Source organism: Diadema antillarum, unplaced genomic scaffold, assembly GCF_040938485.1.
Source record: "Diadema antillarum isolate AM-2024a unplaced genomic scaffold, OU_Dant_1.0 seq00000191_RagTag, whole genome shotgun sequence".
Taxonomy (NCBI): Eukaryota; Metazoa; Echinodermata; class Echinoidea; order Diadematoida; family Diadematidae; genus Diadema; species Diadema antillarum.
Window position 1 is genome coordinate 7599 of NW_027271255.1, and position 144179 is coordinate 151777.

Genomic DNA, 144179 nt, shown 5'->3' on the forward strand with positions numbered 1-144179 from the left:
TATTTTGCTTTATTTTGATCACCCAGGCATGAGATATAGGTAATGTTTCTGTTTGGTAATTATGATTGATGTCTAATGAAGTTGTGATTTGTAATTGGCTTACTGTTTTTTTTTTAGCGTTTCATAGTGCTTTAATCAGAACATTAATGTGAGTGTCTTCACAATCTTATTTAATTTAAGCTATCAATATTTCTCACTGGATTCAGAGGAGTGATTGCTGACAGAATATCATCTTATATGTGAACAGCATATTATTATTAGTAACAGACTGCTCCTACTTCCCGGCCCTAATTTGAATATCAAATTTCTCCAGCTTTTTCACTTTAATTCCCTGAAGTTTGATTTTGTGTTTGCGTGTTGCTCTGCAAAATTTAAGGACGCATGACAGTATAATTTTGTATGGTACTGAAGTGCGTAAACATTTGGAAGGCATGACAGCATAACTTTGTTTGGGAAACAATTTGTATGGCTGTGGCGTGCTATGAAATGAAGTGTGTCATTCGTACTACCTGCTGAACTCCATGCATTGTGTGTCGTGGTGATGATTTTTCATCATACTTGTCTGTGAATTTATTTGTATCTTGTGGTGATTTGAGTGAGTGAGGGAGTAGGTTCCACTTGCTAATTCTGATAATATAATTATCTATTTGCTTGTTGTCATATTTTGATTTTCTTTTTGTAGTCTTGTTGTCTAGACATTATGGCTGCTTTGCAAGGGGATTGTGTTATTCTAGTCCGTAAGCTTAACCCCCAAACTACCGAGGAGACATTGAAAACTCATTTAGGTACGGTAGGTGAGGCAATTCGCATAGTATTTGGGAAGGATTCCCTGACTGGGGAGCCTACTGGGAATGCCCACTGTGCGTTTGCAAACAAGAGTGTAGCAGCTGAGGTGGTGGCTAAATTAAATGGTAAGGAATTGGAAGGCAATGAGTTAGAAGTGATAGGAGTGCCCAAATCCCACCTAGTACTTAAAGTTGAAGTCCCAATCGATCCAGAGCCCCCACGTAACCCTATGTCCCAGTCCCAAACAATAATTCAGAGTCCCCTGAAACTATCCCTGTTCTCGGGGGAGTCCAAACCTAAGGGGGGAGAAGTCTCTTTCGAGGTGTGGAGGCAAGAAATTGAATGCCTCAAATTAGAAGAAGGATGCAGCCCTGCCTCCCTTGCTAGATTAGTGCGTCGCTCCCTAAGAGGAGAGGCAGGCCAATTAATATTAAATATGGGGGTGGATGCAAAGGTGGAAGAAATTGTTCATAAGTTAGACGGCTTTTATGGGACAGTAGAGTCTGGAGCTGTACTACTCCAACAGCTCTACTCCACAAAACAGAACCCAGGGGAAAACGTCACTGCATACAGTGCACGGTTACAACTTGCAGTAGACAAAACGGAACAGAGGGGTGGCCTGTCGCCTTCTGCTAAGGATGAAACCTTGCGTGTAGTTTTTTGGAAGGGGTTATCAAATGAGGCGATAAAACAGGCCATCCGCCACAAGTATGATGCTGTGAAATCCTTTGATGAACTTGTTAGAGCGTCCAGATTGGTCGAACAGGAGGCACAAGACTTCTGTAACTTCCACTCTACCCCCCAACACCCCCGCCCCAGAGTAGGTGCCCATGCCACCCAAGCTCAAAGGCCAAAAGAAAACCGCCCTGAGTTAGAAAAGGAAATCAGGGAACTCCGGGAGAAATTACAAGAAATGGAATTAGCTAGTCATGGATCCCAATTGCAATCAATGCGCCCCCGTGCCCCAAATGGACCCTGCTATAATTGTGGGCGTCTTGGCCACTATGCTCGGGAATGTAATGCCCCGAGAAGGAGACCCCAATTTCAGCCACCCCACCCCCACCCCTCCTTTGCTCCACCTATGGAATCCATCCCTCCCCTAATGTCTCAACCGGCAAACTCTAACTACCCTTTAAACAGGAACGGGCCTCTGCCACGGGGCGGGCAGTAGGCCATGTTGGTACTCACAAGGCAACCACACAGGGCCCCCCTAAACAAATCGTAGACAAAATGGTAGGTACAGCTAATGAGGCAGTCGCTATCATTAATGGAAATAGGTGTAAATGTCTTCTAGATACTGGATCACAAATAACTACCTTGTCAAAATCGTTCTATGAGTCCTATTTCCCCAGAGTCCCACTACGCAGTCTTGATGATTTTCTTCGAGTTGAGGGTGCAAATGGTCAACCTGTTCCGTATTTAGGTTATGTTGAACTTTCAATTCGTCTCCCTGGTTCTCTCCCAAGCCCTGATTTTGACATAGATGCCCCAGTTTTGATTGTGCAAGATACCCCATACAACAGGAAAGTCCCTTTGTGCGTAGGTACGAATGTGATTCAAATTTGTGTTGAACGAGGTGTGTTGATGTTTGGGGAAAACTTTGTGACAGATCAACAAACTGACCATGTGTGGCAGTTAGTGTACCAGTGCATGCAGTTACCTGTAGGTGTGAACCCAAAAGGTAAAATAGGGATAGTTAGGAGTGCAGCCAAGCGCGCAGTTAGGGTTCCTCCCAAACAGGCCGTAATTCTAGATGGGGAAGCCCCTCTCCCAGCTGCAGGCAGAGCTTATGACGTAATAGTAGAGTCTAGGACACCAAATAGACTACCGCTCGGTGTTCAAGTTGATCAGAATGTTATCAGGATAACCAAAGAAAACCAAAAGGCTGGAAGGGTCCCAGTCTTGGTACAAAACCAGTCAGACAGTCCTGTGTGGATTTATCGCAACATGATACTAGGTGAAATGTATTTGTGTGATGTAGAGGGTACAATTAATGTCAATTCGCAGTCTATAAATGGTCAGGACGTAGGAAGTAGGGATGGGATTGTAGAAGGGCTAGATTTCTCTAACTCCCCTGCATCACCCGAAGATGTTGAACGTGTCACGCGAGTAATTAGCAATTACCCACATGCATTCAGCCAGTCAGACATTGATTTAGGCCATAGCAACATAATTGAGCATACAATCCCTCTCACTGATTCTCAACCTTTCAGAGAGAGATACCGACGCATACCCCCCTCGATGTATGCCGAGGTACGAGAACACCTCCAATCAATGCACAAGGCAAATGTCATCCGAGAGTCCTTTTCCCCTTACGCCAGCCCCGTGGTTCTTGTAAGGAAAAAGGATGGCTCACTCAGATTTTGTATAGACTTTCGGAAACTAAATGGAAAGACAATTCGAGACTCGTATGCCTTACCACGGATTGATGAGACATTGCAAATGATGCAGGGAGCAAAGTGGTTTAGCTCACTGGATCTCAAATCCGGGTATTGGCAGCTAGAAATAGCCGAAAAAGACAAACACAAAACAGCATTTGTCTTACCCCCTCCTTTGGGATTGTGGGAGTGTAATCGGATGCCGTTTGGCTTGTGCAATGCGCCAAGCACATTTCAGCGCGCCATGGAAAAGTGTTTGGGGGACCTCAATCACACCTCCTGCGTCGTCTACCTAGATGACATAATCGTGTTTGGTAAGACAGTTGAGGAGCATGTATCTAGACTAGAAGCTGTAATACAACGTCTTGCTGAGCACGGTTTCAAGCTAAAAGCATCAAAATGTAAGCTTCTCCAGACCCGAGTAAAATACCTCGGACACATTCTCTCGGCTGAGGGAATTGAAACCGATCCCGACAAAACTGAGTCAGTTCGAAATTGGCCTACCCCACAAAACGTAAAGGAACTGCGATCTTTCCTCGGCCTAGCTAGCTATTATCGCAAATTCATCCCAAATCTCTCGAAAATAGCTAGTCCTTTGCACGAACTTCTCGGAGGCCCCAAGCGCAGAAGGGGCAAGACCAAATTCTCCCGTCCCCCCGTAGCACCACCGTGGGTCTGGAGCAAGAGGCATAGTGATGCTTTTCAGCAAATTAAGGACCACTTGACTAGCCCCCCTGTGCTTCAGTATGCAGATTTCTCTAAACCATTCATTCTGCATACGGATGCCAGTACACAAGGTTTAGGTGCAGCCCTATACCAAGTAGACGAGGAAGGCAGAGAGAGGGTAATTGCCTATGGTAGCCGGACACTCAATTCCAGCGAACGAAATTGCCCTGCCCATAAGTTAGAGTTTTTGGCTCTTAAATGGGCTGTGACAGAGAAATTTCACGACTTCTTGTATGGAAATAAAGTCCATGTTGTCACTGATAATAATCCCCTCACGTACGTCCTCACCACTGCCAAGCTGGATGCTGCTGGGCACCGTTGGCTAGCAGCTCTTGGAAATTATGATTTAACCATAGCATATCGCTCCGGCCGAATGAACGTAGATGCAGATGCCCTCTCCCGCCGACCTCTGTCTGAGTCACCCGACCCCACCCCTCCAATTAGCGGGGAAGCCCCTATCGGTAAGGACACAGTACAGGCTGTAATAGACTATGCGCTGCATGTAGATGTAGAGAATAGCCCCTTCGTTGAACTTGTACACCAGGGCAGTACTTGCACTGGCGAAGCGTCCCATGAACTGAGTAATTTCAATGAGCCCAAGTTCCCCAGTGAGCCACCAAACTGGGCCCAGGAACAGAGGGAAGACCCTGTAATTAGTAAAGTAATTAATTACATAGCTAGTGGAGTTTGCCCCCCAATTAGGATTCGTAAGAAAGAATCCCAAGAAGTAAACATGTTGCTGCGTGAATGGGACAGATTAGTTTTGAGAGAGGGTGTGTTGTATCGAAGGAGAGTGGTCGAAGGGAAAGAGTTGTTTCAGTTAGTTCTCCCCCGTAAATTTCGCTGGTTAGCTATAGAGCCCCTACATGACGAAATGGGCCACCTTGGAGTAGAGAGAACTACTGATCTCGTCCGAAGTAGGTTTTACTGGCCCCACCTAGGTCGTGATGTGAAACAGTACATCATAACATGTGGTCGATGTGTCAGGAGGAAGGGCGTCCTAAACTCACGTAACACTGCCCCCATGGTCAATATCAAAACCACGCGGCCCCTCGAACTCGTTTGCATGGACTTTTTGACACTGGAAGAGTCCAAAGGAGGGTATAGTAACATATTAGTAATAACTGATCACTTCACCCGCTATTCCGTTGCCGTCCCAACCCGCAATCAGACTGCAAATACCACTGCAAAGGCCCTTTTTGATAACTTTTTGGTACATTATGGTTTCCCTGAACGCCTGCATTCTGACCAGGGACGAAATTTTGAGTCGGATGTAATTCACAATTTGTGCAAACTGGTTGGAATCCAGAAATCGAGAACCACTCCATACCACCCCCAGGGAAATGGTAGTTGCGAACGAATGAATCGGACACTGCTGAGTATGCTTGGGACATTAACGGAGGACAAGAAAAGTGACTGGAAGTCACATGTAGCTCCCATGATCCATGCATACAACTGTACCAAACATGACGTCACTGGGTTTTCTCCCTTTTATCTCATGTTTGGGAGACATCCCCGCCTCCCCATTGACATGTACTTAGGCTTAGATGTACGAGATAATCAGTCACATAATGCCCCCGATTATGTCTCGAGTCTGCGCGAGAGACTAGATTACGCGTACCAACTAGTCTCCGAGCGCGATGATCAAGCCGGTGTTAGGAATAAGGCCTTATACGATAGAAAACTGAAGGATAATAAAATCCAAGTCGGAGACCGAGTTCTAATCAGAAATGTTGGCGTAAAAGGCAAGAACAAGCTTGGTGACAAATGGGGTAGGGTCCCCCACGTAGTCGTTAAACAGCCAAATGTAGACATACCCGTGTATATGGTACGCCCAGAAGTAGGTGGTGGGAAGACCAAAACTCTTCATCGCAATCTACTTCTCCCTTGCAATTTCCTTCCCAAGGGTGCCCCTCCCCATCCCCCATCTCCCACGGCCACGAAATGTAATCACCCCAAGAGGTATTCCCCCAATCTTGAACGTGTTCATGAACTTGAACATGATGAACGCATGATTGATGACATTGATGAGAATAGTGTGAGTGCATGGAACCTCCCGTTTGCTGATGTGAATCAGGTGCCCCGGACCCCTGAACCCTCAAATGATGTACCCCCGAATGATGTGCCCCTACCCTATGAGTCCCCACCAGAGGGTGATAATGAGGAACCCTGGGTCCCTCCTCCCCTTTCCCCAGGTGAGCAATTAGAGACCGCCTCTGTTAATGAGGAAGACTTTCAGCCGAGAAGGTCAAGAAGGTGTCCGCATCCACCTGACAGGCTTGTGTATTACCAGAGTCAAATTGTACAACCAATTTTAGAAAGTGAGACAGGTTGTTTCATTCTGTTTGGGTTGGTTGTGTTGATGTTGGTGAAGATTGTATTTTTGTTGTTTTCACTGACCGAGATTCTAGTGAGTGTTGGAGTGCTTGTGTCTGTTGTTGTGCTGTCATGTTTTCCAAGAGCAAAACAGCAGTTTACAGAAAGTGTTCGTGCATCTAAGGCATCAGCATCATTTTGGAAAGTGAAACCAAAAGATAGGATTGCCAAATTGCAGGAGGAGCGTCGTGATTATAGATACCGTTATTAAGTATGGCCATAAGGCTTGCGGTATGATTCTGTTGGAATCCCGTATTATGTGTGATATTGATGTATTCATTGATATGTATGGTTAAAGTACATTATGAGTTACTTTAGGAATTTGTAAGGATTTGAGTTCAGGCATTACCATGAGCTCCGAAATGAAAAAAAAAAGAAATCGAGCTTTTCGGCAGACAATTCCTTGCAGATGAGGGCTGGTCATAGGTCATGCAATATGCAGACAGTGGAAGGGCATCAGTATCATTTTGGGAAATGAAACCGAAAGATAGGATGACCCAATTTCAGGAGCAGATGTGTAGAAAAGACGAATAAGTAAAGTTTACCTCTTTGATTTGATTCTCCTCTGAATCCAGTTTGATTTTGATGTATTTGTTTAAGTGCATATTGATAGATGCATCGCTTTATGGGCAATGTACCTAGGTCAGGTATGACTTACTGTATGTCTGATGAAGATGCTGTCATTTTAATGACGCAAATTGTAGCTTATTTCGTGTGTATGAATGAGGTAGAGTAACATTAGTACAAGTGTATGAGACACTGCACACAGTTGAATGCTTTTGATTTAAATGATAATCACTTGGAATGCAAGCTATTTTAAGATGAAGATAGTCAATGCTTGCATTATTTTGTTTTATGATAAGATGAAAGAAGAAATTTGTGTCTAAACAATGTTCAGATGCTTACATGTATATACACATTTTCAGGAAGTGATTGCGCGGTAGTGTAGGATAATTTGATAGAATTATTTTACGTTTGTTTTGATGGTAAATTACCTCAATATGTACATAGGTTGATCTGATTTTTATTAGTGTTGCTTGTGATTTTTTTGGTGGACACCACCTTCATGCTACCAAAAGAGTTTAGATGGCTGCAAATAGTGATGCTGTTGTCATTCAAAAAAAAAAAAAAACCTTGGTCGCATATAAATTTGTGTCTGTTCATTATTCATCAATGCCACATTTAATTATGTTTCGACTTCACATACCTTAGAAATGCGTATTCTAGTTGTTGGAGTTATTATTATTTTTTCTACATCGCATTCTAGTCCCTCCGTGGAACAGTCGAGTGTGATATTTGCAAGTGTTTACTTTATTCATTAATTAATGAGTTTAAATATTTTCTTAAGTTCATGATTATGGAAAGAAAGGTTGTGCTTTAGGTGAAGACACTCGATACATGCCAATCACAAGAGTTAACCGAATTGAATAAGAGTTCGGCCATTGAGTTATTAGTGCCGAAGACGAATTTATTTCATCGGATATGAGTGCTCTCTGTTGTTAGCGTCAGACAAGGTATAGTGTAGGACATGGTTATGATAGTTTAAGCACAGGCGTATGAAGTAACTATACTATTCTTGTTCAAGTATGTGTCAATGTTGTTTAGTGAATGTTGATGAGTAGGTCGTAGGATATAGTGGTGTACAAAAAAAAAAATGGGATCAAAATGAACCAGTTAGTTAATAAGTTTTCGAATGTCGAGGACGCCATTCAGCTGGCAGGAGGGAAGGTGTAAGGCGACAGACAGATACCCCCTCTTGTGTCTGAATTTGTAGACTAGTCCCCCAATGCTGTTACGTGCAAGGTTAAAGTTTCTGCCAGCAGGTTCTTGACCCTCGACAGTCATTGCCCTTTTTATACGTAACTCCCCAAAACAAAGACCCTTTTGATTTATAGACAGGCAGCTCAGATGGACTGGCCGGAGTGATCATAACATTAGCCAGAAAGAGTCATTGTGAGTCATCCACCGTCGGATGCAAGCGGCAATGTTGAAAGCCCAAAGTGTTGATATTTAGATAAATTATCCCAAACTCCGAGAGGAAACTTCCGCCAGATTTTTGTGTTATATTGAGTGGTGATGGCGTCGACTGTCTCCCAACCTGCCACACATCTGTCTTGACCACTATCCCAATGGAGCCCTCTAATGACTCGTGGTTTAAATGTCCAAGACAACTTGGTTAATTCCTGGAACATTTCTTGTATTAATCTGTCATCCCTTGTAGGCGGATCATGATACTTAGGACCAATGAGATGACTTATCCAAGATGACAATCATTTTAGCTAATCTCAGGACCTCCCCAAAAAAGTAATCATTATGGGATGGAAATATAAAGAGTAAGATTAAGATGAGGAGTGATGTGGGCGTGAAGTGAGATGTCTTAGTGGGTGTGTTAATGAATGTGTAATGACCTATATATCCCCAGCCTTTACCCCAAAATCCTAAGTGGAGTAAGTGGAGTCAGTAGTGTGGAGTCGAGTCGAGTCGAGAAGCAGAGAGACCAGTCCCAGAGCCGCCCCGGCCGAAGTCCCAGTCCCAGCCCCAACTCCAACCCTATCTCGGCTCCCGTATCCCAGTTCCCGTTCATCTCCACTATTCATCCGTAACTTACTAATTTTTCCGAAGCTGCACATCTTTGAAATATAGTCCAAGTTTTGACTGGAAATTGAACTTGTAATTATCAACATCAGTAACTTCGTTCGAAACCTAAGCAACGAAAATTGGACTCCTGTGAACGCCAGTAATTTCATTCGGAACAACAAAATAATACCAGTCTTGTCCACGGGACTATTCATCAAAACTCCACGCCTTCATCAATTTAAGACATCTCTTCAAAGAACAAGAACCCCAATCGGCAATGCCTGTGTTAAACCTTTGCACAACGAGCAGAGGAGATCCAGCCGAACAGATGCCTTGTTCCTGAGATGCCCCACTCCCAGAGCCGCCCCATCCCTGGAGACGCCCCATCCCTGCAGCAGACGCACCATCCCCGGAGTCGAGACACCCCATCCCTGCTGTCACCCGCTTCGTCAAAGGAGGACCTTCGCGTTCATGTTTTGTGTGCACATTTCTTCGGACATTCGGACGCTCGCGTCAAACAAAAATAATGAGTAAGTGGCCACACATATTAACTTCATTTCCCCACTAACTTTCCCTATCCCTTCCCCGAATAGAAACGACTAAAAGGTCAGTGTGTTTGAGAGTGTGATGTGTGTGAGAATTGATAAGCTGCCGTTTGGTTATTGTATTGAAATGATCACATTTTGTTAAATAATTTATACCAACCTGTCTGTCATTGATATTTCACGCCTGGGTGGCTGGTGAATAAAGTTGATTATTGTGATCCCAAATTAATTTCCACAAACTGTTTTATTTGACTGTATTTAACTAATTAATTTTCTTAATTATTCTCTCTTTTTTTGGTGGTTTATTTGTTAACTCGACCCTCACCTCGGTAGTGGCGAGCTAACAGACCTAAACTTAGCCACATACCGTGAGTCTGAACTCCCAATAATTCTTGGCGAGGTAAGGCGTGTGAGGGGGTGCGAGACGGAACTCCAGACCTTCAGTGCGTCATCAGCACGATGCTCTACTTTTGAATTTGTTTTAGGAATTTTAAACCCTTGAAGCCCCAATTTTTTTTTTCTTATTCAAAATTTCCCCAAAAGACCCAGCGGTTATTTTGCTTTATTTTGATCACCCAGGCATGAGATATAGGTAATGTTTCTGTTTGGTAATTATGATTGATGTCTAATGAAGTTGTGATTTGTAATTGGCTTACTGTTTTTTTTTTAGCGTTTCATAGTGCTTTAATCAGAACATTAATGTGAGTGTCTTCACAATCTTATTTAATTTAAGCTATCAATATTTCTCACTGGATTCAGAGGAGTGATTGCTGACAGAATATCATCTTATATGTGAACAGCATATTATTATTAGTAACAGACTGCTCCTACTTCCCGGCCCTAATTTGAATATCAAATTTCTCCAGCTTTTTCACTTTAATTCCCTGAAGTTTGATTTTGTGTTTGCGTGTTGCTCTGCAAAATTTAAGGACGCATGACAGTATAATTTTGTATGGTACTGAAGTGCGTAAACATTTGGAAGGCATGACAGCATAACTTTGTTTGGGAAACAATTTGTATGGCTGTGGCGTGCTATGAAATGAAGTGTGTCATTCGTACTACCTGCTGAACTCCATGCATTGTGTGTCGTGGTGATGATTTTTCATCATACTTGTCTGTGAATTTATTTGTATCTTGTGGTGATTTGAGTGAGTGAGGGAGTAGGTTCCACTTGCTAATTCTGATAATATAATTATCTATTTGCTTGTTGTCATATTTTGATTTTCTTTTTGTAGTCTTGTTGTCTAGACATTATGGCTGCTTTGCAAGGGGATTGTGTTATTCTAGTCCGTAAGCTTAACCCCCAAACTACCGAGGAGACATTGAAAACTCATTTAGGTACGGTAGGTGAGGCAATTCGCATAGTATTTGGGAAGGATTCCCTGACTGGGGAGCCTACTGGGAATGCCCACTGTGCGTTTGCAAACAAGAGTGTAGCAGCTGAGGTGGTGGCTAAATTAAATGGTAAGGAATTGGAAGGCAATGAGTTAGAAGTGATAGGAGTGCCCAAATCCCACCTAGTACTTAAAGTTGAAGTCCCAATCGATCCAGAGCCCCCACGTAACCCTATGTCCCAGTCCCAAACAATAATTCAGAGTCCCCTGAAACTATCCCTGTTCTCGGGGGAGTCCAAACCTAAGGGGGGAGAAGTCTCTTTCGAGGTGTGGAGGCAAGAAATTGAATGCCTCAAATTAGAAGAAGGATGCAGCCCTGCCTCCCTTGCTAGATTAGTGCGTCGCTCCCTAAGAGGAGAGGCAGGCCAATTAATATTAAATATGGGGGTGGATGCAAAGGTGGAAGAAATTGTTCATAAGTTAGACGGCTTTTATGGGACAGTAGAGTCTGGAGCTGTACTACTCCAACAGCTCTACTCCACAAAACAGAACCCAGGGGAAAACGTCACTGCATACAGTGCACGGTTACAACTTGCAGTAGACAAAACGGAACAGAGGGGTGGCCTGTCGCCTTCTGCTAAGGATGAAACCTTGCGTGTAGTTTTTTGGAAGGGGTTATCAAATGAGGCGATAAAACAGGCCATCCGCCACAAGTATGATGCTGTGAAATCCTTTGATGAACTTGTTAGAGCGTCCAGATTGGTCGAACAGGAGGCACAAGACTTCTGTAACTTCCACTCTACCCCCCAACACCCCCGCCCCAGAGTAGGTGCCCATGCCACCCAAGCTCAAAGGCCAAAAGAAAACCGCCCTGAGTTAGAAAAGGAAATCAGGGAACTCCGGGAGAAATTACAAGAAATGGAATTAGCTAGTCATGGATCCCAATTGCAATCAATGCGCCCCCGTGCCCCAAATGGACCCTGCTATAATTGTGGGCGTCTTGGCCACTATGCTCGGGAATGTAATGCCCCGAGAAGGAGACCCCAATTTCAGCCACCCCACCCCCACCCCTCCTTTGCTCCACCTATGGAATCCATCCCTCCCCTAATGTCTCAACCGGCAAACTCTAACTACCCTTTAAACAGGAACGGGCCTCTGCCACGGGGCGGGCAGTAGGCCATGTTGGTACTCACAAGGCAACCACACAGGGCCCCCCTAAACAAATCGTAGACAAAATGGTAGGTACAGCTAATGAGGCAGTCGCTATCATTAATGGAAATAGGTGTAAATGTCTTCTAGATACTGGATCACAAATAACTACCTTGTCAAAATCGTTCTATGAGTCCTATTTCCCCAGAGTCCCACTACGCAGTCTTGATGATTTTCTTCGAGTTGAGGGTGCAAATGGTCAACCTGTTCCGTATTTAGGTTATGTTGAACTTTCAATTCGTCTCCCTGGTTCTCTCCCAAGCCCTGATTTTGACATAGATGCCCCAGTTTTGATTGTGCAAGATACCCCATACAACAGGAAAGTCCCTTTGTGCGTAGGTACGAATGTGATTCAAATTTGTGTTGAACGAGGTGTGTTGATGTTTGGGGAAAACTTTGTGACAGATCAACAAACTGACCATGTGTGGCAGTTAGTGTACCAGTGCATGCAGTTACCTGTAGGTGTGAACCCAAAAGGTAAAATAGGGATAGTTAGGAGTGCAGCCAAGCGCGCAGTTAGGGTTCCTCCCAAACAGGCCGTAATTCTAGATGGGGAAGCCCCTCTCCCAGCTGCAGGCAGAGCTTATGACGTAATAGTAGAGTCTAGGACACCAAATAGACTACCGCTCGGTGTTCAAGTTGATCAGAATGTTATCAGGATAACCAAAGAAAACCAAAAGGCTGGAAGGGTCCCAGTCTTGGTACAAAACCAGTCAGACAGTCCTGTGTGGATTTATCGCAACATGATACTAGGTGAAATGTATTTGTGTGATGTAGAGGGTACAATTAATGTCAATTCGCAGTCTATAAATGGTCAGGACGTAGGAAGTAGGGATGGGATTGTAGAAGGGCTAGATTTCTCTAACTCCCCTGCATCACCCGAAGATGTTGAACGTGTCACGCGAGTAATTAGCAATTACCCACATGCATTCAGCCAGTCAGACATTGATTTAGGCCATAGCAACATAATTGAGCATACAATCCCTCTCACTGATTCTCAACCTTTCAGAGAGAGATACCGACGCATACCCCCCTCGATGTATGCCGAGGTACGAGAACACCTCCAATCAATGCACAAGGCAAATGTCATCCGAGAGTCCTTTTCCCCTTACGCCAGCCCCGTGGTTCTTGTAAGGAAAAAGGATGGCTCACTCAGATTTTGTATAGACTTTCGGAAACTAAATGGAAAGACAATTCGAGACTCGTATGCCTTACCACGGATTGATGAGACATTGCAAATGATGCAGGGAGCAAAGTGGTTTAGCTCACTGGATCTCAAATCCGGGTATTGGCAGCTAGAAATAGCCGAAAAAGACAAACACAAAACAGCATTTGTCTTACCCCCTCCTTTGGGATTGTGGGAGTGTAATCGGATGCCGTTTGGCTTGTGCAATGCGCCAAGCACATTTCAGCGCGCCATGGAAAAGTGTTTGGGGGACCTCAATCACACCTCCTGCGTCGTCTACCTAGATGACATAATCGTGTTTGGTAAGACAGTTGAGGAGCATGTATCTAGACTAGAAGCTGTAATACAACGTCTTGCTGAGCACGGTTTCAAGCTAAAAGCATCAAAATGTAAGCTTCTCCAGACCCGAGTAAAATACCTCGGACACATTCTCTCGGCTGAGGGAATTGAAACCGATCCCGACAAAACTGAGTCAGTTCGAAATTGGCCTACCCCACAAAACGTAAAGGAACTGCGATCTTTCCTCGGCCTAGCTAGCTATTATCGCAAATTCATCCCAAATCTCTCGAAAATAGCTAGTCCTTTGCACGAACTTCTCGGAGGCCCCAAGCGCAGAAGGGGCAAGACCAAATTCTCCCGTCCCCCCGTAGCACCACCGTGGGTCTGGAGCAAGAGGCATAGTGATGCTTTTCAGCAAATTAAGGACCACTTGACTAGCCCCCCTGTGCTTCAGTATGCAGATTTCTCTAAACCATTCATTCTGCATACGGATGCCAGTACACAAGGTTTAGGTGCAGCCCTATACCAAGTAGACGAGGAAGGCAGAGAGAGGGTAATTGCCTATGGTAGCCGGACACTCAATTCCAGCGAACGAAATTGCCCTGCCCATAAGTTAGAGTTTTTGGCTCTTAAATGGGCTGTGACAGAGAAATTTCACGACTTCTTGTATGGAAATAAAGTCCATGTTGTCACTGATAATAATCCCCTCACGTACGTCCTCACCACTGCCAAGCTGGATGCTGCTGGGCACCGTTGGCTAGCAGCTCTTGGAAATTATGATTTAACCATAGCATATCGCTCCGGCCGAATGAACGTAGATGCAGATGCCCTCTCCCGCCGACCTCTGTCTGAGTCACCCGACCCCACCCCTCCAATTAGCGGGGAAGCCCCTATCGGTAAGGACACAGTACAGGCTGTAATAGACTATGCGCTGCATGTAGATGTAGAGAATAGCCCCTTCGTTGAACTTGTACACCAGGGCAGTACTTGCACTGGCGAAGCGTCCCATGAACTGAGTAATTTCAATGAGCCCAAGTTCCCCAGTGAGCCACCAAACTGGGCCCAGGAACAGAGGGAAGACCCTGTAATTAGTAAAGTAATTAATTACATAGCTAGTGGAGTTTGCCCCCCAATTAGGATTCGTAAGAAAGAATCCCAAGAAGTAAACATGTTGCTGCGTGAATGGGACAGATTAGTTTTGAGAGAGGGTGTGTTGTATCGAAGGAGAGTGGTCGAAGGGAAAGAGTTGTTTCAGTTAGTTCTCCCCCGTAAATTTCGCTGGTTAGCTATAGAGCCCCTACATGACGAAATGGGCCACCTTGGAGTAGAGAGAACTACTGATCTCGTCCGAAGTAGGTTTTACTGGCCCCACCTAGGTCGTGATGTGAAACAGTACATCATAACATGTGGTCGATGTGTCAGGAGGAAGGGCGTCCTAAACTCACGTAACACTGCCCCCATGGTCAATATCAAAACCACGCGGCCCCTCGAACTCGTTTGCATGGACTTTTTGACACTGGAAGAGTCCAAAGGAGGGTATAGTAACATATTAGTAATAACTGATCACTTCACCCGCTATTCCGTTGCCGTCCCAACCCGCAATCAGACTGCAAATACCACTGCAAAGGCCCTTTTTGATAACTTTTTGGTACATTATGGTTTCCCTGAACGCCTGCATTCTGACCAGGGACGAAATTTTGAGTCGGATGTAATTCACAATTTGTGCAAACTGGTTGGAATCCAGAAATCGAGAACCACTCCATACCACCCCCAGGGAAATGGTAGTTGCGAACGAATGAATCGGACACTGCTGAGTATGCTTGGGACATTAACGGAGGACAAGAAAAGTGACTGGAAGTCACATGTAGCTCCCATGATCCATGCATACAACTGTACCAAACATGACGTCACTGGGTTTTCTCCCTTTTATCTCATGTTTGGGAGACATCCCCGCCTCCCCATTGACATGTACTTAGGCTTAGATGTACGAGATAATCAGTCACATAATGCCCCCGATTATGTCTCGAGTCTGCGCGAGAGACTAGATTACGCGTACCAACTAGTCTCCGAGCGCGATGATCAAGCCGGTGTTAGGAATAAGGCCTTATACGATAGAAAACTGAAGGATAATAAAATCCAAGTCGGAGACCGAGTTCTAATCAGAAATGTTGGCGTAAAAGGCAAGAACAAGCTTGGTGACAAATGGGGTAGGGTCCCCCACGTAGTCGTTAAACAGCCAAATGTAGACATACCCGTGTATATGGTACGCCCAGAAGTAGGTGGTGGGAAGACCAAAACTCTTCATCGCAATCTACTTCTCCCTTGCAATTTCCTTCCCAAGGGTGCCCCTCCCCATCCCCCATCTCCCACGGCCACGAAATGTAATCACCCCAAGAGGTATTCCCCCAATCTTGAACGTGTTCATGAACTTGAACATGATGAACGCATGATTGATGACATTGATGAGAATAGTGTGAGTGCATGGAACCTCCCGTTTGCTGATGTGAATCAGGTGCCCCGGACCCCTGAACCCTCAAATGATGTACCCCCGAATGATGTGCCCCTACCCTATGAGTCCCCACCAGAGGGTGATAATGAGGAACCCTGGGTCCCTCCTCCCCTTTCCCCAGGTGAGCAATTAGAGACCGCCTCTGTTAATGAGGAAGACTTTCAGCCGAGAAGGTCAAGAAGGTGTCCGCATCCACCTGACAGGCTTGTGTATTACCAGAGTCAAATTGTACAACCAATTTTAGAAAGTGAGACAGGTTGTTTCATTCTGTTTGGGTTGGTTGTGTTGATGTTGGTGAAGATTGTATTTTTGTTGTTTTCACTGACCGAGATTCTAGTGAGTGTTGGAGTGCTTGTGTCTGTTGTTGTGCTGTCATGTTTTCCAAGAGCAAAACAGCAGTTTACAGAAAGTGTTCGTGCATCTAAGGCATCAGCATCATTTTGGAAAGTGAAACCAAAAGATAGGATTGCCAAATTGCAGGAGGAGCGTCGTGATTATAGATACCGTTATTAAGTATGGCCATAAGGCTTGCGGTATGATTCTGTTGGAATCCCGTATTATGTGTGATATTGATGTATTCATTGATATGTATGGTTAAAGTACATTATGAGTTACTTTAGGAATTTGTAAGGATTTGAGTTCAGGCATTACCATGAGCTCCGAAATGAAAAAAAAAAGAAATCGAGCTTTTCGGCAGACAATTCCTTGCAGATGAGGGCTGGTCATAGGTCATGCAATATGCAGACAGTGGAAGGGCATCAGTATCATTTTGGGAAATGAAACCGAAAGATAGGATGACCCAATTTCAGGAGCAGATGTGTAGAAAAGACGAATAAGTAAAGTTTACCTCTTTGATTTGATTCTCCTCTGAATCCAGTTTGATTTTGATGTATTTGTTTAAGTGCATATTGATAGATGCATCGCTTTATGGGCAATGTACCTAGGTCAGGTATGACTTACTGTATGTCTGATGAAGATGCTGTCATTTTAATGACGCAAATTGTAGCTTATTTCGTGTGTATGAATGAGGTAGAGTAACATTAGTACAAGTGTATGAGACACTGCACACAGTTGAATGCTTTTGATTTAAATGATAATCACTTGGAATGCAAGCTATTTTAAGATGAAGATAGTCAATGCTTGCATTATTTTGTTTTATGATAAGATGAAAGAAGAAATTTGTGTCTAAACAATGTTCAGATGCTTACATGTATATACACATTTTCAGGAAGTGATTGCGCGGTAGTGTAGGATAATTTGATAGAATTATTTTACGTTTGTTTTGATGGTAAATTACCTCAATATGTACATAGGTTGATCTGATTTTTATTAGTGTTGCTTGTGATTTTTTTGGTGGACACCACCTTCATGCTACCAAAAGAGTTTAGATGGCTGCAAATAGTGATGCTGTTGTCATTCAAAAAAAAAAAAAAACCTTGGTCGCATATAAATTTGTGTCTGTTCATTATTCATCAATGCCACATTTAATTATGTTTCGACTTCACATACCTTAGAAATGCGTATTCTAGTTGTTGGAGTTATTATTATTTTTTCTACATCGCATTCTAGTCCCTCCGTGGAACAGTCGAGTGTGATATTTGCAAGTGTTTACTTTATTCATTAATTAATGAGTTTAAATATTTTCTTAAGTTCATGATTATGGAAAGAAAGGTTGTGCTTTAGGTGAAGACACTCGATACATGCCAATCACAAGAGTTAACCGAATTGAATAAGAGTTCGGCCATTGAGTTATTAGTGCCGAAGACGAATTTATTTCATCGGATATGAGTGCTCTCTGTTGTTAGCGTCAGACAAGGTATAGTGTAGGACATGGTTATGATAGTTTAAGCACAGGCGTATGAAGTAACTATACTATTCTTGTTCAAGTATGTGTCAATGTTGTTTAGTGAATGTTGATGAGTAGGTCGTAGGATATAGTGGTGTACAAAAAAAAAAATGGGATCAAAATGAACCAGTTAGTTAATAAGTTTTCGAATGTCGAGGACGCCATTCAGCTGGCAGGAGGGAAGGTGTAAGGCGACAGACAGATACCCCCTCTTGTGTCTGAATTTGTAGACTAGTCCCCCAATGCTGTTACGTGCAAGGTTAAAGTTTCTGCCAGCAGGTTCTTGACCCTCGACAGTCATTGCCCTTTTTATACGTAACTCCCCAAAACAAAGACCCTTTTGATTTATAGACAGGCAGCTCAGATGGACTGGCCGGAGTGATCATAACATTAGCCAGAAAGAGTCATTGTGAGTCATCCACCGTCGGATGCAAGCGGCAATGTTGAAAGCCCAAAGTGTTGATATTTAGATAAATTATCCCAAACTCCGAGAGGAAACTTCCGCCAGATTTTTGTGTTATATTGAGTGGTGATGGCGTCGACTGTCTCCCAACCTGCCACACATCTGTCTTGACCACTATCCCAATGGAGCCCTCTAATGACTCGTGGTTTAAATGTCCAAGACAACTTGGTTAATTCCTGGAACATTTCTTGTATTAATCTGTCATCCCTTGTAGGCGGATCATGATACTTAGGACCAATGAGATGACTTATCCAAGATGACAATCATTTTAGCTAATCTCAGGACCTCCCCAAAAAAGTAATCATTATGGGATGGAAATATAAAGAGTAAGATTAAGATGAGGAGTGATGTGGGCGTGAAGTGAGATGTCTTAGTGGGTGTGTTAATGAATGTGTAATGACCTATATATCCCCAGCCTTTACCCCAAAATCCTAAGTGGAGTAAGTGGAGTCAGTAGTGTGGAGTCGAGTCGAGTCGAGAAGCAGAGAGACCAGTCCCAGAGCCGCCCCGGCCGAAGTCCCAGTCCCAGCCCCAACTCCAACCCTATCTCGGCTCCCGTATCCCAGTTCCCGTTCATCTCCACTATTCATCCGTAACTTACTAATTTTTCCGAAGCTGCACATCTTTGAAATATAGTCCAAGTTTTGACTGGAAATTGAACTTGTAATTATCAACATCAGTAACTTCGTTCGAAACCTAAGCAACGAAAATTGGACTCCTGTGAACGCCAGTAATTTCATTCGGAACAACAAAATAATACCAGTCTTGTCCACGGGACTATTCATCAAAACTCCACGCCTTCATCAATTTAAGACATCTCTTCAAAGAACAAGAACCCCAATCGGCAATGCCTGTGTTAAACCTTTGCACAACGAGCAGAGGAGATCCAGCCGAACAGATGCCTTGTTCCTGAGATGCCCCACTCCCAGAGCCGCCCCATCCCTGGAGACGCCCCATCCCTGCAGCAGACGCACCATCCCCGGAGTCGAGACACCCCATCCCTGCTGTCACCCGCTTCGTCAAAGGAGGACCTTCGCGTTCATGTTTTGTGTGCACATTTCTTCGGACATTCGGACGCTCGCGTCAAACAAAAATAATGAGTAAGTGGCCACACATATTAACTTCATTTCCCCACTAACTTTCCCTATCCCTTCCCCGAATAGAAACGACTAAAAGGTCAGTGTGTTTGAGAGTGTGATGTGTGTGAGAATTGATAAGCTGCCGTTTGGTTATTGTATTGAAATGATCACATTTTGTTAAATAATTTATACCAACCTGTCTGTCATTGATATTTCACGCCTGGGTGGCTGGTGAATAAAGTTGATTATTGTGATCCCAAATTAATTTCCACAAACTGTTTTATTTGACTGTATTTAACTAATTAATTTTCTTAATTATTCTCTCTTTTTTTGGTGGTTTATTTGTTAACTCGACCCTCACCTCGGTAGTGGCGAGCTAACAGACCTAAACTTAGCCACATACCGTGAGTCTGAACTCCCAATAATTCTTGGCGAGGTAAGGCGTGTGAGGGGGTGCGAGAATAATAATAATAATAATAACAACAGCAAAATATGATGAACTAACAAATGCTTCGATCAATTGGAGAATTTAGACACACAATATTGTCAATGTGTTCGGATAGTGCTTTCGCCTTTTTTAGTATCACATCACACTCAGCTCACTATGTCTACGTGGGCGGGCAAATCCTATCAGAGTTTCGCCAGTTCACTTCTTCTTGACTGAAATCGGGCACACACAGGAATTGAAGTGCAATATTTTCTTCCATGCCAGAGTTTAATGTAAAAGTGTGCACTATTGCACTGCTCATAATGATAACAACCATGCTCCAACAAAATTTTAGATGTAACCAATATATATTCCAAGTGACTGTATGATATAAAAGTTGTGTATTAGGATGGTAGAACAGATTTAAAAGATAAGGATAATCAATAAATAAATAATAATGATAATAATAATAATGATAATGATTAATTCAAATAAGTTTCAAAATTTTGCATCAATTGGATGCCTACTGGGAGGTAAAAACCACAAATAGGAAGACTCACTATACTTTAACATTAATGACATACCTCATTTTGATTTAAATTTGAATGATTCTTGCATTTCTAACAAAGAATTTAAATATCCATAATTGGGTGCTTCCTTCCAATCATATTTTATTCACAGCCCAGTGTGAAAGGGCTATACTAGATTGGAAATCACAACTGTACAGATCCCTGATAAATATCTGATACCAGCATATGTATGATATGGGGGGGGGGGGGAGACAAACACACTCGCTATCTGACTCATAACACTTTTTGGGTCAGATGGGTCCTGAAAATCCCATTCATAAATAGCCTGTCCTTGCAACAAGTGTATCTTTATCACACTCAAGCCTCTCCTGGAAGCCTGGCAAACACTTGTGAAGGACTGATACAGCGGATGGACTGGAACATGAAAACAAATATCCTCAATAACATATCACTTCACAATCACTTCATATCAGCAAAGTTTTCTGTATTTAAGAGTGCAGGGCACTGTTGCAGGTACAGAGTTTTGAACACTGCCCATTTTTGAAAGTTGTAGTGCTCACCAACGTAATACATCATCCGAAAGGCTTAGAAAAGGAATGTATCTCGTTTGAAATTTGTTAGAAATTTATAAAATTAGTCAAGTGCTGATTTGTCACAAGGGAGTTTTGTGCTTGCTTAAAAATTTAGCTGCGCAAGGTAAATAAAATTGGTACTTTTTAGCCAAAGCACCGATGAGCAGTAAACCAATCGGATACCAAAAATCTTTGTACAATGTTGTAGATAAAAAAAAAAGTCATAAAGCCATATGACATCATCATCTCATCCACCCATTACATGAACCTTTAACTTTGAGAAAACTTTCTGCTTTCATGTCTTCTTTCAATGAAATTTGTACCTATAATTATGCTGTTTAAACTCTATTATTGAATTTATCAAGAAAATGGAGTACAACTTGCATCAAACTCTGTTCTTCTGTTTGAAAGGATTTTTCTCTTAACCCATTGAGGATGATTTGATTTTGCTCGAACACGCATTTCCCATATACACCTGCACAAGTATACGCGGGACTCGTCCTCAACGGGTTAAATAGTCATTTTTCTCCACCCCCGAATGCTGTACAGTCACCAGATACCTACAAGGCTAGATTACCCCACATTTCTGAACACATTCCACTTGTGGAAGGCAGCAAAGAGAAAGTCAATGCAACCTCTTAGCAGCTAAGAGCTACGGTAGACCCACTCCTTAAATTCTGCGTCCCCTGATAAGTGTCACCCATGGCCGACTCCAAAAGGCTATGCGGGCTACGCACAAGTTGGAGGGTTCGTCCAGTGTTAAATGACCCGTCTGAATATTCACCTGCATTCACCTCGCGAGATCAAATTTGATGACCGGTTTGGGCGGCGAGGGTTGCTTTCACTCGCCAGGTCGAGGAGCAGAAATTGATGCGCCGTTCTCGGGTTTTGAGGCGAGCCCCCGACAGCGAGCGCCAGATGCATCGATTTCGCGGGGGAAACTGGAGTAATGAGGGGCCTGAGAAAGGAGGCCAAGATCCACTATACAGCCAAAGAAACCAGAAAACTTGACAGACCAGAGACAATCCACACAAAATAAGCTCTCTCATCCATTGTTTCTACTTTCACTGAGTTTAAAGAAGTTCCAAACTTCAAAGGCCTTGCAAAAATGGGGACAAAATCAACTTTTCACAGAGTCGACACAGTCTCAACCTTCAGCAGCCGACCTTTAAAGTCCATTGGCCATACCTGCACTGCATGGTGCAAGATGCAAGCTGCGTCAGCGATGCATCAATGAGACTTACGCAGGTACACTCAACCAGAACTGTTTGTTAGTAGTTCATCTCCGCTTGGATCACTGCTCCACAAACTTGCAACCTTTACCTTCTTGGCTGACATTCAAACATGACATTGTCAAAACAAACAGACTGCCCGGTGTACATCATCCGTGATTCCAGAAATGTGAAGTGTTGAGAGGCAGTCGTCCTGAAGAATGAGACTGTGTGAAACATTTTCTTGCCGGGCACAATGTCCTGGAGCATTCCACATAGCAATGTCTACTGCAAAGGCCGTTATTTTCGCATGTTATTTGCGAACGAGGAGGTCGCAGCCCTTTTCGTGATTTAAAATTGAGGTTATCATAAGTGCACCAAAGCCTGTCGGTTCACAATATTTTCACATGTAGTTAAATTTGCAATTCCAACAAGGAGTCACGATATCTGCAAAAATTAAACGCATGATATATTCGCGGCATGAAATTTTCACGAATTGGAGCCAATGGCCTTTTCGCTGCATGAAATTTTTGCGTATTGCCACTAGCATTCGATGCATTTAGCGTAGACAAGAACTTTCGTGTGCATTTTAATTTCACAAATCTTATCTCTTGCGAAACTTGCAAAATTAAAATGCACACGAATGTTCCTTGTTTTACAGTATCACAACCGATGCAATGATTAAGAGTGAATTGGCAACTTTTAGGTGCATTTTTTTTTTTAAGGGGGGGGGGATGGGGTATGAAGGAAAGGCCGAAAGGAAAAATATGGCCAGTAACGGTGTCCATTCTCCATGGTACAATAAGTCATTATGATGTTGATCAAAGCAAGATATATGACATCATAAGTCTTCTCTTATTGTAGACTGCCAGCTTTGCCCTTATAAAAACACTTGAAACAAAATGAAAATGGAGCAATTTTATTTGTCTTCCTGCCATATTCCAGTTTATTAAAGGCTTCCTCTTGGAAAGTACTGCTGTCCTTCTCAGTGGTGGAATCCCACCTTCAAGCGAAATTTCGTGGATATTGCGACAGCCTCACTGGTACATGTAAGAGCGCTGCTGCAGTGAAAACAAACAATGCACATATCTGGCATTCGTCAAAAAAGCTAGTTATACGTTAACTTGCTCCAAGCCCGGACCATCTCTTTAGCGATGACAGATAATCTTGAGATCACCTGTCAGCCAGACGACCGTAAAGTCAAGTGACAGTGAAGATGCTCTTGGAGGAGGCCAGAGATAAACAGAGAGAGAAATATAAAGAATGAATGAGAGATAGAGGCAGAATCTTCAGCTTATTGAAGGAGGCAGACTTAAAGGCCCTGTTTATCTTTGGGAGCGGTGATTTAAAAAATGCTCAAGATATCACATTTGATGCATACGTATAAGTCTGTTGTGTCACAAAACATCCTACCATATAAAATTTTTGCAATAAAGCCTAAAATATAAAGAGATATCAGTATTTTTCTCATTAAACCGCAGAACTCATTAAACTGTAGACGGTTTAGTCTGGAAACATAATTGTTATTGTAACTATTGTTCACATTTTGTGTATTTAACAATACTTAACTTCGATTATACAGATTCAAATTTTTACAGTGGTTGTTTCTGTCCCTAACTCATATTTTAAAGCCATTTTGAAGCACTGATGCTGGGTTTTTGTTTCTTCTGCAAATTATGGTAAATTGTGCCTTTAACCAGCAGAAGAAGAAGAAGAAGGAGAAGAAGAAGAAGAAGAAGAAGAAGAAGAAGAAGAAGAAGAAGAGAGAGAGAAAGGGGGAGAGGGAGGATGCACAGAGAAGTAAAAGATGGAAGAGACAGCAAAAGATACAGAGAGAAAGAGCCTGACAGATATCCAATTTAACCCTATTTTTAATACCAAAAGTTTAATTTGAGTTTTCAAAACAATGTTTCTATATTATATGACATGAACAATGGATTTGTTTAGCAAATAAGTAAAAAACAAAACAAAAAACAAAAAAAAGTTACAGGTTTTTTTTTCTTACAAAGATTCATAATTGTGAGATACGAGGTCTTGCCACCCTCATATATATACATGTTGTATATTTATGTGACATGATACTTGTGCTGTTCCTTCACAAGATGACACAGTGTACAGTATCTAATTTTGATATTTTTTTCAATGTTGTGCTAACAAAATGTTACTTTTTCTTCTCAGGCCTACTTTTAATAGGCCTAGACAGACACATCACTTGCAGGACCCCACACCCTCTGTTGTCTTTGCTAGTGATCATCTAGTTTTTCAGCATCAACAATAGATTCATACCGATAATCTTCATAAACCTTTATCCTGCATACAACAGAGTATGGTCGATACAGGTTTAAAACACTGCGGCAAATTCTCTCCTCAATGGAGTGAAGCGCAATATCCAGAGACAAGTTTCAGAACCAGCCCTCGGAGACCGCGAGTGATAGACGAGAGCCATTCACGACAGGGAAATGCAGAAACAGGAGATGGGCGCAAACCGACAGCCGCCCCAATCTCGGCAGCGCTTTAAACAGGCCGAGCGTCAATGCAAGGCATGTTAACTATCCATGATTTTCCCCTCTCCAGGACCAATAAAACCGTGCCTAACTACCACTCGCCCCCATTTTCTCGTTTGGCATTAAGATTGATGCCACTGGAGATTGCCTTTCGCATCCTCCGTCGGTTCAGAACCCCAACCGAACCGGAGGAGGGATGCCAGGAGTGGTAGGGGGGATGGGGGGGGGGGGAGGGATCATCATCCTCTCCTCCCTGGTCCTTACAGTGCTGGCAGGAGGACAAAAGAAGATGACGTGCTTTGGAAATTCCTCTGTCATGCTCCGCTGGCCACTCCCATCAGTCAATGTCGCAACGGTCTAGATTGACAGTCCGCAGGCCTAATCCCCCTCCTCCTCCTCCTCTTCCTCGCTTCTCTTTAACCACACACCTCTCGTAATTCAGAGAGCAAATTGGGACGAGGGAGAGAGTGAGCCTGTCAAGTATCAGCAAGATACGACTGCATCATCGGAAGGGCCTCCTCCCAATCACTTCATATCTTGTTATATGTTTACAAATTGCTTTACAGATTGAGAACTATACCAACACACACACACACACACACACACACACACACACACACACACATTCATATAATCAAACATATACACATACCGGCAATCCATTTCTGCCTTCCTATTCCTCTTTTTATCCTCTTCCTCTTCCTTCTTTTCTATGTCTTTTCCTTCTCATCAAGCCGAAACCTTGCAGTACGTGCATTCAATCATTGGACAAAGCCCTGTTGCACAAATTGTCATTTCATATACACATCTAGATGACTATTGCACAACAACATTGTTGCAGTTCATTCTATAGGTGTTCAAAATTTGGCGCATTCACATTCTATCAATGCTAAGGTACATGTGCACATTTTATCACTGTATACATGTAAGTTTGTACAAAAAAAAGAAGAAATTAATCAAATGCAACAAATAACACTAAATAGATGCTCATGTTAGATGGTTGCTTCTCAAAGACATTTTGACTGTCAGTCAAGTCCAATTCAGTTCTGAGCAAACATTTGTACAATACTGGTTTCACTTTGATATCTATATACAGTGTATTCATATATTATAGAGAGAGAGATCAGTAGAAAGTGTTCTGTAAAATACAATTGTATGCCACTGTGCATTTTTGTTCTCTATATTGCTATTTACTTAGTATTTTTCCATTCCACATTTGCATGACTCAACTTCTCTTTACAAAAGGTATAATGTTTGAATGGAAAATACACCTGACCAAAAAACAAACAAACAAACAAACCAACCACAACATCTTCCCCTCAACCCTGACAAGGCTAAATACCTTACAGTTATGAAACACAAACATTAGGCTAATGAATGTTGTTAATTTGGCTCGTCCATTAGCATTTGCAAAGGCCGAGGTGGTAAAGGAAGCGAAGAGCATTATTACATCAAAACGTCAAATGACGGAACGAGGGTTGGATCGATCAATACGATATGGGTATGGCCGTCATTCGGGCCATACTGCATTGATCGCAATTCTAACCTGATCCATAAAGGAAGGTGGGGGGAAATTAAAGTACCTTGAGGGGATGTTCACATCTGTAGCTAGTAGGATGTTCACATCTGTAGCTAGCAGGATGTAAAACTGAAGCTACGTTCACACTGTAAGTTGATTTTCTGGGAAGTTATACTTGAAGACCTGTCAGCCTAAAAAGTCAACACTGATGATACAAGGTGCTATATTTCTAAACTCATCTGCTTGCTTACCAGACAAGTACAGTTTTCAGAATAAGAAAGTAAAATACTTCACATAAAATCAGGTATGCTGTATATATGAAGGCATTTTCATACACTGAATAGGACTATTCAAAATGCTGTTACAACATACTTCATTAAACCCCCAAAGTTTAACACTAAAATACCAACAGTAGATATTCAAGATATCAAACTTGGTCTTTTGAATAAATACCAAATTTCTTACTTTTTAGCCAAATCACCCATTTTAAGGCTTTGCCTTTGCCTTTATGGGTATGCAATCTTACGAAACACAGATACACTGTAGATATTTGCAATGTATTTGCTTTAACCCTCTGGGCCCTAGAAACAGACAAACAAAAGTATATACACATGCGCTCCAAAATTTGCCGACGCCAGTGTGCTCATTAAACCTCCAGAACACAAAGCAGATTACTGTAAAACGAGGAATGTTTGCAAGCATTTTAATTTCGCGAATTTTGCGAGAACCAAGATTCGCAAAATTAAAATGCACATGAAAATTCTTGTCTATACTATACGTATTGAATGTTAGAGGCAACACGCAAACATTTTTCATGCCGCGAAAAAGGCCGTCGGCTCAAAATTTCATGCTGCAAAAATATCATGTTTTACAGTAATGATGCTATCATTAGTCTTTATTAGCATAGCTCATCAAAGGACCATTCACACACACACACACGCAAAAACATTCGTTCCCTGTATGGATGCCAAACTTTATCCCTAAAAAAAAAAAAAAAAAAAAAAAAAAATCAGCAGAGACAAGAGTACCCACAATCCAATATTTGTTGGTGTCACAAGAGGGAGGGACTACTACTAATGGATCATTCCCATTCCAAATATATCATCCCTGGCTTTTCTCCAGGGCTGTCTTTTCATTTCTTCCCAGTTCATCTTCTTTGTGGGTGCAACATACAATTGTATTGATACAGAATGAATGATCGATCTTTTTCACGGTTGTCAAACATGCACGCAGGTCTTTCTTCCCCTCACCCCCCTCCCCCCCCCCCCATATTCTTTAGTCCATTTTTTTTTTTTTTTGTTGCAATGGTACAGAGTTCATGCTAAAATGACATTGAAAAATCATCACACTCATGATGAAAAAAATCAAAACATCTCATTTAATATTAAAATTGAGCACAGATGTCTATTGCATGTCTTTTGACACTACGCACACACACACACACACACATAAACCGACATACGTTGATTTTAATACACAAACTCTACTTTGACTTTGGGCTTCAGTGATAAAGCATTCCCTTGCAGAGTGTGGCGTGGAATCTTGAGCAAAAGTTGACTCATGAAAGAAAGCTGGACTAAAAATTGACCCAATCAACATCACCATGACGTTCAATTCACCACTAAAATGTAAAATCTCTGTGGAAAAAAAAAATAAGAAAAAGGAGACAGCTTCCTTAGATCAAAAGCAAACCAACTGTCTACAAACACATTCCCTTCAATGAGCATCTCCTTTAATCCATTGAAGACTAGTCCTGAGTATACTCAGGCAGGTGTCTATGGGGAATGTGTGTTAGAGCAAAATCAGCTGATCCTCAATGGGTTAAAGGGTGTGTACAGTTCTGGTGGAGGTGAGGATTTAGCTTCTAAACGTTTTGCAAGATATTCAGAAAGCACTCTATGAGATGTCAAAGAGCATGCAATTCTAAGGGGTATCAAAAGTTTATTTGATGAAAATCGGTTTTGAAATGGCCGAGATATCCAAAAACAAGGTGAAACAAAGAGATCCTAATAAAAGGCATGGCCTGTAGTCTTTTATTATTATCGCTTTTCTGGATATCTCAGCCATTTGAAAACCAATTTTCATCAAATAAACATTGAATCCTTCTTAAAATTACATGCTCTTTCATATTTCATAAGAGGTTTCTCATGATCTCACTTAGGAATGTTCAAAACATGAATCCCCACCTCAACCAGTACTGTACAGCCCCTTTAAGTACTGCAGTATATCCCAAAAATCATCGGGAATATAGGCAGCTAGAATTCGTCGATTGAAGTTCCTTAAGTGTCTTTTTTTTTAATTATCATATTATTCTTTCACCTTTCATTCCTTATCTACTAAACCAATTGCATTTAGACAATCCCAATATTAATGACATACAGACAATGATGGACAACTTTGTCGGCAATTTGTAGGGAGTGCGTGCATTTGTTTTCCACTGCTCATTTTTCAACCAAAAAAATCAACGAGTGCACTTTGGAAGAGTAGTGGAATATAGGATGCACACACAGCATTATGCTTTATCATGGCTATACTCGTGACAACAGCACAATCAAAATATATCCCACTGACTGATACTGCAGGAGAGATATAAATGGCATCTAGGAGGAAGAAGACCCCCAGCTTGAGACTGATGTATTTAATATACTCCAATGACAATGTAGCCTGTACTCTGGGTTCATTCAAGAGACCCGATCCATCATATTTCTTCCCCCTAAACCCCTAGCCAATCCGTCAAGAGTCTGCATATGTTCTGTTGAAAACTGTGATACACTTTTATGACTTCCAGACGATGTATTGTTCTTTTCTCTATATGAGGGTGTAGAATCATACTGATTCACTATGCAGTCCACATTTCTATGACTCACATGTTTTCGTTTTTGTTTTCGATAGTTGTACGGAACGCTAGTTAAAAAAAAAAAACAGCACAATAGAGTCATACACTTTGATGAATTTTCTTCATCATGAAAACAAACAAACAACAGCACAACAGAGTCACACACTTTGATGAATTTTCTGCATCATTAATTGTGCAATGTCAAAGCAAAATTGTATGGAACAAGGAAATACTGAACTCTGTCAGAAGTACCACATTTCCTCATTGCCACTACAGACTGGATGAGGACAAATCTGTTCCATGAGTAAATGTCTCCTACAAGAAATTTTAAATGTTTTTTTTTTTCTCACTCACAGTCTCTGATTACAACAATCAGAATGATGCGTACTTATGACGATCATACTATTTCAGGGCACAGTATGATAAATTATTTTGACATTTGTAAATGTCGTTATCACGCCATGAAGTGGAAATTTGTGAATGAATGGGAAATTTGTGAATGAATGAATGAATGAATAAATAAATCATGAATTCTATTACAAGAGTATGAAATTGTGTAACTTGTTAACCTGTATGAGTCAGAGCATACTTGGGCAGGTGAGGTGTCTATTGGAATTGCATGTTATAGCAAAATCAGTTCGTCCTCAACGGGTGAAGATCAAATTTTGAAATAATGGTAGACTGGTGACAATCATGGTATTTCCTTATATCCTAATCTACACGATTGCAGGTCAAACTGACATAATGTTGCTTGACAACCAGTTGCTAATGTTGCAATATAATTATTGTATACTACCCATGAAGATCAGGAGGGGAAGCCGTTTTATATATAAATTTCACATTGGGAAGCACGCATCTCATGATTGCGCAATCTCGCAGATTATAGGACGAAATACATTAATTTTACATAAAGAGTTTAGTCACTTTATAGATGATTTGATTTTTGACAAATCAACAAGCATAATTGTTTTAAAAACTTTAAAGTCGATCATTTGCATTGTTATAGGGATGGTATAGTTTTGGGTGAGGTGGGTGAGACCACCTGTTATTGGGACCACTTTGTTTTTGAACATCTCAGCCATTTCAAAACTGGTTTTTATGAAATAAACCACTTTTAAAAGATATGAAAGAGCATACAATTTTGAGAGGAATTTATTATCCAAGTTCATCCAAATTAAATGTATGTATGGCACACGTTTTCATAGAATGTGTTCCTATAAAGCATCTTTACTCAAAAGAACACTGGAGATAAGCAAAGGAGCACCCTAACCTTGTATTCTGTTGGGTACATGTCATACCCCAGCTCTGCACACGCAGTGCCTCACCTTTTCCAAGATTGTCAGCGTAATGATACCGCCAAGAATGCATCTTCAACCACACAATGAACTTTTGACCCACTTCTCCCAGGCACCTAGGGGCCACCAATACCACTGGTATTACTCTCCTTCCCCCCTGCCCCACCCCCTCCCTCATATAGCTCCTCGCCTTAATTAACCACATTCTTTTTCTTCATATACCTCATCCAACCAATTTTCATCCCCTATTTGAGTCTCATTCCAATTTATTATCGCCTCCGATCGACAATGGAAGTAGAATAATCAATCACGACCTTGGACCTGACACAAATAGGTGGGGAGGAGTATTCATCCATTCATAATATTTTTCTTTTTGTAGGCAGCTACAGTACCATAGAGGGGAGTGTGCCTGTGTGTGTGTGGGGGGGGGGGGGAGCAGGGTATCACTGTACCCTGGACAGCTACACAAACAACAGGTCACAAGGCTAGCTGGCAAAATGTCACCTCCCAGTGTCCAAGCTGTCCCTCCCACTTCTCACCTTGTCCTCACATCACCCTACAATACAAACAAACACAATGACACACACACACACACACACACACACAGACATACAGACACATACACAGACATACATAGACATACAGACAGACACACACAAATGTAAACTTTCAGTCACGCTTGTAAGCGAAAATATGGAGATACACATTATATTACTCTATTATGTGGAGCAAGAAAAGATGGAAAAAAAAAGAAAGATAATTGAAGTTCAAAGATGAATATCAAAACATATGTGTATGTTAAAGAGTGACCCGTGGATATAAATAGGTAGACAGAGAGATGTAGAGTGATGTATAACATATGGGTCAAGCACAGGGGAAAGAGGACAGAATTAGAATGCAAATATTGACTGTCATTCATAAAAAGAGGCTGTCCATTTTTTGTTAGATATCAAAGGCCTCCAATGCATTCTAGGATGACCCATCCATTTTTTTTCTTGTTATCAAACACCCCTTACCAGACAAATGGCCCCTCCCACAAATACACACACTCACTCACTCTACACACATACATGTACACACTTGACCCTACCTCGCAAATGCGTTCACACACACATGCACAAACAGGCAACATTCTGACAAAACCTTTTTTAGTCTAGATTCCCTTCCAATAGGTTTTTTCTCATGTTTTTAATTTTCATTCTAATTATTCAATGTACTGTTGAACATTGCTGCCCATTTGATAATTCTGAGCTGCATGGTTGCACATGCTACCATACAGTCTTTGTAAAAGTGCAAATATGAAGGTGTGGAAAATTCAGAGTTGACAGCAAATAAGGGCCTAGCTCACTAGAGGAGGCTTTGCCATGACTGCCGCCACTGATCAGTCACCGCAACTCGTGCAATCGGAAAGACCACGAAATGGCTGGAGCTCTCACCTAACATAGAAGGCAACTCAAGAGCAACATCCCAAACATCTCCAAATGAGGTTACAATGTATTTGCCCAGTAGTCACAGAGACATCGGCACAACATCTCTGAGACACCTTCTCAGTCACAGAGATGTCTCTGCGGTGTCTCCAGTAGGTCACCAATGGGCTTCCGCAAGGTCAGGGAAAAGTCTCGTAGACCTCAGGACAAAATCAGTCTTTGCGACTTGGCCACAAATAGGGAGACGTCGCAGAGACATCCCCGACATCAGTTGGAGACTGGAAAAATTCTTTTTTTTTAAAAATTAATAACATGTTCAAATCTCTTGCGACTCCCCAGAGACCAGGCTAGTCTCTAGGAGACAAAGTGGAGATGTCTCCAGGAGACAAAGTAGAGATGTCTCCACGATCAATTCATGACCAGCGAGACTGGAGTTACCACCAGGGCCCCATTTCATAAAAGAGGTTAGGATAGCATCTCTTGCTGGAATGATAACTTCCAATAGCAACAGCCAATCAGGAAGCTGGATTTCTTGTTGTTACCATGACAATTGCTATTCCAGCAAGAATTGCTGTCATATCAACGTTTTATGAAATGGGGCCCCCAGGATGCCACCTAGTCTTCAAGCCAATGAGATACACACTTTAATGCTAAATAGTTGGGGAGGGGGGGGGGGGGGGGGGATAAGGAAACTTGTGAGTGACCAGATGAACCAAACTCAATAATTTCCATAGGCAGTACTGTTGGAATAAATGCAGTTCATGGTCCAAATCAAGTTCAAGAGTATGATTCTCAAAACTTTTGTGTGCAGGAATTTGTTTTCATGCTTTTGAACATCAGCATAGGCCTACAGTTGCTTTTGTCAGTATGACAATTTCTGAGACTGATTCACAACATTAACAAACAGTATCTTTAATGTTAACTTTGCCTTGTTAATAGTTCTAAGTGCTTTAGTTCATAAGCAAAGGGTGGATTCCTTTCTTGAACTGCTTTTGTAATTGCTAGCTGTCCAGTGTCAAAATATTTGCTGGACCTGCATTTCCAAATGCCGGCCATCTGCCGGCACTTTAAATTTGGGCTGACACACAGAATTATTCATTGAAAAGGAAGGTAGTGAATGTCTTCAATTTCTTTCAACAGTGCACCTCTATATTCTAATAATGTCAAATTTGTAATAATAACAGAACTCAATCCCCACCCCCCCCCCCCCCCCCCCCCCCCCGCTTCTCTCTCTTCTCTTGCATACACATGTACACACACTATTAGGTCAACTAAAATGAAATGTGGGGCTATAGAAAAGGGAGTGTACAACTGTATGTTTGGATGAGCGTTACGTGGACAGAACAATATAAACATGACAGTCAAAGAATACTCTGCCTACTCTTCTCCTGTCTGTCCTGTGATCACACACAAAACTAATCAAAATGGCCAATGAAAGCATGGAGTTGGGGGGGGGGGAGAAGTTTGCATCCGTTCTCTTCGCGTATAATGCTAGCTCAATATCTGGGCAGATACTTGAGCAAGAAATCATCATATTTGCCCGAGCGAAAATCAACATTTGTGCAGGGAGTTTTACCCCTGCATTCTCTCTCTCTCAATCCAGTCTCTTGCCATACCAGTGCAGTGACCTGTTGGTGAGCTCCTCCTAGAGTTTATATGTCTACCCACGCTACCTTCTTTGGACGACATCAGACAGCAGTAAGAAACAGGGCAAGCACACACAGACACTTCGGTGGGCTCAAGGTTTTTCAGTAATTTTTTTGGTTGTTTTTTGTCGAGTGTTGACCGCTGCTAGTGATGAGAGCAGTTTTTCAAGCTTTTCCTGTGTTGACTCCAGACAAACATTTGCGCAAGAATACACTAGAATGTTTGACTAAATAAAACACGAGTGATCAATAAAAAGAAAAGAAAAGAGAAGGAAGAGTAGTACTCACTCGTCGTCTGTATCAAGATTTGCAAGGTGGTTCCGCAGCAAAAGTACTCCGATAGTGTCACAGACAATCAAAGAAATCAATTCCGTTGTATGGTTCGGCACAGAGGTCGGATGAGATCGTCACAGATTTCGCTTTGCAAATACGGCAAAACACGGTCCGCTCAAATTAGCACTCCACTGGAAAAAAAAAAAATGAAATGAAATTACAAATAAATCCAACTTCCTCAGTGAGCACAGCAGAGTTAGAACATCCGATTGAGAGGGAATTCCAGCGGATGGTTGGATCCGGATGAAGATACGATTCCGAAATGAAAAGGGAGTGCAGACTACGGGATCGTGAGATGCATGCATAGGGAGCAGGAATTAATGAGAGTAAAGTGGCTTTGGTATCGTTTTTCCCGGACCTCTTTTGGCGATCTTGTCAGGGCACGATTATTGCGCTTGACGTTTTGCGAACTACCATCTCCCTCTCGTCTCGATGCTATTGCTACGCTGGTTGGCTGCACACGCCGTTCCCTCCTCCGCATACACACGCCCGAAAAGAGAAGATGAAGAACAGGAAGATGCTGCACGAATCGAACATCCGCGATGATTTATGTGCAATTAACCTGCAAAGAAAGAAGGATGGATCAGAGCGAGGACTGCCAAAATAAAGTGTAATTGTGGAGAGACACAACAAAGCATTTTCTGCCTCGCATGCCCACAAAAGGAGGCGAAATCAGTTCTCTTCACACACCAAATTGCCGTGTCGATCGCAGAAATCGCAGAAAGGAAAGGGGGGTCCCTTTGCTCCAGCCCCTGCACCAAATTCTGTTTGCGGAACAGCAACTGTAGCCCGCAGCACTATGAAAGCGAGAGAAAAATTGGAGAAGGGATAAAGAATGAGAGAAAAAAGAAAGAACCTCACCCCCATCCCCCCCCCCCCCCCCCTTTTTGATACACCAAGAGCATGGCACGTTCATTTCATTGTATCCTATCAGAAATCTATTAGAAAAACAGTCTTTCCAATTTCAACACTAGCCTACAACCACCAACAGAAAATGGAATAAGAATTATATGATACGAAGCAAAAAAAAAATGGTAATGGACAATAGAAAGAGAGAAGTTCAGATCCCTTCACACAAACTGCTAAAAGATTGGTTGTCCCAGAAATGCAATTAATCAATGTTATTCTTCAGGCAATGCTTGGCAAACAAAAATTTGGAGAAAAGAAGAAAGAAAAGGAGGGGGAAAAAGTGGCTGCACATTTGTCATAGAGAGAAGGGGGGAATATCTTTTGTCAATATTTTGCAGAGAAGTGGTTTTTACCATTGGATATTCCCAGGTTGGTTGAAAAGCCCAGTTCCAGACCCCTTTGTACCCGCCTCGACCACCAAAAACCAAAGACCCAGAGGGAGCTTGGCTTTAAAGGAGGGGTGCGGCCACCAGATCATCGTTCACCGAAATCTCGGTATTAAAAACCAGGGTCACCGCAATATAATTTCTGTTCATAATCTCTACTAAACACCTTGTGACAACCGCCTTCCAACGATTATTAGTGATTGTCGCCAATTTGACACATTTTCTTTGACAGATTGTTTTTTTCCTGTTTTGTTTTGTTTCTGTTTTTGTTTTGGTTGCCTTTGCCCCCTCCCCCCCCCCCCTCCTGCAGTTTTGACCCACATGCATCATGAATGGAATGCAAGTGACACCTTACAAATACTGGATTACAGATGTATGGAATTGACCTCCAGTTGGCCTCAAAATCCTCATGTATTTGGTGAGATTGATAGCCTTCATTATAATCACTTTTTTTTTTCCAACGGGGATAATTAATATTTTCTGTGTAGGAATAAGGTCATACCAGCCTGCCCCTGAAGCATTAATACCTAATTACTCCTGACCCCTAACCCGGTGATAAAATGTGACCTTGCATGTAATGCTCTTTGATTTGCAACAAATGGGTCGACGGAGTCTCAAACAGTACTGAGGAGCAGCCTCTGTAACTTCATCAAACAAGCTAAGATTCTTGGATCTCGAAAAACAGTTTAAGAGGATACATAATTTTGATGTATTTGATAAATAAACTATGTAATTCATAGTAGGTGTTTTCACAATCAGCTCAATGTTTCGAAATAGTGCAATATTTTCAGAATCTGGAGCTTGGATTTTCTCAAGTGCAATGTCAGATACTCATTAAAACACATATACACACAGGGCAACCGAAGCTCACTTTTGGACAAGAAGAACAAATTAGTGCTTGTTTGCTGAATGTAATATACAAAGGACACCTCAAATTGCAAAAAAAAAAAGCCCATTGAGGCAAGTGGTAAAAAAAATTCTTTGTGATGCCCTGATACAATGTATGTACACAATTGTAACTGAGGGATACGTCATAGCCCTAAACAAACTGTACATGGTAACACAAGATGAGACAACATCTTTAAATCATAAGATCCAGAAGGGACTAAAATGCCACACAATATGAAATCAATCCCATCGATGGATAAAAAAACAATTTGATGAAACAACTATTTTGAAAAATATCATTCTATAGAAGAGAGGATGGAAAGATTGAGATAACAGTGTCCGCCGATAATTTTTGAGAACGCCATTTGAAGATTTTCTGATGTGATGACGTTTGGAAAGTGATAATCCATTGTCCACTGATGGCACTGGAGTTATCTCGATCCGTCTGTTCGTGGGAGGAATATCTTTGAGGGCGTCGACCTTGTAGCATCACCTGGGAACACAGACCAGGAGGTACATCCATTTAAAGGATGAAGGATGAGCACAATTTAGGCGCATCCTTTGTCTCCTGATCACAGCAGCGGAGGAAAGATGGAAATCGTTTGGGGATTACTTCTGCGCCTTCTTCCAAACTGTCCCCCCCCCCCCCCCACCAATTCGCCAGGACCCTCAATGCATGCTTTCATGCTCGGCTTGATAATCTGATTTCAGTCAAAGATGCATCATCAGGTATGAACTGGCAGATTGGGAATAGCGCCATAAATCTTTCATGTATCTCAGAAATATCATACACTGGGACCATCAGATTATGGCGGGTTATAATCACCGCTAAATTGCCGTCTAATAAACGATCGATAGATCGGTATCAAAACAAACATGGTAATCTTCCCCTCACAACGCCAGCTCAGAAATGTGACCCAGGGGCAACTCCGTGCCTCCCCTTTTGCGAAAGGAGGATTAGCATTCCATAATGCACTGCTCTTGATGTTAACAACGATGACAAGAGGGAACAATGATGATAATCAGGGGGCGAAGCCCATGCACCGGATTTGTTGAATCTTTCTCTTCAATCTTTTTCTGTCTTTGATAGGGCCGGTTACCCCTCCATCTCTTTCCGAGGACTACAACCTGTTCTGCTGATTTTATCATTCAAAAAAACAAGATGATAGCTCACTTTTGTTTTATTTGTTTGTTTGTTTGTTTTTTCTATGGAAAAATACACCATATGCTGAGTTGAGTTGTTGCTAAATGTCTCTCTCCTGTAAAGCAGAATGGAAAAGTCTGAGAACCATTCCTCAGTTGTACCAAACGCTCTAATATGAATATGGGGTAAATTATCTATTTAAAGTGATACCAGCGTGTAAAAACTGATTATTTGTGGCTTTGATGAGGGGGAAATACTCAATATAATGCACCTTAATAGGAGGCATGAAATTCACTCTTTTGAATTCAAATATAAATAATACAGCATATGTTTTAGCATAGACTCAGAAAACACATGCAATTTTGGGATGGTGAAACCAGTCTCTTGATTTTAGGACAGCCAGATTCATCTGAGCAGAACCTTGGGGGGGGGGGGGGGGGGGGGAGGGTTGAGTAGAACCGCCTCCCTTTACCCCCCTCCCATGTCAATGAGTCTGCAAAGCAGTTTGAGAGTCCCATAGTCATAGCAACATACCTGTTTTTATTCTCTCTAATCTTAGAGGAGGGGGGGAAAAAAGCAATTTTGTGGAATCTCGTTTGTGACCAAAATACAGCAGAAAAAAAAAAATGAGAGAATCTGAAAAAAAAAAATTGGATAGTTGAAACAACACACACAATATCAGACAGTCAATTGTCCATCACACACGATATGTACAACAGATGACCAGTCCAGGTTGGATGATCACAACACTGTCCCATGGTCATTCCTGTGAGATGAGTATGTATGAAAATGTCACAACTTTTCATATTATCTGGAAATCACCCTTTTTTTCTTTAATTCTTCTTCAAAGATTCGACTAAAGAAAACAAAAATCAAGGCTGATTTGCTGTGAAGTACACATCCTTCCTAACAGAATATCTACCTCCATTTACATTTCCCCAAAGTGGCCTGGTATCTTGGTGAGATTTTGCTAATTCTTTAAAAGCAAAATGAAGATTTTATTTCCCTGTCGTGAAATTTTGTGGACGAGCGCGGCTAACACTGTGAGATATACAGTTAGTCATCATCATTCCAGTTTCTTTGAAGGTTTCTGTTGAACACACACACAAACGCAGACACAAAAAGTCTAAATCCCCCCATTAGTTGTTGCAGAAAATAGTAGAAAGAGTCTTCTTTTGGGGGCATTTTGCTGGGTTTACATTGTGCGTGCACTCGTTCATCAATCATGGAACGGAGGAATTGTGCGGGAATACTGCCCGCGGGGATGCACTTTTATCTCCCTCCAAGACTGATCACAATTCAGCAAAGGGCCAACGACGACTTTTGAGGGCTGCGATAATGATCGCGGGGAACACTGATCAGATGGCAGCATGCGCCTTTCACGACGTATTAAAAATGTGACAACGCATTAACCTTGAGCTTGCCAGCACAATGGACGGGAGTAGATAAAGTTTTGCAAATTTTCGGCCTGGCAAATTTGGAAATGATTCCCCCGAATATATCTGTCTTCTTTTCTTTTTCTGTCCTTTTTAGTTTTGGGGGGGGGCCAAGGGCGAGATGATTACCTTGCTTTCACGCTTTAAAGGTTTAATGCAAAGCAGCTTTGTGTCGTGAACTTCTTGTTAAAGACTAAATGTGAATATAGTTGTATTCCAACTTTAAACATGGGTTAGCATCCTAATCGATCATCTTCACTTGCTGCATATCTGTGTGCGAATGTTGTCCCAGTCTCATTATCAATCTAGAGATACAGTACCAATCAATGATGCGGTGGATCAATTCTAAATGTTGCCAACCTCTGCTGATGGAGCAGTCACATCATACTTGAAACAGGTGACAAAACCAATAACAGCTCCGGCATACAAAAGCGTTAAAAAAGAAATCACGCTGTCATGAGTAGAACTAATCCAGACTAATGATGCCATGCGAGCCAGTATAAAACCTTATCTGAAAAAGGATCATTCTACCACTACTGTCTATGTGTGTTTGTGTTTGGGGGGGGGGGGGTGTCTGCAAACATGTATTTTGAATATTGCAGAACATATCAATATTCTTGAATTGTTGTTAAAATATTTCTAGAATTGTTATCATATATTTCTATCACATTGATCAATGAATATTACTGGTTACATTCCACATAAATGGTCTACAGAAATGAGGATTCTTGAATAGTCTGGCATGGTGACTGCGGCCATCCGGACCAAACCCTGCGTCACATCATGGAAGACTGCTACCTTTGGAAGCTTCCAAGAGGGCATGTAGAACTTGTCAAACCAAGTGATGCTGCCCCCGGACTGGATCAGCAACTTGAGCATTAGAGGTACAACACTGTACTGTTTACCATTGGGGGCAATGATTTCAAAAATGTTGGATATATCACATTTGATGCATACAATGTACAATGTGTAGGCCGCCTGTATCACAAAGTATCCTACCATGTAAAGGTTTTCCCATAAAGCCTAAGATATAATGAGATATCGCCTTCTTTTCTCAATAAACCATAACTGTAGACGGTTTGGTTTAGAAACATTCTTATTAGAACTATTGTTCACATTTTGTATAATTATTTAACTATACTTAACAAAAATTATACCGATTCGAATTTTTACATTGGCTGTTTCTACCTTAACTTACATTTTAGAACTATTTTGAAGCACTAAAGCTGGGTTTTTGTTTCATCTGCAAATGGAAAATTATGCCTTTAACCTATGAGGCTATGACCGCTCCCTTGTCCAGCATCATACGGACAGAATACAAAGAGGCAATGACCAGTAAAGGAGAGACAGAGAGCTCAAGACAAAAAATATATCACTGGGATCATATCTACATTAAATAGCTAATCAGGTTTGGAGGAAAAAAAAAAACAATAAACATGGACTGATTAATCCTACATATATGTTCAGTAGATGTCCAATAAGCTGAAATACATTCTAAATATTGATACTGTTTTAAATACAGAAGTCAAAACGTAAGTTCTCATGTACACATTATAGACACAGCACTTTTAAACTGATCAAGATTTTTATGCCACAGAGAAAGAAGACTCTGAATATTCAGTCCCCCAGTAACGACTCCAAACATTTGGTCCCCCAGTAACGACAATTCGGAAACTCGTTACGGCGCTTACTAGCCCAAATGCACAACTTCATTGCAACTAGATGGGTGCTCGCGGAGTTTAAACGACCAGATCAACACAGCTTACCACCGGCTTTCCCAATTTCCATCAAGAATCATTTCCATCATGGCTAACTCGGCTTCCGATTTCCGTCCTTATTAGATGGAATTTTGTTGGAATGGCTAAGACTCCACATCCATGTCCTCTGTGCAATATTTTTTTTTCTGTTCTTTTTCTTTTTAAGGCTGTGAGTCGGAAAGTTGCGCTGCACTTCTGAGGTCGCAATCCTGGTAAGACTAGGGGAATGGGAAGCATGCGGTATGGGCTGTGACTGTGAGATTTACCAGTAGCGAGCCTTTAAGGCAATGCAGCGCACATGTCAGCGTATCTACACTGACTCGAAATGCACAAAGCTCACGGTGGGCGTTTGGCACCTCTGTATGCATGTGACCCGCTACAACAAAAGGATCCGAAAGTCAGGGGAGGACAATTTTCTGAAAATGACCTGAATTTATTCCCTTACTTTTCCACTTTATTTTCATATATAACACGACTCCTAAAATTGCTTGGTTGTGGAGATATTGATGAACTTATTAGCGCATGTCGAGTGGTTTAGGAAATCAGTGTTTCGAAAAAAATGCCTTCAAAGTTTTCCTTTTGACGCTATCATGATCAAGGGGAGACAAGACAGTTTTCACCTCTTGACAACAGAAGGTCTGCTCATAGCAACCTCCGCGATGTTCATTCAAGCTTAGCACCAGCGGTCTACACACAACCAATCAGTAACAAGGATGCCACGCACTGACCAATAACATCACTCCCTCGTTGCTAGGGGCGGAGTCTAGCTGCAGCGCTAAATCCAAATCTTCGGACATGTTTCTGTTCCGTTGAAAGTCGAAAAATCATGGCCCAGAAAAACGCTAATTTCTTGCCTTTCCTTTGATCATTTAGCTTCAAAATTTCGGCAGATGATAGATGATACATTAGACTACAAAAACCTACCCAAAGGAAAAATCCAATCGTTTTCACCAATTTTGATGATCTGACTTCAAACTCGATTTTCTCGGCTCAGCCGTTAGCGAATTAGGATCCTTTTCTTGTGGTGGGTCACATATGATAAGACCATCATAATGTTGCATCACAAGCAGTGAACAAAGTGTCTCCACACAAAACCCATCATCATTATTATGTGCTGATATCACACTTTGATTCAAAGAGAGTCCGCCCATTTGCATTTGTCACAAAGATGTCCCCTCTTGTATTTTGTGAAAAAAGTACAAGAAAAAATAAGAAAATGCATGTTCAAGTATGTGAAAAATTTTGCAGCGCCACCAAGAATGGAACATTTGTTTGTCCAACAATGTCGAAACATCGGTGCAACAATAGATGGGAAAACAGAGGCGAAAAATATTGACACCTTAGTGGCTGTAAACAGGTGTATGAATGGGAATCGCTCGTCCCTTGCCTCCCCCCCCCCCCCCCAATTTCTCCTTTGTGTCCCAGTCAGGGTAGCACGGCTTGTATAGACAGTCCGTCAAATTTTATACCATATGATGTGAGTTCACCGGTTCACCCGTCTATGAGTTGATGCTATAATACAGGAACCTTGTATACCCAGTTCCCGGAAAGAACAGGTTAAGAACCTTTTCAAATGCTGTGACCAAAACAAACAGTTTTACATACATTAATGAACAACAAAAGGCTCAACTGACAGAGAACTTTTTACTTTGCTTTTTAAAACAAAACATCAAAAAATAAACAGTAACAATAGTACAAAAATAGAGCAAAAAACAACAACAACAAGGGGTTTCTGAGACTTCATGGGTCAAAGTTCAAATGTGCTGTTGATAATTACACTACATATTCCTAGAAATTTGAATAGCTAACTGGTATTATAGAATGGGTAGCGAGAATCCTGCGATCTGATTGGTCGAGAGCTATGAGTTGATTTTTACTGGCCGCACGCTACGTAGTGGTAAACATGTTATCGCGCATTTGTAGCAAGAGTACGCGTACTTGTAACAAAGGTTTGCGCACTAAGCAAGCATTCGCGCACTCAGGTTGGCCATGCGTCCAGTAAATACTGACGCATGGCTGGCCGTGCGTCCAGTAAAAACTGATGCATGCTCGTTTACGGCAAGCCAAAAGGAAATGCATCCAGTAATTTTGTCATCAGGTAACACGATAGAAAAATGGGTTTTTGACAAGAAAATTACCCATTCTATAAATCAGATGACGCACATGTCTTTTCGTGCGTCAGTCGGAATATAGTGTGCATGCGGTAACTATGGAATTTAGCCTAAACCCACTCGGCTTCGCCTCGTGGGTTAAGCATTCCATAGTTACCTTATGCACACAATTCCGACTGACGCACTCAGACCTGTGCGTCATTTGTATACTGGGCGGCCATCACTGCACAAGTTGATTGTGTGTGCAAGAGGTGCTCTTGAACTGCTTTTGAGGTCGATGGAACTGGATGAATTTTATGACTGTATAATATGGGTATTACTTTTGTAATAAACTCACAGTTTTATGGCATTCATTCACAGAGGGAAAGATGATCTTTGTTTTTGTTTTTTATTGCATAGGGGGACTGTTTAATGACCAAGTATTGTGTGTGACACAAGCCAGAGATACATGCCAATATTTTGAAGGTGCACATTTTTCATTTGAGCAAATCATGTGACCCATGATGAGAGAGATTTGCCTAGCTTTCACACCTACCGAGTGATGAACTTGAAACACGATTGCAACGACATGACACTAGAATTGTTTTTCAAATTTGAAAGCATTCTTGCTTTGTGAATGCAAATTGGAATCGCGGAGGGTGATTTGAATCGTAGTTCCAGTCATGTTTCAAATGATGATGCAGAAGCGTTTTCCAATCACATTTCACCAGAATTAAGCAGTGAAACAAAATTGTGTTTTGGGGGGCGGAGCTTTCAGTGACCTTTCAAACATTTCCGCAGAAAGACCGACCTCCTCAAACACTTGCACTGCAGTCAAAGCGCGCGCTACTTACAGCTCAAGAGTGATTGATGGAAATTTGGAAAGAAGACAAACCATCCCTTCTCAATCTGAAATTCAAAACTGAAGAATTTGCGAAGCCTTCCTTAGTCGTATGAATGAACGATGATTCAAATTGTAATCGCAATCATGGTTGTAACTCAGCATTCAATATTAAGCACTCTCGGTATGAGTGAAAGCAAGGTACGACCGTTTTCACACGAGCAGAGAAATTTAATAACTGGACTGCTGAATTACAATTCCGCTATTGAAATCATCGTCTGTACAAATGATCAAGGAAAGCTTCACGGATTCTGCCGTTTTGCATTTCAGAGTGAAGAAAGGAGGTGTGGCTTCTTTCTGAGTATCTATCAATCACTCTCGAATGGAGCTCGCAAAGCCATAAGAGTGGCAAATTTGAATTTCTCCTTTTGCTGTTCAGCCAGACTCACAAGCAGTAGTAGCGGTAACGGTAACTTTACTGCCGGTGGCATTTCTTCTTGTGTTCATCCTCTCTTTCGTGAAGAGGTGGGTATATTTAAAGGATTTCATGCACAAATTGAACATTCATACACATTGCTTTAAAATCTGTTGTGTAATATAAAAATTAAGGTCTGGCTTTCCACACTTATAATACAGCACAGCTGCCCAGCTTCACATGCAGTGCATGCATTTAAAAGGGATCGTATAGTTTTGGTTGAGACCTAATTTCAGGTTTCTAACATTTTTGGTGAGATAATGAGAAACCTCGTATGAAATATGAAAGAGCATGTAATTCCATGAGGAATTCAACGTTTATTTGATGAAAATTGGTTTTGAAATGGCTGAAATATCCAAAACAGAGCGATTCTAGTAAAGTGTGGGACCCAAACTTAATTACGATTGCTTTGTTTTACTCTGTTTTTGGATGTTTCAGTCATTCCAAACCCGATTTTCATCAAATAAACTTTGAATTCCTCTTAAAATGGTATGCTCTGTACTATTTTGTAAGTGTTTTCTTGGTATCTCGCAAAAAGTTAAAAGCCCAATTCTCATCTCCACCAATACTGTACTATCCCTTTAAGGCACGCATAACAAAATTTGGAAGTCAATCCGTGCACAGGACTGTTATGTTCCATCATTTAGGCGAATTGTCACATGACTGGAAATTTGAAATTTTTGCATAATATTCATATTTTGAATCGCTCAATTCAAAATACCCTCCGTGATTGTAGTTGGCGTACAAAAAGCCAAATTGCTTTATTGGAATTATGATTTGTGTCACTAGAACCCTCAATCAAATGACACATTCTCCGCTCGTGTGAAAACGGTCAATGTGTGCTACAGCACTGCAACATTATTGCCACCACGGAGGTGCCACACACCCCCTTGTTGCTACTGAGCACTGTTGTCACATATTTCTTGTCTTGTGCGAAAATTTTTGCATAAAACACAAGAGAGGAATTATGTTTTACACCAGCTGTTAAACAACTGACAGGTAATATGTTGTGGTAAGCTAGAATGAAACAATAACCATTAACACCCCCCAGGCACTCTTTTCACTGCACACTGAAGGGCAATACCCTTGATGATATCGCATCAAAATTTTCCCTACAGAAGTTTCAAAGAGTCAAGGTCAGGATAGATTTCTAGACAATAGCCTCTTGTCCAGGCTGAGAGCCATATTTTTCACTTTACCTGCAGTATATTTGTGTGTTTGCTCCTCCCTAAATATCTATCAGGTGCAAGCTGAGAAGTAATCACACACTCACACACACACAGACACACACACACACACACAAAAGACTATCCAGGCATTCACACGTACCAAGAATGCTTAATTTAAAACAATTGTGTAATCAAGCAAACTCATATCAAGTTCGTAATTAAGCAAATTTGCCGTGTGAATGAAAACTGGAATCGCAGAGGGTGACTTGAAACTTAATTACAATTAAGTTTCAAATCACGGTTCGAAAATTTTTTCAATCACATTTCGCCAGAATTAAGCAACGAAACCAGCGTGTGAACGTGATTGACCTCCAATAAAATTTTTAGGGGCGGAGCTTAAGTGTCCCTTCAACCACTTCGGGAATAAATCTGCGCTACTACACAGGCTACAAGAATGATTGACAGGAACTTGGAAAGAAGCCACACCTTCCCTCCTCGCTGATATTCAAAACTGCAGAATCTGCAAAGCTTCTTCTTCCGTGTGAACAGACAGTGATTTGAAATGCAATTGCAAACAAGTTTGTAATCAAATGTGCAATTAAGCAACTCGGTATGTGTAAAAAGGCCCTCTCACACACCCACAGATATTAGCAATTGAAGTGAAATACTCTGTATGGGTTGGTTGGAGAAAAATGCCTGTCAGCCTTGCGACAAGGCCACACTGGAATCGACATGAAGCGGGATAACCAAGGATGATGATGTTTAATGGCATTCGCATCATGACTGAAAGAAGCCAGTCGATGCCAGCCAGACACCGAATTAAGGTGCACATGGACCCACGTGTCTAAACAGGGTGTTCAGACGCAAAAAATTTATACTAGAACGGTATAGCTATATAGATACCAAAACAGTACAGCTATACAATGAATTTATATGTCTGAACGCTGACTAACGAAACGACATATAGCGAAACGATGGGTCAGAGCATCGTTTCGAACTAGAACTTGATAACGAATCAGCATTCCATCTTGTCCATTGTGCGTCTGAACGTATGGCCACCATAGAACGGTACAACTGGGTGGGGCTTAATGGGAGTGAGCGCAAAAGGTGACCTTGTACCTGTCACTCATGACCATAACAACATGCGCAGTGAGAAACTGCACATCTTAACGGCGTTTTCCAGAATGGTCGAAATTAGCGTCTGAACGGTCTGTCGACTATATGATGATTTTTTATACGTCGTTTCTATATGTATATCGGGTTTTGGTATAAATTGGCTTGCGTCTGAACAGGGGGTGAGAGACAAGAGCAGCAGCAGTGCCAAGCTGAATGACACTCCGTGAGATATCTCACACGAGGGGCGACAAATAGCAACCACCAAGGCATCATCACCATCACCATCATCTCCCCCCTGAAAATACTCGGCGGCCTCCAAACTCATTAAATCGCACTCATGGGCGGCTGACGGACAACATGCTTCACCTTGACGTACGGGAAGATCATCAAATGAAGGACTGGTATGTGGAAGATCTGAAGAGCATAATGGCTTCAAGTTTTCCACACTTGTCTTCGTGAGCACACATGCAAAACATTAAAGGGGAAAGTCCAGGTGAGATTCGTAATTTCACATCATGGAGTACATAAATCGACAGCTCCACGTTTACATTTGTGGAATAAATTGTGGTCCTTGATAAGAGAAATCAATACTCTGAAAACTCGAAACAAATTACACTGAACACGGGTGATGACATAGCAGCATCACCATAAGAATGCATGAGCGGGCGGCTTACCATAAGAATGCATGAGTAGGAGGCTAACATATTTCAGAAATACAGCAATATAATTCCATTACAATACCTGCTCGCTTTGAAAACATGGCCACCTGGGTATATAGAATCTATGCACGCTTTCTTCTTTTGTTCTGCTTCCTTGAGACCCCATTCATGCATTCTTATGGTGAAGCTGCTATGTCATCATCCTTGTTCTTTTTGATTTGTAATAAATTTAGAAAACATTATTATTCCTTATCCCAATGACTATAAATTTTGAAATTCTGTATCCCGTATAACCAACTTATAGTTGTTCAATGCAGAAGTCTGAAAATCATTTGGAGTGTTCCTTTACACGGGACAGGAGCTTATTTGGGTACCACTCCTCATGTCACAGGTGCACTCATCCCTTAAAGAAATTTTGCTGCCTTACAAAAGATTCCAGACAGATAATTAGTATGGTAGCTTCTAATATCTGAAACATCAGGTTGAGAAGGCCATTTCAAAGGACCCTCTGGTTATCTTGAAATTACATTTTGGCTTGATTTTTCATGTTAGAATAGTGTTAGCGTGTCTTCTAACCTGTTGAGGATGAGTCCCAAGTATACTCGGGCAGGTGTCTATGGAAAGTGTGTGTTGTAGCAAAATCAGTCCGTCCTCAACGGGTTAAAGGGCAGCAGTCCTGAGATTTTCACTGTACTGATAATTAAGAAGAGTAAAAAATATAACCTTTCACCAATTTATACGCGTGGACATCAAAAATTTTCTCTGTACGCGATTTTTAAAAAATAATTCCTGCAAGCGATCGTGTAAGAGCCTGCCAAATGGTGCAACGTCATTGATGCCCTACTCTCAAGTTGACAGCCGTGCCTCAGAAAACCAATTTAAGTGTTCAAAATGATCATATCTGATTTTTTCATAAAATGTGACAAAATGTGGTTTTATTATTTCAAACAAAATATTTCAAGCTTGTTTATATATACAATTAATATAAAAATAAATAGTAAACATGTATTTACAAATAACTAGGGATGACGAGCAGAACACCGCTGGAAAGAGTTGGGCATCGATGACGTATGACTCTCCGCCAAGACTTGCTCATTTGCAGAGTCACACTTTTTTAACCGAAATGTACGAGCTTATTTGGTGATTTGAAAGTTTGTTTTTGATGAAAAGTAGTTCATTGGAGGTAACAACAACAACATATTTTTTTTAATTTCGTGAGGACTGCGTCCCTTTAATGAAAGGTGTCACTCGGGGTGAAATTTATGAAGGCTACTTCCACACAAAGGTACACCTCTACAATATATTTTATTATATTCCACATACTAAGAATGTTGCAATAGGATTGGTCCAGAGCTGATCACATGATGAAGCGTAGTTTTGCCCATCACATCACCTGAGAAGAAAAGTTCGTTACACTCTATGTTGATAGTCCCTTTTGTTTCGGTGATCTCCACGCAGTCCACACAGTCCTAACGCAGGATGAGTACGCGCGAAATGAAAGTGCGTTGCACTGTGGACTATCATGTGACCTAGGTCACTTGATAGTACACAGTGCAACGCACTTTCACTTCGGTGCCGCGCGGTGCGCGCAGCAAATTCATTGTTTTGTCATCTACGCGCACACGTAGCCTAAGCCCTAAGGATACCTAAAGACAGCTAAAACGGTTTCAGATGTGGAATAAAATGGGAATTTCTAGGACCCTAGATGTGGAATATAAAGCAAATAATCAACTTTTAGTTTCAGGCAATGAGACAAACTATCACTTCCTCGGCGATCTGAATGTGTACGCTATCTTTCCTCAGCTGCGCTTCAGAAAGATAGCTACATCCAGATCGCCTCGGAAGTGACAGTTTGTCCCATCCCCTTCACCAACGTTGATTATTTGCTTATGGCATGATATTGGTTTGGTACAAAATCAACAGCAAGATTTATTATTTCCCCATTTAAGACACACACACACAAAAAAAAAAAAATCAGTTCATCTTCAAGCATTCCCTTTCAACTAACTGACCCTTCAGGTCTGCTTGTTTTGTTTTTTTGGTTTGTTTTTCAAAACATCAAGACAAATTTGGATTGAGCCATTACCAATAAAAAAAAAAATCTATATATATTTTTAATAATAAAGATACTACTACATAAATATGACACAATGCAACGAACTACCTGTACTAGTCACAAATTTCATACTTAGCCGACTTTACTTTCTTCTCTGTTAGTTTTGGAAAAAAAAAAAACCTGCATTTTCATTTAAAGGAATGGTATATTTTCAGATGGAGGATTCAGATTTAAACTTTTTGTGAGATAATTAGCGACCATTTATATGAAATATTAAAGAGCATAAAATTCTAAGGGGATTTAAGAGTTTATTTGATGAAAATTGGTTTTGAAATGCATGAGATATCCAGATACAAAGAGATTGCAATAAAAGGTGGGACCCAACTTTAATTAGAGCCAGTTTGTTTTACTTTGTTTTTGGATATCTCAGCCATTTCAAAACCAATTTCCCTCAAATAAACTTTAAATACCCCTTAGAATTGTATGTTCTTTTTATACTTCATATCAAGTGCTTCCTAATTATTCTATAAAAAAAAAAAAAATAAAATCTGAATCCCCCATCTCAACCAAAGCTATACCATCCTTTTCAAACCTAATACTTTCTTGGTTACCAAAGATCATAATGTAGCCACACTGCTCCCTTAAAACCATCCATAATTCCCGACTACATATGCAACAGACTCCCATCCGTGGACAATGAAAGAAGACACATTCAGGCGAGCGTGACATCATGAATGTGAATCGCCCTCGGGGTATGAACAGAATGTCACCGATGCCGATGTCTCACCGTACCGCACAATAATGTGATTACAATGCGGGCTCAGAAACCCTTACTGAAGACATGAACCATGTTTGCAACCATTGGGTGACCCTATAGCGCACCAACCTAGACAAGCATATCACAACATGTGAGTTTTATATGAACCATGAAATGTTTCTGTAACTCAATTCTCCTACGGTATATATGGGGGAAAACTGAGTGCATTATTTTGCTTTTCTTTTCTTTTCTTTTTTGGGTGGGGGTATGGAGCAAATGAATAGGGCAGCTTTTTAAAGAAGAAGAATTAATCCCAAAGAAGGGTTGGTAGGCATGCCAAAGAAACCTATCGGAGAAGAATGGGTGATATATGACAAATGACGAGAAATTTATGGCACAGCTGGAATGTTAGTGAATCATCGTCTTTCATCCCATGCCACAATGTATCGGGACATCTCAATAGCCAGTTATTTCTTGAAAACTTCTGAAACTCTGTGACCAAGACTGCTATAACAGCCATACTGGCATGTTACGCTAGTGCTACTAGACTTTCTGAGGTTCAATCAGCTATCACTTTCTCCACAGATGCAATATCCCCTAGTTTCTAAAAATCACTGTCATCTATTGCCTCCGCTTGAAACATGGTTACATATATTTGAAATAATAAACACATCTTACAAAGCAGGACTTTTTCTCATTCATCAAAAAGCAGGATTCAGACTCCACCCATTGGTCATCTGTGAGATAGACAGAAGGTAGGGAGAGAAAAAAAAGTGAAAGATAAACATGAAATCTACACATTACAAAGCCATCTGAACACATCAGATGATATGTGCAGACAAATTTGGTACAGAATGGCATATGGGACACATTGGCTAGGATTTAACAGACAACGTACTTCAGTTTCTTTTTTCACCTGAACTGACACTGACCCTGACATAAGGTCGAATCACATCTGGTTATTCTTCATTAAAGTAAAACAAACATGTAATCACTCACTATATGCCATGAACACTGTCTTGCCCAAAAATTATACAAACTTTCTGTGCAACTACATTGGCAGTCACATTTGCTATTTTATTTGAAACCGCTGTCAAAAGAAAAAGGTAAGAAAGGAGGTCCAGCAAATTCTTCACTGGAATTATGACCTTTGACCTCGACATGATCATTCACCCACAAGCATTCATAACTTCCATCCACATACGGAGGAAGTCAGATGCAGAAAAGAAAGACCCTGGAAGATGAATGAGAGAAATCGGTTCTCCCGAGCTGTCTAAGGGTTACCCTCATGAGCTGACTTTTACCAGCCAATTGTCACAAGAGGGGGTGCTCTAATGGGCCTCCGCTGAGCAATCATTTCGCTAAATTAGTTTCCATTACCAGAGCTATGCACCTACATGCTAGATTTATGTCCTATCATTTGTACTACGGCCAAAACTTTGGGTCGCTCTGTAACCTTTTCAAGAGCTGCTTCGTACAAAGCAATGGCAAAGTAGTTCGCACTGCATGCATACACATATACACTCAACTCAAGTACATTGTTGTACATGCCATAACCGCATCTGTTGCCATGGTAATGGTGAAACGTATTAAGGTGAATTACATGTGTAAGCCTCCTCCAATATCTATCTCATGCTGTGTACAGTTATAGCACTCATACTACATCACTGCTATGATGCTACAAATCAGCTTTTGAGTTGAGAGGCAGCCTTTATTTCTCCTAAGTACTACTTTCAACAGGTGGTATATTCATGTAATGCCTTGCCAAGACAACCTAAAGCACATAGAACTCTCCATCCTGAGCCCATACAAGTGTTTCAAGAAACAAGATGATCCGGTTCCAATCTGCTTTAGGTACAATACTCCACACAAGGTACCATCAGAATGGTACAAGGTGGCTCAAGAATCAGACTTTTGTCCAGCGTGAATAGGGAACTTATGCTTGGTCATGGCAGTTCATTCAAATGGTTGATTATGGCAACCTCTGTCTTACTTACACATTTCCCACCCAACCTTTACCTTATACATCACTTTTCATTCGAAAGGTGTTTGTGATTTTGCTTTGGGTTTTTTTTTTTCTGCTGTACCGATATTTCTACTTCATATCATACTATGAATCCATATATTGCTTTAACACATCTGCTGTCATGACACCTCATTTTTCTTCATTTTTTTTTTCTGGTATACATCATAGACGTTTCGTCGTGGAAAACTGGAATATCTATGTGATTTATTTCATGCTGTAAAGCACAGTTTGCTCTCTTCCTTTCCTTCCTTTCTTTCCCTATTAATCTATCTATCTATCTATTTGTCCACCTATCTGTATATCTCTCAACCTGTATCTTATCTCTCCATTCTATCCATCTACCTTTCTACATATCTTTATATCTATTTACCTGTATCTCTATACTTCTATATTCTAATTGTCTATTTGTCAATCTATCTATAACTAATATCTATAACTACCTGTACCTGCATATTTCTGCATTCTATTGATCTGTCAATTTCTTTTATTATATACCATATCTCTATATCTCTCCATTCTATCTATCTATCTTTATATCTCTCTAGCTGCATAGATCTTTATATCCCTCCATTCTATACATCTATCTTTAAACCTGTCTATACCTATATGTCTATATCTTTCCAATTTATCTATTTTTATATATCTATCTACCTGTATCATATTTTTTCCATTCTCATGGTCTTTCCTTGGTGTGTACTATGCGCCACACACAAAGTATGTATCTCTTTACTTTGTTGGTATACTTAATCTTTGGACACATACACATACAGGGCCAAAGTGTCTTTGACAACATACATTGAGTGTGTTTGCAGGCACTTGATGTTCAAAATGTGTGCGCCATGTGTACACTATCACATCACCAAGTGCAGATGGAATGCCGCCTGGATTGCAACACTGAACATTTTGTATTTTTATTGCCCTCGGCTCTTCAGGAAGAGTCTTTTCGGAGCAGGAGATTACTGCGCAGAGAACCTCATCAATCATGAGAATCTGTGTGTTGTGCTCTTTCTTTCTTTCTCTCTCACTCAAAATCTCTAGTCTTCTAGTCTTTTCTTTCCCTCTTTCACTTCAGACACTTACTGCTGAATACTTAAAGGAAACCAAAACCCAAAGAGAAATGTGGATTGCGTGAAAGCAGCAACATTAGTAGAACTCATCAGTGAAAGTTTGAGGAAAATCGCACAATCGATGCATAAGTTATGAAGTTTTTGTGTTGGAACCGCTAGATGAAGAGAATACTTAAGTTTATGACATCACAAGTGGACAGCAATTATAAAGAAAATATAAAGAAAATTAAACATTAAACACTTTTCTAGCATAATGAAAGAGCACTTGACTAACAGCTTTCAAAAACCAGGGGAAATAATTACTACCCTTAACATACAAAATGTATGTCAGTATCAAGTTGACAGAGAATTTTTGTTGAATTCCCTTTATATTTTCTTTATATTGTTGTCCACACATGATGTCATGAACTCTAGTAGTCTCCTCATCTAGCAGTTCCAAAACCAAAACTTTAAAAATTTATAACTTTTGCATCGATTGTCTGATTTTTCTCAAACTTTTACTGATGTGTTTTACTAATGTTGCTGCTTTCACTCAATCCACATTTGGCCCATTCTCAGTAAAAGCGTTCAAATACGGAATTTTGGTGTCGCCGACATTCCATGACAGTTTGCGGTTCCCTGAAACCTATTAGATACTATTTAAATGTTTATAATATATCACGAGGACTTTATTTGTTAAAAATAAACACGATCAAATGCGGTTGTCTGCCTTTTTGTATAAAATTTTGCTGTTAAACTTCGTTAAGACCCCCAAAACGCAGTGTCGCCGGCTATTTCAGAATTATGTTTTATTGCTCCTCTCCGTCCACAAACACACTTTCCAAATATCATTTTCATGGACGATGAGCATATCATATGTGCTAATCACAATACTCAAAAAGTTCCAAAATTTTTATTGACTTCTTTTTTTATAGCCTTTTGAAACCTGTCGCCAAGTTCACCGCCAGATACGTTACCAGTTTCTTTAGTGTTACAGCATTGCGAAAATAACAAGACTATGCAATGACCCTGTGTATATGAAACCCTGAGGATATACTTCATACATTGCAAGTACTTAGATTTTTTGTGCAACAGCTCTTTTTAGAGAATACGGTACAATGTTTGAAATATCGGTTTTCTACACTTTTATTTGGACAGATACGTGACATACTTTTCACGCCACCCACTGCGACAGATATTGCAATGTCAGACAAATTGTATATTATACATTACTCCTCGGAATGACGCATCGATTCAACATTAAAGTTTAGTACAAGTGAGAAATATTTGGTAGATATCGCTCTCATAATAATATGATCGACCATATACGTTACCACAGATACGTTACCCCAGATACGTGACCGAATTTTGCTCATTGGTCTTGTGCTTTCTGGGGATCAAATCTGGTCAAAATTCATCCCTACACATTACATGCCTCGTTTTGTTGGACCTCAGGATTATATTCTTACACCAAAAGGACAGAGAGGTGAAAAAGATCAACACTTCCACATGATTTTTCTTTCTGCGTCAGTGTCTCACAACTTAATGCCAAGTTTTCCGACAGATACGTTACCACATAATCAAAATGCTGAAAAGAAATTGTAAATGTTTTTACAAACAAATCGTTGTGTGCTCATAAACTCCAAAGTTCTATTCTATAAAACCCAGCCACTTTCATATTCTATGCAACAACTTTGAACGTTTATATTACAAGACGAAGCTAAGATTCAGCATATCAGTTTTTTGCTTTTCAGATTTAGCAGATACGTTACGTATAATTCAGGGCACCCACGGTGACAAATAATGTTATGTAAAACAAAGTGTTCATAAAACAATTCTACATAGAATGACGCTTCCATAAAAAATTAAAGTTATGTTCAAATGAAGAATATTCAGTAGAAATTGCTCTGTAACTTCACCGACAGATTCATTTACGGTACGCCAGATACGTTACCAAACTTTGAAAGAGTAAAAAGTAGTTTATGAAACGCTTCCGAGAAAAGTTTCAGCGTTCTGTTGCATATTTATTCTAGTGTTTTTCAACATATGAAGAACTACTCAAGATTCATTGATAAGTTGAACAATTATTTATTCATTTTCATTAAAAGGGATGAGCCAAATACGTTACCATAGGTCAAACAACTGTTTAGCATATCGAGTTCATAAAGACTGTACCTACTTCCTTCTAAGTGCCTGCAAAAATATATTTTTTAAACCTTGTTTGAATTATCCATCAAAACTTAATGAATATTTATAGTCAGATGGATAAATACATTCAGACGTAAGATGAGAATATTCTGTGAATGAAGAACTCAGCTTTCACATTTGAGGTTCTCTTTCACTACATTTCATAGTTTAAATATTACGTACAATGTGTAAAATGGTTAATTTGGGCTTACATCATTCATTTTCACATCAATTCATGAGGTAAATAATTAAACAGGTGATATTTATTAATTCATACACAACTAAAATTATTACTTATATTTTACCAGATACGTTACCAAAGGTGATTCGATGTTTTTCAATAGTTATTTCCCCAGGAAAGCAATTCATATTTGTTTCCTGTGAAATTCCAGATAGGCTCGTTCCCTTTGCATGATTTGTGGGATTCGAAACTTTATTTGTAAGCGAAATTTGCTAAAAATACAAAGTGAATTTTAAGGTTATATTTCATTTCAGCAAAAAGCATATTTCAACCTACCACACAGAAATAATTTCTACCAATTAGCAAGGGATGACAACATCTTTACCTCTTGAAAAACCCCAATATCTTTAGGGGGGACAGATGTCTTTTCCTGAACAGAAATTGGATCAAAACAATAAATTTAATTCAGAGTTAGGAGTCCATTACAACATGTAAATTTGCGGTAACGTATCTGATTGGTGATCAAAAATCATATATGATGCTCTATTTCAATTCATTTTTACTCAATGAATGGCCATCATTTAGAATGTTCCACTTTTTGTTTCGTATTTGACCGGTTTTGAAGTTTCCGAAAACACATCTTTGAATGTATTACTTTGTGGTTGATTTTTCGGTTTTACTCACATGGAATTGAACGCTTAATCTGAGAATGGCCCATTTCTCTTTGGGTTTTGGTTTCCTTAATAAGGGGTAATCCCCCCCCCCCCCCCCCCCCCCCCTTCAAAAGTGGTAATGAACTACCCATCATTCCCTTTGGCTCGAGAGAATCATTTTCTGCCATCCTACATACAAGTATGTGTATCTCTATGCTTCTTTTGCTGTTGTTCTTTGTTTTTGACATTCTTTTCTCAATTACATTTCTTTACAGCATGCACTGCTTCTATCTGTAAGCTGTCAATCCTTTTAATGCCGCGTTTCATTTCAGATCAACATTTCTTCTGCTTCTTGAACACCAATGTCCTGCCTCGTCTCCCTCACTCTTTGAGAACGTATGTACATTACACAAGTTATGATTTCAGATCTACATTAGATGGGAGTTCAGTCTTTAACCTCTTCAGTGCCAGGGACTTTGGACATTTAATACAGTGCTATGGAAGTTTCCTGAGCCACTCGGCACTCAAAGCACACAAAGGGTTAAATGGAGAGCTCCAGTGTATGTTTGTGTCAACTGGAAACAGATGGAGGAAAACCATACACATTTAATAGCTACAATCAGAAATGGAGCAAAGTTGAGCATCTGCTGATAGTGGCATTATATTTTTAAACAGCTGCAACCAAGCAAGGACCTTGTTTTCCCTCCGCCATTGATACCAGAAGATACAGACCTGATTCCCCCTCTCCCTTTCCCCCTTCCACTCCCCCTCCCCTCCCCTCCTGCTCCCCCCCCCCCCCTCCCGCTCCCCCTCCCCTCCCCTTCCCCATCCCCATCACATTTGACAGCCATCCTGAGGAATAAGACAAGGTCAAGTTTCTCATCTGTTTATTCCACTGCACAAAATGAAAAAGAAAAGCTGTGCTCAATATTCAATGACAAGACAACCATAACATTATTGTAAAATGAGGAACTTTCACATGCATTATAATTTAATGAATTTCGCAAGAGCCAAAGATTCCGGACTTTAAAATGCACGCAAAAGTTCTTGCATACGCTATATGCATTGAATGCCAGTGGCAATTCATGAAAATGTCATGACACGAAAAAGGCCGTTGGCTCCAATTTGCTAAAAAATTCTGAATATTTATATCATGTTTTACAGTAAATCTTACAAGTTAAGGAAGGGTGATTTGATATTCATCACAGAGGGCACCAGCACTCATGAAATTCTGCATTCAAATGGCCATAGGGGTGTACCAGGACAATGACAGGACTTTATAATTACTCAAATGAAAGTAATTCTTCTATTCTTTGTCACATATATCTAACAGGACATTCAAATCACAGAAAATGTGTCTTTCACACGACTGCAGAAAGTGAAGGTAACAAAAGGTGAGCCTAGTTTAATGAAAACCATGAATCAAATTTTTGCTTGTAGTGGAGGGATTCCCCCCCCCCCCCCCCCCATCCCATGCTTGACTGTCATATTCATTACATTTACTGCTCAAATCTTACAAACATCGCATTGTTTAGAGTCAGGTAGAGAATTAGAGATGCACATTTCTGAGAAAATCAAAACCAGGAATTGACAAATAGATCACATTTTCTTTGAAATTGCGAGTCCACTACACATCATATCAGCTCTAAGAATTCTGTCTATCTATTTGTTTGTCTCTAACACTGATACAAACCAAGCTCATTCAATTTCTTTAAAAGCATATCAAGGACATCTTTTCTGGCACAGAAAAGTGAGAGAGAGAGAGAAACATCCAGAGCAGCTAGTCAGGCCATCTTGTCGTCCCTTGAGCTAATGGTGGCTCAGTTAAAATCACTGCCAGCCAGCAGCCATTTATACGCAGCATTCATTTCCGGCAAGATTCTGCGAATCGCATCCGTTCACCGTGCCTCGATTCACAGTGTGAAAATGTACCCAAGCGAGTTTTATATCTCTACTTGCTTGAGTACACACCATTTACTCTGCTCAAATGGGGTCTAAATCACATACCACGCTTTATTTGGCACAGTAATATCTTTTATGCTCCAATTTCATGACTGTTATTCTTCTTCATCAAGCTAAATATATCATCCAAATAATTGCCAGCTCACTGTCAAGAACAGGGGGAAGAAAAAAGGATAATTCAGACTCCCACTTTAAGCAAATATAGGCACATATGCATGTACATTTATGTACCTACATACAAATACAGTGTATGTAACGATAGACAAACAGGTATCACAAGGTTTGCAAACCTCAGCACATCATAAGCTACTTAGAAATGAAAAAATATTGATAAAAAGTACAGAAAAATTACATATTTTGAAGGCACAATTCATATTTCTATGGTTAAAATCAGAAGAAATGTTCTTTTATGCATGCCTATTCTACAAAAATGTTCATAAGAGTGAGAAAAAAAAAACAGAGAAATGATTTTCTGATTGCTGCAATTAGTACACTTCTTGCACCACACAAAAATCATTAGTTTTCATACCGCTTTAATAGCTAAGAGGGATCTTTCAAAACCATTAATCTTGGGTGTGATAAAACAGATCCAGGAACTGATAATGACTGCATCTTATCATATTTTACGATAAAGGTCAGTTTATAAACCATATACACTAGTCTAAACACTGCAAACATATGCAGGACATGACAAAATCTCTTACTGCTCCTTGTAGGGGTTGTCAAACCCATCCAAAATCAAATTGCCTCCTTACGAGCCTTGAAACTGTTTTGCTGTTTTGATCTCTTCTTTTCTATTCCATTCATTTAAATATTAAGTGCCAAATGGGCATATTTGGGTCTTCCATCTATGGGTGACTGTGTGTACTACCAATGTAGCTCTCATTGGGGCATCATATGCACACTCTCGGCACTTGTCTGAATTCGGGGGCAGTCCATAGGGATTCCCTAATCTCATGCTCTCCTGCCCATGTGCCGATTTCTCATTCTAAAGATTGGGACATCCCGCTGCCCCTCGTTCTTTAGGCTCAAGACCGAAACAATGCAAGAGTGAGACACTTGAAAGGTCTGTGTCCACTCTCGCTGACCGCTGGAGGACATAGGAGAATGGGCAAGGAAAATAAGTCCAATACGATTATCACTGTGGAGATAAAATCCCTCTAAAAGAAACTTAAGGTGTAGCCTTGCATCCAGACTGTTGGCCCATTTTATTCTGCAACATGGCTGCAGGTGTTCTTTAGAAATTGGCCGCGTCTTCGGTACAGGCCATATCTTTCTCACAACTTCTATGAGACCGCTCAAGACAAGTTCTCTTCTTTTCATATCGTCCCCCGTGAGGCAGACCGATTTAAGAAAGCACAATGACCTCAATCTCTCAAAATCTGGTCCAGATTCACAAAGTCAGGAAAAACTGAATTCCTACAGGCCTACCTGCATAAAAATACAATGTCATGAGCGCCTGACTTGGTGGATACCAGCGCTATACAAGACTTCATCATCATCAAAAATGAGATAGGTTTCAACTGAGAATGTGGGACTATTTCTATCGAAGATGAGAAAGATGATATTCAGTATTTCTCAAATTTTATTCAGGAATGGATGATAAGTTTTTGAGCTTTTTGTTTGTTTGTTTTTTCCTCTATAAATTCAAATACAGCGATCAAAGAGTACTGGGAGAAGTTACAGCAATGTGGCACTGTCACTATCAATATCATCACAATAAACATCCATAATGTTATCATTATCAGTAGTAACAGCAGAGGTAGCAGTAGCAGTTGTAGCATTATCATTATCATCACTATCAATAACATCTTTATAATTATCATTGTAATGTTATGAGCAATGAAAGGGGCAACTTCTACAATTGCATCACGAGATAGTTTCAAGTTCAAACTCTGCCTGACATTTGAAAAAACAGAGACAAAGGACTCGCCCGCGACTGAGTTAACCCATTCTGTACCAGGGATTTGGACAGTGTGTACAATGCCATGGGGATTTCTTTGCCAATTGGCAAGCTCAAAGCATGCAAAAGTTTAAGTGAAACTACTTCATAAGGCATTAGAGAGCAGACGCTGAAAATCTCACCGACAATGACTCCCAGCAAGAGTCTAGGACTGAAGCCATAATAAACAATGAAGTGTTGCAGAAGGAGTTCCAGAGTCGCCTTTGCCCCCACCCCCACCCCCGAAGCAGGATTTCATAAATTGAGAGGGATAAGAACCTGGACCTCTAGTCAAAGAGTTCCTCCTATACCTCTGTAAAACATAGAAAAACTTTGCTGTAATAGACTGTGTGCAAAGTATAAAAGAAATGCTTGGGACAGCATCAAATGTGAGTGTGGAATCCCTTTCCCTTCTCCCAGTAACCCCATTTTACCCCCGATTGCCTAGAGGAAGAAACCTCTCGCATCAGACGAGATGAAAGCAGACGTAAGCCTAGAAAGAAGTGAAATGGGTTAAAATAGACGGGATCATGAAGTAATGAAGCATCAACACAGTTTAATAAAGTCTGGTCTTTAATTGATGGTAGACACCGTGACTTGTAAAGGTGTTACCTCCAGCACTTTGTGTTGTGAGGTCACAAAGAGAGACCAACAGGGATTAAAACCACAATATTAGCCAGTGAAACGACTGCCGTCACAAATCTGAACTGTCCACACCATGGTGATAAATGCTTCCGCAATTTGTTTCACAGTTGTTGTTGTGTTTTTCCACAACTTTCGACATGAACTCCTGTTTTCTTGTCCTTCCCTAGTCAATAGCACAGTGGAACTCTTCCTCTGCGGCGGGGAAGCCTTAGATTTGATTTCGACGCACTGCTGTTTGTGTCATCTCATTCTCATCCCTTTTGAGAGAGAGGGTATAGGGGCAAACGTGGTAAATGAAGTCTTTCCCCCCTTCACATGCCAGGAAAAGTCTGCGCACTCGAGCCGCCGTCTCCGGATAATTGGCGAAAAATTGCCGCTCTATTAGCCTCCCCGTCACCCCGCGAGATAATGAAGAGTTTTACAGACGCGGATTCTCCGAGGTAGCACTCCGTCAAGAGGTATTGTACAAAGTGTATCCACGGAGGTGTTGCAGCTTAGGGGACTTATGAAATCCTCTCACAAATTTACTCGCATTTTGTCCCAGACCACCCCAGATCAACGTCCATCCACACAACTAAAAACTGCTTATCACCTGCGGTAATTTTCACCCAATACTTGCAATGACTGATGAAAGGCTGATGGCATAATTACACACTGAATGATCACAGTGATGTCCATCCAACAGCCTCAATGTGTGCCATTCCCGTCAATGTACATTCACTGAGGATTGTCATAAAAATCACACAGGACACATGACATTACACCATTATATATTTTCTTTGTGGAAAGTGCACTGTTACACTTTAAAGAATCTACCCCGTTGAGGACACGTCCCAAGTACACTTGGGCAGGTGTCTATGGGAAATGTGTGTTGCAGCAAAATCAACCCATCCTCATCAGGTTAAGCAGGTTCCAAACCTTGCTTGCTCACTCCTCGGTACACTGATGCCTAAAAATTTACTTGTTTTCGTACATTATCTTAGATGCATCCTTGACATTTATTAAGGAGTCCCAGTGCACAGGTACAGTACCCCTTGGATGCCATGAATAATATCACAAATTATTGTAGACAGAATATTAGATGAGTGCATCAATTAATTCAATCAATCAACTGATTAATCCATCAACTAATTTAATAAAACATAAGAAAGATGATAAGCACATAAATGAGGCCATGGGAAACATTCCTGACCCGAGATATGTGAAAACAAAGAAACCAAAAAGAAAAAAAAAAACTCTAGTGGCAAGTAGACTTCTACTTGTAATACAACCAGGACCTCCCTGATACAACAGGGTAGCCAAGACTTTGAGGCTGGTTCCAGAAATCAGAAAATACCACCTATATACTGTACAACCAGAAACATTCGCAGCACAAAACTTTCACGAATTGGAGCCAACAGCCTTTTTTGCAGCACGAAACTTTCCCAAAGTGCCACTGGCATTCAATGCAATGTGCACACAAAAAATTTTGTCTGCATTTAACTTATAAATATGTAAATCTTGGCTTCTCATGAAAAACTACACAAAAAAAAATCTCATGCACATGAAAATTTCTGGTTTTACAGTATTTAGCACAGGGTGGGTCTACAGTGTATGACAGGGTTTTGATGAAAAGGCTAAATCAGATCTTAGATCTTAAATCAGATCTTTCTAGATTAGATGATTATGAAGGAAACCAAATATTTCCTTTCAATCTATACTTCCAAGATGAAGTTTTAAGTTACATATAAAATGAATATCTGCAAAAATTTGAACAAAATCAGGCATGGAATGAGGAAGTAACCAACTTTCTTAACACTTCTTTTCTTGGCATCCACTACTTGTCAATAATCAACTCGGAACAGATTGTGGAGAGCTTACCACAGATTTTTGTAAAACTTTCCTGTGCCTAGGCACTTCACTTTCTAAACTCCACAAGCTTTTTTTCATCAGCATCCAGCACCGGATCTATTCAAATTTGGCCTAGTTGTGAAGTTAGCAAGCCCATTCAAATGTAGTCCTCAATAGCCCTTTTTACACTTGTGTTTCTTAACCCCGTACTTTCTCTGACCCAGGACTATCGTTAGTCCCGTACAAATTTTTTCAGCTTTTTACACTCGCCAATTAGTCCCGTACTAAGCTCTTGTCCGGGGCTAAGGAGAAAATTGACCTTTTACACTCGTATTTCTTAGTCCGGTACTTTCCAAACTACATGAATATTCATGATTACGCTGTGCACTGTACACGTACACGCACGCACCGGCAGCACTTGATTACCTCGTTTCTGATTGGTCAGTGGGGGTCGGACTTCATCTCCGTCGCTTAGCCCCAAATTATTTTTTCGTCCTGTTTACACTCGCTTGCTTGGCACCGCAATTGCGGGTGAGCACCGCAATTGCGGTGCTAACCCTGCTATTTTGCAGGGCCAGATAGTACGGTATCGGTGGGGCTAGCCCACTTTGGCAAAAACAAGTGTAAACAGAAAGTGGGCTAAGGAAAGTCCGGTACCAACGGTGGGGCTAAGGCCCCCCCTTAGCCCCGCCGTTGGTACGGGACTAAGCAATAATTTGCAAGTGTAAAAAGCCCTACTGTTCCTTGGTCCAACAAGAAGGGCATGGTGACACAAAAGAGCTTAGGGGGATTACATCTCTATTCAATGGCAAAATTATACTTTCCTGACAGCTGTGTCAGTTGATGTGAAAAATGCTCTACAGCGTGTGTGGCAAGCAGTGAACAAAACACAGAATAAAGGGTTTGAATAATTCAAGTTGCATTCTGATTTCCTTCTGACCTATATGTTTGTTTTCATGGGTCAACTTCACGTCTCACAGAAAATACACATACAAATTTTATGGACCAAAAATATTTCGCGAGCTGTCCTCAGTCTGTCACATATGATGATCACTTTCCAGTGTAACCGGTGATGACGTATTTTATCTGCAAAAAAAAAAATGCATTGTGCTTTTTCTTGACTGATTATAATCTCACTCACTCATTTTATAGGTGATTTCACTTGACATTCCAGTTGCATTGGTTTCCAAGAACTTTGTTTTGTTGTTGTTTTGTACACATGTATCCAAGGAATGCTTTTAACCTGTTGAGGATGAGTCTCGAGACTACTCGGGCAGGTGTCTATGGGAAATATGTGTTACTTGCAAAATCAGTCTGTACTCACGGGTTAAGGAAGCCTGATATTAACATGTATGCATTGTTGTGACTTTCTTTTTCTTCCTACAAAGAAACATGAAAAAAATAAAAACTATAAATGCCGTTGTCTATCAATTACCATTCCTTTACATAACTGCATCAAAGGACTTCGACTGGTACATTGGAGTTTACTATCAGTTGTTATATTAATTGTGGGTTATGTTAAAATTAGTAGACAGAGGCTGTGCACATATGTGCATTAGTTTCCACGTTACCATTTAAGTACAGACCTATTCTGTTTTTCTCTTTTATAGTCCTTCAGAAATCCTTCCCAGTAAACTTTACAGCACAATTAGAGCCCAGGTATACAAAAAAGGGAGCTGCAATTGTGTGCATGCGTGTGTGTGTGTTTGAATGCACACCATACAAGGCTCCGTACATTCAATCATAGAGCTGGTCTATGGTTAACAGAGACACAATGCCACCTAAATCATTGGTTAGGGCTACCTATGTCCACAATTCAAAGAAAGTGAATAGTGAGGGGAGATTAATAGTCAGCGAGCTGTTAGAAGCACACAAAATGATCAGAGATCGAAAAAGCACAAACATCGTTCTGAATAGTGTAATACGCACCAGACGAGTGATGTGTACATATCCAGACTGCTTCGTCCTCCTGTTAAAAATGCCCCCAGGGAAAGCAAGATCGAACATTCGCAGACAGACGGACAGGATAAATACAAATCGTACATGTCCAGAAACTCACAGAGGTACCATAAAAATCCGTGGCCCAGGGCAAAATAATGATTACCGGGACTAGCAAACACCTTGTAATCTTAAGCGGGAGGTAATCTAAAGAAAACATCGGTTGGGCCGCACAAAGATATATAAAGGAATGTATCTATTCTCTAATCCTTTGATAGAGAAATCACACAATAAGATGCACATTTGACCATTCCATTCTCCTTTTCTTTCTCTTTTTTTTTTCTTTCTTTGGCCCCTCTGTCCTGTTCCGGCCACAAGCTTGGACTGGTCATCCAGGCCTGGCCATAAGTACAGTGGCTTCTCACTCCAACAGCATCAGCAGAAAAGTGGAGAAGATCAGGAGCCACACGATCAATATCCGGAAACGTCAATACAGTAGGCCACTTTTGTGTTCCCTGGAACTAATTACTGCCCGTCAATGCGGAATATAGAAAGACCATGGCACTTCAGATATTATGTTATGTGTGTTTAAGAGACAATTAACTGAAATCCCTCACTCCGCCTTCTCTGGCATCGCGCATCTTTGTTGTTGTCGAACACTTGCATTTTACAAAGTTTTGTTTAGTGCTTCATCTCCCGACTGTCCCACGCCGAAATCTCCACCCTGATTCTGTAGGGGGCGATTCGGCAGGAAAAGAACGCAGACGATGCTACACAATTAATTGATCTTGCTTGATCGATACGAGCGCAAAAAACCTCTTAAGTGGTTTCACTTAACTCTGTTGATGGGGACATTAAACAGTCTGTTAGAACTTTCTTTTCCCCTAAATATGTAAATATACCAGCGTACAATATACCGGTGTCTATCACAAGATGTTGACATGCACCCAGTAACTATCAAAAGTACAAACAAATTAAATGGTTCCATATCAAGGATAAGAATCAAAGTTTTATACAACATGTTTCATAATCCCTGATTTTCAGATTAGGATTTGGCCATCCCCAAGGATCAATTTTCATCTCAAGGAGAAACTTTGTACAAACTGGAAGAGGACACTACACAAACATCCATTACATGCACCACAATATAGCAATCATATGTCCCAGTATACAATGCAGACTGAATTCTTTATCTGTAGCAAACTACTGTGTAGGGACGAGATTAGATGATTCTGAATATCAAGTAGCCTCCACTTGGGTACGACCCATCGTACGGAGCGGAGAGGACTTTGTAATGAAGAAATATATATCCACCCACTTCTTTCACTCTTGAAACCTGCAAGCAGCCATTTTAAAAGATTCTATTGCAGCCTTCCAACCCCCAACACCCCCCCCCCATGTTTTTTAAAGTGATTATTTTTGTTTCTATTTTTCGAGGAACTGAAAAAAAAAAAAATCCCTCAGTGTTATTAGAATGAAGTCTGTGAGGGACAAGGCCAATAGCTGCCCAGATTGAAAGATGGTCACTAGCGGTCATTTGCACCCTATTTACATCTCCTGAGCCCCAATTTCAGCCTGTATTACCCGGAGCCCCTCTCCATCCAACTCCCATGTAGCTTCATAAAGACCTGGCTGGCATTTTCCCCCACCTCAAAATGGGATAAACTATTTAATCCCTACAAATGCTCTTAAGCCAGCCAAAGTTTTACCTACCCTCCCTGACCCCATGTCTATTGTATTACCATTATTTTATTCACTTAAGATGAGAACTCTACCCTTTTTCATAACCCCCCCCCCCCATAATGAATAAACTCTGATGGTATAGTATTGGTGGTGATGAGGATTGGGCTTTTACATTTTTTCTCAAGATATCAAGATTTTTTATCAAGATATCAAGAAACCGCTTATGAAATAATACAGAGCACACCATTTGAAGAGGATTTCAAAGTTTATTGGGTGAAAATCGGTTTTGGAATGGCTGCGACTTAAAAAAACAAAGTAAAACAGAGTGATACTAATAAAACGTGGGTCCCACCTTTTATTAGGATTGCTCTGCTTTTGATATCTCAGTCATTTCAAAACCAATTTTCATCGAATGAACATTCGACCCCTCTTGGAATTATGTGCTCTTCCATATTTCCTAGGAGGTTTCTCATTACCTCGCCAAAGGATGTTGGAAACTTAACGTTAGGTCTCAGCTGAAACTATACGATCCCTTAAAAGGGATACCTTGGCAGAGACTCAGAGATTTTCCGCTCATTAATTTCAGGTCTTAAAGAAGCAGCTCTCAAGCAATGGAGAAAAGGTTGGAATTGTTACTGCAGACAGAGTATCTCTTCAGCAATGGCAATACTTTATTATAGACCTATGCCATGCATTTAGCAAATCTAAATTTTAGCACATCCATGTACAACTGTATCTAAATAAAGTAAAGATGTGGTATTTCTTCTTGTTTTTTTGCTAGTTACCTACCATAAGTCACCACCTAAATATACAATGCAGTAAGGCCCTAGGAATACACTTGCTCTTCAAAAAACAAAAAAAAAACAAAAAAAAAAAACACACAAAGCATGGAAACATATGTTACACAGCCCTGGTTAAAAAAATAATAGCGAATAAATAGATGATTTCATAATGAAATAATAGTACATGGCAAAAAATATTTGGCCTATCAGTTCTGATGGAATCGATTGCAGTTTCTACGACTACTGTTATATAGAAAATGGTTTAATCAAACAAAATATCTGACCTTCTGTGCCGCAATCTTTCTTAAATATCCATGATCAAAAGAGTGGATGCATCAATGATAGTTGTTGGGGGGTTTTTTTATATCTTGAATTCTATTATCAATATATCACACAGACAAGATTTTGTTTTTTTCTTGTGACAGCATTTTTTTTTTCACTCATATCCTCACTCAGTGGGCCATAATACACTATTCCATTTTTATTATCAGTGATGTGGTTGTCTGATTTTACTCAAGTTGAATCAAAATTAATCTAACTATGGTGTGAAGATGCACTTTAAACAATGTCTTTATCTTCCTATCTAATCTAACTAGCTAGCTATCGGTAGTCCCACAGCTTGGAATCTACTGAGGTTATTTGGTCTAATACATTAATCACTAAGCTATCACATAGAACCTGTGGCAAGGATGAGACGCATAAAATTTTCATCTGGATCACGCGAGTCCCATGATTTGAGACACACCCCCTCCTAATCACTGAGGAAGAGGGGAATGGCAAACACCTCCTTCATTCCCCCTCCCCCTTATTGAGGCTCCTCAAGGACCTCCCCTCTCCACTAAATATGGTGAAGGAGCTGAGGACAGTTTTCAAGTGTTGGAGCCTACCAAAAGGAATGGATACTGTGTTTGTCCATCCGCATAGGAATAGCTTGCATGATCCCAGCTTAACTACTTCCCATTTGGAGATAGTGCCCTGCATTATGCCCATAAAGTACTAAAGAGGTGGACGTAAAATTGGATTTGGTTTCTTGAAGTACTATCAACATCCAAGTATGTTTACGCTTAAAGAAACGCCAATTTTATGATACTTTCAGGTTACAGCGTACTTTGTAACAACTATTGACAATGCCTGTTTCAATGCACTATCTACATACATAAGGAGGATGAGAAGAATCTATAACAAACTCATGAAAAGGAGAATAATGCCAATACTTAAATCTTAAAATAATATCCAAGATGAAATGTAAAAGGGGAATATACCAAGAATATGCGAATTTAGTGAATGCAGCAATATTAGTAGAACACAGTGAATTTTAAGGATAACAAATGTCATTATATTTTTAAAGTTCTTGTGCCGCCATCATCAGATTAGACTACAACAATTTGTAACAGAAAATATAAGAATAATTCCATAAAATATCTCTTTTATGAAAAGTACACATTCTACAGTTGTACCTACATTTTATATGTCATCAGCAAATGTTGCTCAGCATTAGTCATCCTCCCATCTACAAGAGGCTCAAGTCAAGCGCAGTTTAATTAAATGATAAAGAATGAAAATATGTTGGTCAAAAAGAACACTCACAGAGGTACTGTAATTACATAAATGAATGATTAAATTCCGAAATCGGGACAGCTCTTGCTTTTTTCTTGCCATGACATTGTGTAGATACCTCATACAGTTGAACCTCTCATATCCGGACAAGTCGGGACCGGGGCTCATCCGGATAAGGGATTTGGCCGGATACGGGAGACTCAATGCTTTATACATGTACATATACATACACATACGTACTGATGTAGCCCATTGTAGTACCACATGTAGTAATATGTATACTGCAACCTTTTCATTGTTACATTTGGGGATGTTTGGGGATGTTAAAATGTCTGAAGGTAAGCAATTTGGAAGGAAATTTGATGTAATGTATGTTAATCATGTTGGAAGTAATATGTAATTCATGTGTGTTTGTATAGGAGTTCTCAAGGAGTTGGGAATCCCCCTTTCCTCCCATAATTATTTTAAAAAATCACGGCGAGATTGCGTCCGTATAATAGAGAGATCCGGATAAAGAGAGGCCGGATAAGAGAGGTTCAACTGTATTCCATCTTTATTATCAGTGATGTGGTTGTCTGATTTTACTCTAGTTGAATCGAAATTAATCTACATGTGGTGTGAAGATGCACTTTACACAATGTCTTTATCTTTCTATCTAATCTAACTAGCTAGCTATCGCTAGTCCCACAGCTTGGAATCTACTGAGGTTATTTGGTCTAATACATTAATCACTAAGCTATCACATAGAACCTGTGGCAAGGATGAGATGCATAAAATTTTCATCTGGATCATACAAGTCCCATGATTTGAGACACACCCCCTCCTCATCACTGAGGAAGAGGGGAACGGCAAACACCTCCTTCATTCCCCCTCCCCCTTGTTGAGGCTCCTCAAGGACCTACCCTCTCCCTCCCCTCTCCACTAAATACGGTGAAGGAGCTGAGGACAGTTTTCAAGTGTTAGAGCCTACCAAAAAGAATGGATACTGTGTTTGTCCATCCGCATAGGAATAGCTTGCACGACCCCAGCTTACTTCCCATTTGGAGATAGTGCCCGGCATTATGCCCCTAAAGTGCTGAGGAGGTGGACGTAAAATTGGATTTGGTTTCTTGAAGTACCATCAACGTCCAAGTACATGTATGTTTACGTTTAAAGAAACGCTAATTTCATGATAGGTTCAGGTTACAGAGTACTTTGTAACAACTAATTGACAATGCCTGTTCCAATGCACTATTAACATACATAACGAGGATGAGAAGAACATAAACAAACTCATGAAAAGGAGAATAATGCCAATACTTAAATCTTAAAATAATATCTAAGATGAAGTGTAAAAGGGGAATATACCAAGAATATGCAAATTTAGTGAATGCAGCAATAGTAGAACACAGTGAATTTTAAGGATAACAAATGTCATACTTTTTATTTAGTTCTTGTGCTGCCATCATCAGATTAGACTACAACAATTTGTAATATACAGAAAATATAAGAATAATTCCATAAAATATCTCTTTTATGAAAAGTACACATTCTACCTACATTTTATATGTCATCAGCAAATGTTGCTCAGCATTATTCATCCTCCCATCTACAAGAGGTTCAAGTCAAGCGCAGTTTAATTAAATGATAAAGAATGAAAATATGTTGGTCAAAAAGAACACTCACAGAGGTACTGTAATTACATCTAAATGAATGATTAAATTCCGAAATCGGGACAGCTCTTGCTTTTTTCTTGCCATGACATATAGATACCTCATATCTAAGGTTGGTATCTAAACTGGCCTTGCCGTGGAAACTACCCCGGTAGCTGGCGACCCAGTGGCGACTTGAACCTCCACTGACTGTGGAGACATCTCTGCAGCATCTCCATGACGTCTCCTGGAGACTAGCTTCATCTCCAGAGAGTGGTGGGAGCAAGACGTTTGATCTTCTTTTTTCTTTTTTTCTTTTCTAAGACTTTATCCAGTCTCCAGCTGGTCTTGGAGATGTCTCCACAACATCTCCATCAGCCATCAGTTGAGGCCATGTCGCTGAGACTGACTTTGTCCGCGATGTCTCAGGGATGTCTCCACAACCTCGCATGGCTACAACACATGGCTACCTATACCAGAGAAGTCCCTACGACTGAGAAAATGTCTTGATAAAGTCACCGTGACCACCGACTCCAAAGTAAATAAGTTGTCACCTTGTTTGGAGATGTCTCGGAGAAGGCCCTAGAGTAGTCTTCTTGGTGACGGTTAGAGCCATTTTTTCTCTCTCTCTCTTTTGAGTAGCACAAGTCACCGGCAGTCCAGTCGACGTCTCTTACGGTGAGATAAAGCACCTATGTTTTCAGGGAGGAAGCCATCCACGGGATCAAGGAGACTTGGCAACTCTGCATATTTGTATAGTACTTTACATATAACTAAGTGGAAAAAATTGTGGATTAATTAGGTGCCAGTAAGCATCATATCGTAGTCTCTTTTAAACTAAAGTGCTGATTTTGTTGCATTTACAGCACTAGCCTGTTTGAGCAATCTGTACCTCTCTACCCTGGGGGCTTTTGTGGAAGTGGCTACATTACAATAACGTACACTTTAAAACAGATTTTAACCCTTGCATTACAGTTTACGCATTGAGAGAGTGTGAAGTGTTATGACCGTGGGAATTTCAACACTTCACAAGTCGGCCATTTTGCGGGGGAAAGTTGTGTCAACCTCCCGCTCCTTGACAAACACAGGATACAAAAACCGAGAAAACACTTCAGCTTCGCAGACACCCGCACACAATGCATATAATGTCCACTACAAGCGCTGGTGGAAGGCAACTGCCCATTGGAGGAGATCCACAACACAAACAGTGGAAACATCAATACAGACACTTACTACAGTAGATAGCAGTGTATACATGTACAGTACAGGTGTCAAGGGGACTGTCCCTTTGGTCAAGTGTTACAAACTATGTCTAGAGGTGATGATTCAAGGACCCTTAAAGACCTTGACCATCTACACTTTTGTAGTTGACACCTTATCAAGCTCTTTCACGAAATGGAGACGTTTCACTCCGTGACAGTTGGACATTCTGGAGAGAAAATAGCTGGAAGTTTTTGAAGAGGAGAAGCACCCATCTTTATTGCACAACTAACATGTAACCTGTCCCCATTGCCATCAGATTCAACTTCACCCATTGAGGATGAGCTCATTTTGCTGTAACACACATATTCCCAAATACACCTGCCAAAGAATTCTCGGGACAAGTCTTCAGTGGGTTAATATTCTTCATAGGAAAGAGATTAAATCACACATTTGGGTTTTAGTTTCAGTTTTCAAAATTTAGTTCTATATCATGCTTTTCAGGGTGATTTTTAGAAATGGGAGGAAAATCAAATGAAAAGAATGGTAGAAATAGAAAGTATAGCCCGCTCCCATCAAAATGAAAAAGCTTCAAAAGAAATCTCCAATAAAGTAAACATTCAGGTTCCAAAATCAACTACGTATTTTCATACACACTATTGTTCAGCTGTAAAAGAATTGTTTAATACAGTGCAAGAAAACTGCCAATCCCGAGGACTTCGTTGTAATGAGAATCATTAGATGCAACAGATGTATCTTGTTCTTAATTTCTTATCATACAAATATAAAAATGTGAAAATTTGTGAGCAGTTCACCTCTGCCAATTTGAGTGTGTGGCAGTGACTAGCATAATGAAAACAGGGGAAGCCCTCAAATTCCACAGCATTCCGGTTGTAGGTCCAATTTTGATCAAACATTCTGTTCTTCATATTTTAGTCTCGAGATCCATTTCGCTATCAAAAACTAGAATGAAGCGTTGTCTGCTCTGAGTCTGTGCAGGAAAGAGTTGTATTATGCAAGTGCGCAGCTACGTTGTACGATAAAGCTCAGCTTCTTGCAAATCGGATGCGGTAGTTAGGAGCTGGCGAAAGAAGGGGGAAAACCAGTGCTGTAGGGTTGGGAGAGGGGATCGGAATCCAGCAAAATAAGGGCTCTGATTGAATTACCCCAACCTGCTAAGTGGGTTACGTCCTGATGAGATGTCAGACACGGGAGCAAGTGATAAGGATGAAGACATCCTCTGGAAATGTTGCCATGGCGATGATGTAGAAGAAGAGGTGGCAGAAGAGTAAGATGAAGTAACACTGTGTTAAAACTATGCATCACCCACCAGCCTCGTGGTGGCGAAATTCAATTCTTTGCAGTGATTCCACTCCAGACGATGTGTACTGTTTATCCGACAACTCTTCTTCCCACTTTGATAGTCTTGCTTCAAGTCTTCCCGCGTTCTTGCCAACAGAATTCCTATCAATCATCCCACACAAACCAACAGTGCCCAGTAAAGATGATATTGAATACCTTGGGTGCTTTTGTTTCAGACAAGTGCTATGTGTGACTGTGCACCACAAAACCACCCACAATTTGCCAGATTAGATCATGTCTTTTCAATACTTAAAGGACAAGCTCACCTTCATATACATGTGGATTGAGTGAAGGCAACAATATTAATAGAACACATCAGTGAAAGTTTGGGGAAAATCCGACAATCCGTTCAAAAGTCATGAATTTTTAAAATATCTGTGCAATCACTGCTGGAGGAGAAGACTACTACAGTGTATGATGTCACATGCGTACAAAGATATAAGGAAAACAAAAAAGGAATTGCACAAAACTTGACTTTTTTAAGAAAGCGCACATTTCCTTGACTTGTTACTGACTTATGTTAGGGGTAATATTATTCCCCCTAACTTCTGAAAGACAAAAGTCGAGTGTTCTTTAATTATGTGAGAAAAGTGAGAATATCTTGAACTTTCTTTATATAGTTGTACTCATATGACATCACAAGCTATAGTAGTCTTTTCATCCAGCCGTGATTGAGCAGAAACTTCAAAAATTCATAACTTTTGAACGGATTGTCCGATTTTCCTCAAACTCTCATTGATGTGTTCTACTAATATTGCTGCATTCACTCAACCCACATGTCTATGAAGGTGAACTTGTCCTTTAATGTCAGATTTTGAAAGATTCTCAACTGTTGCTCAACTCTATTAAGCGCAAATAAATATATGGGATATACTGAATTTTACAAGCTAATACTAATAAAAAAAAGGGGGTTGAAGTTCAGGGTCCTACTCTAAATTGTGTGCACATAAAGGAGGCATTCACGACTCCATGGTACTCTCTAAAAAAATCGAGTGAAAATTTTCACTCTAAAAAGAGTGAATACAAAAAAGAGTGAATTTCGAGTGAAATTGGAGTGAATTTTGAGTGAAAATGCTCATTTTCACTCATTTTGGAGTGACATCAGGGATTGAATAAGAGTGAATATTTTCGCTCGATTTTTTTTAGAGAGTAACTGACAAAAAGGGATGATCAGATAATATCTCGAAATTTGGCACGTTTACTACATTCATTCTCTATCAGAATATTCAGAGCATCAGTGCTCTCACTGCCTGTTATATGGCAAATTTCTTGCAGGGTTTCTTCCTTACGTTCATTCCTAAGCCTCCTGAGTAAAAGAGAGAGAAGAGCATTGTCAAAATGAAAAAGATTTGTGTCCAAAAGCTCTTTAAAAAAAAAACCAAACATGCTAAATTTAGCTTTGTTGTGCTTAAAACCTCAGATTTAGATAGAATTACTATTTCAATAAAATGAAAATGACCCCAGCCTCCTTTCATGGGTTTTGAGATACAAGATTACAAATGACATTTGTACTTTAAGACACTGATCTACAAAAGAAGTAACTGGTACAAAGAGGATAGTGAAGACAGCTTGACAGGATATTCTCAAGAGGATTACCGTGCTGAAGCCTGGGAGTCTTGTCCTAATCCTAATCCTACGCAATCCATGATCGGCTTAGGGACAAAGGAGCACCCTTGGATGACAGAGTGAATGCTCATCTTCTCTGGTTTGGTAGTTCAGAGCATTCTGTCTCAACTTGAAACCCACGCAACTCACTGGACCCTCACACCACCATGCTCATGTTGAACATCTCTGCAGTAGAAAGTGGTGTGCATACATAAATACCGCAGAAGTGAATGCAAGCATTTCCATCAGTCTCAATAATACAAGATATTCAAGAACACACCGACTCAATGAACCCCCGTAATGTGTTGTTTTGTTTGTAAAGATCAAGCAACACAAATACCGCACCAGATTCCAGACATTTCTGGCAAATGAAGCTCTTTTTTGGTTTACCGGTAATCATGATTTCATTTCTTTTAATTCTCTATTCCCTACCTTTTTTACCTCTCCCTTCCATTCCCAAGCAGATGCCACTGCCATGTATAGAAAGTATTGTACCCTGAGAAATATGCCACTTATAATCATTTGCATTCATACATGTATTCTTCTCCGTCGAAGGCACTATATCTGCATGTCACTCCTGATACAGGAATGTTTTAGTCTGAAAGGATGTTACATTCAATGCCCTTGACGAGGGGAGAGCAGTTGCACTAATCAATACATGTTTGCCAAACAAGAGCGCAATTTACCACACCACCGGGTCGCCGCCGTAACGATCGGACAGAATGATGCCCTTCCCATCACTTTCTTCTATAATCCAGCTCTTTAGCGTTATAGCACACCGACGCAATCAGCTCCACTTCCGCAAGGAAAATTTGGACAAAGCATCACGGATCCGTCAATTATCTTCATGGTTGCCCGCATTTAATCAATTGATTAGCAGCTGCCATTAACTCCATGAAGTCACTTTTCACTGCATGTAGGCATAAATTGTGATGAATTGACTTCCATAGAGGAAAAACTCTTGAGATGTACAATGTCATCATCTGCATAAAACAAAATAGGACACTAACTATAATAAACGCAAGAACTAAAAACTGACAAACATAGACAGTGGCTCACATAGATGCAACTGCCTGTCTTAACAGGTGTCATACACCTTCCCACCTGGCTAGTATTTTGGACAGAATTTGTCCTCTCTGGCTGACCTCTGACCCAAATTCTTCATATTTATTTGACAGCTTCAATACGCTACTTGGGTTTAAAAAAATAAGAGAAAAGGAAAAGGAGGTGACCATGGGTAAACTGCAACATGTATTTTCTGACAGGAATCGTTAAAAATTGCGTGAATCTGTCGACAACATGGCAGCAACTGATTTCCGTCTTTGTTTAATGCTGTTGTGTTACTGTCTTTTAAAAGAATGATGTCATAATGAAAGCCATTGACAATATGCTTCAGGGCTAAACCTTTTCTTGGAAAAAATACAATGTTTCTTCAATTTCAACATGCTTTGTACTGTCATCACGACCACCGAGTCTTTCCCTGACTTCTACTATGAAGTGATACCAAACTCCAGATCCCCAGTTCGTTGACCCCACATCAAGTTGCTAAATCAATATGAGGGCATCTGCCTATGACATAGGGGGAGTTTAAACAACAAAAAAATCAATCTTGTAAAACCGGTTATCCTCCCCCACTTAAGCGGAAATACGTTACTGAGGAGGAATAAAAAGAAAGAAAACCCTTGTTCCTTAACATCACCATGGGGGCTTGACAGCAGGTCAATAGGATTGACAGTATAGTGACGGCCCAAAGCTAAAGTGTCTACACTCTTTAAATGTATCACAAAGTGTTTTCCACAGGAAACATAATTGCTCCAAGAAAAACGCCATTGAGAATGACATCAGTGACATCAATAAATTAACATGTATGAAGTAAATAGCAAAATGTTTGAGCAGCACTGGGGGCGTGTAGCCTGAAGTTATGGCAGATTGAATGTCGGTATTAACCCACTGAGGAGGGTCCAATATTGCTACAATGCGCATTTCCCACAGACACCTATAGCTGCCTGAGTATTCTCGGGACTCTTGAATTCTTCAACAGGTTTACACTGGTACTCATTCAATGTCCCAAAATACTCTCTCCTTTTCCCTCTAAAAACAAATATCAAAACCATCCCCATCACATATCAATGACATTGTTTGCATAAAACTCTTCATTTTAACACTCATGTGTCATGCATCAAGTATTTGAAACTGGATATATATCGGACCGCTATACATGTTCTTTTTCTTTTTTTAGAGGGCGAGTCAAATCTATCTGGGAAGATAATACTGAATGTCGATGTGTCATCAGGTGCGTTCACACTGAAATTACTGTGGTATCAAATGTCATGGGAATTGGTTGGCACTGTCCTCATTGGTGATATGGTACTGTATGTATACGCCATATATTTTAATAGCGAGTCTAATTATTCGCAAATCAGGACTTCTCGTCTATTTCACCAGTGGTTAAATTTGTGACTGTGGAGTAAAGAACTGAAAAAAGAAATGCACGCATGCACGTCACATTATGTCAGGGATCACATTTTATATATTTTTGTGTGTTTTTAAATTCGCGAATGGCACCCAACTTGCAAAATTTGTGAAAATAAAAGCCTCGTGAAATATTTGCCATTTACAGTACTAGATGTCACAGTATTTCAGTTGGTACCATTCTCGTTTCTGACCCAAAAACACGCGGAGGTATTTAAAGCACTGCATGGCCACATGAGAAACACACAGCAAGTGCCATGGGAGGTATTTCATGACACGATTCGGACTCAAGCTTGCATGGAGTACATACTGTACTTTCAGCAAAGTCTGAATGAACATCCTTTGTTTACCATGGTACTTCATGAGGTATTTTGCCGTGTCTTTACCTTCACATTATCAAATACCAAATAAAATACCACGGTCTTTCACCATAAGTGTGAATGGGCTAATAAATTGATAACTCAACCAAATATGGAATGGTACACAAAGATTTTTAAAAAAACACAAATAAACAAACAAACAGAATTTTGCCATGAGAGGTGGCCTGACTAGGCAACTAAAAGTCAAAATTGATTGTTCTATTTCCTTTTATTTTGGGCCACTACATCTCCTTTTCGGGCCATAAAAAATTTGAAATTCAAAGATTTTAGCAGCCGACATGGGCCACTGGAGAAAAAAGTTAGTGTCGAGCCCTGCATACTAGTACTTGTAGCTTTCAAAAAAGAATAAAAAATGCCAAATTCATTAATTACTCAAGAATATTCTAACTAGTCTGTTGCATCAAACATTCACTGATCCGGTACAACTTTATTTCCTCATGTGGGTTCATTCTCCGCAAAGGAAAAAACAACTCCCTTCATGGACAGCAATTTGTTTAATACACGAATGATGACCCCCCATGGTACACAAATTTAAATTGCATTATTTCAAGATGTCTGTAAACATTACACAATGTTCTTTAAAGGATATGTCACTCTGCTTCATAAAATACACACTGTATCCTGCCTCATGTTCCAATTTCCGTGTTCATCATGATTCCATTGAGTTTACGTCAGCGTTTTCTTTGAACTACGAGTGAAATAAAGGGATCACAACTCTCATCTTCCTAACAAAGCATGGCGCCGTTTTGCATCCTACTTTGTTTTTTTTTTCTGGTTTCTTTTCCTCTGCCAGTGAACCTCTCTCTGCCTTGATTGGAAAAGCCATGCTTTTCAATTCTAATCCGCTTTCTGCATAGAACACTTTCACTGTAATAACACTTTTTGCTTTGTTTTTCTAGAAACCCGTAGAGAGTCTGTTTTTATTGAAAACTTCCTGCAGTCAGGGAAGATTGTCATCGTATACTAAAATGTACTTTATGGGAACATAAAACTGCCTAGATTGATCAATACATGATATTAAAGAGCCACCCCATGTTTAGAGTTTTACATTCAGAGGACAGTGTACACAAGCAAATTACGGAATTCTGAAGCCACTGTGTTGTATTAAGACAGCTCACAGCGGCATATAATAATAAGAGCGGGATTCAGAAAACCATCGACATTCTCCTGATTGCATTCTCGACAAAGAGCTTGTTCATTGGAGCTCCCTCCGAGCATTCCATCCCAACCCGATGAAGGCGGGCAGCGCTGCATGTCGTCGCCAAGCGCTATCGAATTTGCTACGAGCATTTAATCAACTGATGTCGATGACAAAGTGCATTGGAGATCTGAAGGAGCATCTCGCTAGAACAAATCCTGTTTACATCAAAGATGATGGGATGAGGGCGAGTAATAACAATGTGTGAGACATTTTGGTGCTGTTCAATACAACATGCTTCCATTTACAATACACGAATCACACTCTGTTTACAGAGTACATATCCCTAACAACAAATTCATTATGAATCCAAAATGCAACAAAATGTTAGACTAAATCCTTTCACAGCATAATATGACACACAAAGACATTTCTCGGAATTGAAATCTCCTGTCAGTAAATATTACTGTATAAATATACAGTAATATTTACTTTCCTTGTAAATACTTACTTTTTTTGTCTCACATTATATGTACACTGAAATCACTTGAAATATTCCTTCTCTTCCCCAATACATGTATTGTAGCTGACATGTCCTCACTTTTAAGCCCTTCACTTAATATCAAATACTAGTACATTCTCCTTCCCTTCTCCCTCCCCTTACCCCCCCCCCCCCCCCTCTATTGTACACTTTTGATCACATTTCCCAGCCATACCAAACCCTGGTACTCCATGAAATCACCGTGTCATGTTGGATAATGCTCCTCATAATATCGAGGAGCCTCTCTCCTCCATAATACCGCTTCATCTTTTTTTCCCTTTTTCCCCTCTCTCTGGTATCAGAACAGCTTGATGTATTAAATGATATCATTATGAAGCAGTAATGAATGGGCTTAATAGGCCATGAAACGACACAATAAAACAACGTGCGGTGATCACTCAACTACAGGTACTCTACAAGTACCTTCCAGAATACCAACGTGTGTCTGTCCGTCTGTCTGTTAGCAAGAGGAAGACAGAAAGAGGGGGGGCGAGAGAGGGGGGAGAATAAAATAGAGAGAAGTATAGACAGAGAGATAAGAGGATGGACATTTGAATGGCATTCCCCCATTATGTGCCAGCTCATTAGTGACAGGCTTCCAGCAGAGTACGATTGTACAAAAACTGTCAGCAATGTGACGTATGTATGAAGTTCTGACTATAAAGCAGCTTTAGTTTGTTCCCAACCTCCCAAAGCACACCCTGCAAATAGCACTGCAGTATTCAGAGGGCTGAAATAAGGCATAAAAACATTTCTGGTGATTTTCCACGAAACCTGCCATATTTTTAACACATAAAAGTACAAAATACTGCCAAAAAATAAGGTAACAGTTGAAATATTTGCCCACTAGTTTCCATCATCAGTGTACATGGTCCTCACAATCTTCTTTCCCTAGACTTCTTTTCTCTCCTTCCTTTCCATTCTTTTAATCAACATTTTCTTGTTCACTCTCCACCCTAGAAAGTTGTTCCGTTTTCTTTTGTGGGTTTGGTGTTTTTTTTTTTTTTTTTTTTTTTTTTTTTTTTTTTTTTTTTTTTTGGGGGGGGGGGGGGGGGTCTAAAGTCTTTTTTTTCTTTCTTCTTGCAAATAAACACCCAATCTTCCTGTCATTTCCCTATGTGGTGTACACATGTTGACACTCTCTTGTCATTTTCCTCTTTTGTAATACTACGTTCTCTCCTTTTTCTCCTTCTCTCGCAGAGCTACCAAGTCTCACGCATTCTGCATGAGACTCAAGCATTTAGGGACCATCTCACGATCTCACGCATGGCACCCATTTTTCTCACGCATCTGGCGAAGTCTGCAACTTGGGCCTATAATAATGAGCATAGCTCAAAAGATTAAAGTGATAGTTGCAATTGAAGGTATATTTCCCTTTTGTCTTTCAGAATAAGTAAAAAATAGTCACTTAAGTATGCACCTGATCGCACCATTAAGAGCTAAAAATTGTAAAAGCTCCCTACCGTGGGAGGCCATGGGGGGGGGGGGGGGGGGGGGAACCCTTCCCACACCCTCGCTCGCGCGCACATTCGCTTGCCGAGATGCCGAGTCATGAAAATCTCACTCATAAAATGTTTTTGAACTTGGCATCCCTGCTCTCGCTTTGTAGATAGAGATAGATAGATAAACTAGAAATGTCGCTATGGCGACTGATGCCTCCGCCATAATGCATGATTCTCCCAATAGGTGTATAGTACGATGTCTTCACAATGTGTGATGACAGTTTCACATAACTGGCAAAATATCGAAATGACAGGTTTGTCAGAAATATCTTGAATGTTCACTTTCCATGATCTGGGTTTGCTCTAATTGTCTATTAAAGAGTGCAGGTACATTATATTTGGGGAATTGAAAATTTTTACTTGACTTCTGACCGACCTTATTATAAGTTTATGCATTGAGTATATGATTTCAAAGGTATGAAGAAAGAGTGTAATTACAGTACAAAATATATCTTTTTTTTTTCATTTAAACTTGACCGTTGACTCTTAACCTTTGACCTTTGACCTTCTGGCTGGAAATTTCCAAGAGAATCTCAATTAAGTAATACATGTACAGTCAAACTCGGATACCTCGAATTCGTCGGGACTGAAGAAAATGGTTCGACGTACGCGAATTTCGAGGTACGCGTACGTCGAATTTTCTTCGACTTATCCGATGTTTATCGATGTTCAACGTTTATCGATGTTCAACATGGTGTCTGTTATAGTGCCTACTGATTGTTTGCATGCTTGTCGATTTGAATTGAATCAACTTTTATATGAATGAATTGAGTGAAAATCGGAAATGAAATCAAAATTTCAGAAATAAAGATTTTGGTGGCCCGATCGCGCCACCAAAAAAAAAAAAAAAAAATCGGATGTTTGCCTTTACTTTTGAAAATGAACAGCGGTAACAATCGGCTATGTAAGATGCTAAAATAAATGTCAGAGGTTTGCGTTTAATTGTGGAAATGAATGATGGTAATATTCGACTCGGTATGATACTAAAATAAATGTCGGATGTTTGCTCATACTTTTGGAAATGAATAACGATAAGACTCAGCTCCGTATGGTGCTAAAACTAATGTTAGATATTTGATTTTGCGTTCGGAAATGAATAAGGATAACATTCGGCTCCGGAAGACGCTGAAATAAATGTCGAATTTTTGCTATGACGTTCGGAAATGAAAAACAATAACATTCAACTCTGTACGATGGTTAAATAAATGTCGGATGTTTCCTTATACTTTCGAAAGTAAATAGCAATAGCATTCGGCTCCGGAAGATGCTAAAATAGATGTCAGATGATCGTTTTTATGTTCGGAAGAAAATAGCAGTAATATTCTGCTCCATCATGTCCATATGATGCTAAAATAACTGTCTGATGTTTGCTTTTAAATTTCGAAATGAATAACAGTAACATTCAGCTGCGTTTAATGGTAAAATTAATGTTTGATGTTTGCTTTGACGTTCGGAAAAGAGTAACAATAATATTCAACTCCTGACAATGATGAAATAAATGCTGGATGTTTGCTTTTATGTTCGAAAGAAAATTGGAATAACATTTAGCTCCGGAAGATGCTAAAATAAATGTTGAATGTTTGCTTTGATGTTCTGAACTGAATAACAATAATATTCATCTCTGTACGCTGATAAAATAAATGCCGGATGTGTGCTTTTACGTTCGAAAGTAAATGTCAATAGCATTCAGCTCCGGAAGATGCTAAAATACATGTCGAATGATTGCTTTTACGTTTGGCATGTTTGGAAGTGAACAGCAGTAACATTCTGCCCCATACGATGATAAAAAATATTGGATATTTGCTACGGTACATTTCGAAATAAATATCAGTAACATTCAGCTATACGTTTCATGGTCCAAAATGTCTGATGTCTGCCTTGACGTTCAAAAATGGAAAACAGTAACATTATAAAATAATTGTCAGATGATTCATTTCACTTTCGGAAGTGGACAGCAGTAACATTCGGCTCCGTTCGATAATGAAATAAATGTTGGATGTTTGAAATGAATAACGGTAATATTCTGCTCTGTACGATGCAAAAATAAATAACAGATTGTTGCTTTAACATTTGGAAATGATTAATGGTATCAATCCGCTCAGTTAGATGCTAAAACAAATAGCGGATGTTTGCTTTCACGTTTGGAGATGGATTAGGATAGTATTCAGCTCCGTAAGATTCTAAAATGAATGTCGGTTGTTTGCTTTTACATTTAAAAATGAATAACGGTAACTTTCGGCTTTTTACAATGCTAAAACAAATGTCGGATGCTAACAAATGTCGGCAAATGCTCCCATTTTCTCATTTCAAACGTAAGTTTTGACCTCCTCAATATAATGGGCATCAACTTTTTAAATAATCTCTACGCCCATTTGTCAAATCTTTAAACACAGAGTAAGATGATTGAATTTTCTATTCATTTGTTTTAGACATGGGCATCTGTATCACTTCAATAATGCTTAATATTAATTTGTCTATGTTTAGTAGGACCGATTTAGTTTTTCTAATGTTTTTCCTGATTTTTTTTTTTTGTTACCAGATTTTACTTTCGACCACCAGAAAATAAAAATCAATGATATTGGTGGCCCGATAAAACTTAGTGCGGAGCCCTGTGTATTCTATTCTTCATTGTGATCGGCCTATACTTCCAGATTTTCATAATTGCATTGCTGGAAAAAAAAAGTTTCAGTGCTTGCGTTCTCGGGGAAGTAAACTTCGTGAAAGGCAAAAAAAAAAAATAGTTTAAAAAAAGGCACTACGAGGGAGATTGATGTTTTGACAGTGGAGCGTGATTAATGGCAAAGATATAACTGTCAACGTAAGCAGGTGCGCCCCGACGGTTGAGAAATCTACGCGCACGGTATGACTGTCTCGATCAAAAATCAAAACACAGTGGTTAAAGAAAAGCAAATGATGGGGCAGCGCGTAGTGCTATCGTAAAGCACTCCATTGGCACGGGTGCTATGTGCATACCATGTACGTGTGTTGGTAGATGTTGGGGATTTTCCTTGTCAGCTGTGTATCGGGTATTTCTTCTTGGGCGCGCGATTGTTCTGGGTCTCAGAATATTTACAATCGAGTGTGAAAACATTTGTGACATGTCTTCGCTGTCCACGCGCGCTTAATCGGAGATGCTGAGTGATGTTTGCAATTTCGATTCGAGCAACATGCTGGGAAAAACAATAAGTTGATAAAGATCGGGACATTAGATTTCCCTTCGAGGTAACCGAACTTCGAGTTATATTTTTCGAGCTACGCAAATTTTAATACACGGAAACTCCATCGGAACAATCGGGACTTTCATTTTGCCCCCGAGGTAAGTGATATTCGGCTTATCCGACGTCGAGGTATCCGAGTTTGACTGTACATATATTGAATTCTAAAACTAATAATGCAATCATTGCATAAACTAGTGTATGAGGGAAATAGTAACATTTTGAGGAGTTGACCTTGACCTTTGACCCCTGACTATTGACCCATGACCCCTAAATTCCCTAGATAATCCCTGCCAGTCAGTACATGCATATGTACCAAGTTCCATGAAGATACATTGAACCATTTGCGAGAAAAGTGATATTGCAACATTTTCCACCTAACCTTTGACCTTTTGACCTTTGACCTTATGACATGAAACTCTCTCTGGAGAATCTTTACGCAGTAGTACATGTCTACACTAAGTTTCAAGAAAATAACTGCAGGCATTGCACTGATATGGGGAAATAGCAACATTTTTAGTATTTGACCTTGACCTTTTGACCTTTGACCTCTTGCCAATGTCACTAAAATCTACTCAACTAATTGTCCCATCATACATCATCCTTGGACCAATTTTGGTGAAAGCTGCTTCATCCAGTTTTGAGTTTAATATCACGTAAACAGATAAATTTTAGGATTTGACCTTGATCTTTGACCTTTGACCTCTGTCCGATTTCACTGAAAAACTAAGCAAGTAATTGTCCTATCATCCATCATCCTCCAACAAAGTTTGGTGAAATTTGCTCCATCCAGTCTTGAGTTATCGCGTAAACGGATGCAATTTCATGATTTGACCTTGACCTTTGACCTTTAGCCGATTTCACCCAAAATCTAATCAAACCATTGCCCCATCATACTTCATACTTGGACCAAGTTTGGTAAAATTCCAGTAAATATTACTCAAGTTATCGCGTAAACGAAAGCGGACGGACGGACGTACGGACGGACGGACGGACAACCCGAAAGCATAATGCCTCCGGCACCACTTCGTGGCGGAGGCATAAAAAGATAGACAGACAGATACAACACGGTAGATATAATGTAATGGATGTTGAATTACTACTAATGAGCTTAATATCCAGAAGTGGAGTATGAGTGCAGCTTGCAATAGTAACCCTTGTCCAGTGTTCAGTAGTGAGGTAGAAAATTAATGTTATGGCTTAGATTGTCAAAGAACTTGAAGATTAGCTTCACATCTTAACTATTAGAACATTCACACAGTCCCTAACTTTGAGTTACGTTGAAGTTCTAATTACAGCTTAAAGGCATAATTTACCATAAATAATTGCAGATGAAACAAAAATCCAGCATTAGTGCTTTAAAATAGTTGTAAAATGTGAGTTTAGGATAGAAACAACCACTGTAAATATTTGAATCGGTATAATCGATGTTAAGTACTGTTAAATATAATGTGAGCAATAGTTATAATAAGTTTGTTTCCAGACTAAACCGTATATACAGTTATGGTTTATTGAGAAAATGTACTGTTATCTCCTTATATTTCAGGCTTTATTTGCAATAATGTTATATGGTAGGATGTTTTGTGATACAACAGATAACACACATATGCATCAAATGTGATATCTTGAACACTTTTTAAATCACTGTTCCCAAAGGTAAATAAGACCTTTAATAGTTCAGGAGTGGGAACTTCCGAGAAAAATTTTGTGGGAAGTTTGCAATCACACTGGTACAACTTCAAGATCTTGGAGATCACAATCTCAAACTTCTCGATCTTTTAACAGTCTGACCGCACCTATTATGCAGAAAAAATCCACTGTACATAATCGCTTCTGCACACTGTATGCTTTTGATCATCTACTGTTCACATGACATGAGCTAACATTTGGTAAATGAACTCTCTCTCACAGCCCTCTCTCTCTCTATACTATCTCTCCTTTTCTTAATCCTCTATCTCATACACCCACACACTGTCCACACAACAGACCAAATGATAATCATGGGACTTGAAGTTTGGTGTGACACTAAAGTGTGTAGATTTATCTTTTGCTGGTGGTGAATTTCTCTTAAAAAATTCTCACTTATCCTCTTCAAAGCTCTGGGCATCCTTTCCTAAGAGAACCATGTTCAATTATCATTCCAGTCAGTTTTAATAGTCAATGTATCAAAAGATAAAAATAATCATCTTTATTGCTCCACAGCAACGGGAATCTCTCCATTATCAAGTCAGAGCATTTCTTTGAAATCAAACTTGGAACCTCTCCGACAAGATTAGTCAAAGTTTGGCATTTAATCTATTTCCTCGCGATGATGATGCTGTTTATGAGATATCTTACTTTTCTTTTTTGTTCCAATCAATAAATTTGCAACTATCCTAAATGTGATAGAGCCATTTCAGACTTTACTTAATAAGCGCACAGAATGGAAGAAGCAAGGGACAGGCATTAACTTGAGTATTCCGGGGGCATAAATCATACATTTGTCATCGGGGGAAAAAAAAAATATGAATAGGGGGTAAAAAGTGAAGACATTCGGCATAAAGCAGCGGTATTTCCAAGCGATACATCAGTTGATATATTCTCGATGATCTCCACCACCATTTGAATGGGATAGACCTGGCATTAAAGAACTTTGCCTCGAGTCAGCTAGGCAATTTGTCTTCTCTGCAATATTAGTCCTTGCAAATGTGGGTAGGGGTCAGGACTGAACGGATTATGATTCATAATATATCGTGGCATGAGGTCCCCTATTAGAAAATAAATCAGTCACTTACTGTCATCTTGAAATAATCTTTACGCTACTCATAAACATTAATGAGCTTCTTTTAAACGCTGTTTGCAATGAAAACAGGAAAGAACGATAACTTTTTTTTAAAAGACAAAATAGAAAGTTGGATAAGTCATTGGCAAGAGGCAAGATAAACGCTGACTCATCTTCAACTATGAAGACAGATGGGAGATTTTGAAAAGTTCTGTGAGATCTTGACTCAGTGATGCCAGCCTGCAATTGCACAGCAACAGGTCAAGTCACTTGCATGATGTTGGGGTGGGGTGGGGGGACCGGAGTTGGGGGTAGGGGGATGGGGATGGGGGGTTAGGGAATGTTAAGAATACAAACCACGGGTCATGACCAAAATATCACCCATTCAGACAGTTTGCAGAATGCACAGTTTCAAAAGCCAAAATAAGAGCGTTTGGTATAAAAGTGCTTTACTAAAAAGATCAGCATTTAAGATTACGCTGAACTTGGCATGTTCTTGAGAGTGATCTAATCATTTGAATGTCTGCGTAGCCAACGATCTTTGGGGTTACCTATAAAATGCTTCAGAGGGTTTTAGACACCCAAAATATCTAGTTTGCAAACGGTGTCATGGAACATGACTCATGATATTTCAAGTCATATAAAAACTATGGTCTGGAAAACACATATTGGCCATGTATTATGTACCTTTAACCCATTGAGGGCAGGCTGATTTTGCTACAACACGCATTTCCCATCTATAGACACTTGCTCGAGTATACTCAGGACTCATCCTCAATGGGTTAATATTTATACTTCTTATTCACAGGTTGTCAATGGTTCTCGCAGATTCCAGCAATGTGATTCAACATCACAACCATTTGACTTACACAGCAACGAGTGGGGCAATACAGTTCAGATGGCCTATAGGCCTACCTAAATCAGCATCTTTCCAGAAATGTTCATTTCAATATTCAATTGCTTTAAAAAATTTTAATAGATTTCATATTACTTTTCTTTTTTTCTTTTTCTTTTTTTTTTTGGGGGGGGGGAGGTGGGTAATTCTCTTCTGTTGGATTTTTAATAAATGTAGGCCCTAGCTATAGCCTTAGCATGGACTGAGTAAACACATTTCTCAATCACTGCAATTAGGTAAACTCTGAGACAATGAAAAGATGAGTCATCTGAAATTCCAGTGTTGTACAATTTCATTCTTTGTCTTATTCTTGAATTTGTCTCTCTACTAGAACTCTTTAGACTCAAGAGTTGAAATAGTAGACAGACACTTTGTCTCCGATTTGCCACAATCCCACTTGATAAGAGTAGCGCTATCATAGCTGTTGGTGTGTGTTGATCCTTTTTGCAAATATTGACTCAAGATATGCAAGACAAATAGGGCAAGGGGGGGGGGGGTAGCAAACCGTTCCAGCAGTCAGGGAAAAAAGAGTGAAAAAATGGCATACATGAGTTTAGAGTTGGTATGAAAGCACAGACAAGAGGCGATCACAAAAAAAAAGATTGGGAAAAAAAATTCAATTGTTTCCTGAATCAACTTAGCGGATAACCCCTGCAAGGGGGGGGGGGGGGGGGGGTCACAACTTTCAGAATTTCTCACAAACGGTTCATGAACTATCGACAATGCCATTATCACACAGTGGGAGACGGTCACAGAGGGATACAACTTTGTAGGACGTAAATACGACAAGTCTCGGCTAAATGCAGGCATACGCTGACAAAGGAGGTGGCAAATGATGCATCAAAATGTGTAAAAAGCCCTGTACCATTTGTTTACACACAAACCTGCCACCCATGTGATGAGGGAATTTCTGTTGAAAGTCATCTTGATCTGTTTATTCTTTCATATGGGAGAGTAGACAGATATAGCTAATATCAGCAATTAGACCTTGGACATATTAATAGAAGGTGCTATTGTGCATCTTCAGGGAATAATTTTCCTGGTATCGCATCACAATTTGCTATGCATTTTTACACCACTGCTATACAAACTAACTTTTGTGTAGCAGTTTTCTTACAAGTATACAGGATATCATTGAAGACATTTTTCATCAGCTGAAATTGCTAATCAAATTTCAGTTTGAAAATTATTTCCTGCTCTTATACACTAAGGCATTTGTATAAAAAATTTTAATCTCATTATAAGAAAAGTAAATTTGGATAGATCTCCTTTCATTTCATTTTATTTTGACCTACCATTGGTATTAATTGATTAATTTATTTATTTAAAATATAATATGCATTTATTTATTTGAAATTTAGTTATCTATTTATTTAAATTTATTCATTCATTCATTCATTCATTCATTTATCTATTTACTTCAATTCATTTGCACAGGGTGGCCCCTTCAGTTTAAATACGGAACTGACATAGGGGCCCTGCATTTATACGTAACAGTAATTTATAGCAATGCAAAGTACAATGTATTGTATAGCAGTTATCTTTCCTTCTTTCCTCCCCCCCCCCCCCCCCCCATGAAACAGTACATCACAAGAAAGGTAGAATCAATGTGCTTCTTATGCCTTCCTTGCAGTCTATAGTAGGAACAAAAAGGTCTCCATGGGGAGGGGGGGGGGGGGGGCATGGAGAGTTGTTATGGAGTAGCTTGATATTATATTGTACCAACCTCCTTTACACCATCCACTTTTATATGTGATAGCTGAAAACATAAGATTAGGAGTGCTCAGTATTGGAAAGTTCTACAGACTTTCAAGCACATTTTCCTACTTTATTATAAATCTGCTACTGGATATATACTCAGCTCAACCTGTGGTTAATCTCCCCCCCCCCCCAAAAAAAAAAAAAAATAAAATAAAATAAAATAAAATAAAATAAACAAATAAATAAATAAATAAATAAATAAAAAATAAATAAATAAGAAGAAGAAGAATAATAATGATAATGATTAATTATCCAAATTAATCATGAAAATTTACAAAAAAAAATCTTTTAATGAAATGTGACCTTGAAGCCCAGCATATTTCTCAATGCATTGAAAATTTTAGGAATTTGGTACCGTATAATACCATCTACTCCAGCCTATGCCTACAAACAAAATGAAAGGCAATACACATACAGCTGTCTGTACTGAATTCACATGTATAACTAGATAATAACAGTTGAAGTACAAATTACTTGAATGAAATTAAAGCACTGTAAGACACCATGGACTATGCAGATATATTGAAGTCTTTTAGTATTTACCTAAAACAAAAGAGTTCCACCTGCATACATATTAACATGCACAGGATAACTTGGAAAATTCCTGCTTCATATTTGGCAATCTATGGATAATAGCAGTTCCTACCCTTCCACACTATTCTTTTTTTTTAACATGATACATTTTTCCTAGAATCTAGGCAATTTGTATATGTCTGATCTTCACTTTTCAGATCATAATTTCCTAGTGTTAAATTTTCGGCCAAAAAAAGTGCTTGTAAAAAATTAGTAACTAAAAATTAATGACTGTGAAATACAAGGATATTGGCAACAATTTTCTTTTCCAAAATAGTTGAAATGCTGTGTAGCATGCAACAGTGCACCAACAAGAATAGTATGTTATATCCATATAAACATCTGACATTAGTATAAATATTGTATGAGTTGTTTTACAAAGAAAATGGAAGGCGTGAACACAGGCTAATACATAAAAGAGTTGTGGCTTTATCTAACAGGAAAATGAAATGTAGTGTGATATCTTACTTTGTATTATATAGCAGAGTGAAAAGTTGACATATGAACACAATTTACATCACAACAAGGTACTTTTCTCCCCTAAGCTGCTTCCAACAACATCAGCACTGCAACAATGCTGATGAAAATCAATGATTTTCATTACCACGCGATGTTATCCAGCGTGCCTTGAAACCCTTCCAGCTCTTCTTTTCTCTGCAGAGAAACTCGACCCTCCATCATTGGATGGACGACAATAATCCAGTGATTAAGTAAAAATAAGCTAGAGGGGGAAGCTTGCATTTTCGCCGTTGCTGAATGTGTGAGAAAATGCAGCGGGGCTTGCAGGAAAATGGAAGAAAGCAAAAGCCTTCAATGGAGAAAACAACCTCAAATCAGCTTTGCCCGTCAGCCACAAATGAGAGAACATAAGCCACCAGCTAAAATGTCTGGAGTCGTGCACAAGAGCTCGAGTTTTTCACATCCGCTTGGCTCTTTTCTCTTTTATGTCACCTTCTAAGAGAATTAGGATTCGATAAAATGGGAAGCGGGGGTATTAGGTGACTGAGAAAACACATTGCAAAAGCCAGGGTGGGCGAAGCAAAACGAATATGTCTCAATGTTTCTCTTTGATTTGAAAATGCCCACCTCCATTTCGAGGACGATGTATCACCTTGCTTGTTCGAAAATGAAATGTGCCAAGAAAATATAGCACTGACCCGCAAATTTCCTGGGAATGTTTCTCCAACGGTATTTCATCTTATATTTCTTCACTTTGGTTATGATTTCTCTTTTACTCAGTAGTTTTTCATCGTGTCATGGTATAGAGAAGTTATATAGTTTGTAACCTAACATTGTTACATATTTTCATATGATCCATAATCCTTTATGTCTATAAATCCACATTTGAATTATTCTAACATTAGCCTTGAAGTATTCATTTAGACAGTTGCAAAGGCAGTGGTTGTTGTAACTGGTAGAAACTCTAGTTCTAGAAATCTAGATGTTGTACTTGTAGCCTGTGCATTTCATTTTGGTTGATGCTATTGCACAAGCTAACCAGCACAAGAATGCTTGCTTGAAGAGTGTAGCTATGCACACCACTAAAGGAAATGTCGTTAAGATGTCGCGTGTCTGCACAGTTCTTCTAAATCGGTTCATCAGCGGTTCGAGTTTTGGGTCACACGACAGCAAGCCTTCCCAGCGCGTGGCCGTGTCTGTGGACCAATGCACCGTCTCGCCAACATGGATGATATGATGTGCACCCCAGCCAGCCCAGGGAGTTAAGGTGGCTGCTTCAAGACCCTAAGCTGCTACCTTACCACGCACACACACACACATCACATACACACGAATTGCGCATCTCTCAGCTTTACGGCCAGCCGATACCTAAATTCCTCTTTCTCTATACACTTTGCCCTCTCTCTCTATCAAAGCCTGTACAGCGATGGATGCAAAGTTGTGAAACTTGGAGCTTCGGTACCAACAAACACACTCTGAAACTATTCAAACTGTTAGGTGAATTTAACCACACCAATTCTGTCCGAACCCGAAAAAGACCAGCGACAACGTACCCCTGCGAGAGATGTTATTGTTAGTGTGCCTAACGGGCAAGTTCGGGGGTACACACGTGCCCCTCACCCACAAGAGTAGTTTAGGGGTCTACTGATTATCGACAACTAGCTTAAAATTGAGTAGAAAACGTCGTCTACTTACCTCAAAGTACAATCTAACCTCGACAGATAACCAGCATGAGGTCGCCGATAAATCTGGTCTGATGACAACACGAGCTGTCAGGTCACTTGGTAGCTTTTCAACAAATATTGGATTAGATTATCCACAAAGAGATTTTACGGCACGATAACATAGCTAGCTGCCCGCGCCGCCAGTCTGAAAACATGGTTTCGTTGAATCCACAAGCGCAGGGGGCCAGCCTTGGATTCACCGTGCGTGTCATCCAACGCTGTTGAGATGAGCGGCTTGCCTAGCGTCTGCTCGACAATGAAAGGCAATGTGCATTCTGCATTGACTGGCAAAAGATGGCGCTATACTAATCCTAGCATTCTGTACAATCAAGTAAATGTACTGTACTAAGTATAGCTCAACGTGTGACTGTAATGATGAGCAAGGGCTGGTCGATGATTGTGCTTTCATTATATACGCCGCAATCTTACACGAATACCAAAAAAAAAAAAAAAAAAAAAATGATTGATGATGAAATTGCCAGTGATGAGTTAAGAAGTTTATCGTAAGAAAATATACACAAGGAAATGACACGTCAAAAAGGAATTCAAAGTTTATTAAATACACTTGTATTCTGAAAATTGGTTTTGAAAGGCTAAGATATCCCACCTTTTGTTTTTTGGATATCTCGGCCACTTCAAAACCAATTTTCATGAAATGGACTTTGAATTCCTCTTGGAATCATAAAATAGAATGCTCCTTGACATATGAATACCTGGATACAAAAACGGCCCAAGTTTATTTAAAAAAAAAACTAATCTAAAAGAAAAAAAAAGAAGAAACCATTGTATAATTTCCTAATGTCTTTAATTTTTGTCTGCATAATAGTTTTAACCAGAGACCGGAAATTAGGCAAAGTATATATTTGTTCTATGTTTTGGGTTAAAAAAAATAATAATAAACAAAAGTATGGGGGGAGGGGGAAAATTGAACCGAGACATCGTGTGGTGGATGCGATGTTGTAAAGGGACCTTACACTGACATTGACACGCAGCGTGTTTTGTTCAAAAATGTTGCATTTCACAGAAGTGACGGTACGATTCAGAAGCAATGCGCAATGTCAGAATTACTTTATGACGTCGCCATTATTTTGTTAGAAATTTATACATTTCATAGAGTGACGGTACAGTACAATGCGCGTTGCCTGAATTGTTTTGTGATGTCTCGTTTTGTTAAAAAGGTTACATTTCACACGTGAGTGACGGTATAAAGCTGTGCACAATTTCAGAATTGCTCTGTGACACCAAAGAAATGACGTCGTTCTGCAAATAGAACTTCAACGGTCAAAGTTCAAAATGATTATTTTTTCATATCCATCAAATAAACAAAGAAATTGTATACAATGCATAAACAGAACACATTTGTAATAATTGCAAAAACGTAAATGAACAAAATACGGGTATAAATGGGTTACAAAATAAAGAAAACAGAATTGTAATATTTTTTGAATACATACACATACACATACATGTAGAACAAATTGAATAAGGATGGGAATGGAAATGGAGGGTCCCACTTAAAAAACCAGAGCTTGTACGATATGGGACCCTCAGTAAATGCATAAGAAAACGAACAATGAAATAACAACCTATACAGTTGTACAGCGGGAACCTACAGTTTTACAAGCGTTATAGCTTTTATGTAGGCACCATCATATTTCTGATATTTACTTGTGACGTCTTCATTTGATATGACCATATACATTTTGTGTTAAGTATGTTTTTTTTTATTCTTCTCCAATCAAAAGACATGATTGTATATATTTTGTATTCTTGTTTTACTGTCAATCTTTTTGTAATCTCATCTTTGAGAAAGTGGAAATAGGAAATATAAAATAAATTTGAACTGAACAAAACCTCAATGCGATACAAAACACAATCAATGTAACCAATGTCAAATGACATGAAATCAAATCAGGAAGGAAAAATTAAACTACAACACGTGCCATTGTGGACACAAGCAAAACTGGATTCCATGAAGATGAAAGAGTAATGACAAAATACAATGTGGATTGAATATGTTGCAAAGAATGTGTACTTATGCCGGTAAGAAATGCACAAGAGTGGACATACACAAAAAGGCAAGAACAGACACAAAGGTATAATACGGTAATATAACACAAACATTATGGGGAGCACTTGAAGGGTTTGTTTGCAAAAGCCGATAAGTCCATTTTTGAAGATTTTGAAGTACGATCTCTGTCATAAAGTACAAAATAATACCTTTTAAATTATATATTGGTCACTACATATAAAGGTATATTTTTGAAGTTATATGGTCAAAAGAAGCAAAAATTTTCTTATTATTCTTTTTATTTTTCTTGACCTTTAATCGCAAATATCTCCATTTAGCAAATATGGACTTATCGGTTTTTGCAAACAAACTCTTCACTTGTGCTTGACAAATTATTTTTCTCTATTCAAAGAATGATTAATGTAATTATAATTGTTTAATGTTTAAAGAAATTGTAACTTGGTTGAGATGGTGAAGCGAACGTAATTCGATTGTATCTTGTAAGATTTCAATAAAAATCATTTTAATTTATTCTTGAAAGGTTTCAAAGTTTTTGCTGTTATTATATTGTTATGAAGTGATTCCAATATTTTGGCCCCTCATAATAAGAAGGTGTTCTGAGCCAGGTAAGGACTCAAAAAAAAAAATGGAGTGTCAATGATCATGTCCACATTCTGGACATAGCTGAAAATACCAACAATCACGTATCACTAGAAGATACATTTCTGATCCAAAATATGATATACAAATATACTCTGCCTTAAGTAAGGTCTTTTGGAGGCATCGAGGCATATAGCGTTAACCAGGAAACTGGAAATTAGGCAAAGTAAATTTGTTTTATATTTTGGGTCAAAATTTCAAAGAAAAGAAGGGAAAAATGGGAAACAAAATCGAGGCGAGACGTCGTGCAATGTTGTGTGGTGGATGCGATATTGTGAAGGGACCCTACACTGACACTGACACTGACACTGACACTGACACGCAGCTCACGGTGTCGGAACTGCTTTGTGATGTTTTGTTTAAAATTAAAAAAAAAATACATTTCACGGATTGAAGTGACGGTACGAAGCAATTCGCAGTGTCAGAAATGCTTTATGACCTCACTATTATTTTGTTAGAATTAAATTTCACAGAGTGACAGTACAGCACAGTGCGCAATGTCAAAATTGCTTTATGGCGTCAAAGTATTGTTCGTTAGAAATTGTTACATTTTACAGGGTGACAGTACGACCAGTGCGCGTTATCAAAATTGTTTTGTGATGTCACAATTGTTTTGTTGAAAATATTACATTTCACAGAGTGACAAGCTTAGGTAAGCTGCGCACAATTTCAAAATTGCTTCGTCACATCATTTTGCAAGTAGTTTACTATTTGCAAAATGTCACAGAAGTGACGTCATTTTGTAAATACTACTTCATGGAGTGTCAAACATGCCCACATTCTGGCATAGCTGAAAATACCCATAATCGTGTGAAGGTCTTTCAACCAGTCACTACAAGGTTCTTTTTTTTTTTAATCCAAAACATAATATACAAAGCTTTGCCTTGAAAGTTTCTGGTTTAAAGTATAGACAGAGGTGATTCCTAAAAGAGCTATTCACTGAGGGGCGCAGCTCGAAATGAATAGGTCTTTTTCAGGTAACGAGGCATATAGTTTTAACCAAAAACCGGAAATTAGGCCAAGTAAATTTGTTTTATATTTTGGGTCAAATTCTAAAATAAAAGAAGGGGAAAATGTGAATTAAACAAAATCTAGCCGAGAGGTCGTGTGGTGGATGCGATGTTGTGAAGGGACCTTACACTGACACTGACACGCAGCGTGTTTTGTTCAGAAGTGTTACATTTCACAGAATGACGGAACAACGCTGGGCACAATTTCAGAATTGCTTTATCACATCATTATGCAAATACAAGTGTAGTATACTATTTTGTCAAATGTCGTCATAGAAGTGACGTCATTCTGCAAATACTACTTCGTGGAGTGTGAAACATGCCCAAATTCTGACATAGCTGGAAGTACCTATGATTACGTGAAGTTCTTTTAACCAATCACTGGGGGAATACATTTTTGATCCAAAATATAATACTTTATATTGAATGTTTCTTACTCTTTTGATAGAAATAACAATTGAATATCTGAACAAAAGCGTGCGTAGGGTTTTTTTTTTATTCAAACAAAAATCGATCGAATATTTCACCAAAGGGAGGCACCAGATCTCTAAATTTAAAGTCTGAAAATGCATAATTCCCCTCGTGTCGGAGGGGAATGCACCCCCCCCCCCCCCAGCACATTTTCCAGGCTATCATACTTTTCATAGAAATAAAAAATCGTATATTTCACAAAAATGGTGCACCAGATGTTTCAAGTTTAAAAATCACTTCACGTGTGGGAGGGGCATATATAGTATCCCCTCCCATTCCCCTCCCACTGTCTCCCCCTGTACAATTCCCTGAATATTACTTTTTTGATACAAACAAAAATCGAATATTTCACTAAAAGGAGTCACCAGATCTCTGAATTTCAAGTCTGAAAATGCAAAATTTCCGTCTTGTGGGAGGGGCTATTTTCCCTCCCATACCCTCCCCCAGCACACTTTCCCGAATATATATCTTTGTTACTTAAAAAAAAAGAAGTCATTTATTTCACCAATCAAGGGTGCATCAGACCTTATATTTTCAAGTCTTAAAATGCATAAATCTGCCTCGAGTCAGTGGGAGGCTCCCGCTGCACGTTTCCATGATTACTATTCAAATATACTTTGCCTTGAGGAATTCTGGTTGAAACTATGGGAAGAGGAGACTCCTGCACGTGAATCGTTCTTTTGGAGGCACCGAGGCATATTTCAATTCAATTCAATTCATTTTATTTTCATACTTCTCATTTATGAACATTACAACAGAAACCAGACAAGTTCTTTTACCTTGTGAACAATGTGCAGAAAACAAACAATATACATGGTGATAACACAGTAATTACATGTAATGATAACTGGTCAAAATCGAAATCGAAATGGGGTTGATCAAAGAGAAGTATGACGGGACCTACATGAAAGCTAGCTTGTTTGGCTGTAAGCCCCGAGTAATCAGTGTTTGTGAAAAAGAAACGGAGAACGGATAGAAGACCAGAATGATGATGTAAGGTTGCCAAATTTTATGTAATAAAAAAGAAGAAGAAAAAGAAGTAGAAGAAAAACAAACAAACTATACATTAATATGAACTTACTGTGACCGAGCCATCATTATTATACAGCCTACTTTGGTGTATATACTATAAACTATTGTTGCATTAAAACTTTCACCAGGATATGATCAGTAAGACACAAAAAGTAACATGTACAACTATTAAGCCATTTGGTGCCTGCCGTCAAGCTCTGCATAGAAGGTTAGAGAGGGGCAGGGAAAGAGGAAGAGAGGGTTGTAACCAGAAAATTAGGTAAAGTATATTTGTTTTCCTTGAGGAATTCTGGTTTAAAACACGGGAAGAAGTAACTCTGTATGTTAATCGTTCTTTTGGAGGCACCGAGGCATATAGTTTCAACCAGAAAGTGGAAATTAGGTAAAGTATAATATTATTTGTTTTATATTTTGGGTCAAAAATTGGAACAAAAGAAGTAGAAAATGGGGGGAAAAAAGAAATCGAGGCGAGACGTCGTGAGGTAGATGCGATGCTGTGAAGGGACCCTGCACTCGACACTGACACGCAATCCAAGGTGTTGGAACTGCTTTGTGATGTTAGAATTGTTTTGTTTAAAAAAATGTTACATTTCACAGAAGTGACGGTCCGAAACAATGAGCAATGTCAGAATTGCTTTTTGACGTCACAATTATTTTGTTAGAAAATGATACATTTCACAGAATGACGGTACGGTGAAGTGCGCGATGTCAAAATTGTTTTGTGATGTCACAATTGTTTTGTTGAAAATGCTACATTTCACAGTGTTGAGTGACGGTACAAAGCTGCGCACAATAATTAAAGAATTGAAGACCTGAATATAAGAACGACCCAAGTCCAATTTTTGGCCAAATTCAGTTTGACATGGGAAATTGTAGCTTATGCATGGACTCATCTTGTGTATAAATGATAAATCCTAATTACCCCCGGAAGTGCCTGAAATAAATGAGTTAAATCGAATATGAATGTAAGAATGAAGGACTTGGGTCATTCTTACATTCATATTATAGCGCCCTCTCTCGTCCTTCTCTCATCTCTATAGCAGAATATCATGTATATGAATCAAAGAACGACCCAAGTCCATCACACAAAATGGCCTCTCCACAATTAATGTAAATGTAAATTGACATAATAATATATGTTCTAATTTTATATACAATGTTGCCTTCCCATCACAGTTGAATAGAATATTATTGGGCAAATAAAAAAGATATGAAGTTTTTTTAAGTTTACTCGAAATGGTCTTCCGTGGACTTGGGTCGTTCTTATATTCATATACTCAATTGCTTTCCGACATCATTTTGCAAATGGTATACTATTTGCAAAATGTCGCCATAGAAGTGACGTCATTTTGCAAATACTACGTAATGAATTGTCAAACATGCCCACATTCTGACATAGCTGGAAAGATGATTACGTGAAGTTCTTTCAACCAATCACTAGGGGAATAAATTTTTGATGTAAAAATAATATGATATTGTATATTTGTTCTCACTCTTTTGATAGAAACGGCAATTGACTATCTTAACAAAACTGTGCAGATATCTCTGAATTTCACGTCTGAATAAGCAAAATCTCTCTCATGTAGGAGCGGCATTTCCCCCTCCCACACCCTCTTCCCCCATCAATTCCGAGAATATGAATACTTCTTACTTTTTTGATAAAAGCAAGAGTCGAATATTTCACCAAAAATGTGCAGTCACTATATCTCTAAATTTGAAGCCTGAAAGTGCAAAATTTCCCTCGTGGTGGAGAGGGTACCCCATCCCCTTGCTTGGTCGCCCCTAGTCTAGCTTCTGGACTCTTTTTACTCGTAGCGGTGATTGTGTACGCGTCAAGCCGTATGAGGGCGTGACACCCGAGGATTGCGATACGCCGAGAACTGCGATACCCGAGAAAAAATTGTAATCGTTGGGCGCGCAGTCTCTCGATTATCGCAATCAGAAAGCTTGCGCCCTCTCTTGGTTTATCGCACCAAGGAAAAGGGGACGGAGCCCAGACTAGGTCGCCCCCCGCACATATCTTTCAAGTTTTTCTCCCCCACCCCCCATATTATGGAAGACGGTTCGACACCCCTGGGGATGACTGTCTTAATTGTCTAATTCGAGTGAATTGTTAATTCCCATAGGTATATGGAACTATCTTCTACATTTCTTTTAATACAGAAATAAATGGCCATATTATTATCTTTTTATTAATTACATTTCACGTTTGTACGTAGGTCTTACACATCGCGCGCGTGTGCGTATCGTAGGCTTGTATTCGTGCCGCCATATTATAAAATCTCTTTGATTCGTGCTATAACCATTTTGATGACTTACAGCGATCATTCCCCCCCCCCCCCCCCCCCATCCCCCCCCCCACCCCCTTTATAGTACGGGTGCATTGGAGTATACTTATTCACAGCAGCATGCTCTTGGCGTTGTACTCGGGAAAGGTACAATAAATTTCTATTCCGGTATTGTAACCAATCTGAAATACTTTGAATTCTGAGGTCGGACTACCTTTTAATAAACCAATTGAAGGTGAGCATCATCTATTCGCTCACCATTAGTTAAAGTTTATTTTTTCTTATTTCATTATAAACTGATACAGATAGATTATCTTTCCAGATACATATAGAGCCTTCTGTAAACATGCTTTCCTTTCAGTATTAATTTGAAATGCTTCCTTTTAGCTTTCTTGTACTTTTGCTTGTTAGTTTTCATTAGATTTTAATTCTCTTTCAAGACACATCGTTTTATCTCCTTTAATGCAAATATTTGGGATGGGGCGTTACATGAGGGGTTTTTTTTTTTGTTTGTTTGTTTTCTGGGTTTTTTTAGTGGCGATATATGATTTGTAGTTCAATCGACATGCTAACCACAATGAATTTGTCTAAATCTTTAACATCCTTGTCATCCCTAATTTTTTCTTAATGTCAAGTTCTAAAATCAACAAGCTTTGATTTTTTTTTCTATATAGGAGAGGCGTGGGAAATTTATGAGTCATTTGCACACGATCACATCTCAATGATTTAATTCTCATGGGTAGTCCAGGGCTAAGAGATCAACAACAGCAAGAATAACAAGATGTGGGGGGGGGCGTAGCATATGCCAGTAGGGTCTACGTAAAATGTTTAAAGAAACGGGCAAGCGTGGGAGCTAATTGGGGACTGAGATGGTCATGAGCGCGATTTTGCATAGCCTATTTGGGAATATAAAAAGTTATAAGTCTCCAAACTTTAATTTACCGCTGTCTTTGTTTGTAGGGTGTTTTTTACGAGAACGAACTAATGAGTGTTTAGAGAATTCATGGGTACAACTACCCTTGCAATATACTGTCGAAGAACCTTCCCCCTCCCTACCATCTGTAAGCTTTTTCAAATAATTCTCTCTCCCACCAAAGGGATATATTTTGTGTTCCTTATTGCATTCAGTGCGAATACCGAAGCCAATACCTTATTTGTTATACAAGCATTTAGGGGAGAAAGAAAAAGAATACAAAGAATAGAATAGGGTTTACATTTCAAGGAAATCAAAGTCCAGATCCCCCCCCCCCATCTACCCCCTAGATCTATCGAGCAAAATTGGAGGGAAAAGCTCTCACTTTTGTCAATAACTGATTAATCAATTTTCGCACAATTTTGTCTTTCTGTTGTAATTTTAGAGAACTTCCTGATGTTCTCTTATAATTGGATTTAGATTAAATCATCATGGTCTCTGCACAGAGAAGTGAGGATGGTCTTGCCTCTCTGCTCCCTAATTTTTCATCGTCACGATACCCACGTCCAACTCCCGAGCTACCAACCAAAACGGAACCATTTTAACCACTCTTAAGGACGATCAGGTTGGTTGGCCCAGAGAGGGCACCTCGGTCGAAGTGTGGTGATAGCTCCATGGTCGAAGCAACCATTTGTCAATATAATAAGCACGCAAATAAAATTTCTAGGTAAAGAACAAAATACGAGCCACTCAGCCGAAGCTCACGGGGCTTATAAAAGCTGATAGCATGCATGCTTAGTTACAACAGCTCGCAGATACCGCTGACGCAGAAGACAGTCATAGTAAGGACCTTCTCGCCCTCGGAAAGGAAACGCCATGACTGCACCTAAGATGCCGGATGAGAAGAATTTGGTGGAGCCGCGCCAGAAGGTAAGAACTCTTCAGCTTTGTAAATTGTACCTCTAGTTAGAATCACAAATATTGTTAACTGTGACAAATGAGTTTTGTGGCTATAAAACACTCGTTTACGTGGTACTGTATGATAAAAGCACACAGTCGGGAACTCAACTACCGTAGTGCATTGCTGACTTGATATTCTGAAGTGCGAAATGAAGAAGCTTTCGATCCTGATCCAGTTGGGTTGTGTGTGTGTGTGTGTGTGTGTGTGTGTGTGTGTGTGTGTGTGTGTGTCTTCTTTTAGCTAATGAATCTCACATCGCCTATTCATGTCTATACTCTTATGCTGACATAATCATATCAAGGGTGTAGTTTTTTCCTATGCTGTTTTCAACTTCTCATTGGAAAAAGATTTTTATTACAAAAGGGCGAGTACATTTCCCAGTGTAATTAGACATCTGCGCTTTTGAAGATGAAACCTATAGCTCGTATAGCTTTGCAACACGCGCAAAAACGGTTGAAAAGTTGATGAATAATATTTTGCGTTACAACAAACCACCTGAGAAACTTAGAGCTAGTACATAATATCACACATACCTATACAACCCCGATAATTTGAAGAGACACTTTGCTTTGTTTGTCAATGAGCATGCACATTTTGATTGGAGTAACTATTCAAATGTAATCCAGAATATTAATGAAAAGAATGCAACATGCATCTCGGAAAATGATAGAAATGAAATATAAACAGAGATTAGAAAGAGTAACGCATGAATGCTTTCGTTAACAGAGATAAACGGTCGTTGTAATAAAGTAGCTATACAAGTATACTTTAAAAATGTTGTGCACACTCGATAGGCATAAAGCTGGGACAAACACACACACACACACACACACACACACACACACACACACGCAAGGTTAAGGCAGACCCTAAAATGGAACTGCAATAACGCATTTAATCCATTATAGTGCCTACTGACTTACTTTCAATATCATATAGCAAGATTGTTTAAGGTATTGTGATTATTGATTAACAACAGGTACCAATCTGAGTTTTTAATAAAGCCGTATACAGTCCATCAAGCTTAAAGGCATAATTTACCATTTGAAGATGAAACAAAAACCCAGCATTATTGCTTTAAAATAGTTCTAAAATGTGAGTTTGGGATAGAAACAACCACTGTAAAAAAAAATTGAATACGTATAATCAATGTTATGTATTGTTAAATACACAAAATGTGAACAATAGTTATACTAAAAGTGTTTCCAGACTAAACCGTCTACCGTTATGGTTTAATGACAAAAATACTGATAAGTCCTTACATTTTAGGCTTTAGATTGCGAGCATTTTATATGGTAGGATGTTTTCTGATACAACAGACCTACACATATGCATCAAATGTGATATCTTGAACATTTTGAAATCACTGTTTCCAACAGCATAAGGTGAACAGGACCTTTAAGATTAACCTTTCCGTTATTGTCTCATTCTTTATACATCGATGTCATCCCTGGCATCAGTCGTGGCTTCGTTCTGCGCTAGCTCTCATCGCTCTCTGCTTCACTGTCGCTTTCGTTGTCGCCGTCCTGCTCATGTTAACCCTCGTGTACAAGAATGTCTCATGTAAAAATGAGCAACCGGACGAACCTGTGAGCTCAACTGACAAGGTACAGTATGCACTGTTTGTAAAGACGGTTCAGCCTATGTTGGCAACTATTAAAATTTGAATCTATGAGATCCATGATAGTGATTTTTTTGTTTTATTTAAAGTTCCATATTCCACTTTTCATACAAATTTTACATTTCCAAGAGAGAAGTTCAACACAAGACAATTAATTTGCGATAAAAATAAACAAATATAATCCAGGAAATATGAATAAGAATAATGAGGGCTCGATGATAATGATTTCAGAGTTTAAACAATATACATCAATGACAAAAATGATGAAATATGCGAGAACACAAGATGTCGAGAATGTAGGGTTACATTAAAGTTAAGTTTACGTAATGCACAAAATATTGTCCCGTGTTGATAAGTAAACATTAGGTACGAAAAATGAAGTAAAGTTAACATTTTGATGATATTTACTATACTTTATCCCCAAAATATTGATGGTGTAGATGATGGTGTGTATCAAAACAAAAGTTTATGAAGATTTCATAACAGAATTATATGACAGTTATAGTATATCAACATTCATCGATTTTTTTTCATCGCAAATTCAAATTCTGTTGATATTCCTTGTTTTAAAATTTCATCATATAGTTGAAAGCAGCTTTGTTAGATCACAACGTGATTATAATATGTGGATTATTATGTGAAACGAGAAAGTTATGTAACGTGCGTCACTTTTATTGTATTGGTTGCAATAGTGCGTAGTGTCCGACAATAAGATGCAATTAGATATATTATGCTATCTGACCGTTCACAGAAATGGTACGGATTACCAACATCATTATTATTGTCCGCTTTCATGTCGTACATCCGTGTATCTGCGTGGATCTGGAGAGTTTCTCCCGCCTATATCCTCCCACTTTCCCATAGTTCCAATGTAAAACTGTGTATATCATCGGGGAAGACGATCGCCAATGTGACCCGGATGTTATAAAGGGCTTGAGCGTATTATTGCGCCGGTCATTCGATGGCTTGATTATTGCTGTCGCCTTTTTTTTACATTGATTGTACATCAAGAAAAGAGCTGTCTGTCATTTCATTTCAGAAGAAGAATGTAAAAATAATTACATTCTCTCGCACAGAAACATAACTTGATATTGATACTATAGGACAATCTCAGAACCTGCCAATACATCTGTGTGTATGTATTGATTATTTCTGAAGAAATCCGTTCTCTTGTATTTTCCTCTCCCTCCCTCATGTTTTCTCCAATCCTGTCATGAATTACATTTTTTAATGTCGTCATTCTAAGTTTTCGAGAGACAATGTACCACTGATTCAACATCAAATTGATTATAACTATCTGATAAATAAATTATGAAGAAACTTTGCGATCATTATTCGCAAATAAGTACAATAATGGCTAAACTGTGTGTGTGAGAGAGAGAGTGTTTATGTGTGAATCTTTTTTCTCTTTCCGTTTTCTAGGTTACAATTCACATTTAGCACAATGAATCGAGATGAGGCATACTGCATCGAGTTTGTTTTGTCTTAAAAGGATCGTATAGTTTTGGTTGTGACATAATTTTAGATTTCTAACTTTTTTGGTGAGATAATCAGAAACTTCTTATGAAATATGAAAGAGCATGTAATTCCATGAGGAATTCAACGCTTATTTGAATAAAATTGGTTTTGAAATGGCTGACATATCCAAAACAGAGCGATTCTAATAAGTGTGGAACCGACACTTTTTATGATCGCTTTGTTTTACTTTGTTTTTGGATGTTTCAGTAATGTCAAACCCGATTTTCAGCAAATAAACTTTGATTTCCTCTTAAAATGGTATGCCCTGTACTATTTCATAAGTGTTTTCTTGTTATCTCGCAAAAAGTTAAAAGCCCAATTCTCATCTCAACCAATACTATACCTTCTCATAATGTCAAAGGTGTTTCATCGGCAAGGATCGTTCAACCACCATCGCTTTGACGAGGATTGTCGGTACGACCACCAGGAGAACCTCCTGGTCATCGACCTCAAAGGGGATGGATATGGGGAGAACGCCACCCTCATCTACGATTTCGGACGGGTAAGTTGGATTGCCGTCGCAGGTCTCACCATTCTGGGTAGAATTCCAGAGTAACGGTATATTCTCTTTTTCGATTGTTAAGATCATGGGCCATACGGTGCTATTTGGGCTGGAACACAGTGGTAAAATATCTTTATTACAAAATATAAAAATGTATGGCATGCTTTAGCAAAGGAGCGTAACAGCCCTTTTCCCTTTCTTTTCTTGCTTTTCACAAGTTATATTTCAGATCTTTTTGTCAATATTCACACTCATAACTGGCATTCTTCATTGTCGCTGTATGGAAAAACACAATACGGGCCTATAAGAGGACAAACAAACAGACAAACAAACAAACTAGTGCAACTAGGAGTTAAATTTCGATCCCCTACTCATAGAACATCATTTTCTGAACATAATTATGCCTACATTATCAACTACTTAAAACCATCCATTCGTTGATCTAATAACTTTGACATGGCAAATACTGAGATCGCAGTTGTGTTATCTAGAATACTAAAGATGAACGAAAGCTTGCCTTCAAAAGATGGATATTCCACCAAAATAATGAGCAAAGCCCGAAAGAAAAAAAGAGTGGACAACGAAACAGAGCAAGCTCCAACTCGAGCGACCCCTATCGCTCCACGCATTCAATCAATATTTTGCTCATTAACTTGAAAATAAAACTAACCTATTACTTTAGACACCCATTCCGCTCATTGCATCCTCATTCATCTTTACCTCTCCCAGCAATTGATGACCTACCACCTTGTCGACAAGAAGACGTGCTTCGTCGGAGAGCTGGATGAAACGGTCGACGTCCAGGCTATCTCGAACGGAGAAGTTATCAAGGTGAGAACAAAAACAGAGTCTTCTTTCACTCAAAGAAGCTCTTTCAATTCAATTCAAAGGTTTTATTTTCACTTCTTTCAACAGAATGTACAAAAATATAGATTCGACATGCGTTTGAAGGAATGATACATAGATAGCAAAGAATAACATTTGTCAATAATCATTACAAAATTAGGCATTTTTCATACAGACATATTCATACATTCTGCGAAAAAAAAGTGGAGGTACCCACTCAAAAGACTATGCTTGTACAACGTGGGCACCTCACAGGAAAAAAAAAAAGATGAAAACTTAACTACAAGTGTGCGGGATGAAAAAAAGAAGTGGAAAAGGGGAAAGGGAAGAAGCAGAAATACAAGTAAAGAGACGAGACAACTAAGAACAAAAAGCCTAGATCAATCGGTACATTCAAGATCAAACCAACAGAGACTATTAGCCATATTAGAAGTGTAGAGCGTTGAAAGCGACGAGAAAGTGATATATAAGCTCTTGTCTATCATACGAATTTGCAGCCGAGTTTCACACCGTAACTTAAAAAAAGGTGATTGTACATGTAAAATATACCAGCTATTCTACAAAGTTACCGTTTCAAAGAAATAGGCCCTAATATAGACTGTACTTTATGCTGTTAGGAACAGGCACAATCTTCCCTGGGGAACAATCTTCGCCAGAGGTTACCCCGAGGCTACCCTGGCCTAACCTACCCTTTTTGTGGCCTGTTTAAAGATGGGGCTCAAGTTCTGCTGGTGTGATATTACAAAGTCTTTTGCTGTTCCTATTAGGCAGAACTGCACACGGAAATAACCCAAAGTTTTGATGAATTCATAAAATGAGATAGGATTGAAATATTTCCTCAAACTATCACAATGTTTTCCGAATCTTCTGCTTTCCCAGAATCCAAATCTATGCATGAGGAAATGTCCCCTTTACATGTTAACCTGTAATTTGAGGATGGCCTAATTAGCACGTGACTGATTCAACAAGACCTTGTTTTGCTTATATTTTTAATTCGTTTGTTTGTTGCACTCCTCACTAATCGCAGCTCCCCGAAACCTCCGGCCGTAACTTTACATCCACCGGGACGATCCCTTCGGGGTTCCTTGCGACTAGCATGTCGTCGACGGTGACCGCTCTGTGCCAAGATTTCACGTCCCTCTGGATCGAGCCCCAGGTCGAGCAGACACACCGGGTTGCACGGGAAGCGAATGCGGATGGATATTTAATCATTCTTTCCGACGGCAAAACCATAGTAATAATAAGAATAATAATAATAGAGTGATGACAAAAATGATCAGATAATAAACCAACAGATTATACAGTGTAAGTGGATATATTCGACATAAAGACCTATATGATTAAACAACAAGAGTAAAATATAAGCATATAAAGTTATAGGTCTACATCAATAAAGCCTCTGCAGTCTTTACGTTTGTTGTACACAAGTAGTCCTTATGGATCATTGTCTAGTCTTTAAAAAAAAGTGCTTTATTGTGAGTTGATACGACAAAGAGGAAAACGAAGGTCTTGAAATTGCGGTCCTCATTTTTCTTCTGAAAATCTTATCGCATTTTGCTCTTCTCAGATACATGACAGGGATAAATTCTGGACCATTTTTAAACCTATTTCATTGTCATGTATTAAACAAGAATGCAAATAATCCGTGATATAAAACGAAAATGAACAAAATCAAATCTTATTAGAATAATGCATTTGTTAGTTTTCTGAACAACTACCTATTAAAAGTATAGAAGAGAAACATGCTTTATTACACTGTAGTCAGGTCGCTTAGTGAAATTACCGTTACACGGCGGATAAAAGCATCAAATTTTGCACACGGATTCCATTAGGACTATTACACAATATTAGAGTAGGAGCCCTCTGGAATTTTTCGATTTTCAGGGTGAAAATGCTGAATTTTGATATTTCTTTATAATTATGATATATATATACTGTATTGCGTAAGTAATAGGTCGCTTAGTGACATTACCATTACACGGCGGATAAAAACATATTTTTTTTTCACACGGATTCCTTTAGGACTATCAAACAATATTAGAGTAGGATCTCTCTGGAATTTTTCGATTTTTAGGGTGAAAATGCTGAATTTTGATATTTCTTTATAATATGATATATATACTGTATTGCGTAAGCATCAGGTCGCTTAGTGAAATTACCACTACAAGGCGGATAAAAGCATCATTGTTTTTTTTTTTTCACACGGATTCCTTTAAGACTATCAAACAATATTAGAGTAGGAGCCCTCCGGGATTTTTGTAGAAAAACATTAAAAAGATCAAATTTCAAAATGGCCGACACTTAATTGGCAAAACCTTCACTTTTCATGTCATATTTGTGATACGATGACAATATACATTTGTTTTTGTATTTTTGGTTTGCTTTAGAACCTTGGCTTGAACATTGCGTTAAGAGCATCATATTCTTGCGTATACTGGGGGAGAGGTATAAGGGTAAAAGATGAAAGTTTTGGGACCTGATTTTTACTTAGTTGTTACGAAAATTCTTACCGCGTTCGTCATAACGGGAGTGCACTGTATCCACCCCCTTACAGCACTGAAAAATTACTTCAGTGTAAAATGATTCTTTGAGTCTCAGAGCATGGGAGTAGCAGGGGTGGATCCAGGAATTCCGTAAGGGGGAGGGGCGCCTTTACCAAATTAAAGGGGGCGCATGCCCTCCCCCTCCATTTTTTCTTTTTATTTCTTTGTTTTAACAAAGAATAGAAGGGCTTGCCCGGTGCGCCTCCATGCACCCAGATCCGCCACTGAGTAGGAAAACTGTTTATTTTAGAAACTATCTTCTGTCTGTTTAAACTGTATACATTATATTAGTATATGATATATGTATATAATATTTGATCAGTAATTAGTTCTACCAACTCCATGTTTCAGATGCTTTGATGTTGATCATGGTCTCAAGTTTGGTTATATGTTTTCAGTTCCATGACAAATAAATCAATTCACAACAGATCTGAACTTATATGTTATCACATTCCCTTACCTACGCATTACAGTATATATATCATATTATAAAGAAATATTACATTTCAGCATTTTCACCCTAAAAATCGGAAAATTCCAGAGGGCTCCTATTCTAATATCAATGCGTAGGTCCTAGGGATCACCTTTCCAAATTTGGTGCTTTTATCCGCTCTAACTAACGGTAAGCCCAAATGTTGACATTAAGCAACCTGACTAAGGGAATGTGATAACATAAGTTCAGATCTGTTGTGAATTGATTTATTTTGGAATATGATTTTGTGTGTGTGAGTGTGTGTGTTTTCCTTAAAAATTGCAGGAGGACTCTTACTCTAATGAGGAATCCGTGCGCCAATTAAATTTGATGCTTTTATCCGCCGTGTATAAAGCAAGACGATAAAAAAGTACGCAACAGAACATGCGAACCACCACTTTTTTAACAGTTGAGGGCCGCCCCCTTTGCCCTACCCCTCCCCCAGCCGCTCAGAGACTTTACATTACGCAAACAATGCTCCTACCGCAATGTCCAAATTCATGTTTTAAGCCAAACCAAAAATAAAGATATATACTAATATTGTCATCGAATCACCTATCTATAAGTAAAGTCACATGAAAAGTGAAGGGTTTGCCATAAGTGTCGGTCATTTTGAAATTTGATCGTGTGTGTGTGTGTGTGTGTGTGTGTGTGTGTGTGTGTGTGTGTGTTGTGGTTAGTCTAATATTGTTTCCTAAATATAGTCCTCAAGGAATCCGTGCGCCAAATTTTATGTTTTTATCCCCCGCATATAGAGCAAAACGAGAAAAAAAGCACGCAAATGAACAAGCGAACAACCATTTTTTAAAGAGGGGGGGGGGGGGTCCCGCCCCTTTTGCCCTACCCCTACCCCAGCAGTTCAGAGACTTTACATTATACAAGAATATAATGCTCCTAACGCAATGTTCAAGCCAAGGTTCTAAAGCAAACCAAAAATGCAAAAACAAATGTAATATATTGTCATCGTATCATCCATATGACATGAAAAGTGAAGGTTTTGCCAATTAAGTGTCGCCATTTTGAAATTTGATCTTTTTAACGTTTTTCTACAAAAATTCCGGAGGGCTCCTACTCTAATATTGTTTAATAGTCCTCAAGGAATCCGTGTGAAAAAAAAAATTGATGCTTTTATCTGCCGTGTAATGGTTTTCGCTAAGCGACCTGACTATTACTTATATATACGCAATACAGTATATATATTATATTATAAAGAAATATCAAAATTCAGCATTTTCACCCTAAAATTCGAAAAATTCCAGAGGGCTCCTACTCTAATATCAATGAGTAGGTCCTAGGGGATCACCTCTCCAAATTTGGTGCTTTTATCCGCTCTGTAACGGTAAGCCCAAATTTTGACATTAAGCGACCTGACTACTGTTAGTGCCCGGTGGAATCACGATGATATCACAAATAGTTTCGGCTTTAATCTTTTAAGTAATGTATGCGAAAGTGTTTACTAACCAGCAAAACAAACATAGGAATTGGAAGTCACAACGAAAATGGAAGGGGCTAATAATAGCAACGATGAAATGCCGCAAACGATGTATTGTGATTCGTATGTTTGTGCCAGGGCATTATTGTACCAGGGAGGTGGGAACCTCCTTGATTGTACACAAACTGGACAGTCTTAGGAGACATGAATGTTTCGCGCCAAAGCATGCACATGAATGTGTTCTTTGCCTTTTTAATTAGCTCAATCACTTTTGAATTAAATTCGAATGATCAATGATATCAAAATGCTTTAGACAGGTTCATGAAAATTTCAATACTAGTAGTCTGTTCTCTTTTAGAATTATTCAATGATTGCATGATCAGTTGGAAAATGTTTGTCAAAAACCATAACATTGATTTTGAGTAAATGCATTGTGTTGTCAAAAAATATACTTCATATCCAAATTTTTCGAGTATTTTGGATATGCATGTGCTTGACAACGGAATCGGCCGATAGTTAGTAATTGATGCTGATAGGAATTACTTTTGCACTTCTTAATTAATCAGGAATATATATTATATCTAAAGACAAAGATGAATTAAAGATGCGAGTGATGGGAGATGGCATGTGATTAATAATTCACTTTAAGAGTTTAACACTAATTTGATCATATCCACTTGAATTAGTATTGTTTAGAAACTGACTATTTTTTTTTTCAAATCTTATGGATATTAGGGTAGAATGAAAAATAAAGACCCATTGCTTTTATTTGAAAGGAAGGTCCCACTGGAAAAAAAAAATGTCCATGGTTTGGTTGAATGTTTCATGGTAAGATTGTAGCATTCAGCACACTTCAATTTTTGTTCATTGTATAGTCAATTTTCTTTCAACAGGGAGCTTTAGATTTTAGACGTGCGGACGTTCAGAGGGAAAAAACATGCTCTGAGCGTGTGCAGAAGCGCGCGTCAAGTCGATCTATTCCACCATCTATTCTTAGCTTGCGTCACCTGAGTTTTTCACTACGCGTACTGGGCTATTTTTACGTCCGGTTCCCACTTAGCCGAGTTGGAGTCTCGAGTTGTGCCGAGCTGCGCGAGTTTGAACTAGCGAGAACTCGCGTAATGAGCTGCGCATGAGTGACCTACGGGACAACACTGAGTTTACTGCGATAGCTGTACGAGTGATCCGAGCGTAATACGAGTCACACCGATCTTGGTGTGAGTTGTGATGACCTGTGTACGACTTCAACCGAGTTTTCATCGTGTTGTAAAGAGCTTGTTACGAGCTCGCTATGAGCTCACTATGAGTTTGCGCAATCCCTTCTGTTTGGTTTGGCCTCCAGTGGCGTCTTTTCTCCCATTTTCTTCTACTGGGACCTGGGACCCACTAGATAAAAAGTTGATGTGATAACAACTCTTGCTGGAATGTCAATCGTCATGGCAACAATAAGAATCCAGCTTTCTAATTAGTTGTTGGTACAAATTGGAAGTTGCCATTCCAGCAACAAGAGTTGCTATCCTAACATCTTTTATGAAATGGGGCCCTGGTCATATGGGTCTTGTTTAGAGGCTTGGTTTTCTGACTCCCTCTGTAGCTCATCACGGGTGATCTCTTCTGTTTCTGATGTCTCTTACTGCTCTTCTACCTCGGCTTCTACCATTGCTTGATTGATCTTCATTTCCTTCTCCGGTTTTTTCTTGGATTTCTTGAGCCTCGAGGCATGTTTTTTGTCTTAATATGTTACATATTTCTAGAAATGTAATGGCAATGACCTATTAGGGTTGAATGAATGTCTCCTGTCTTGAAAAAATTGGGAAAATGTGAATAATTCCATATTAATAGGTCAGTGCAATGTACTCTGAAAAAGCTAATACAAAACTTGTTGTAAGTCGCAGAGCTCGATCTAAACTCGCGCATTACTCGAGGGCAATTCCCCCTTACACATACTGGTAGTTGAGTCGTAGTGCTCGTATCGCACTCTTCAAAACTCGAGCAGAACTCGCGTATATACTTGAAGGTGGCGAGTTACGAAGAGTTCATCGCGAACTTCGTACGAGTATTGAGAGTTTGTTACGAGTAGTACGAGTATATTACGACTTTAAAAGAGTTCGGCACGAATTACTTCGAGTTAGGGAAAATTTTGAAAATGTTCAAAAATTTTTGAACCACTCGCGAGTTCACGAGGAGTTTTGCAGATTCACTACGAGTTACGCGAGTTGTCGCGAGTTATCCCGAGTTACATGAAGAGCTTTACGCGAGTTATCGCGAGTGCCCCGTTGAGGCAACTCGACACAACTCGCCAAAGCTCGGCACTGTAACTCGGCTATGTGGGAAGCCTGCTTTGCTCGAGGTAACTCGTGCTGAACTTTTTTAAACTCGTAATATACTCGTACTACTCGTAACAAACTCTCAATAATCGGACGAAGCTAGCGATGAACTCCTTGTAACTCGCCATCTTCAAGTATATACGCGAGTTCTGCTCGAATTTTGAAGAGTGCGATACGAGCACTACCACCCTACTACCAGTATGTGGAAAGGGGAGTTGCCCTCGAGCTAAGCGCGAGTTTAGATCGAGCTCTGCGACTTACAACGAGTATTGTATTAACTTATTGAGAATGCATTGCACTGACCCATTAATATGGTATTATTCACATTTTCTCAGCGTTTTCAAGACAGAAGACATTCATTCAACCCTACACGCACGTGCACGTGCACATTAATGGGCCATTGCCATTACATTTCTACAACTACATAAAGATTAACACCAAAAACATGCCTCGGCTCAAGAAATCATTTAGAGTGACCTCAGGGATCACTCTAAAATCTTCGAGTGATCCCTAAGGTCACTCCAAAACGAGTGAAAATGAATATTTCTAATCAAAATTCACTCCAGTTTCACTCTAAATTCACTCTTTTATTGTATTCGCTCCTCTTTTTTAGAGAGTAGAAGATGTTAGGATATAGCAACTCTTGCTGGAATGGCAACTTCCAATAGCAGCAGCCAATCAGGAATCTGGATTCTTCTCGTTTCCATGACGATTGTCATTCCAGCAAGACTTACTATCGTATAAACTTTTTACGAAATGGGGTCCAGGGGCCCGTTTCATAAAACTTGTCAACAGTGACAACTGCCACATTTTCTATGACAAATTTGCTCTCAGCCAATCAGCTGCAAGGATTTCAGTAGCTTGTCACATCAATGACAACTTGTCACTGATGACAAGTTTCATGAAACAGCCCCCAGCAGGTCCCGTTAGAAGAAAATGCTAGGAAAGCCCCACTGGAGGCCAAACCGAACAGTAGGGATTGCGAGAACTCATAACGGGCTTGTAACAAGCTCTTTATAACTCGATGAAAGCTCGATTTAAGTCGGACGCAGGTCATCACAACTCACACCGAGATCGGTATGACTCGTATCACGCTCGGATCACTCGTACAGCTATCATAGTAAACTCGATGTTGCCATCGTATAGGTCACTCATGCGCAGCTCATTAAAATTGACAAAATTCACGCGAGTTCAAGCGAGTTATCGCGAGTTCAAGCTCGCGCAGCTCGGCACAACCCGAGACTCCAACTCGGCTATTAAGTGGGAAGCTTGCTGTAGAGAGCTACTTCATGCACCGATCATAAGGGCGCGATTTTATTGCGTCCCAGCGTAATCTAAAGCTACTTTTCAGCACGAAGCAGGGGAGAGGAGAACGTCCGCGCGTCAAAATCTAAAGCCCCCTAATTAGTGTTTGGAGAAGACTTACTTAGTGCGTGCTCTGTTTCATTTCCATTCTAGTTGAAAGTTGTGAAAGCCAGCAATTAAAAAAACTAAAAGAACTTGACTGTTTGCATCGTATTTCCATGTACCGGTATGTGCATGTGTAAAGGCATATTTCTGTTGCAGATCGTGTTAACTATAAGCATGGCTATTATTGTGATTGCCTCTGCCTAGGAAAGAGGTTACGTTGTTGTTGTTTTTTTTTTGTGTGTGTGTGTGTGTTTTGTTCTGGCATTGTTCGTTCGTGCGTTTGTTTGTTTGTTTGTTTGTTTGTTAGGACCTATTTGGTTGTTTGGTTTTCAGTGTGCACAATAACTCAAAAAGTTGTGAACGGATTTAGATGAAACTCTCAGGAAAGGTTGATTGATAATGACACATGGAACAGCTAATTAATTTTGGTAGTGATCTAGGAATTCTATGAATTTTTGAAGGATCTTTAATGTTTTGGTAGGCGTGGTCAACAAACGAGAGTTCAAGCTGCTCGCATTACACACGCACTAGTCGTATTTGTGTGTGCTCTGCTCGGTGAAGGCGCCGCAAAGCTAGGATTTCTGTATTGGGAAATTGGGCGATTTTCATTATGCCCCATATGAGTGGCAATAATCAATCTCTATGGAAGAACAATGTCAGTGCTAGCCTTTGGATAAGGCCTCCGCTGCCTTGAACGTAGACTAAGCGTGCCCACCTGAGATGGCGTTTACAACACAGAACTCTATGTAGAGTTCTGTGGTTTGCAACAGTGATTACGGCGCCGCGCGAGCTGCGTCAACAGCTCGGTCTTTGCTATTCAACTTGCGGTCTTTGCTAACTTGCGGAGCTCGAATGTCACAGTTTATATATTTGCATATATGCATGAGGGTCTTAGATATTCAACAGCTAGTCACGATCGTGGCCAATCGTAATTGTTTTAACCGCGGTGTTTTTGCATTGATTCGTTTATCAAATTATGGGGAAATCGGTATTTAAACGTCACTACATGATAAATAAATCTAGCTAAATTTCCAATAAAACATAAAATTTTCGGATAAAATTAGAGACCATTATGGCTACGGTATTCCTTATTTAGCTACTACAGGTGTATCCTAAACTTGTGCTCCCTCATTTACTATTTTAACCTACCCATATAGTGGTTTCGACTGAGTACATCTGTGAGAAAATGTACTAGTACAAGTACAGGTATGAATGCTTGTATGTGCATTCCGCATGCCTTAAAGGGATGGAATATTTTCGGTTTTCGGGGCTTCAGGTCTCCAACAATTTTTGATGGTGATTTTTTTTTTTTTTTAGATAATGAGAAAACTCTTTGGAAATATGAAAGAGCATATAATATCAAGAGAAATTCAAAGTTTATTTCATGAATATTGGTTTTGAAACTGCTGAGACAAAACAGAGCAATGCTAATAAAAGGTGCGACCTATCTTTTATTAGGATCATTTTGTTTTAATTTATTTTGCATATCTCAGCCATTTCAAAAGAGATTGACATAAAATAAACTTTGAATTCCTATTAGAATTGTATGTTTTTGATCATTTCATAAAGTGGTTTCTAGGTATCTTGCAAAAAGTGAAAAAGGTGAAACCTCACCTCAACCAAAAATATTCCACCCCTTTCCATGGAGCTTTGAATTTGATTATAGGACTGAGCTAGCTGCTGGTGAACTATATGTATTTCTCTTGTTTTTCTGTTCAACATTTGAGGAGTTGTAATTGATTGACATCATGTGTAGCAGACAAAAAGAGCGTATTTTTGGCTCAAGACAAAAAGAGGTAAAGGGAAATACCCACAAAGAAAAACTTGTGCTGTTTGGGAAAAGTCCAGTGTAGAAAGTATTGCGTTTGTGACAGCATTTTGCTTATTGTATTGCGCGTGAAAGTGAATTCACAGGAAACTTTCCTTGGATTTAGTGGTCAGAAGTAAGATTGCATCTTTTTTCTCCCTTTCACCTCGAACACAATCACACATACATCCACACAATCTATAAGCAATTAATTACATCCTTTTACGGATACATACATTCATACCCATAAACATACATTGTACAATACACATCCAACTTGACACCACCTTGCCATAACACGTGTTTGCTTGCCTATAGGGCAAGTATAATTTCATGTCTAGCAAGCATAAAAGTAGATTGTTGGGGAAGTCTACTGTCTAAATGGGCATTTAATATGAAGCCTAAGTCAACTGGGGAAAAATGCATTCACGTAATTGTGGTCCTGCAATATAGCCACTGTGGCCAGTTTATTAATCTGCATGAAACTGCATGTGACGCTTGAAATTAGCTGGCTTAGGTACTAGAATGACCAGTAAACAAACTTTATTCATAACATTATACTACGCAGGTGAGACATCATCTCTTGGCATATGCCTTGCTATGAAAATTTGCCATTTCCATGGCAAAGGCATTGCTCAATAAAGTCAAAAGGGTGTCTTACTCATCGAACCTATAATACAGATAACAAAAAAAAAAAGAGGTTAAGAGCATGCACAGTCCTTTACATGACACCAGTACAGCGTCGGAAGCTTCCCTTCTAGACATGGATCAGCATGTTCACTCTTTTGTGCGTAATCATCAAGATTGTGTGCTTGCACCAAAATGGAATACGAAGTTGACTTTCTCGCAATCGACAGTTTGTATTCCCATCTAGAATGTTGTGGTATAGAAGAGCACCCTTTAATACCCAGCACAGTATAGTTCTGCTTGCTCAATAACGTCATTTTTACCCTAAAACCTTGAAATTTGAGAATTTTATTCTAAAAATGGCAAAGAATTATAACACCATATTTGAACGCATTAAGCATGATGTTATGAAAAACTCAATGAGCCAAAAAACGAAAAATGTCAAAAAATCGAGATACGTAGTTCTGACAGATCACGGCCGTGCAGCGTTCAACGCCCTCCGGTCGTCACTCTACATTTCAGATATTCTTCGCTCCATCACCATCTACCCTCTTGCCACCCACATAATATTCTGTTCGACACCCTACATTCATCGTTCATCGTTCTACCTAACACCCAAAACTTACTGTTGTACACTACATGCTCGACGCTCTAATCCTAACCCCTTTTCTGCTCTCAACTTACTCACCCTCCTCTATATACACCGTGTCAACGCTATCATACCCCATTTACTACCCATAGTAATAACGACAACAAAGAGACTGATTACGAAGATGCACACCAAGTAGTAGTCATTGTAGCCACTGCAGTTAACTTGTATTTGTTTGGTCAAAAAAAAAAATGTAAGTGGAATGATCAGTTCGAAAGTGTGTCTATCTTGCATGAATTGAAAATACCAGTGAATCGTAGGTCAATATGTGTTCATAAGCATCTCAAAATATATTTCCGCTGTCATGTAAAGCGTTTCTTTATTGTCTTCATACTTTCAGTTTGTGTTTACACATTTCTTCATAGTACGGCAACGACGCGTCTACACACTGGATGACGTCATCAGTGAGTTGATCACGTGGTAGAGGGCCTTCCTCGCCGGGAGCAGAAAAATGGGTGCTCTTTAGCGCGGTCGCATAGTACGCGCGATGCGTTTCCTCCGCAGACGGCGTCGGAAGGTTCCACGGTGTGGCACCCGATTGCCACGACAACAGCGAATCGTCGTAAGGAAACCCGACCCGGTCGCACAGCGCCTTTAAGATTACATCCGGGCGAGATGCTAAATCGTAGGAGTCTATCACGAGAGGGTTGGGATCGATGTTCTCGCGAACGTCCTGCCACAAGTCGTACTGTTTCTTGAAGAGTGTCAAGTGGCCGTGCACGGTGGTGTCGTCCTTCAAGATGCTGACGTTCTCGTGATAGGTACCGTTTTCGCGCAAGATGCGAGACATTGCGTTGCGCACGGACGCGAACACGCGAGAAGGTTCCCGGATGAGGAAGGCGTGGTGGAAGCCGACCGGTAGAAATCGGCGATGGTTCTCGGTCGCCATGGCGTAGGCCTGGTCCTTCATGAAGACGTACTGGCTGTCATCTGCCTCGATCTGCCGCTGGATGTCTGCATACCTGCAATATGATTGGAATGACGACTGAGCTCTTATTTTCGCGAGGATTTCATTTTCTATGATTTCGTGAATCACAATATATTAGGATCTCGAATTTAACAAGTGAAAACATCGCCATGCTATGGTGATAGCGCACGTACAATAGCCTCGATTGGTGTTAGTTCTCAAAAACATCTCGCGAAATTAATGTGACCTCCCCATTCGCGAAAATATCTGTACGCGAAATTACAGCTTATGCAGTCGGTATTATAACATATAGGAGGAACGGGAATCTATCCCCTACCATAATTATTATGTTGGTTCCGTGGAAGCAGAAAATGTCGTCGAAACACACTGCATTGGGTGAAATATGAGGAAGCCTGGAACATCCGTTCTAAAGTTATACAATAGGCTTACATTATGTTTCAGTTAGTAGCGATTGTAAGATTTACGAAAATACAAAGAGAATGCGACACAATTTCATTTTCATGAAAAACACATTTCGTAAATATGTTATCACTGATACATACACACTGTATCCGATGTTAAGGGTGGTTCCATGACATTTGCTCGCGCCGACAGCAATAAAATGCTCCCATGAAATATCTGCACGCCATAGTAAAGCCAAAAACTTAACTTGAAACCGTACCACAACCTAACCCTGAGTCCTTGGAGAAAATACAACCGGAGCAATTGTAGAGAAACCAATAAGGGTATTATCGAATTTTCTTAGGGCTTGATATTACTGTTGCTACTGTAAGTGATCTTTAATTATGCAAACGAAAACATGGTACATTCAAAAAGTTTTGAAATTGCGTCTATTTTTTAACTACAAGGACGAAAAACGAAACATCAAAAAGGCCTCTGCACACTCAGGTTCGAAAGTTCGTCATGACGACTACTGGCTTTACACACACACACTGTCTAACAAAGCACTGTCAAGACACACCATGAGCAACTTACCTTTATGAGATGAACCGAACCATTAAAAAAAAAAAACTCTTTGGACCTTGGACCCGTAAGCATAATTGTATCAATGACTGCGAGATAGGCACAGAGGCACCCGGTGGGCACAGATCAAGTGTAATGCTCGTGTGGAGGTCACAGCGAGTTTATTTTCAAACCCTTAATATCACATTTGGATCCAGAGAGTAAAGTTTACACTTTGTCAGGAAGCAAGTCTTTTACCCCACATTTCTCGAATCATTCCTTGGTGGCAAAAATGTAGCTATTAATATGCATTGATTTTCAAGTTGTTTTTTCAGTCAATGAATAAGACAACGCGACTTGCATGTTTCTGAAACAAACATACTTGGACGTGTGCAAAATACACAAAGTGTCCTTTTACTCTTGGAGTGCTACAAAGCATGAGTACAATTTGTAAGCTTTCAATAAATTATTTCGAAAACATTTGAATGCACCTTGCTCGCACGGTTTGTATGTTCTGCGTTTCCGAGAGACAACAGTTTCGCTGTTGTGTATTTTGCACTGGAGTTTGTGAGGGCAAACTTTACTGTTAGAAATCACAGAGAACATATTCCCACATCTAGCGCAAACATCAGAAATAGGGTTCTGGAATTTATACATATTTGAAATTTTAGCCATAAATAAATATATTATGCTATCATGTAAGCGACCCACCCCATGAGTTTGAGCTCTGGCTTGTAGTTTTTCAGCTTCGTCATCAGCGCGGCGGCTTCGACGTACACGGCCTCGTTACCCGCGTATCGGTCGGGTAGGACTTTGCCGGTGTGCTCGGCGTAGACGCTGGAAAGCCACTCGGAAGCGGAGAAGTGCGCCAGCCACACGGAACTACCAGGTAGACCAGTCATACACTTGGCTAGGATCGAGGAGCGCGATCTCGGCACACACCACACGATGGCCCGTCCGTTCCTGGGGCGACAAAGGGAAGGTTCGTCAACCGACATGGCGGTTGTGCCATGTGCCGATGCTGCATTCGACATCGTTGCACGTACTGTACTAGGAGAGAGCAACGAGTACAGCTTCTATACTCTTTGGTAGATAGTGTGGCTGAATACCGCGTTTTGGCGACAATTCGCTCAAGTCAAGTCCCACATGTTGCATGTTGTACAAAATGAAAACGGTCTTGTCAATGTCCCCCTGTATAATCACGTTCAACCCAACGCACGTGACACCAGAGGTAACAATCAAAAATTCATCCAACAACGACACAGAGCTACAGTTTTCCGGGATTCCTCCTTCATAACGACTGTTAAAGACTGGAACCAACTCCCCAACGCAGTGGTTCAATGTCCATCATTGTCCCTGTTCAAGCAAAATTTGATGCAATTTCAATAGTCGCGCTCTGTCCACACGTAGTGCTCCTCTACAAGTTAGCGTGGATGTGTCTTCCTGGACATTTTGCTGACTAAACCATACAGATACAGATACACATACACATAAGCATCCTGGCCATTCACCTACCTATGTAGCGCGCATTTATAGCTGTAAAGGTCTCAAAACCTGCTCAAAACCTGCAGACACCGAGGCCATTAACAGCTAGTTAGCTCTTAGCTGTGATTGGTATGGAGAATTACCCTTTGTTGACGCTGAGACCACTGATTTTCCATCTACATTTTCTAAAAGTGACGGTAAACAATACGCTATCTGGCTTCCAATATCGAGGACCGCTGTAGCGAGTTTTCAGGGGCAAAGGTCGAACTTGAAAATGTGAGAAATAAAAGTATATCATAGAATATGATTAACTACGCTGCGCAATCAGGGACTGGGAGGGAATTGTTTTAGTGGCCGTATACGGCAGTGGCCGCTATAGCCAGGTGGTTGCAAAGACAGGTTTGACTGTATAGTACACATGGCTACTATACGTGCGCAGGATTTCCGGGGTTCCTCCCTTAGATCCCCCCGGTTTGACAGTTCACTGTAGTCAAAACTGTCTTCGCGACCACCTGTCTATAGCGGCCACCTGCCGTATTCGACCAATGAAAACAATGTTCCCTCCGAAAAAAGTGTCAAAGAACCTGTCTACAACGGCCACCTGTCTGTATAACGGCCACTTCTTATGTCTCTCTTGGGTAGCCGCTATAGACAGGTTTGACTGTATTTGAAAAACTGAATACTTAGTAAGTCTTTATGGAAATAATGTAATGAATCTTTATGTGTATGGAATAGGTGCATATCGGAATGTACAAGTGAATGTATATGCTGTTGGTGTTTTTTTCAACCAACTGAATTAACAAAAGCCATTTATGCAGCACTCATGAAAATAACCACTTTTTGCTTGACTGTTGTTGAACTACTCTCCTAATAGAAACAGAAATCATGTATTTCAAACTCTGAGTTTCAGAGGTCATTGCAGACCATTGCTAAACTGAGATGGCTTATTTGAAGGAGACATGGTATGTTGCCAGCACCTTTAGTTGTTGACAATAATAATTACAGTCAATCATACATGACTTGACTCTGCCGCTAGATGGCGCCCTCCACAAAGTTGGCGGGTTCGTTGCCAACTTCTCACTTTTGACTGGTCTATAGCCGTCACACGGGTGATCTGATCCAGTCACGGATCGTCTCTCACTTTTCTTTCCGATCGCACGCAGCTATAACGCACAGATCTGTCATTGGGTCTTCCCCCCGACTCATCGCCTATAGCGGCAGCTGCTCCACCCCCTCCCGCCACTCATGTCATGTCGAATTGTGACATCACTACGCCTCACTCAGGAAGTTTCCCATATCGGCTGCCACTCGACTTCTATCGCCTTCCTGACATTGTCCACTCATTCGCGACGAGCCGGTGAGCGAGCAAGGAAGGAGTGGGAGACGGGGCCAACAGCGATGCGGAAAGATCACTATCCTCCGTCTGCCCTCTTCGGTACGTCACAACTTTAGTACCAACTCTTCCTTACGCGCAGTGATTTGGAATTTACTGCAATTAGCTGTCAATATTGCACGGATACATCAACACGTAGTCTCTCACTCAGATTATTCGCGCGGTATGTAATGGCGCGTTAAGGAGGCTATAGCTGCTACTTCATGATTTTCTTCAATGTTGAGTGTCTCGCTTCTGAATTGTTGTCATGGAAGGCGCACAAGTACCGTCACCTTGTCATCCGTCCGGCCCACCTCCGCCCTACATCGCCGTGGCAAGTGACCGCTCCAGCGGCTATTTTCAGCAGTATGGATTTGCAGACAGCAGGCCCATCTCCATGTGCAGCATCGAGAGCAACGTGTCCTTCGTTTGCTCGGAGGCCTCGTCATGGACATCGGGTGATTTCGACGACGAAGAGCATTTACTCAGCGCCGTGCACAGGTTGTCGATGTCGTCGGCCTCTTCGTGGACGGTGAGCGAACTCGGTGACGACGAGGATGGCGATAATTTTGGCATCAGCAGCGAAGGCGATATTTGCTCACAGGCCGACATGGATGCGTTGATGGCCGACTCGTTACTGACACTCGCCTGTTACAACAGCGAAACGGGTGTCGACGGTCCAATGCCTTCTAAGGAAACCGGCGAATCGACGTCGGATTCGGGCGAAGGAACGAGCAGCGCGAATTCGGTTGTCATGGCAGACGAGTGTCGGGACAGTTGTGAGGACGAAGTGGAGACAACTCCCAGTAGTACGAAACGTCAGAGTGTGCTCTTGGACGATTCCGACGGCGACATCCAAATATCTCTCGACGTGACGGCCGACGATGTCCGCGTGTCGCATGCGATACTCATCCAGCAGGACTCGACGCTCGTCGCCATGTCGGAGGCGCGAATTCTTCGTCTTCCGACGCGAGGCCTGACCCTGGGGCCCTCGTCATCGCTGATACCGCCAAGGCCGTTTGTCGGCTGTACGGGATCAAAGACTTTGAACAGATTGGGCACGATTCCGGACGTGGCCGCCGTGAACACGTCGTCGCCGCCGACGAATCGGAGGAGGGTTGCCTACCTCAACTTCTGGGAGATGATCACCAGAAACTCGGTCACAAGTGGCGACATGAAGCGGAGATCGATGCTGTATTGACGTCTCGAGTCCTCGCCATTCCATTTTCTTTGATATACTGTATAATATCTGTACTTGTACATACCCTGTACATAACATAATTTGTAATTTTGTACTGGTTTTTCAAGAGTTTTATGATATAATTATTCCGTGATGATTCCCTAATTAGGTGGATACCATGTAAATATTTAACATTTTCAAGTGTTCTCTGTTTTAAGCAAATCGCAATATTTATGAATTGAAATTTACAGGACTCCACGATCGCGAATTTAACCACTCGCGAAATCGTCGGGAATTCCCGATTCGCGAAAATTTAGACTCTCGAAATATACGGCGTATACAGTATACGATGCAGACACCCATTTCATCATGGTAGGATGTCTGTGTTATTCCCACATCGACAAGATTGCGTTAAGAAAGGTACATAGTGACACTGTGTATGGTAATTTACGAGTCACCTGTAGGCTGGTATGTAGTCAGAGTATTACACAGCATTTTATGGCTGTATTCGATGGTGAAATTTAGCGATTCATAAGCATTCTATGTCGTAATGATATTTCATAAAGCAATCCGAAAGCCTTTGAATAATAGTTCTTTCGTCATGACCCTCTTTGATTACGTAACCATCATGTTGCCAAAATGGACGATATATTTATCAAATTGGAGCAGCCGTAGAAACAATATTGCTGATCCTGAGGCACATTATACCCACACACACATACACACACAAAGAATCCAGCTTCATTGCACGCGGGATCTTGGGGATTCTGCACAGTCTTCAGAATCATAAATGAAATGGGTTCATGCTAGAATAATTATAACCGTTTGCTACATAGTACGAACTCACGTGTATGCGAGCACATTATCAGCATGTGAGTGTTCTGTTCTGACGTCGAGACACTTAGGCTCGCCAATTCATTAGCACAAATCGCACCCCCCCCCCCCACACATACACACACAAAAGAGGCTCATACAAGTTACGGACAATACTGTTACGAAATTCCGTTTTTATTCAACAAAAAAGACAAAATTTATTATACAGTAATGATCATTGTAACTCAGTTATGTTTGCTTCTTTGCTTTTGTGAAAGTGGAAATAGATTCAAATCAACCAATCAATTTATCAGAAGAACGACATATTGAAAGCAAAATATCATTATACTTTTCCTGTGAGGGAAATGGTCAGTCTTAACTCCCCTGAGATAAAACGGATGTTATGATAAATGAATGTTCAGGTAGTAAAAGCATAATGAAGGGGGAAACGATCCATATGGTTCAAAATGAGCAGGGCCCATGCATGAATACAAGCCGGTGTCTAGCGATGAAAAACATTTTGGCAACAGCAGTTGGCTTTCATCGCGAACGGGGCTTTATTTAGACTCCTTAAAAGAGGTTAATGGGTTAATTTTTCTTTCCACCCATGTTTTAAATCCCCCTTTTCTCCGAAAAAGCTGTTTCTAAACTGGTATCTTCCGACTACGTCACGGACAACGCGTTGGATAAAAATCAACCTGTTGAATTCATTCATTTACCCGGCAGAGAATATGAAAGGCACCTCAATGCCATACCGGGATTGAATGTTCACCTGCCGCTTATCTATTTTATCAAAAAACTCTTTTGGCAGTAATTCTGATGCGATAATCATCTCTCAAGGTTACACTGCAGATCAGTTATGCCTCTTGGAGCTGGAGCCCCATTGTTATTGTCATTGAAGTCATTCTTTTCTTCCTCATTTTTGCACTGCACAAAAATGTTCATGCTAATGCAAATGATGGGCGCTGCAGAGAATCACATTCCCTTTAACACATAATTTATCATTTGGTGCAAACGCAGTTAAAAAATTTTGTGAGGTGTGATGTGTGTATTATCACATGACATTGTGTCACCATCAGTGATATCTACGTTCTCGATCTAGGATAAGATTTCAGCTATGGCGTTACTCCAGTGTCACTCTGCCAAGCGATGCTATTTGGAGAGCTTGACCGCAAAATAGCATTAGCGCCATTTTTAAATAGTAGATTTTTTTTTTAAGAGATAGTATAGTTTTGCTTGAGATGGGGATTTAGATTTTAACTATTTGCGAGATGATTAGAAACCACTTCACTGTGAAATATTAAAAAGCATTCAATTCTACGAGGTATTGCAAGTTTATACGAAGAAAATTTGAAATGGTTTTGAAATGGTTGAGATCTCCAAAAGCAAAGTAAAGCAAAGTGGTCCTCATGAAAGGTGGGTCCCACCTTTTATTAGGACCTCTTTATTTCTGGATATCTCAGCCATTTCGGAACCAATTTTCATCAAATAAAGTTTGAATTCCTCTTAGAATTGTATGTTCTTTCATGTTGCATAAGAACTTTCGCATTATCTCACACACAAAAACAAGTTGGAAACCTGCAGCCCTATCTCAACCAAAACCATACCATCCCTTTAAAGGAAGTCCGTCATTAGGTCTACAGAGAAAAAATAAAACTTTCCAGTGATACCTCATTTGTAACATGTAAAGGAGCATTGGAGTTATGATCAAAGATATCGCATTTCTAATGATTTTCTTTGGTTTTTTAGCAGCTTTCATCGCAAATATCTCAATTTGATAAGAATGGAGCTGACACGTTTTGTTATCAAACTCTTCATTTTATTCAGACGGTATTCCTGCATTATTGAGTTTTGAATGTAGGACGCAAGGAAACTTGAAATCAGAGCAAGTTGTTAAGTTGTTGTTGTTTTTCCTTTCTATAGTTCTGTTCATGGGGGGGGGGGGGGTGGTGAAGAATGTGTTTTCATTGCATATTCATTCAACTGTATACCAATATACGGACAATTGTTGAGGTCGATTATGAAATTGTGTTAGAGGAGGGTGGTGCAGAGGCTAACGCTCTTGGCACCCATTCAGCTCTGCAGCCCATCAGTTCGAAACTCCGAACAGTGCCTGTATATGCTACGTTCAATATGAAATGTTTTGTTCATGTTGTCTCTTTACTGACCCACATATAAAGGTGGCAAAATGTAATTTATCTATGCCACGGTAACAATGACAGGGCTCATTGGAACAGGAAAGCTACAAATTGGTTATTTTGTGGGCTGTTATATAACTGTCATCGTCGCTATATAGGCCTACTATTATTAACTTAGTACGCAAGATTCGTGTTGTAATCATTATCATAATTACTATAATAGGCCTATTGTATTGGTATTCTCATGAGCATTACTGATGTTATCACATTGTACTTGTTATCTGTCTTATCAGTGAAGTTAGTCATACAGGGGAAATGATAAATATTTCAAGGACGATCCTACAAAAGCTGTGAATCCTTGTCGATTATCCATTCATTTCGAGAGAAGCCAAAGTCTGCTCGTCTTTGTCCTTGACGATCCACGTGTTCTCACGCGATAGGCCAAGGAACACTCCAGTCTGTACTGTCGCATGTAGAAGAGATAGTTCGAGAGGCCTGTATCTAGGAATCTTACGTTTTCGGGTGATGTTCGTTATTCCGACGGTTCGTTAATCCAAAATGAAAGAAGATTCGTTTGTCCGAAGGTTCGTTATTCCGAGACTCGCAAATTCCCTATTCCTATTTAGATGTTTGATAATCCGAAAATGAAATATAGAGTTCATTAATCACTGTTAATCCAAACATCTGTGGCGTCATTCTGACGGTTCCTTATTCCGAAGGTTCGTTAATCCGAAAATGAGATAAGGTTCCTTATTCCGAATGTTTGTAAATCCGAAAATGAGATAAGGTTCCTTATTCCGAATGTTCGTAAATCCAATATTGAAATAGCGTACGTTTTTCCGAAGGTTCGTAAAACCAAAAATGAAACATAGGTGCCAACTAACGACCCTTCGGAATTACTCAGCTTAATTTGTTTTCGGATTAACGTACCTTCAGAATGACGAACTTTTTTTTCATTTTCGGATTAACAAACCTTAGAAGATAATAACATTCAGAACAACGATCTGTAACACGTTTTTCTGCACTTTCCACGCGCATGAGCGGAAATGTTCTTTGCCCCTATCTAGTCACAAAGGTGTCGAATAAAACATTCCATTAAAACTTCAGAAAGTATAACAAAATAATACAGTTTAGAACAAGGGAACTATTGATAAATATCTTATTCCGAATGAGAAGTATAACTTTATTTTGCTTTTGTTATTGGAAATACATATCGTGTTGAATGTTGTCTCCAAGGATAGAATGTTATACGAATGTAGGCCCTATGTATACCAGCAAGGGTAGTGTGAGAATTTTTAAAAGTAGAATTTAAACAGTCTATTTCAGACTGTATAAAACGTAACTCCGTGTGTATCTAGGATAGCTATACTCATATCGAATTGTGTGATGGGACCACGAACGGTTGATAATCTCTCTACGCCGAGTTACTCACCGCTGTGGCGATGTATAAAGTTGATTATACCTTTACTGTCGCAACACGTCATTCTACGAGTCATCATAATATGTTTACAGATGATCATGACGAGTTGGTCAAGGGGTAATTGAGGGGCCAAGCGGAGTCAGCGTAACATTTTGTCGCGAAAGTTTTTTTGTGTGTGTGTGTGTGTGTGTCACCTTTAAAAGGATGTTGGTTACTGTGAGGTTGAAGTGCACTCGCAATGTATCTTCAACTCATAACGTTCCATTGTGGTTTATTTACAATATGCCTACAATCGCTGTGAAGTGGGGAAAAACACCAACACGGCGTCAGAGTGTGTACGAAACTACAGATCAGGCTCCATCACAGGCACGCAACGACATGTCAGATTTTTATTAGGTTATTTCCTGGTTTCCTTGAATATTGTGATTCACTAACGCTCAAACTTTTAAACGTTGTTACATGTAACAGTTACATGTAACATTTTTTTTTTCACATCAGTGTTGATGTTGATAAAGATGTAACATTATTGTATATGGCGCATTCCAGTTAATATTCAATTTCTACTTTTATATATGTTAATTGCATAATTATACTGACCAACAAATCTGCGTCTTGGAAACGAATAAAACTTGTATGAGTGTATACTATTATGTTAACATCGAATAGACATCGCACGTGTGATTGTATCATTTTGTTGTATTTATATGACAGGCCTTACTGGTTGGTTATTTCTATACAATATTGATTGTTATTTCATACAATCCGGAAATGCGGGCTGTTGTTGTTTTTGTTGTTGTTGTTGATGACGTTGTTGTTGTTGTTGTTGTTTTTGGTGTTTGTTTGTTTTTTTTTTTTTTTTTGGGGGGGGGAGATGGCCATTCTTATTCATGAGTTAACCGTGATAACTGTAAAAGTAATGTTTTAATGACTATTAAGTATCATGACTTTTTATTAAATCATTGTGAGTATAATGACAATAGCAATAATGCAATAACAACAATGATGATGATGATGATGTTGATGATGATCAATGTTATTTTTATCAATATCATACGAATAATACATAATAGGCTTTTTCGACCACGTCGTGTTGCATATTATGATACAATGTATACGTCACTATCTTATACAAAAAGTCGATTCTTGGTAACACGGAAAATCACTTAAGCAAATCTAGAGCAATATTAGGCCTATCATGGTCATATAAACACTGTTCGGAGCAACACCACTGCAACACGGCCCTTGAATCGTGTTTATTTGTTTTTTTTTTTTATTGTTTATTTGTTTTGTCCTTAATTGGGGGGGGGGGGCGGTTCAGTCAAGGAATCCAGTGACGAAATTAACTTTCTGGGAGTTCTTAGTGTTTATGGATGGTTTTGTCAATTTACCTGATACTTTACTGTTGTTTTTGTTTTTGTCTTCTAATGACAAAAACGTGTGGGTGTGTTTTATGTGAGTGTTGGGGCGAAGGGATGGGGTTACCCATGTCCTATATATATACATATATATATATATATATTTTTAACGATGATGAGTATGACTTTCGTCTTTGTCAATGGTAGAATATCATATATGGGATACGCTCTATTTGCTTCGTGTGTGTGTTTGTGTGTGTGTGTGTGTGTGTGTGTGTGTATGTGTGGGTGTGTGTGTGTGTGTGTGTGTGTGTGTGTGTGTGTGTTTATCCCTGTTCAGCTTGTATTGCCAACCCCCGGAAAATCAATAGGTAGGCCTACATTTACAGAAGGTAATGATATTATCTTGAAACATTTTGAAGTACCCTGTCTTCAAAATGTTCAAACTGTTCGCAATGAAAATGATACTGCAACATTAAAAAAAAAAAACAACCATGAAACATATATACAGAACAGCGAAAACTGTATAAGCAATGTCCTATGTCTTCACAATTATTTGCAATATAATATCATTGATTAGAAAGTTGATAGTTCTCAGATATCTCAATGGCTAACCGTACACTGGCGGAAAAAAAAACAAACTTATCAGTGTTTGAAAACACTTATTTTACAGTCAGTTAAAATCAATCAGGGAGGTGAACTCACCTCCCTGAATCAATCTTCCAGTATATACACACAGTCTATGAATTTTGCACGACATTTCACATTCTGAATCAAAGCGCGGGAGGGCACATACCGTCATGATTAAACAGTTACTTGTAATTATTACCTTGGTTGCAAACGCAAACGGACGTCTGTGCATGGGCTGTTCACTCGAAGGCAGGAAATGGGCCCCTTGCTCTCCTATCGCTCCTAATTAAAAAGGCGCTTATTTTACGCCAGTTGTCATCGGCTGGATTAATACGGGGGGAATCTTGGTAGTGTTAACGTTTCACATTTCCAGGATAATTTTTTCCTTGCTATCTCCCCCGCCCCCTCTCTCCCCCTCTCTTTCTTTTATAAGGCGATGCCAGAGTCGGATAGTAGTATTTCTTGAGTTTTTGCCCAAGTAATATATTTTCTTTTCTTTTTTCAGCTTGACGACATTGAGTGGGGCTTGGCTGGGTTACGTCTATAGCCGAGGTACTAATAAAAGCACACGGTGATAATTTTTCATACTGCTGCACAAGCATGCTGGTATGCAATACTCTGTTTCCTGTGACAATGATCATTGGTAATAGTCACAATTCACAACAACAAAACAAAAAAGCAGCTGCGATAATGATTGCTTTCTATTTTTTTCTAAACACTCACCATTACGAAATAAAGAAAAGAAATCACACCGCTGTTTATTCTTCTTCATCAAAAATTAAGCCCCGATGTCAAAGCAGAACTTACAAACTTTTGTCAAAATAATGTTTTTCGTCGCATGCATTCTAAAAACTATAACTGGCTTGTACTACATGTATTAGGATTGTTCATATGGCAATCCTTATGGTGAAACACAAAACAGAAAACACAGTGTACTTGTAGTTACAGTAATGATAGTGGTGATGACAGTATTAAGTGTCATTCAAAAGTCATTACACTTAAATCCAAAAAGGTAAAAACGGTTCTCCTGATCATATCATAACACTTATATGATTACGATCCATAACTTCATTTCCTCATTGTTATAACCACAACAGTCATAATGATATTTTTTTTTTCAATCATCTGCCAATTCTCATGACCATCACTGCATGTAAATTTACTGCCACTGCTAATACTTATGGCAGTACTATATCAAAACGAGATTTCTTTGCTCGAGTGAATACCGAACCAGAAACAAGGTGACAAATAGAGTGTCCTATAGCTTTTAATTCCACACCAAGTAAAAGTTAGTCTGAAAAGAAAGAGTAAAAAAACCAAGCATGTAAAACATTAATTAAAAACTCTAATTTAAATCGGATAAAAAAGTAAGGAAGTTATAAAATTTCAAAAATTCCCTAATTTTTGTATAATAGTTCTTGAACAGTTGATATGAATATGTAAATGAGCGAACTGATGATGTCATCACCTCACAATTTTTCATTGATTGATCAGGCACGAAAAATGGCAAAATTTTCAATTTTTCTAGTCAAAAGGTGTAAAACCTAATGTTCTTATTGATTATGTCAACGTCAAAATAATGATAACTCAGATATGACACCGGAGGGTGATTGCACTTGATTGAAAAACTGGAAATTTCATGATTTTATGTATACTGCATGTCTGGCAAATTAGTAACTGTGAGGGGATGACATCATCAATTCAATATTTGCATATTCATAGTGACTGTTCAAGACCTGTTTTGTGGAAATTAGCAGAACTTCTCAATTTCCTAACTTTCATAATTTTCATCCGATTTTCATCCAACTTCCACTGTTGTGCTTGTAAGATTTGGACTATTATTGACTTCTTGTTTTTTGTTTGTTTGTTTGGGTTGTTTTTTTTTTTGCACGTTAACTTCTGGGGGCATTTCATGAAGTGTTTTGGTGGGATATTATTTCTGACAAACTGTTACAAGCTACTGAAATCCTTGCATCTGATTGGCTGAATGCAAATTTGTCCGACAACTTTGTCGGACGAAATGCTTCATGAAATGCCCCCCCCCCCCCCGTTGACCTTACGTATAGCTCAGGGAGGTGAGTCTCACCTCTCTTCAGAGCTGAAAACCTGCGGAAGAACCACTGCATGCACCGCAGTCCCCCCCCCCCCCATCCCAACACGATCATAAGCCCTTTTTACACTTTTGTTTCTTAACCCCGGACTTTCTCTGACCCAGGACTATCGTTAGTCCCGTACCAATTTTTTCAGCTTTTACACTGGCCAATTAGTCCCGTACTATCTCTTGTCCGGGGCTAAGGAGAAAACTGACCTCTTTACACTCGTATTTCTTAGCCCCGGACTTTCCAAAACCACATGAATATTCATGATTACGCTGTGCAGTGTACACGTACACGCACGCACCGGCAGCACTTGATTACCTCGTTTCTGATTGGTCAGTGGGGGTCGGACTTCGTCTCCGTCGCTTAGCCCCGGATTATTTTTTTCGTTCTGTTTACACTCACTACTCTTGCTTGGCACCGCAATTGCGGTGCTAACCCTGCTATTTTGCAGGGCCAGATAGTACCGGACTATCGGTGGGGCTAGCCCACTTTGGCAAAAACGAGTGTAAACAGAAAGTGGGCTAAGGATAGTCCCGTACCAACGGTGGGACTAAGGCCCCCCTTAGCCCCACCGTTAGTACGGGACTAAGCAAAAATTTACAAGTGTAAAAAGCCCTTTAATGATCGCTATAGATATGGATTTTCGTTTGTACGTTAACTTTAGGTGACCTTACATGACGGAACATTTGCGGGGAAAACAAAGCGGTATATACGCTGTTCTTGCGTAATTGAGACAGACACTCGACAGTAGCGTTCGAAGCAAGATGATTATGATATTAAATGTTTTAACGGTAAACATCAAAGCCGAGGGAGAAATTACTAATGACAGTTCATCGATAAATGCCTCGGTCACCGAGCCAAGAAAACCACCTCTTCTTCCTCCCCCCCCCCCCCCCCCATCTCTCTCTCTCTGTCTCTCGTCCAATCAATGTGTTTATGATTACATGGCAAGAATTTGAATAATTGCAGTTAGTCGAGCCAAGGTTTACTCCCCAAATCCGGCCGATATGAGACACGCAGTAGTTTCAGAAGAGAGAAATCCTTCGTCTTAGGTAATTCCATAGCTAATATGGCAGCTTTATGAGAGATTTTATATCTTTACGAGGCCTTTTTTATATACTCGGCCCTTCCTAGTCAAAACTGTTTTTAAGCGCTTTCCAAATATAATACGGACGAAATGTTAATACATGCGACCAGTGCAGACGAAATCCTCTTATCTCCTCAGAAAATCCTCCCCACATGAATAAAAATAATTACAGTATGAGCGATTTCACATGAGCGCAAAACAGGCGAGGAGGAATATAGAGTCGATGCATGAACGGAGGAATTGGAGAGGTTTATGTCAAGGAACATCACGGACGCACGCGATAATCCCAGCAGTGTAATGACTCACGGAGCGCGAAACCCCGCATGGGATCGGCGCAGATGATCCACGTGCGTAAAGCAGGAAGTTTCTTCTCTTGGGGAAGTCCTTCGCAAAGAGCATAAAAGCAAGCCATTACTGTGCGCTATATGCTGACCATCGGGGATTAATCACAACCTTACATCCTTTGGAATCCTTAATTATTTTTTTTTTATTTTTTTTTATTTATTTCCATCATCACAAAGAAAAGAAAAGAAAAAGTTGACATAATCCAAAGTGATACAATTTTTTTTTTCATTTCTCTTACACTCGTCCGATAAAGGATTTTTTTTCAATACAATATAAATTATACACGAATGATGTCGTAAAAAAGAAACAATGCACTTTGTCATGGCAACAAAAATAGTAAATAATCACAATGATGGAAAACAGTGTTCCACTAAAAAAGCCACGCTTGTAAAACGTGGAACACTGGAACAAAACAACAACAGCACCAATTTGTTATACCAATAAGACATATTCATTTTAAATTCTTCTATATACTATTGTACATTTTACTCATTGATATAATGATGTTGATACTATGAACAATACTTACTAGGATTTTAGGATGCAAACGTATAAACTATATAACATATCACATTTGTGGCACAGACACTATGGGGCCAGGTGTGCCAGGAAGATTGAACTGAAAGGAAGATATGCAATCGGCCACAAAAAACATAACGACGACAACAACAACAACAATAACACAATACACAGAAACAACAGAATTTGAGGAAATGCACTCAGACAGATACTGGACAACGAAGAACGAGGAAAAAGGAGCAGGGAAGAATAGAGAAGGAAAAGGAGAGGGATGGAAAAGGTCTGTGGACACACTACAAAATCTCAAGGAAAAGTGAAACATGACGGGTTTTTTCATTGAACAGAATTAACTGGTATATTTAGAAAACAAATATTTTTTGAGTTTATACCTAAATGTAATTAACTTCACAGATTCTTTTAGATCATTATCTAAGCTATTCCAAAATCTGGGTCCGGTATAAACAAATGTATTTTGAGTGTGTACAGTTCTAACTAAGGGAAGATGAAATTCTTTAGATTGTCTAGTGGGATAGTTATGTACGTGGCTGTTACGGTGAAATAAAGAATAAAATATTTTGGGTAGATGATTGCAGTTGTAATTAAACATAAATTGACCAAGTTGAAACAAATACAACTCTTTTATTTTCAGAATTTTGTGCTCAAGGAAAAGCTTGTCAGTATGTGCTCGGATATGAAGGTTAAAAACGATTCTGAGCGCCATCTTTTGCAGAAGAAAAAGTTTATCTAACAATGTCGAATATGTATTCCCCCAAGCAAGAATTCCGTAATTCAAGTACGGCAATACCAAACTTGAATAAAGCGTAATCAAAGCCGAAGAAGGAAGATAATATTTCAATCTATTCATTATGCCTATGTTACGTGCAATTACTTTACAAATATTGTTTATGTGACACTTCCATGATAACTTATTATCAACACAAACACCTAAGAATTTAATAGACGAAACCTCTTCTAGGGGAGTAGTGTCAAATATAACATTACCTGGTAATCTATCTAAAGAATTACTGAAAAACATATACTTTGTCTTCTCAATATTCAGTGACAATTTATTTGCATATATCCATTGTGAGACATTCTTCAATTCATCATTCACTGTACTAGTCAAAGTATTAGGGTCAGGGTGGGAATAAAAAAGATTGGAATCATCCGCGAATAATATGAAAGAGAGTTTATCTGAAGATCTATAAAAATCATTAATGTAAACTATAAATAACAGTGGGCCTAACAAACTTCCTTGCGGAACACCACATTCTATTTTCTTCATAGAAGAATCAAAACTGTTCACATGTACATATTGAAATCTGTCAGATAAATAACTCGTAAACCATTGCAAGGCTTTTCCGCGAATACCATAATGGGATAACTTAGAAAGAAGTATACCGTGATTAATCGTATCAAAAGCCTTTGAGAAGTCCAGGAAGATGCCTATTGTATGCGAGAATGTATCAAGTGCATGTGTAATCTTTTCCACAAAGGTAAGTAAAGCGTGGGTGGTGTTGTGATTTTCTCTGAATCCAAATTGAAAATTCGTAAATATATTACTCATATTGAAAAATTTTACAGTTCGGATATATACTATTCTTTCCAAAATTTTAGAAATTGAAGTTAATAACGATATTGGTCTGTAATTATTGACATCATTTTTCTCCCCTTTCTTATATATAGGTATAACTTTGGCAGTCTTCATTTGACTTGGTACAAGCCCAGTACTAAGTGATAGATTAATAATATATACTAAAGGATCTATTATTTGAAGAATTATATTTTTCAACAAATAATTATCGATTCCATCACAACCTGGGCTTTTCCCTTCTTTCAAATTATTAATAATATCAATAACTTCTTCGTTATACGTAGGGTCCAAGAATATAGTTTTAGGATTAGGTATATCTAAAAAATCAAAAAACACTTTATTAGATGAAGGGATACTTTGTGATAAATTTTTCCCAATCGATGCAAAAAAATCATTAAAAATTTCGGCCATACCAGCAGGTACATTGCTTGAGGTATTACCCCATCGTACTTCTGAAATACTAGATGCATCATTAGATGTATTCATAACATCTTTTATTGTTTTCCAAGTATTCTTTATATCATTTTTATATTTCATTATCTGGTTGACATAAAATTTTCTCTTTTGTAAACGCAATAAATTAGTAAGCGTGTTTTTGTAAGTCACATATTTTTGTCTGTTTTTATCCGTAGGGTTACTCCTGTATTTATAAAACAAATTATTTTTTCTATTAATCGATCTTAAAAGTGATTGGGTTATCCACGGGAGTCTTGGAGTTCTTTTATAAGAACTTTTCCTTGTGCAAAACGGAATATGTTCATCAATTTTAGAAGTGATAGTTTTCATAAAATAATCATAACACAAATCAAGATCGGTATTGTTGTATACAAAAAACCAATCAATATCTTTTAAACTATTTTGCAAATTAATAAGATTATTGGCCGTAATCTTACGACGTCTCTGATAATTATTTTGCCTAGGAGATAACTTAATTGGCACTTGTGTAAAGATTGGATAATGATCAGAGATGTCAGATAAAACAATACCAGACTCGGGAATTGGGAGAATATTACAAAAAATATTATCAATCAAAGTGGCAGATCGGTCAGTAACACGGGTCGGCTTAGAAATTAACGGTAATAAAGAAACAGACATTAAGGTTTCTACAAATTCTTGCGAAATATGTTGGGAGTTACATTTCATAAGATCAATATTGAAATCACCCATTAAATATACATGTTTATTTGTAAAGATAGAGTTCTGCATTAAATTTTGTACATACAACAAAAAATCATTCGGATTCGATCCAGGGGGTCTGTAAACAACTCCAATCAGTATGTTTTTCCCATTCGGGTTTACCATTTCAACAAAAAGAGATTCAACTACATCAGTCATGACATTCAATTCTTCGTGGATAGAATATTCAAATTTGTTGGGGATGTATAAACCCACGCCACCACCCATTCTTTCTTTTCTATTTCTGTACACGAAATCAAAGCCGGATATAGAAAATAAATGACTTATATTGGGAGTCAACCATGTTTCGGTCAGACCTATAACAGAACAGTTATTACCAGAGTTTTCTAAAAATAATCGCAACTTATCAAAATTTCTACTTATGCTTCGTATATTCAAATGAGCTAACAAAAGATTGTCATCATCACTATTCATAACATATTGTTCATACTGATTTACAGTCAGATAAACACATGATGAACTTTGCACAGGATCTTCAGGATCAAAATTATATTCAAATTCTTGTGCTGAAGCATTAAGTTTGTTCGATATGTATGCTTCATATAAGGTGGAAGTTTTGTTTTCCTGCGCGGACGTAAAAGAGCGCCCAACTGTATCATAAAATTCATCATCGTTCACAGAGTTGAAAACAAATGTTGGATTAGCCATAAGTATAAAGAAAATCACACCGGAATCGACAAAAGTTCCACTTAGACCTAGACCAGGAGATTGTAGTTATGTAGGAATGTACAGACCTGGAAGAAGAGAAAGAGAAACGCATATACACAAACATGAAACACATACAAGAAACACACACATGAAGCATAGACATGAGACACAGACAAGACACGAGAAACAACAAGGACGCAGACAAGACATAGCCGATGATATCAAATTGGGCACACACGTCCGTGGCCTGTGTCTGCTCTGCCAATACAAAACGAGGCATAAGCAATAATATCAGCATGGATTTAACAACAGACTGCATTTGAGTGAGGGGGCTCCCTTAATATTCAAAAAATATCATTTTCATACGAGATATATTCACGTGCATAATTCAAACTATCAATATGAATTTTTATAGGTTATTTGGGGATCAGGAGAGAAGGAGAGAGACGAAGGGAGACACGAATAGAACTTTGATGTTTACTGTATGCACCTACACTGTAGTTTGTGATATTAACAGTAAGTGCCTATTGGCCATAATAAAACAATAAGTGTCATATCTTCACAAGTCATGATAGACAAACTACGATGTAGAAATCAATTCTGAATATTTGTTCGCTGGGAATGTCATGAAGGAGAAAAATGGAAAAGAAATCAGAGAAGGACAAAGAAAAACAAAAAAACAAATACAGAACATCTCATAAGAGAGTTTAGACAATAAGCGTATAACTGATTGATACTATCAGCTTTCCCGGATATCACCTCATCGTAAGCTTTCTTCAACCCCATCCCTACTATTACAACACATCAATTAAAGTTAAATTGAAGAGAATGAAACAAATTATCTGCTTAATGTAATAAAAGATTATTCCATATATACATAAGTGTTTATTTTTTTTATATTCATTTCAAGTTTGCAGAGAGAATGAGAGCGAGATGAGATCAGTGAAACAAAAAATGGTATTGACTTTTTTGCTCAATTATTGATCATCATAAGCAGCGTCCGCAGGATTGGGACGTCCCACTCGCCAAAGTCGCGAAGGGGGGGGGGGGGGGAACAAGCAACAAAAACAAAAACGACACCATAGCGGGAAGCGCACCCACCAGGGAGGTGCACCTATCGTACAGAGCGCACAACGGGTCGAGTGCACAGAATACTAGTACATTGTGCTATGTTTTAGCTAAAATTCAGTTGAATTACAAAGATCATTGTATGCCCCATGGACTCCATACAGTATAGGAGCACAGCCGCCACAGCTAGTGGCATTGCCACTACTCCTCTTATACGCATCAGCAACCCCCAGCACGAGGCGAACACACCATCACAGAAAACCATGTAAGGGGGGGGGGGGGGAGCTGAAAAGGGATATTTTTTGTTTGTTAAATAAATTGAAAAATGAAAGTGAAGATGAAAACAAGGCAGCTGTGGCTTGAGAAGGAATGGGTATAACGTTAGTCGTGACCTGGATGAACCATACAGGCTACGCATTGAAATGAGGCCCTGAGGTGTCAACTCTTTTCTTGAATTGAATTGTACATGAAAAGAATGTTACAGCAACCAGCGTTATCAGACTGCCGGGAACCATGCAGTATATCACACCTGCTAAGTAAGGTACTTCAAAGTATAAGCGTGAGGGGATACAGAGACTTTCAAAATAAAAAATAAAAAAAAACACACAAACACAAAACAAAACAGCAATTTAACTTGCGGATTCAGATTCTTAGATACTAAAAAATTGAGACGACTGTTCATATCAGTGCAGGTGCAAATGAGAGGGCATGCTGCTCGTAAACAACATGCCAAACCTGTGGCCAGTCACCCCTCAAAATCTTTTATAGACGCATTTGACACAGATTATTATTCAGATTGAGAGACGGAATTCAGCATGCATATCGTTGATGTCATATCGGGCAAGGCCCAGGTAAAACGTACCCATCCAGCCCATGAACGACTATATCGCAGGACAGGCATTACATTAACAAGGATAAAATATTGTGGGTAATTATACTGAGGCATCGCCAAAATCTATTATGGAATTACAGAGCCATATACAAAGCGAATCATAGATGGGGTTCCAATAAACTACTTGAAACGCAACTCCAAATACTTATCACACCAAAATCATATTAATAGATTGGGTCATAAAACGATACTGAACGTTTTAGTGACATGAATGATCACTATCGTTTGCAGGGATAGTCAAATATGGGATAACCAGCGATTATTGGCTTCAGTGTAGCGTGAAAGAAAGAAGAAAAAAACCCTCTGGTAATACAAAACCAGTAAAAAATTTACCAAAAGCAGGGTTGCATAATCATTCTCAAATGTTTGAACTATCAGAAACACTCGATGGATGTGTTTTGATAGATGTCTTGTTGAGGCCTTAAATAACAGTTGCATGTATTTTGCTTTTCGTTAAAACTTCTAGATTTTTCTTCTTGTGGACTGTACTACTCAGTATTTGGTTCTATGGTTCTATGGGCCCACTAAAGTGGCATGCACTGAGTATAATTCATTAGACCCATTCATTGTAAAAGAATGTTACAGCAACCAACATAATAAGACTGCCGGGAACCATGCAGTACACTACACCTGCTCAGCAACAATTTCAAAGTATTAGCGTGAGGGAATACAGTGTCTTTCACAATGAAAAAAAAACAAAAACAAAATCATTGATTTGACTTAGAGACTCAGATTCTTAGATACTAAAAAATTGGGACAACAGTTCATATCCGTGCAGGTGTAAATGAGAGGGCATGCTGCTCGTAAACAACATGCCAAACCTGTGGCCAGTCACCCCTCAAAATCTTTTATAGACGCATTTGACACAGACTATTATTCAGATTGAGAGACGGAATTCAGCATGCATAATATAGTTGATGTCATATCGGGCAAGGCCCAGATAAAACGTACCCATCCAGTCCATGAACGACTATATCGCAGGACAGGCATTACATTAGCAAAGATAAAATATTGTGGGTATACTGAGGCTCGCCAAAATCTATTATGGAATTACAGAGCCTTATACAAAGCGAATCATAGATGGGGTTCCAATAAACTACTTGAAACGCAACTCCAAATACTTATCACACCAAAATCATATTAATAGATTGGGTCATAAAACGATACTGAACGTTGTAGTGACATGAATGATCACTATCGTTTGCAGGGATAGTCAAATATGGGATAACCAGCGATTATTGGCTTGAGTGTAGCGTGAAAGAAAGAAGAAAAAAGCCCTCTGGTAATACAAAACCAGTAAAAAATTTACCAAAAGCAGGGTTGCATAATCATTCTCAAATGTTTGAACTATCGGAAACACTCGATAGATGTGTTTTGATAGATGTCTTGTTGAGGCCTATAATAACAGTTGCATGTATTTTGCTTTTCGCTAAAACTTCTAGATATTTCTTCTTGTGGACTGCACTACTCAGCATTTGGTTCTATGGTTCTATGGGCCCACTAAAGTGGCATGTACTGAGTATAATTCATTTGACCCATTCATTGTAAAAGAATGTTACAGCAACCAACATAATAAGACTGCCGGGAACCATGCAGTACACTACACCTGCTCAGCAACAATTTCAAAGTATTAGCGTGAGGGAATACAGTGTCTTTCACAATGAAAAAAAAACAAAAACAAAATCATTGATTTGACTTAGAGACTCAGATTCTTAGATACTAAAAAATTGGGACAACAGTTCATATCCGTGCAGGTGTAAATGAGAGGGCATGCTGCTCGTAAACAACATGCCAAACCTGTGGCCAGTCACCCCTCAAAATCCTTAAAGAACACATTTGGCACAGACTATTATTCAGAATGAGAGACGGAATTCAGCATGCATATAGTTGGTGACACATAAAGCAAGGCCCAGGTAATGCCCTATGTCAGTTGTCACGAAAAGAAATGAAGAGGAAAAGAAAAAAAAAACACTTCAGGAGAGGAGTAATGCATAAATCCGAATAATGTCTACCAATCGGGGTTTTCCAGTATTTTTTGTTTTTGTTTTGTGCGTTATAAGGTGAAAACGTACCCATGCAACCCATGCATGAGTATAACTCAGAACAAACATTTTATACATTAAGTAATATAAAATATTGCAGGTAATTATACTGTGGCTCGGCAAACTCTAGTATGGAATTACAGAACCTTATACAAAACAAATCATGGATGAGGTTTCAATAATTATAGTTGAGGCTCTACTCCGAGTATTTATCACACCAAAATCATATCAATGAATTGGGTCACAAAACGATACTGAACATTTTAATGACATAAATAATCACTATCGTTTACAGGGATAGCCAAATCTGGAATAACTAACCATTATTAACTGCAGTGTCACATGAAAGAAAGAAGAAGAAGATTTTAAAAAAAAAAAAAAATTATCAATGTTATGATGACGTTATGCAGAGCCTTCTTAATCTTGAAGAAATTGATAATGATAATAATGTTCATGATGATGATGATGATGATAATAATAATAATAATATTGATGATAATAATAATAACAATGATATTACTATTATTATCATGTTATTGTTATTATCATTATTATTATCATTATCATAAAATCTATGAAAAAAAAAGATATAATGATAAAAAGATCACGCTCTCTAGAATGTCAAACAGCAAAGATTTAAAAAAAAAAACTTGGACCAAAATCTTTAAAGATAAAAAAAAACAGGTATCCTAAGCATTATGCATACCCATACATATTCAAACACACTCAAACAGGCAGTGTTATATAAACATTATTTTCTCGAAATACACACATTTATGTACACGTACACATATGCACACAGACATACATTCTTGAATACGTACAGTTTTATGTAGCATACATACACCGACATAATATTCATACACGCACATTATAACTAGCCTCCGTAACTACACATGTAAGCATAATTACAAATAATCATGATTGTGTAGTACATGTGCCATGCACAGCACCAATGAAGTATATATTAGATGGGCTGATCATCTTTTCAAACTTGCTAATCAGTATGCTTATATTTCCCACCATGTGATTGTCGAAGGTCCTAAAAATGACAGTTACTATAAACGATGTGTGTTGAATAGGTCCGGCAATAATTTATTAAACAGTTATTTTTAAAAAGTAGACCAGACCAATGCTATCTCGAAATTATACCCAAGGTCGGAGACTGATTATTTTGGGGGTGATTTATTATGTTGATGACACTATTAGCGTGCACACAGTCACTTTATAAGACACAACAACAACAACAACAACAACAACAACAAAATGTGTGGAAAGCTTTCACGATGAGGCAAGTGATAAAGTAAGTCAATACCTGATAGAGCAAATCTCAGAAAAGATGTAACAAGACATCATGGTTTTGTGATATTGCGAACATGTTAAAACCACCATTTGCCTCTCTAAAATATCCACACATTTACGAATGTATGGGACTATACGGAATATACGGCAATTATCTCTCGTGTATATACGATAATCTCCTGTACTAGTACCATGTATACGAGGTTGATAATGATTGGGATCAACAAGCAGCTTCCCCTGAACTGAAAGTCATGATTATGATTATGATTATGATTACAATTATGATTATGATTATGATTATGATTATGATTATGATTATGACTTGACAAAATTATGATTTTGTCAAGTCATAATAGCACAAGATGGTACAAAGTGTACTTTGTACTCGGATATCAAGATGCTGTAATATTGTTAGGGGCGCGCTTATAGACTATTGATAAATAGTTGTATTATGTTCAGCGTAGGAGAACTATGTTTTATCCAACAGATTATTGACTGGATTAATTCACCAAAATATGTCAGTTTACGTACATTGTATATACTCTTTGTTGTTTGTTTGTTTTTATTTCAATCACTTATACGGTTAAAAAAACACTATCAGCTTCAGGGCTATTTTTCAGTGAGTCCGTATATGAGTTTACAGTATATCAAACAACACAATATGATACAGAACAAAAGATAATATTCACAACATGCGACGTTGTGTCTTTTGAATGGCTTACAAAGTTGCGCACCCCTAATAGTGTTTTGATGAACAGAGTAATATCCTAAAGTGCCTTGGTGAAACAATCTATTGTGCTCCGAAACAGAAACGGCAATTAAGGAGAATTTAAGTTCATTGTAAACAAGTTGGTATGATCATTTATTACTCTGCGCCATTCGAAACTCTTCCCCTGTACTTATAATGTGACTCCTATTATTCTCTATACAATAAATTGGTTGTGTCGTCATGTTGATAATATGAACCTCTCATTGCTCGAGGGTATTTGGGCTATAAAACCACAAAGTGATTGGTATAATGTTTGCATTATTATGATACCTCTATATGAATCTTGGGCGCATAGTGCAAAACGACACTTCGCTTCAGGTTAATTACCCTAATGTTCAACTGTGAGTTTACAGGGTGACATTCTCAGAGAGAGAGAGAGAGGGGGGGGGGGGGGGAGTGGGAGGGATAAAGAGAGAAGACGGCAAAAATACATTCTTCTTTGCATACCAATTCACATGATAAATTAAAAATGCCATTCGTAATTCTCCAAGATTTTTGATGGATGGATGGATAGATGTATGGATTGATTGATCGATTAATTGATTGATTGATTGATTGATTGATTGATTGATCAATTTTATTTCCACGTTTCTTTTTTCATGCATAAATGTAAGACAAAGTGAATTGAACAAAGTTATTAAGTGCAATATTGTTTGAATCTAAACAGTTATAACATATAAGTGATTGGTTAAATTGTACGACATTATTCCATGATAGAACAAAATTAAAATTTCAATAACTTTGCCCTATATTCTAACCAGTCTTAAAGCGGGGAAGACAGGTTCAGGTTCAAGCCGGTTCATGCAGGCAAAGACGTAATGAAAACAGATAAACAAAATGTAAACAAACAAACAAATAAACAAACAAACAAAACATAGATACACATTTGCAATCAGACGAACAAACAAACAGCAAAGAAACAAAATATTAACAAATAAACAAACAACATATAAATACACATTTGTGATGAAACAAACATACAAACAAACAAGAATCAAGATAAAGTTTTACATGGGAGATGGGTTTGGGGTTGATGTCCACATAGTAAGGAGATTTTCAGTAAACCTGTGTGTAGCATTTACCTTTTATAATCACTGCTTACTATAGCCATGTATACCTATAAAGGCCCTAAAATTGGCAAGTAGCACCAACGGTATGTATAAGCTACAGTCAGCTTCTGACATATTGCAGTCTACTGGGCAAAATGCGGCCTCCTATGTTTTCATGCACTCATTAGAGAAACTTGATAATGCATTTCCGTGTATAAATTTTAATTGTTGACGCATGAAGATCCGATCATTGTGCAGTAAGACAGGACCAAAAATAATACAGGTGTAATTGGAAGGAAGCTGTTCCTCACGCCCTCGACCGACATTTCAGCGCAGCTGGTGCCTTTTTCTTTCATTACAGAATAATCAAAGTCATAATGTTTAAGTGATAGTGAGTTTCTCCCACCTACGGATTAACAGATTTTACAGCGAGCGGATTTTTTTAGCGGGCAAGTCGAACGACTGATGCATCAGTCACGTCATCAAGAGATATTCGGTCAGATTCCGAAGAAGAAGAAGAAAAATCCGGATCAGCGTGGCGATTGCAGACGGTCAAACTAGTAATATTCTTTTCTAGTAGACAGAATTAGCGGATATGGACAATTCCCTGTCATGTACCATGATTATAACGAGAGATAGCACTTCAGTGGCTTGCGAACGAACACTGGTCTTCTAACATAATCTTTCGACGGCAGGTTTGCAAAAGACCTTCGCAATCAGTATGTTTTTCATTCTCGTAATCCTGTAGATTCCTGAAGTTCAAATCTTGACGGGCTTTCACCTAAAGTATGTTATTACCTTGACTTTAACTTGTTGACACATTAAAGGATAACTTCACGGGGTATCAAACGCATGAGTGAAAACAAAAATAAACACACGGCAGACGAAAAAAACCCTAATCCGTCGTTTAATGCATCCGTGTTACAGCATCTTAGTGCGTGGGTTGCCGCCTTATTATGCTTCTTTTGCTTCCTGCTCGCTCCCTTTCTGGTGACGTCACGGGCCGTAAAGGTCACGTTCAATTATAATCATCCTACTTGAGCGCTTTGCAGAAGTGGCCTTGAGTACCGAAGTCCTCTTGCAAGCTTGAAATGCAACGACTAAACAATTAGTCATCGAAAAAAAAAAAACATTTTGGTGTTTATGGGAACCTTATTAAGACTTTGACATTTACACGAAGAGTCCGTCTTTTGTTTTATTTTTTTCCCGTTCTTTATGGTCTCAACATGAACACACGTCTCCTTTTTTTCTCTCTCTCTTTCTTCTTAAGGAAAAAAA